Source organism: Crinia signifera, chromosome 19 (genome assembly GCF_055691185.1).
Source record: "Crinia signifera chromosome 19, ASM5569118v1, whole genome shotgun sequence".
Taxonomy (NCBI): Eukaryota; Metazoa; Chordata; class Amphibia; order Anura; family Myobatrachidae; genus Crinia; species Crinia signifera.
In genome coordinates, this window is record NC_139226.1 from 34,052,807 (window position 1) to 34,178,270 (window position 125,464).

The window sequence follows — 125,464 nt, forward strand, 5'->3', positions numbered from 1 at the left end:
CAAATACACTGGAGGGAAGGAAGAATGAGAGGTGAGGCATGGGCAGTATTTAATGGAATATTCAAGTTAAAAAAAAAAGGTGCCCACACCACCAGGTCTGGTACAGTGGAGGAAAAAAGAGACCCTACTAGGAGAGAATGAAGTAGAAAAAATATTTATGGGAATCCAGGGTTCTAGATTAAGGAGCTTTGAGTTAAAATTGATGTGGATGGGAGCTAATTCTTGCAGACCGATCTTTTATTCCAGAAGCAGAGTGCAGGTGGCAAATGTGGCTATAGTTGGTGAGGTTGGCAATGCAAGGGAAATAGAGGGAGTGAGTGTGATTATGGTAGCATGGCAAGGTGTGCAAGGTGAAATGTGGGGGATACCAATTTGAAACATGGCCGAGATGGTAAGAAAACAAGGAGATAGGTTGTCGAACAGTTAATAGGGTGTGAGCAGATGATAGGACGGCAACATGAGAACCAGCGGTTTTGGGAACAAGTGTGTTGATGAGTAGGGAGATGAACTGTTGTTAAATTGGGCTATGCACAGATTATATACAATGAGGATAGACAGATGATGTGATGGGTATCTATAGGTAGGCTGAAGATAGAAGGCAAGATTAAAAGGAACAGTTAGAATTCAGAAGAAGCACAGTTCATCCGTTCCTGGTTAGGTTAGCTATTTTGGCTTTAATCAGTCTCCTGGCAACGAGTGACATGTGCAGATAAGGCGTTATCATGTTGTGCTGTGGTCGGACTTTTAATTGCTACAGCAGAGTTCAAAACCTTGTTTGGTTTCTGGACTTGTGATGATTTTCAGGGAAATTCCTCTGACTCTCCTTTGTGGGTTGTTGTTGTAATCATTCTAATTTGTCTGTCCTGCTTTTCACTTGGATACCTGCTCTGTTCTTAGCAGAACTAGCCATCTGTATTATTTGGATCTGTATTTCTTCAGTGTTAGCAATCTGGCCCTGTTCCCTTTACATGTGTCTGATATTTAGCCTGTACTTCATAGAGTTTAAGTTCTGGTAGCTGCAGAAGATCAGTGAACAGTTGTAGTTCTGGGAAAGGGGGAGGCTATGGCACGATGCGCGGCAAGTTGGTCCTGCAGGCTCAGGATGACAGTAGGCACTCACAACCGGTACAAACATATAGATGAAGAGTGCATTGATGCTCAACACTATTAGGGCCAGATATATCAAGCTTCAAAAAGTGATAAAATGGAGAGTGATAAACAGCCAGCCAATCAGCTCCTACCTGTCATGTTACAGGCTGGGTTTGAAAAATAACAGGTATGAGCTGATTGGCTGGTTGTTTATCACTCTCTGTTTTATCACTTTTGAAGCTTGATACATCTGGCCCTAAAGGTGAACACTGAAGATGAAGCATCTGGTCTTTGAGGGCTGGAGCATAGTCATCACAATGCTCTACATGTTACACTGCACCTATCACACTATGCTCTGCATGTTACACTGCACCTATCACACTATGCTCTGCATGTTACACTGCACCTATCACACTATACTCTGCATGTTACACTGCACCTGTCACACTATACTCTGCCTGTTACACTGCACCTATCACACTATACTCTGCATGTTACACTGCACCTGTCACACTATGCTCTGCATGTTACACTGCACCTGTCACACTATACTCTGCATGTTACACAGCACCTATCACACTATACTCTGCATGTTACACTGCACCTGTCACACTATACTCTGCGTGTTACACTGCACCTGTCACACTATACTCTGCATGTTACACTGCACCTGTCACACTATGCTCTGCATGTTACACTGCACCTGTCACACTATACTCTGCATGTCACACTGCACCTGTCCCCACTATACTCTGCATGTTACACTGCACCTGTCACACTATACTCTGCGTGTTACACTGCACCTGTCACACTATACTCTGCATGTTACACTGCACCTGTCACACTATGCTCTGCATGTTACACTGCACCTGTCACACTATACTCTGCATGTTACACTGCACCTGTCACACTATGCTCTGCATGTTACACTGCACCTGTCACACTATACTCTGCATGTCACACTGCACCTGTCCCCACTATACTCTGCATGTTACACTGCACCTGTCACACTATACTCTGCATGTCACACTGCACCTGTCACACTATACTCTGCATGTCACATTGCACCTGTCCTACTATACTCTGCATGTTACACTGTACCTGTCACACTATACTCTGCATGTTACACTGCACCTATCACACTATGCTCTGCATGTTACACTGTACCTGTCCCCACTATACTCTGCATGTTACACTGCACCTATCACACTATGCTCTGCATGTTACACTGCACCTGTCACACTATACTCTGCATGTCACATTGCACCTGTCCTACTATACTCTGCATGTCACACTGCACCTGTCCTACGATACTCTGCATGTTACACTGCACCTGTTACACTATGCTCTGCGTGTTACACTGCACCTGTCACACTATGCACTGCGTGTTACACTGCACCTGTCACACTATACTCTGCATGTCACACTGCACCTGTCACACTATACTCTGCGTGTTACACTGCACCTGTCACACTATACTCTGCGTGTTACACTGCACCTGTCACAGTATACTCTGCATGTTACACTGCACCTGTCACACTATACTCTGCGTCTCACACTGAACCTGTCACACTATACTCTGCGTGTCACACTGAACCTGTCACACTATACTCTGCGTGTCACACTGCACCTGTCACAGTATATGTTATATCCCAGGTAAGTCTTCTCAATAAATGTGAACTTCCGGTGAAGAATAATAAGGATTTGTAATTTATTCTCTATTTCATCAATAGCGAAACAACAAGACTGCAGAGGAAAGCTTAGTCTGACCAAATGCAGCATAAACTCACCAGGTTGATGCAGGAATTCTTAGCTGGCCAAGCTGGGGCTGATGGGCGTGACGTTCTTGCTTGAGAGGGGCGGGCGGTCTATTTGCATGGTAGTAGTCCATTGGTCACTGGAGATTAGGAGGAGACTGAAGAGGTTAACTGGTATTCTTCTGGAAGTTTCGGCCTCTTTTGCTTGAAGAAATTGCCCACCCACCCATCCCTGTTGTTAGATCGTTGGTGTTTTCTAGTTTGCGTTATGGCGGCTTATGGGGTGGCCGGAGAACGGTGAATTGGGTTAAGCGGTATTAAGCTGTGTCTTGGCGGGAATGGCAAGACGTGGACATCACCGATCCAGGTGGGTCCACGTTTTGTCCTTAGCAGTAAGCTTGCAGTTAATGACAGACCGCTGGGAGGTGAAGCTGGTATGTTAGGGCAGGTGGCCCAATGTTTGGTGTGTAAGGGTGGAGTTTAGCTTCACCTTGATATGTGAATTAGGGTCAGGGGCAAAGGCAGATGGTCAACCCCTGACCTTAGGGCCGGGTGGCCCCCCTCCGTGGCATTTTGAAGGTGGAGGAGTACAGCTGACGGGGACGCTGGCAGTTGGCCGGTCCTCGCGAAAGGGGCAGTTGGCCCTTATCCTCACCGTTTATTATTTTCTTTAGTTTGTTGTTTTGAAGTATAAATTGCTAATCACCGTTCTTACCCGCCACCTTAGTTTAGAGCAGGGACGTAAATAATTAGTTAGTTGAAAATAGGCCGCCCTGCTTTAAATAAATAAGCCGTCCCTTTTAAGCCCAGCTTTGGTGTCCGTGTCTTTATTTTAGATAAGCGATGAAGCGTGGATGAATGCATTTGACTGTGTGAGGTTTATAGGAATCAACTTGGTTTACACCTTGAATAAGCAGCGATCACACTCCGCTTAACAATGGTTATCTATATACAATCTAGGAGATGGCTCTCTATCCCTTTCAGCAACTTCTATTCGCAACAAATAATAACCTGCTAGATACTCCGCACAATTACACAATTAGCATTTCTGTCGAATAAACATTCAGGTTATACATATTCTTATCTACTCTAAACACGCTTATACATACTCCTCAATTCTGTAACTCTATGCAATAACACTGTTAACGTTTCAATGCATTAGATATCTGATCAATACTATATGACAATGTTTCTTGAACCACAAGTAACAATTTATCAACTTTGTACAATAACCCCGTTTGAGCTCACAATACTGCCCTTTCTGTGACAGGGAATATAGTCTCACACTGTGCTTCTCTTATATTAACTGGACAATGTCAGTTTAGTTAGCTGTGCTGTCCCAGGATTGAGAGCAAAGTGATGCCAATAAATGTATCTTCTTCTACAGTGACTTGATGAACTATCCTGGATGTCCGTGAACTGACTCAAGTCCTTCACTGTGAGATATACTTAGGTATGTATTTCCTGCAACCCAACACTCTTCCTTCACAATGATAACCGTATTCGCTGTAATCTCTGTAGCCCTATCTCAGCACTTTCTTCCTATCCCTCACTTGGCTCATACATAGTTTAACTTAGCTGCTCCTAGGACCATGGTAGCGCTGAAGGCTGGCTTTACTCAACATTGGCGGTGATGCACTAAAAGGCTGACTGTACGTGGCATACACTGCTGTCCCCCTGTTCTGGGCTGCCGGTAATCTCAGTCTGGGGCCCCGCCTCTAATGGCCGCCCCTCCTCTCCACGTAGCTGCGGCACCGCCCCGCGACACTGTACTGAGCGGCGAGGGTGCCGCTGACTTCTGTGACACCGCCTGAAGTCCCCGCTGCCGGCAAAGTATTTGCTCACCACTTCCACGTCTGGATTACCCGTCCGACTGCGGCACCTTGGACATTCTTCAGCGACGCCATCTTCATGGTCTCGACCGCGCCTCCGGGACCACCCACGACAGGAGTCACACCTCCAGATGGACCAGTGTACAGCGCCGGCACACCGGTCACCGGGGTCTGCGGGAAACCCACTCACTTGGCTTTATAGGGTATGTATCTGTTGCTGCGTCACTCCTGGAGCACCAGCCTAATGTCGACACTCCTCTCCTCTTCTTATTACCCGGAGTACCGTCCTTAACTGCCACCGTGGGCACCGTTATATCTCTCCCTCCTGGCAGACTCGTGCCCCATAACTTTATTGTCCTGTGTCTGCCACCATGACAAATCTGTCCTCGAGTCTGTTATTAACAGTTTAGTGGCTTGATGCTATTTTGTTAATGTCCAATCCACTACAATCTATTATAACAGCCACTTCTCTGGCTACCATCTTACACATATACAGGTTCATGTCTTACACAGTAACCAGCTCATATATTTGCAGGATATCACATATACTCTGCATGTCACACTGCACCTGTCACAGTATACTCTGCATGTCACACTGCGCCTGTCACAGTATACTCTGCATGTTACACAGCACCTGTCACAGTATACTCTGCATGTTACACTGCACCTGTCACACTATACTCTGCGTGTTACACTGCACCTGTCACACTATACTCTGCATGTCACACTGCACCTGTCACACTATACTCTGCATGTCACACTGCACCTGTCACACTATACTCTGCGTGTTACACTGCACCTGTCACACTATATTCTGCATGTCACATTGCACCTGTCACACTATACTCTGCATGTCACACTGCACCTGTCACACTATACTCTGCGTGTTACACTGCACCTGTCACACTATGCTCTGCATGTCACACTGCACCTGTCACACTATACTCTGCGTGTTACACTGCACCTGTCACACTATACTCTGCATGTCACACTGCACCTGTCACAGTATACTCTGCATGTCACACTGCGCCTGTCACAGTATACTCTGCATGTTACACAGCACCTGTCACAGTATACTCTGCATGTTACACTGCACCTGTCACACTATACTCTGCGTGTTACACTGCACCTGTCACACTATACTCTGCATGTCACACTGCACCTGTCACACTATACTCTGCATGTCACACTGCACCTGTCACACTATACTCTGCGTGTTACACTGCACCTGTCACACTATGCTCTGCATGTCACACTGCACCTGTCACACTATACTCTGCGTGTTACACTGCACCTGTCACACTATACTCTGCATGTCACACTGCACCTGTCACACTATACTCTGCGTGTTACACTGCACCTGTCACAGTATACTCTGCGTGTTACACTGCACCTGTTACACTATACTCTGCATGTTACACTGCACCTTTCACAGTATACTCTGCATGTTACACTGCACCTATCACACTATGCTCTGCATGTTACACTGCACCTGTCACAGTATACTCTGCATGTTACACTGCACCTGTCACACTATACTCTGCATGTTACACTGCACCTATCACACTATGCTCTGCATGTTACACTGCACCTATCACACTATGCTCTGCATGTTACACTGCACCTGTCACAGTATACTCTGCATGTTACACTGCACCTGTCACACTATACTCTGCATGTTACACTGCACCTATCACACTATACTCTGCATGTCACACTGCACCTGTCACAGTATACTCTGCGTGTTACACTGCACCTGTCACACTATACTCTGCGTGTTACACTGCACCTGTCCTACTATACTCTGCATGTTACACTGCACCTGTCACACTATATTCTGCATGTCACACTGCACCTGTCCCCACTATATTCTGCATGTTACACTGCACCTGTCACACTATATTCTGCATGTCACACTGCACCTGTCACACTATATTCTGCATGTCACACTGCACCTGTCACACTATACTCTGCGTCTCACACTGAACCTGTCACACTATACTCTGCGTGTTACACTGCACCTGTCACACTATGCTCTGCGTGTTACACTGCACCTGTCACACTATACTCTGCATGTCACACTGCACCTGTCACACTATATTCTGCGTGTCACACTGCACCTGTCACACTATGCTCTGCATGTCACACTGCACCTGTCACACTATACTCTGCGTGTTACACTGCACCTGTCACACTATGCTCTGCGTGTTACACTGCACCTGTCACACTATACTCTGCGTGTTACACTGCACCTGTCACACTATACTCTGCATGTCACACTGCACCTGTCACACTATACTCTGCGTGTTACACTGCACCTGTCATACTATACTCTGCGTGTTACACTGCACCTGTCACAGTATACTCTGCGTGTTACACTGCACCTGTCACACTATACTCTGCGTGTTACACTGCACCTGTCACACTATACTCTGCGTGTTACACTGCACCTGTCACAGTATACTCTGCATGTTACACTGTACCGGTCACACTATACTCTGCGTGTTACACTGCACCTGTCACAGTATACTCTGCATGTTACACTGCACCGGTCACACTATACTCTGCATGTCACACAGATGTCCCTGGATTCCGAGTTTCTCACGGACATTCCGCGAGAGTCAACAACACTGCTGTATACTTGTCACTGTATGTCAGGGTTGCCGACTTTTACAATCTCCTCTCCGGGAGAACCCCGGAGAGGAGACTGTCAACATACCTTCTGGGGGCGGGGCCTGATGGAGACATCATTAGTCCCTGCCCCCAGTGATGCAAATACCGCAACGTGCGGGTCTCCAATGAGGAGGCGGCGTTAAATTTGCACGATTTTCATATTTAGCCCCGCCCCTTCCACTGAAAAGCCGCGAATTGCGGCAATTTAAAGCTTCCGCCACCAGGTACATGAGGGGGGGGGGGGGGGGCCGCCGGAATCCGGGAGGGTTGCCCACCTTTCTGGGCCATTCCGGGAGGGTTGACTTGTTGCTGTACATGTTCCATGCACACTGAGCTCGGCTCATACACAGCACAGCAGTCAGCAAATGGCAGACAAGCAGATTTCTGGCCTATACAGTAAGCCTACACTACCGTCTATGTGTGGATACTGCATGAACACGGAACCTCCGTCCATAATTATCCCCTCAGCAAAACATTCCTTATTATTATGTGAATTCTTTCTAATATGTTTCTCTTTGTGCTTCTGCAGGAGCAGATGACCCCGGAATGCAGCTAAACACGAAACTCTTGTCATTCAATAAGCTGGATGAACAGAAGCACAGGCAGGAAGTAGTTAATCAAACACATAATAATACGTAACCCCCTAAATATAACACTCATTCCTTCAAATGTATAATTATCTCATGCCGTATAGGTTACCTCCATTATGTACATCTGACAACAATGACAGCTTCTTCAGGAAAATGGATTTAATAGAAGAGGTGTAAAATGTGGCTTACAATTGCAAATCAATGACAGAGCCTAGACTGCGCTGTGGCAGCAATTACAGCACCTGCTACAATACAATACAATACAGTATACTGACAAAGAGCGACGCATGGCCCAAAAGGTCCTGGCTCCTGGTTGGTTATGCCAGCCTGATGCTTGTAGGCCATGCTGTGATCTCACAGTTCTGCAGTAGCTGGGAAGCTTCAGGGTTCCTGAACAAGCTGTGATGCTGGGTCTGCAGCAGGATGTTTCCCAGCCCACCTGCTGCAGGTCGAAGAAAAATGCATGTGCACCCACTAAGCACTAATAACACTGATGGCTAAAATAATTGAGAAATCTCTTACAATTAACAGCGAGTAAAAGAAGCCTTCTTAAATTGTGGGCACCTCCACCACATCTGGGTGAACTTCATCAGATTCCTAACATCCCTAATGCAGAGTTGCCTACCCTCCTGCATTCTGCAGGAGACTCCCTGAAATAGCAGCAATCTCCCTCTCCCTCATTAGACTAGCAATCTCCCTCATGTCACCTAGCCCACATTACACTGTTACAACATAGTTAACTTCCCTCCTGCATTCTGCAGGAGACTCCCTGACATAGCAGCAATCTCCCTCTCACCCTCATTAGTCTAGCCATTTCTCTCATAACACCTATCCCACATTACACTGTTACATCATAGTTACCTCCCCTCCTGCATTCTACAGGAGACTCCCTGATATAGCAGCAATCTCCCTCTCTACCTCATTAGTCTACCAATCTCCCTTATGTCACCTAGCCCACATTACACTGTTACATCATAGTTACCTCCCCTCCTGCATTCTGCAGGAGACTCCCTGACATAGCAGCAATCTCCCTCTCCACCTCATTAGTCTACCAATCTCCCTCATGTCACTTAGCCCAGTGGTTCTCAATCTCAGTCCTCAAGGACCCCCAACAGTTCACATTTTCCAAGTCTCCACACAGAATCACAGGTAAAATATTTAGCTCCACCTGTGATCTTTTAAAATGTGTCAGTGAATAATGAGTGCAGCTGTGCACCTGCCGGGTGACCTGGAAAACATGCACTGTTGGGGGTCCTTGAGGACCGAGGTTGAGAACCACTGACCTAGCCCACATTACACTGTTACATTTTTGGTGAAAAAAACATGAGACAGATACATTTACATTGAATCATCAGCACCATTTCCCAGCACTTTACCAAGTATAGTCGGTCTTACTAACTGCTTTGGGGCTCATCTGCATTTGGATATAACTCATTATATAAGATTCCTCTCAGATGTAGCAGTACACAGCCATGCTTCTAGGTGTCACGTTCACAGTCTCTTTTCACAATCTCTCAGGCTTCTGATTTTTACCCCCAGCGCAGCTGTGCGCGTAATGCACCCCTGGGACCAGAGATGCTGCTGAAGGGAATCCCGGAGGCCACTGTGGACATCGGGGGAAGAGGTATGTATGAAAAAATGGGGAGTGGGGGACCAAAATATTCTGAGAAACCACGGTCTGTATAACGCCCAGTGAGCACCCAACTTTAGTGCATAGAGTTTTCACCTGCATTGCACCAAAGAGCAGGCACAGGGTCTGATGTATCAAGCTTCAAAACTGCCATGTTACAGGCTGGGTATGAAAAATGGCAGGTAGGATCTGATCGTCTGGTTGTTTACCACTCTCCACTTCATCACTTTTTGAAGCTTGACACATCTGGCTCACAGTGCAAATGCAAGATACTGTACCTTCTGCAACAATGAAAACATTCAATTATGCTTCAGTCCCACTGTGAATAAGGACCCTTATTCTGGCTTACTCAGAAAGGCAAAATCCTTCTAAAATGGACAAAACCATGTGCACTGCAGGGGAGCGGATGTAAAATGTGCAGAGAGAATTAGATTTAGGTGAGTTATTTTGTTTCTGTGCAGGGAACATACTGACTGCTTTATTTTTACACTGTAATACAGATGGAACTTTGAAATAAAAATCCATCCAAATCTCATTCTCTCTGCACAAGTTACATCTGCCCCACCTGCAGTGCAGTCCATTTGAGAAGGAATTTGCCTTTGCGAGTGAACCAGAATAAGGGCCAAGGTCCATAAACTGAAGAGGCTAGAACACCAGGGTTGGCGTCAAAGCAGTGTTACCAACTCTGAAATAAAAAACAAGCAACTGATGAGATGACTTCAAAAGCCCAGAACAAGCCCAAACCGATCCTAAAAAAAAAAAAAAAAGCCCAACTTGTTTGGTTTATTAAAATACATATAATTATTTATACAATCTGCCATTAATGTCTTTACAATTTTATCAGCACAAAACTGGCTAAAAAAAAAAGATACTTGAATATTTATAAATATTATCGTGAAATAGCTCTGTGAGTTTAAGATATTTTACTTTCATGTTTCCTCAGGAAAAATCAAGTGAAAATTGCCCCTTGTATATACTGTATGTTTGCATGCACTGAGGAATATTTATATGTTTTTTTATCTGTGGTGCAGCGCAAAAGAAACAATATGACGCAAAAACACTGAACGATATCATTCAGGCGTGTCACCCGGCCCCCCGCCAAACATCCAGTCACTAGCGATATAGACAGATTTGACTGCGTGCTCATATGATAGGGCGGGATCATTAATTACATGCAGGATCACACATAGGGCGGTATTCAATGTGAATACCGGCGACGTGCAGCGAATCCTGTTTAGGATTCGCTGCACATTCGCCACTGGATGCCACGTTCCAGGGCCTCGCCGGCTCCGGTATTCAATGAGTCAGGGGCTCGCTGCCCCTGACCGGCGAATATGAGCTCCTGCGGCGAACGCCGCAGGGAGCCTGAGGACGGTGGCAGGCAGGGAGATGGAAGTCTCCCTGGCTGCCCCAGAGCATATGTGGGGGGGAGGTGGGCTCCCCGGGTGCCAGGCAGCACAGGCTGCCCCCCGGGGGTGCCAGCAGGGGACCGGGTATATTCACTACACCCGATCATGCATATGTAACGATCGGGTGTAGTGAATATATGAATATCTCATGAGCGGCTCGGCTCCGGCCCCCTGCTGGCTGGTCAGTGTAAAAAAAAAATATATATATTTTTTTAAATTAAATATATTTTCATGTGCTTACAGCACATGAATAAAAATAGCATGCCCCTCCTCAGAATAAAATTCCTGATTTTTTGACACCAAATGTAAAAAATAAAACACTCTATTTTAAAAGTTCACATTCCACTTCACCATAAAAAGATAGCGATTGCTACTCGGTGAATCATGGCGAAAAAAACCTTGAAATGTATTCGCCATCTGGTCATTGAATAGGGTGATTCACCGTTTTTGTCAAAAATTCGCCTTACAGCACAAAATCGCCATAAAAAGCTGGCGAATCAGCCTCATTGAATAACGCCCACAGTCATACTTACCGACTTTTTGAAACTCCTCTCCGGGAGAAGCCCAGAGAGGAGTGAAAGGGGGTGGGGAGAGGCTTCGTTTTGGGGGCGGGGTGCGGCTGATGTCACCAAGCCTCGCCCCCATGACAGGCTGCAGCATCAATTTGCGGGTCTGTGGACGGGCTAAAATGACGCGAAATTCGTAGTTTTAGACTGTGGGGAGAGGGGGAGCAGGGGCTTTGGTTAAAAAGCGGGAGACTTGCCCACCTTCCCGGGGGGCCGGGAGGTGGACCCGATTTGCGGGACCCTCCCAGCCATTCCGGGAGGGTAGGCAAGTATGCACATAGTTAATGATAGAATGGGCCCATACCCATATTGTTATTGTGCATATACAGTAGTTGCCTTTATCGCATAGTTTGTACCCAGATTTACAGATGGCGACAGCAGACATAATGAATAAATCAACATCTTCCCTTTAAGCGTCTATTCATGTATTCATCCACAACGTCTCACATCTGCCTTTGTGAGGATCTGTGTTGAACGGATGAATGACTAATTACATTAGATTTTTCCAGTAGCACCCCCCAAAAAATAAATAAATAAAAAGCCCAAAAAACAAAATGTAAAAATTTAAAAAAATAAGCCCAAAAAGCAACTTGAAAGAAAAAAAACTAATTTTGCTTGTTATAAGCTGAATTGGCAACTATGCTTAAGAGCCATGTGGGCTGAGAGTGCTCAAGGGCCTATTGTGAGAAGGAGGAGGATCTGTGACCGGTGCTGTGTGGTTTTGGCCAGTGCTTGCTGGAGTCACATGGGGTGTGAACACCCCCAACACTATCAGACCCAATGTCTGCCTTAACCCTTTGAGTGCCAAGTGAATTTGTCAAAAGAGGTGTGAAAATTTAGAAACATTTTTATTAATACAAATGTTGCGTAATGTTTACCTTATATAGGAAATAATCTTTTTTTTTTACACAACATATTTTATTTGAATTGATATAACAAATGTGAGAGACACATGGTTGGATTCTGTTTGGAAAAGCAGAAGCAAACTCCTTCTTTAATGGACAAAACCATGTGAACCGCAGGTGGGGCAGATGTAACTTGCAGAGAGAGTTACATTTGGGTGAGTTATTTTGATTCTGTGCAGGGTAAATACTGGCTGATTTATTTTTACACTGCAATATAGATATCAGTTTGAACAAACCCCACCCAAATCTTACTCTCTCTGCACATGTTACATCAGCCCCATCTGCAGTGCACATGGTTTTGTCCATGAATGGAGTTTGCTTTTGCCAACCAACCAGAAACAGGCCCACTGTCATTTTTAACGGATATTTAGCACATCTCTCACAGAAATGTTGCCAGCCAAAGGGTTAATACATAAAAGTAGAACAATTGCAGCATTTTATGTTGAGGCTTGGAGCGGTCGTGTAGCTCCGTGCGCCCTGTTGTTAATCTGGCCCTGTGTCTGGAACCACTCTACCGCTTTTGGTCGGAGGCACTTGAGATGTAGGGGTAATTTTATTAAGTGGTGGTTTCAGCTACGTTTTAACATAAATAATAAATAGGAATAGGAACTGCAGATTTACTAAAGGTCGGTTTTACAAGCAAGGCCAGCCCTACCCGCTCAGCGAAGGATGCAAAGCAGGGAGGCGCCATTGAAAGTAAGAAAGAGCGGCGGCTCCCAAAAGGAGCTACACGGGCATATGGGGATGGCTAAATGGTAATGGGTGGAGCTACCTAGGAGAAAGTTCTCTGTTTGTCAGAGTGGCAGCCATGCTGTATTAAGTAAGTGGGGACAATCAGTGAAAGAATGAGTGTGTGTTGTGTGTGTGTGTGTGACATTATTTATAGAAGTGGTGCAACTACTGGGAACATAATGCATCCGGTGATGTCAGCTATCCACCCCTCCCCCCCCCCCAGACCCCACCCCCACCCCCCACGCGCACCACCAGGCGATTTGCATGGGAATGTCCCGCGTTTTCATGAGAAGCTTACAATCTATATTCCCTACCACATGTACACACACAGACAGTCTAGGGTTAATTTTGTAAGCAGCCAATTAACCTACCAGTATGTTTTTGGATTCTGGGAGGAAACCGGAGTACCCAGAGGAAACCCACGTAAGTACTGGGAGAATATACGGTACTGTTTACCTAGCACGGCGCCCATCGCGTTGATCGCATGTACATCGCATGCCATTATAGTGGCATGCGATGCCTGCGATGCGATGGGTGCGATTGTAGCGATTTTACATAGGGAACAATGTTAAATTATCTTCCAATCAACCAGATCAACCCAATGGACACGATTTTACATAGGGAACAATGTTAAATTATCTTCCAATCAACCAGATCAACCCAATGGACACGATTTTACATAGGGAACAATGTTAAATTCCCTTCCAATCAACCAGATCAACCCAATGGACACGATTTTACATAGGGAACAATGTTAAATAGCCCCCAGACCACAAATTGAATAGAATAAGCACCCTGAAGTGTGAAATGCCCCCCCCCCCCCCCCCCCCCCATTGTTAACGTCACCCCACAGTCAACGTCATCCCGAAGCGTGGCGAGCGCAGCGAGCCCGCGAGGGGCCGCGGTACGCGTCCTCCGACCTTTTCATACCCCCACTATCCACGTCGGAGTGGAGTTAAGAATAGAAAGTGTGGCGAGCGCAGCGAGCCACCGAGCCCGAAGGGTGGTGAGCGCAGCGAGCCCCGCGAGAGGACGCGGATACCTTCACAGGTATCCGCGTCCCCTCGCGGGCTTCACAGGTATCCGCGTCCCCTCGCGGGCTTCACAGGTATCCGCGTCCCCTCGCGGGGCTCTCTACGCTCGCCACGCTTCGGGCTCGGTGGCTCGCTGCACTCGCCACACTTTCTATTCTCAATTCCATGCCGACGTGGATAGTGGGGGTATGAAAAGGTTGGAGGACGCGTACCGCCGCCCCTCGCGGGCTCGCTGCGCTCGCCACGCTTCAGGATGTCGTTGACCGCGGGGTGACGTTAACAATGGGGGGGGGGGATTTCACACTTCAGGGTGGTTATTCAATTTGTGGTCTGGGGGCTATTTAACATTGTTCCCTATGTAAAATCGTGTCCATTGGGTTGATCTGGTTGATTGGAAGGGAATTTAACATTGTTCCCTATGTAAAATCGGGTCCATTGGGTTGATCTGGTTGATTGGAAGGGAATTTAACATTGTTCCCTATGTAAAATCGGGTCCATTGGGTTGATCTGGTTGATTGGAAGGGAATTTAACATTGTTCCCTATGTAAAATCGGGTCCATTGGGTTGATCTGGTTGATTGGAAGGGAATTTAACATTGTTCCCTATGTAAAATCGGGTCCATTGGGTTGATCTGGTTGATTGGAAGGGAATTTAACATTACAAACACATAAGATGCATGCGATGCCTGCGATTTGCGGCAAGATACCCGCGATATAGATCGTGGGAGCCGTTCTAGGTAAACAGTACCGAATATACAAACTCCACATCGAACCTATGACCTCAGTGCTGTGAGGCAGGAATGCTAACCATTACACCATCCGTACGCCCCAAGATAAATCTCTGGTAAAGATGTGAGCTTGCATGAAATATTTTGTACAGGACGGACAAAAGATTTCAAGGCTAATTTATGCACACATCTTAAGAACGCAGATCTTTCTAGTGTGTGGGCACCTTAACCCTAGTGCCTAATCCTGACCCTAAACCTAACCCTAGCTCCAGTACTTACCGTTGGGATCCGTCAGATCCTGAGTTATGATTATACTGTTAGCATCCTAATCATCTGGATTTCCAACCACCAGACTCCTGACCGCATCCCGTCAATCTTAATGTGTTCTGATTTGAGTGCACATACATCTAAGCAAACATCATCCACAAGATATCTGGAGATGTGGTTTTTCAACTGTGTTATCCCTGTGTCTCTGGTTTCATCAAAGAGACAGCATTCATTTGATAAACAAGATTGGGGCTGCATGTGGTGAAAGCGTAATGACCGTGTACAGAATAAAAGTAACTGGATCCTAATTCTCCTGCACGGAGGATCTAACGGATCATTTTATTTCTGCTGCAGTAAGTACAGACGATTGTTCAAATTGAAACATCTATTGAATGAGTATTATTGGTCTACAGTATGCTGCCTTCATACACCGAGGGGTTAAACTGCCTTTCTGAAAAGACGGAAAATAAATGCTGGATAGGAGACCGACATCTTCCCCAAAATTGTCCTGGATCAAAAGTAGCATTATGTTACCTGGCAACTCTAAGGTTACAGATTACTGCATCTACTGTCTTCCTCATAATACGTCTTTGATCTTCTTTCCTATGCAACACAGAGACAATCAGGACAGAAGACAAAAACAGAGGCAGGTGGAAGTCATATGAGCAGACAGGCCAAGTTTGTCACAAATCCAGGTCACAGAAGAGGAAGGAAGATCATTGGCAAGGAATGAAAGGATGGTACACAATGGGGCTAATTTATGAAGAACACATGATGCACTCAGCGAATCTTGTCTTTGTACCAGTGCACCTATATGGTCCACCCAAAGCCCTTTATGGTGCGTACTTAGGGGTACATTTATTAAAATGGGAGTTCTATTGAAGATGGTATTTTGCCCTTAGCAACCAATTTATTTATTTTTTTATTAGAAATCGCTACTCAGCCACATGGCCTAGGGCGCCGGCCACTGGAGGGGCAAAGCTCCGGCTGAGGACGGAAGAGCAGGAAGAAAGGAGCTGGGAGCAGGTAAGTGCAACGCCCCTCCCCCCCTGGAGCATGCCCCCCGTGCTGGTCATTGTCAGGGTCTGACCCCCCCTGCACCGCACCGCATCTCCCACCACGAACATGAACCCCCTCCCATGGAGCGGGTGAGTGCCGGGGTGCCCCCCCTGCCTGGGGCACTCCAGTGCCATGCACTGGCCCTGCTCAACCATGAGAGCAGTTTAAGTAGCGAGGGGGGGGGGGGGGGCAATAATGCTATGTGATAGCAACAGACTGTTGCAATAGGTTGGTATTTTGTGGGAGTGACCCGAACAACGCAGACGCGTCCAAACCGCCTGGGAGGAGCGCTGTGACAGCTTCGTGACATCACATGCAGCCGCTGTGACCCGAAACAGTGCGGAGCGGGACCAGGTGTGCGGGGCGGTCTTGCCCTGTGCTGGCCGGGCCACCTCCACAGCTTAGCACCGGCAGGTGTAGTTTAGTGAATCCTCACTAAACTACATCTCACTCTGAATCAGGCCCAGAGTACGGACTTGAAAACCGGACCCTACTGCACAGTACAATTACTCCAGGCTCAGGCATTAGACCACCCTACAGAATGCGCATAGAAGCAGGGCACGGTAAATGCTGCTTATACCATATATACAGTATGGGAGTGATTCTGGTTGGCTCAGTATGCAGCGGAATGCGCTGCTTATCGAGCGCTGAAAGGATGCCCGCCAATTCCCCTCAGTAACATTACGAGAACACATCCCCCCCTGCATGCAGCCAAAGGGGAGAGAAATGATTTCATGGTCGGTGACTTTTATTTCGGTTGGCTGCCTAGCGAGCCCATAAACTCTGATCTCCGCCCCACCGAATGCCTGCCCCCCATCTCCACCGAGGTGAAGGCAGCCACTGATGTCATGCTGAAGTCAGCTGCCCACCTTTGGCAGCCATCGGCCCACCTGCGTTCACAGAGGAATGCCCAGCATTTTCATGTAGACTATCCTAAAATGCCGGGCATACCCCTAACCATGACTGAGGCCGAATTCAGATCGCGCTGAGCGTTGCTGAATCGGCCCCTACAGTATATCTCCTGCACCGGCCATGAACACGCGCGTCTCAGCAAAAGAATCAGCCAGATTCATGTTTCATTCAAAATGCAACCGAGCAGAACAACAGCTATAACTTCTGGACAAATCATTTCTCAAACCTGGAAGGATATTTTGCTTTTCTTGAGCGACGTCAATGACTTATAGTTTCCAAACACGCTTTCAATAAAATCTACCTTCAAGGCCGTATTGGAAACAATATTCACTCCAATAGATTTAACACCAGTTATAGGTGTCAGAGGGATTCCGCACGCTCTCTGCTGGTGATAGAGGCTTCAATTAATATCGCCATCGGTAACTAGAAATGACTTCACACAAGCTGAAGCAACGCGACTGTTGCCATGAGGAACTAATGCATTACAGACACCCCATTAGGTAACGTTGGCCTTTGTAAACATTTATATGAATGCAAACAGAGCATCTTAATACGATCTACTTTCCATGTATCCTTGCGCTGGTGGTTTGTAAAGTGAATGCTCCATCTGTCCTCAAATAACACCTTCATTTATAATTTCCAAATCCATTTCTGGTTCTGCCTTGAAGCGTTTTAGGTAGTACTACCTGATACATTCTGTAAATGTCATAGTCTTACAGGGAAGTGTTCTGGAGGTATTAGATCAGGATTACGGAACCTGCAGGGCACCATCTGTCGCTGTGATGCAGAGAAGCGGGTACCACGCTTGGTACTATACTGCAGCTAGTGTTGGTGCATCAGCATAGGAGGGGTGGAGGGACTGGACAGTCATCACCCCACAATTTGCATTAGTCCCTCATTTAGGGGGGTATTTAATGTACTCTATCCTCAGCAAAACAGCTAAATAGCGCCCGTTTCCACCAAGAATAGATTGAATTGATGAAATGTGACTTCCATGTTTTCCTTTATCATTTTCGATTGTTTCCACATCTTTTTTTCATGGAAATGACCGGGGTTGAAAAGTCAAATCCCGTTGTTTCCAAAAATCAGAAAAATGGGAAACATTGATTTACCCCCTTACAGATAAATTTACTAAGATGAGAGTTCTACTGAAAGGGCCGAATCAGACCCGTCCGTAAAAGGCCGAATTCAGACCCGCCAGTAACGGGCCGAATATATCGATGGAGCAGCTCTCATTAGAGCTGCTCTTGGCAATAGAATCGCAATCCGCCGCGGTTTGTCAACCGCCAGAAGGGGGTGCGCGTGCATGAGACGCTTGCGCACCCCGTTCTGATGGAGCCCGTCTCCACCGCCTCCCTGCTGCTCCCCTGTAGCTGCCTGCACCCCCCCTATCTCTGCCCATTTCCCTGAAGCGGAGATGGGCAGGGAATCCGCTCCCTGCCGACGTGTGACTGGGACCCACGAGCGTGTGAGACACTTGTCCCCATCAGATGGAGCACCTCTCTGCCAGCCTGTGCCAGCTCAGGGAATCCAGCGCTCCATCTGTACGCAGGCTAGTGAACAGGTCTGTGTCAGGCCCCAGATGATATGTTGCCCACAGCAACCAATGAGATTATATCTATTATATTCTAGAAGGTGCTAAATAAATAAGGAGTATAATCTGATTGGTTGCTGTGGGCAACATCCCACCTTCAGTAGAACTTTCATCTTAGTAAATTAACCCCTTATAGTTTGGAGCAAATGCAAATAAAAGGTGCAAATGTGTCTGGAAATACCATATTGCAACATACAGTAAGTTGCCCTGCTTCAGGTGTGCGGCCTGCTGTGTTTATTAGTGATAGAGTGTTTTTGCTGCTGTGTGAGAGGACGGTGCCTAGGACCCAGAACACCCTTATCCCTGGTACTGTACACTGTATCGGGCATAATGCACCTACCGGACCCCTGGCCTAAGGCCTGAATTGCAGCCTTGGGCCTAGTGCCCATCTACAGACAGGGCCATTTAAGGGAGGGACAACAGGGGCAGTCGTTCTGGGGGCCCCACACACAGGGGGCCCCCACCGGGTTACCAGACCCTCCTTCACCCAAGGGCTAGTCTTAGAGGTGATACTCTTCCAGGAATTCATTGTGGAATGGTCCTGTTCACTGGTTCTCATCCACCACTGCGCCCGAGTGACCTGCAACTCTGTATCTTTGAACAGTCTAATCCATACACAGTCTAGCCCTAACCCCAGCCTAACCCTAACCACAGCCTAGCACTAACCACAGCCTAGCCCTAACCACAGCCTAACCCTAACCACAGCATAGTCCTAACCACAGCCTAGCCCTAACCACAGCCTAGCCCTAACCCTAGCTGCAGCCTAACCCTAACCACAGCCTAGCCCTAACCCTAACCACAGACTAGCCCTAACCACAGCCTAGCCCTAACCCTAACCACAGCCTAGCCCTAACCCTAGCTGCAGCCCAACCCTAACCACAGCCTAGCCCTAACCCTAACCAAAGACTAGCCCTAACCACAGCCTAGCCCTAACCACAGCCTAGCCCTAACCCTAACCACAGCCTAGCCTTAACCCTAACCACAGCCTAAACCTAACCACAGCCTAGCCCTAACCCTAGCTGCAGCCTAACCCTAACCACAGCCTAGCCCTAACTACAGCCTAGCCCTAACCCTAACCACAGCCTAGCCCAGGGGTTCCCAAACTTTTTTGAATCACGGCGCCCTAGAGCATCAAAATATTTTCAAGGCACCCCTAGGCCAAATTCTTCTTATCGAGAAATTTAGAAAAAAGTATTAAATGAAGTGCATTGTGTTTATACGTCACAGTTATCTGGTGAGGGACAGGAGTTGCTTCTGTTTGTCCACATATATTATGATTGGCAGCCACAAGCTCTGGTTTTGCCTGGTACATTGACCATAAATAATATGAATTGATCCTGGTCCACCAACCCAAGGCACCCCTGCAAGTGTCCTGAGGCACCACTGGCCTAGCCCTAACCCTAACCACAGCCTAGCCTTAACCCTAACCACAGCCTAACCCTCGCTGCAGCCTTATCCTAATTCTAACTGCAACCCAACAATAACCCAAACTATAGCCTAACTCTAACCTTACACCTACATGTTGATATTCTGAAATAATTGTCAACTTTCTGAATGTTGGCACTCAGAACCACTGGACATTACAGTCACCTGCAGGGATGAACGTAGGTTGTGTTCCACCCCTGGCATACCACTTGGCATGCACCCCGCAGCCAGTGGCGTAACTATAAATTTTGCTCCGCCCTGCCAAAAAGTTTGTGCCCCCCAGGCTCCTCTCCAGCATGTTTCCCCAGCGTGTGACGTGATGATGTCACACGCATTATGGAGAAGCTGAAGCAGGAGAGAGGAAGAGAGACTAGCATACACTGCTGCTTCCCTTGGCTCCAACGCATCCCAGGCCGCTCTAGCACGCCCATCCACCCGCCCATCCTGTACACAGTAGCCAATAGCCGTCTCTGTGTACAGTCAATTGAATCAGTGGGGGAATTTGTCATCTCTGCCATGGCCCCACCCATGCTGCGGCTGACTCACCTCCAGTGCTCAGTCAGTGGGCAGTGGCAGGCAGCAGCATGTCAGTGCGACGAGTGGGTGCCGGCGCCCACACAGACCCTGCTGCTGCTTGTTCCCTCAAGCGGCTGCTGGGGCTGCCTTACAGTAGTTACGCCACTGCCCGCAGCTACATGTGAGCATATTAGAAGGGCCCTTAGAGGCGGAGCTACTCTACTGCTCTTTTGGCTGGACCGACACATCATATCATTGTCCCTTCTTGCATTTGCCAGTAGTGCAAGATGGGGAGTCTGGCACTAGTCAGCTACAAAGGGTTGCGCTACACCTGGGGTAGCCAACCCTAGTCCTCGAGAGCTACCAACAGTGCATGTTTTGCAGGTCTCCTCAAAGAATCACAAGTGAGCTAATTAGCTCCATCTGTGGATCTTTTAAAATGTGTCAGTGATTAATGAGTGCAGCTGTGCAGCAGCTAGGTTGTCTGGAAAATGTGAACTGTTGGTAGCTCTCGAGGGCTAGGGTTGGCTACAACTGCGCTACTCCCAACACCCAAAATCAAGTGGCTCCAGTTGCTGTTTAAGGAGCCCGGTGAGGGCTGCAAGTCAGGGTGATAGAGTAAGTTACACATATGGTATTGTGCATGCATGCAAATTGAGGTTCATAAGTAGCAAGGTTAGGTAGCAACTCTACCCAATCACATTACAGGCAGGGCATTCTTAGTATCCAACTGCTTAGCCATATACTGCCTAAGTATTCCAAGGCACAGAGACTACCGTGCATCACAGTGTCTGCAAAACAGCCCCATCCCCTCCTTACAGCCTAAATATGAACCAATATATGTTTAAAAAAAATTAAAAAGAAAGGATAATGAAATACATTTATTTAAGGATAGACCACATCCAGCCACCCAACAAGCTGAATCCACAGAGATCCCATGCTCAGTAGCCCCGCTGTTCGTAAATCACCAGCCCCCTCCGGCTCACAGCCTAGAATTGGAATGTAACTACTGCAAATTAAAGTTTGCCTAAACAGCTTCTTTAACACAACCTCCAACTGCGGCAATTTCCATTCAAATGTCAAACTATGCTGTAAGCCCCGCGGGATCATGGGATAGCAAATAAATCTCAAAGTAAGGTTCTGCTGCTTGGGGAGAGGGGTCCTCACTGCCACATGTTTAACTCCCATAGAGTTCTCCTCTAATAATATCAAATGTATTTATTTATTGATTTTACTGTCAAACTGCTATTTGGGACCAGGAGAAAGCGGGTCTGGCAGCCACGAAAGTGTGAAATGAGGAAAAAATGCACAAGACAATTTACAGTTCCCTGCTTTGGATTATTATATTACTCCGTATGTTTCAGCATATAAACTCTATTAAATGTACATACACGGCATGGAAGAATAAAACCCAGCACAGTAAAACAGAAATGTGATTTAAAAGAAACTAGCAATTACATTTTTCCTAATGTGAGCAAATATAATCAGACCTATCTACCATGTGTTTAGGATTTTATAGCTTTTGCGTCACTAAAACATGACACCTGCACTGTATTGGACACATGGGGCTGGTGCGGAGGTAGATGTACGGTACATGATAGGCTAAATAAAAAAAATATCTAACCAAATATAGATAGACATAGCCAGGGCTTAAAGTGGTCATGCAGGGTTGGGGGAAATCATGGGTGAGATTTAATAGGATGAGATATTCAGAAAGTGAGAGATTTTGGAAGAAATCTCCAGTTTCTTTAAAGCGGCAATCATCTACACTTCAAAATCAAACTGGTTTTGCCGTGTAAATGATTGCCGCTTTAAAAAAACTGGAGATTTCTTCCAAAATCTCTCACTTTCTGAATATCTCATCCTATTAAATCTCACCCCATTTATCTATACCACCTAATTACCCCCTCCCCCCATTCTCTACCGCCCATTAGGCAGAGACAGGGCGAGTACGGTTTTTGGCACCCCCATGCAAACTAGAATGCTTCTCTATGAGAATTACTGTGCAGGGCCAATGTGGAGGTTAAAATGTTCCACTTCACCATTAGAGGTGGTGGAACTCAGTTCCACCCCATTCACTTTAACCCCTAGACATAGCACTGCAGGCACCAGGTAAGTGCCAATAGCTAAATCCTGATACACCCAAAAAGCAGAATCCACAGAGATCCCATGCTCAGTAGCCCTGCTGTTCGGAAATCACCAGCCCCCTCCGGCTCATAGCCTAGAGTTGGAATGTAATAAGCAGTATACAAATAAGAGTTGTACAAATTGTAAAAAAATCCTTGTTATTAAAGTTATTGATGTTAAAAAAAAAACAGAAGAAAAAAAAAAAGAACATTCAGTATACATCTGGATCGGACCAACTTCAGATGACTGAGGCCAGAACCTCAAACAGATCATGATGCCGATGATGGAATCCCAACAGCCGGTATCCCGATTGGTAAGTAGGCAGGAGCCACTAGCTTGCACCCGGGGAAGGGGGGTTCGGTTTAGGCACCCTGGGGGGATTTAGGGTTAAGCTGTGGGGAGGGAAAGGTTCAGGTTAGGCCATTGGGGGGGAGGGGCTAGTTTTCGCACTTACAAGTGGGGTGGTGGTTATGGTTAGGCTGCTGAATGGGCGGTTAGGTTTAGGTGACGGAGTTAGGCACTAGCGGGGAGGGTTAGGATTGGGTTGCAGGGAGGGGGTTAGGGTTAGACTGTTATAAGGGAATGTTAAGGGGGCAGGGACATGAGTGTTAGGATGCCTTTCAGAGTCCCTGTTGGAATTTTCACAATCGGGTTGCCATCGGTCTTGTGATCACTGGCATCCGCACCAGGCATCCGCACCAGGATAACGCATGTATACCACAAAATAAGAGTCCATGATCAATGCACTGGGGATTCTGTGTGACCGGAAATACTTTTGGGACACTACAATAGTGATTACCCACAAGGCAGTACAGGAGGCTACTCCAGTGTGTTCCAAGGCAAAGCCGGATTAAGATTAGTGGGGGTCCAGGGACAATGAAAGTGTGGGGGTTCCCACTAGTAAAATTGCTGGGAAAAAAACAACGCAACTGGGATCCTGCAGGAGACACCCAATTTCAGTTGGTCCCCCCACATGCCCAGAAGAATGGGCAACCATCTTGCATTTCGCCCACTTTTTAGGGAAGTAGCCAAAATGAGGAGTAACAAAAGGAATCTGTGGAAATTGGAGGAGAGTCGTGGGCCTATTGATGCATTTCTATGGAATGACTATTCTGGTCCAGTCCCCATTGCCACCCAGGTGCCTGTCCTAGAGGAGAATCCTGTAGAGTAGTGGCATAATATGAATAAGCAGCACTACTGTGTGGCCGTTGGAGAATAAGTGGCACTGCTGTTTAGTATAATATACATTTTAGGTACTACCATCAGTAGCTTTGAGCATGGAGACATGCTGGTAAGAATGGGGACATGTGTGACAACCTATTTAGTGAGAGGACATATGACAAATATGGCATATAGATAGTCATATGTGGCACTTGTGTTCTTATATTAAAACTCAAATGTACAGCCCCACAACTCTCCAGAACTTTCAGAGTGGCCAACTTGAAATCTTAGTTGAATAGTTCTTTCTTACTCGTTACCAACATTTTTTTCATCCAGTCAGTAAAAGAAAGCTGCTCCTCAGACAATTTCTGAGCACTCTTGTTGCCTATCTTTGATTTCCATTTGTTTACAGCACCTTAATGAATAGTGAAAAACCTTTAAATGCTCATGGAAAAAGCATTAATGTGTATCCAACGGCACTTTAGCACTCAGCAAACCAAGCTATAGGGAGCATTTGCTGCTGCTGAACTCTTTCACATCACAACGACTGCACTTACAGGTGACTGAGGGCAGCCATTTCTGAAACTGACTTACTGGGAAGGTGACATCTCGCAACAGTACCATGATGAAATTCACAGGGTTGTACAACTTGTTTTTTCACTGAGGAAATAGTGTGGATAAAAAGATCAGAAACACTAATTAGGGGGTGGAGGTGTACATATATTTTGGGCATGTAGTTAAATATGTGTATTGTTTTCCTGTCTGGTTTTGCACATACAGATAAAGCCCCTCTCTTTCATTGCTGGCGCTCGCCAGAATGTCCCCGCTGGCAGAGAGGGACTCCTTTAGACTGGGACGTGCAAGTGTCAGTCAGTCGGCGGCTGTGTGACGGGACCCTGCCCGTCTCCACTTCAGGAAGACAGGCAGGGTTAGGGGGGGTTCAGTGAGGCGGTGGGGACCGGGGAGGCAACATAGAAACATAGAAACATAGAATTTGACGGCAGATAAGAACCACTTGGCCCATCTAGTCTGCCCCTTTTTTTAAACATGTTACCTCAAACCATATTTGATCCTTATTTTTTTGTAAGGATATCAATATGCTTATCCCAAGCATGTTTAAATTGTACTACTGTATTTGCGTCTACCACCTCTGTTGGGAGGCTATTCCACTTATCTACTACTCTTTCTGTGAAAAAATTCTTCCTCGCATTTCCCCTGAATCTTCCTCCCTCTAGTTTCAGTGCATGTCCTCGTGTTCTGTTGCTCCTCTTCCTGTGAAGAATGTCTCCCACCTGTACCTTGTTAAAGCCCTTGATATATTTGAAAGTTTCTATCATGTCCCCCCTTTCCCTTCTCTGCTCTAAAGTATACATATTAAGATCTTTTAGTCTTTCCTGGTACGTTTTGTGATCTAGGCCATGCACCATTTTAGTTGCTCTTCTTTGTACAGTCTCTAATGTATTTATATCCTTCTGGAGATATGGCCTCCAGAACTGAACACAATACTCTAGGTGAGGTCGTACCAATGACCTATACAGTGGCATTATTACTTCTTTCTTTCTACTGCTGATACCTCTCCCTATGCAACCAAGCATCTGACTTGCCTTCTTCATTGCTTTGTTACATTGCCTACCTGCTTTTAAGTCCCCTGAAATGGTGACACCTAGATCCCTCTCTTCCTCAGTAGTTTCCATTATAGTGCCATTTATACTATATTGAGTCTTTGGATTTCTGAGACCCAAGTGCATGATTTTGCATTTTTTGGCATTAAACTGTAGTTGCCATTCTCTTGACCATTTCTCTAATCTGCCTAGATCCTCAATCATTTGTTTTACCCCTCCTGGTGTGTCTACCCTGTTGCATACCTTTGTGTCATCTGCAAAAAGGCACATTTTACCCTCAATTCCATTAGCAATATCACCAATAAAGATATTAAAAAGCACCGGTCCAAGTACAGATCCCTGGGGTACTCCACTTGTAACCTTTCCCTCCTTTGACTGTACTCCATTTACTACAACTCTCTGTTTTCTGTCCTGCAACCACGCTCTTATCCATTCAACTATCTAACAGACGGCAGCGTGGAGCTCTATCGGAAGTGGGCACACGCCCCCCCCCCCCAACCCCTGCAAACATGAGAGGGGCTCCATCTGTGCAGTTACTGAGAAAAAAAATGGCAAAATATGGACATGCATTACAAAACAAGTGACGTCGAGAGCACTACTGCGCCTCCTCCAATATGGCTCCATTTCTTAACAAGGTAACTGCGGGAACTATAACTGCACATGTGCTGTGCCATCTTGTTATGGTTTATGAGTGATATAGTGGGAGAAAAATGACTACGTACCACCGGAAGAGTAAGCAATGGTCAGGGAAATCTTGCACTATATCAAGTGAGCCAATTTAATGGAGGACCTTCACCAATAACAACCGCCCTTGTTCCCTTGGTGCAGACAGCACACCGGTACTTGGGATGCCACCTGGACTTAGCCTCCAGACAGTAAAGGCTCACAGGATAGGCAGGAGGCTGCTCACTAATTCTGGTGTAGTAATGCACCAGACTGGGTCAGAGAATGGAATTAGACCAGACAGAAGGATCGGTAATACATATGGTGCAAGTGTAACACTGCAGGGAGTACAATTACTGATGCTTTACCTCCCAGGGAAAACAATAGCAATGATACCAGTGTAATAATACAGACAGACCATGAACTTGCAGCTCAGACACCAATGCCATACAGATATAATCAGAAACGAATAGTAATTGCAACAATGCAATTCAGATGTAACATATGAAAGCAAAAAAACGGTATAAATTCAGAAAGGGGGCATGGCAACGGGTAAAGGGAGTGTGGCCATGCCCCCTTACCTATACTTACAATGGGCAGTTGGAGGCCCCAAAAAAAGGTATAGACCAGAAAAAAAGTACAGTGCCTGCCAAAAAGGTACAGTTGGAGGGTATTCAGATGTAATTAGCGAATTTAGCAAATGCAACAATGCAATACAGGTGTAATTAGCAACAATGTGATACAGGTATTTTCAGCAACATATAGTACATGCAACAATGTGATACAGGTGTAATCAACGACTTATAGTACATGCAACAATGCAATAATGATGTAATTAGCAACTTATAGAAGTAAATGCAACAATGCGAGTGCAGGAAACCCGCAAGGGGCTTTGTTGCCCTTGCCCCCCTGTCTGACTACTGGCAGTCGGGATTCCAATGTCAGTATACTGACTGCTGGCCCAGCATACCACACCCTCATAAGTAAATCTGGTCCTACACTACTGCAATGTATTGCAGCAGTGTATTGCCATCCAATCATCCTTGAGCTGTCCAGGACCTTCCCAGGAGGCAGGATCACATGCAATATATCACATGCATCCCTGTTCCCCGCCACCGGGAGAGGGGTCCGAGTTGGAGGTCAGACCAGCTTGCTACGCACAGGCTGCACACAATAGAAAACTGGATGTGCTGCTAAGTCATTATTTTCTTATGAGAATTCATTAAAAACATGCTTTTGTTAAACTTTTGTGAACACCGCTCTGTTCCGCACAACCTTATTTCTGCTTTATTCCAATGTTTTAGCGTTTTAATCAAATGAAAAGCCTGAAGACTACGCCCGGCACAATAAAGTAAGATGTCTTATTTTGAATGTGGCAAAATGAAGACCATCTAATGAACACATGATGTTACCCCAGCGCTTCTGAGCAGCTCCATCACTCTTCTTCACCAGAGAATCTAACGATTTCCCTTCACACGCCTAACGGATCTTCTTTCTCCTAATATGATCTGACACGGCGGCTGTCTGTATTCCAGATAATTCTCCAGTCTCTGAGTATCCAACCTCTTACTGATAAACAGGACCGGATTAAAGGTCCTCTTGTAATGCTGCTAGACACATGTGTATGGGCGCTCAGGGACTCGCCAGTCATTCTGCCCATGTGCACGTAACGAAGGTTATACAACTGGCCTGAAGGATCTAATGCTGTGGCATGGGAAGGAGACTTTGGCTTTAGGCCGCCCAACTGGCACTGTAGCACAATGTACATAGGTGATTCTGGTTCACTCGCAAAGACAAATTCCTTCTCAAATGAGCAAAACCATGTGCACTGCAGGTGGGGCAGATGTGACATGTGCAGAGAGAATTAGATTTGGGTGGGGTTTTACTTCAAAGTGAGATCTATATTGCAGTGTAAAAATAAAGCAGCCAGTATATACTTTTCACAGAAACAAAATATCTCCCCCAAATCTAACTCTCTCTGCACATGTTACATCTGCCCCATCTGCAGCGCAGTATGGTTTTGTTTATTTGAGAAGGAATTTGGCTTTGCGAGTGAACCAGAATAAGGGCCATAAAGTAATGGTACCATCGGTTAGTTGCATTGGCACAGTCATCAGTCACCTTAAGAACTTTACCCCCCACAGTACATCGGGACAGGTGATAGCTAACAATCTTGGCCTCCTTTTTATTCCTCAGCTGTCACCAGGGAACTAAAAGGGGCCCTGAAAATTTTCTAGAAGTGGCCTCATATGGGCGGCACCAAATCAAATGTAGGCAGAGCCTAACACCTAAATATGTGGGATTAATAAATCACTGTGGGCCAGATGTATCAAACTTCAAAAAAGCTATAAAATGGAAATTAATGAACAGCCAGCCAATCAGCCCCTACCTGCCATGTCACAGGCTGGGTTTGAAAACGGACAGGTACTGTATGAGCTGATTGGCCGGATGTTTATCACTCTCCTATTTATCACTTTTTGAAACTTGATACATCTGGCACTTAATCTGGGTGGAAGCCATTGGTTTAATGTTCGATGTTAAGCTGCTGCAACAAACCACAAACCTCCACATTTCACATAATACCCTGGATCCCCTAAATCAGGGGTGGCCAGATTTTTGTGTCCTGGGATCTACTTTTAGTTCACATATTTAGCGGAGATCTACCAATGGGCCTGATTCGGAGGTGATCATATACTGATATTTAGTTTTGCTATTCCACATGCATGAAAGTACCGGAAACCCCTTACTGCAGACCCGTACATCTAACTGTACGATGGCGGGCACAGTTGCACATGGCATTGCTGCCAGTAGAGATGGTAACTGTATATTTCTGCAGATATTAATATATAAGAATCAGCAACTGCAGATACATACACAAACATACATACATACGTACGTACATACATACATACACAAACATACATACATACATATATATATATATATATACATACATACATACACAAACATACATACATACATACATATGTTCGCTAGGCTGCTAACATACACAACCTACTGTATCACTGGAACCATTACCACAGCCCACAGTTATCACTCCTGAGCTGTCAGCAATCCACGTGGGATCATGCCTATATTATATGCAATTCAGGGTTTAACATCTTCCAAATGTAACACGGAATTAATATCGTTTTTCTTATTTATTTTATTACTTTCGGTCAGTTGTGTACTTATTGTCTGTGATTCGAACCTCTGCAGTGTGAATCCTGTTCTACCCCTTTCACATCACAAAATGCAGGGTCGCACTGGGACTTTGAAACGGTTCAGTCCCTTGACAACCCTGCATTTTACTCTGTTCACATCCCCTCAGCGAACTGCCAATATTGCCGGTTCGCTGACCTCACCCAGGGGCGTGGCAGAGCATCCTCGGGGGAGGTGGAGGAGGCAACGCTTAGTGCTGGCGCTGCTCCAAGCACTGCCTCCTCCATTGGTGTGAACGGGAAACGAGTCACTCGACCTTATTAACCTGTTCACACCGCAAAGCAACACGGCAACGAACCAGTAAGAACCCTTCTTTTTTACTGGTTCATATTGCCGTGTTGCTACCGCTTTGCAGGACCCAGTAACCCCTTTCACATCGCACCACTTACCGGGTCGAACCGGCAAGAAACCGGCATGAACCTGGTAATCACAGTAGATGCGATGGGAAAGGGGTATAGGTTGCTTTTTATTTTACCCTTGTATGTCCTATTGTCATGTATTGCTAATTGCACATTTTAACCTACGTAGTGCGTCCAAGATGGCCGCCTCGCCTGGGACTCTCCTGTGTAGAAAGAGCCGTGACTGGTTCTGATAATTATGCAATGATCTCTCCTAATCCCAATGTGCGTAGGAGGAATAATCCTTGGCATCGATAACACAAAATGTCTGTCACACCTTTGTATTTTATTCATTATTTCTGTATTCTCTGAAAACCTAAACTTCTGTAATACGTTCATGTTATCTGTAATGTGTCCTGTGCAGAATTGGAGAAAATATTGTAGAAATATAATTCTTCTTCTTTTTCTTCTTCTTCCTTTGTTAAATCTTGTTTTTATTTGTATTTATTATTATTATTTATCAGGAGTTAATAACCCATATATCATATAACCGACTTGCATTATTCACATACAACACATACAAATATAATGTTTCCCTACCAAACCTTGAGCACATATTAGTTGGAGGCATTGATTCATTACTCCATAAGCCTAGCCCATTTGTATGGTCAGCTCAGTGATCGGGGTGTAAGCTTACTCCATAAGCCCCGCCCATTTGTATGGTTACCTCAGTGATCGGGGTATAAACCTACTCCATAAGCCCCGCCCATTTGTATGGTCAGCTCAGTGATCGGGGTGTAAACTTACTCCATAAGCCCCTTCTTATTTGTATGGTCACCTCAGTGATCAGGGTGTAAGCCTACTCCATACGCCCCTCCCATTTGTATGGTCAGCTCAGTGATGGGGGTGTAAACTTACTCCATAAGCCCCTCCCATTTGTATGGTCACCTCAGTGATCAGGGTGTAAGCCTACTCCATACGCCCCTCCCATTTGTATGGTCACCTCAGTGATCAGGGTGTAAGCCTACTCCATAAGCCCCTCCCATTTGTATGGTCACATCAGTGATCACTGTGTAAGCCTACTCCATACGCCTCTCCCATTTGTATGGTCACCTCAGTGATCAGGGTGTAAGCCTACTCCATACGCCCGTCCCATTTGTATGGTTACCTCAGAGATCAGGGTGTAAGCCTAATCCATTTACTTTCCATTACCACCTCTAATCTCATTTACCCACCAGCCCTCACTGCGACCTCCTGACCTTTTGGAGCATTTATTAATATAAATAAAGACAAATTCACACAAAATATATTTAATAAATAAATTCAAACTTTTATTTTAAGTAAAATGTATATATTATTTTTGCTCTGCATTATAAAATAGGGAATACTGGAACAGGATTGTTCCAGAACTCTTACACACTTGTCCTATAAGAGGAACAAGATGGTGGAGTCATCCATCAGCACTCAGGAGAGGAAAAACCCCCTGTGGGGGAAACCTCTGGGGACCCATGGCTGACGGACTGCCCGTCCCTCTAGGCATTAAGAGACTTTGCAGAGTTTGCTCAAACCACCCACCCACTAACCTTATATAACCCGTCATCCCTTATGTCACTCCAAATCTGTATTTTAACTTTTTTCTCAGATGATGAAGAACGCACCCGATGGCACCGGGGGGCACGCGCATGTCCACAGTAATGGGGGAGAGAGACAAGGTAGGGGGGAGAGACAGACAAGGTAAAGGGGCGAGACAGACAAGGTAGGGGGCGAGACAGACAAGGTAGGGGGAAAGAGACAAGGTAGCTAGCTACCCATTAGTATTAGGACTCCATGTAAGAATCAGCCAGAACCCCTTTAGGACTCATCTCTGGTGCTATAAGGGGTTAGGGCTGCAATGATATATATAGGACAGCTCTAACTCTGTTTCCTATGTCCCCACTAGGTCTGAGCTCTATGCACATACACAGACGGCCGTCATGTATGTGCATTAGTCAGTAACCCATTGCCAACAGGCTGCTGGCAACACAGCAGAGGATACAGCGGAGGAGGGGACACCGCTGGTCCTCGCTGGAAAGATACTGTATGTGATGGTAAATACCAGCGGCATATCCTGTGTATCACACGGACACTAACACAATATGCTGCCAGTATTTAGTATCACTCTTACATGGAGCCCAAACTATGATAAAGCTATAACAACAGTATCAGATAATAACAAAGTAATGGCTAAAGCACAATATACATCTCTCACACTCCTGCACATTAATAAGTAGGGATCCGAATGGGGGACTTGATGCAGCATAGGACACCTTAGTGCCTTGCGACACGTCCTAACCGCTCCATACAGGGTTTATCCAGCGCCATCCAGACACCGCCCTTCGGTGTCCCAGTCACAGCCCTAGTGGCTGCTAGGTACGGTTCTGCCTCCCTAGGTGTGAGATTCTGTTTTTATCCAATACTGTCCTGTCGGTCAGGTGATCAGTCATATATTACAGTAGTCGCGCTTCGAGTCTGCCGCCGCATCGCACTAACCTGCCCTTATCTCTGTCCAGTCACTAACCTTATGTGAGTATGTCCTCCTGCTGGTGAGCTGCGCACTGCCCGGAGTTCTGTGAGGTGAATGAGTGAGACAGCCTCAGTACAGCCCTGATTATGACATCACTATGACCTCACAGACCCCACCTGATTGGCCAGTTTGTGGTTTGAGGCCCATTATGACATCACAGCTCCTTTGTCTTTTGCATGACTGACCTGAGGGAAATGTGATTTCACTTCTCACTTTAAATATTACATTCACATCAGAATCTAATATATTATTTGATGGCAGGATTTCCCTAAAAATCTTTGGGAATGTGAGGTTTTATATGAACACAATTTTCACTGTAGATACATTGTCTTCTAGCAGGGGTGGCCAGATTTTTGTGTCCCGGGATAATACCTCCCAACATAACCCATTCCAGGAGGGATAAGATGCTCTCTTTCTGGACATTCATGTCAGTGGCAGTTGCAGGGCTGCAGCACAGTCCACAATTCAGATAGGGGAGCCCCACCAACTGCCACCCTAAACACCACAGTCTGGACTCACTGGCAGGTGTGGCTCCCCTTTTTGAATTTGCGACATTGGTGCAGTCCCACCTCTGCAACTACCACTGGCAGCAAGTCCAGGAGCAGAGCATTTTGTCCCTCTTGGAATGGGTCATGTTGGGAGGTACTTTTAGTTCACATATTTAGCGGAGATCTACCATTGTCAATGGGCCTGATTCAGAGGTGGCCCATGTACTGATATTTTGTTTTGCTATTTTCCGCATGCATGAAAGTACCGGAAACTGCAGACCCGTAAATCTAAAGGTGGCCATACACACGCAGATTTATCTTCAGATCTGGCTGGTTGGAACAAAAACATGGTTCTGGATGAGAGCAAATGACAGTTGAACATTTGCTTGGAAATGCTGGAAAATTGACAAACTGTCACTCATCCATAACCATGTTTTTGTTACAACCAGGCAGATCTTAAGATAAATCTTACTAGTGTATGGGCACCTTAACTGTACGATGGCAGGCACAGTTGCACATGGCATTGATGCCAGTAGAGATGGTAACTGTATATTTCTGTAGATATAAATACATAAGAATCAAGAACTGCACAATCAGCGTGAATCTCAGCCAATCAGCGTGCGCCGTACGGCCAGTGTTTTCAAAACAGAAGCGCTTCCCGCGCTGCCGCATAGCGCTAGTTATTTCTTATTCACTGAAGGGACCCCCCACCGCCGCCAGCTTTATACTCAGCGCCGCAGGTATCCGCGCGGCAAGGACACCACTGCAGGCTCCTGTCAGAAGCCGGCATGGACCCCCTTTGCACGGGGGCGAGGGGCGAACTGCCGCCCTCCAGTGGCCGGCCCTGCAAACATACATTTACACACACATACATATACATACATACACAAACATACTGTACATACATACAGTACATACATATATATATATACACATACATACATACATAGCATCCACCTCTGAACCAGGCTCACAGGCCCTATGCTTCCCACAATAGATTTTGTTTTGCTGATCACTCTTACACACATAGGGCCACATTCTGCTTGCCTCGCTCGGACACCAATTCATTTGCATAGTGTATCTTAGCCCACTGCGCATGCGTACCATACGCAAGGCGCATGTGTAGGTTTGGGCAACCGTGCACACTCGCGACCATATGAGTAGAAATACGCTAGCGAACAAACTCGTGCAGAGTAGTCATAATGTGGGCGTATGGATTGGCGCGGCCACAAATCTGGGCACAACTAGGCGGTAACCAGGGCGTATACTGGGGTAGTGACTACATGTGCTGGGCGGTGGCTTCGCTCCACTGTGAGAGCGCTTGGACTGTTTGAGCTTAAAATCATTCGCTCGGTAAAAGTAAGTCTCACGCCTCGCAGGCCAGCCGATTCTCAGCCCCACATTCGCAGGGGCGATCAACACGGACAATTGCTAAAATACCTGCACACAATATACACCCATGCAGCATACAAGTTTCTCTACTATTAGTTATATAATCACATATACTGTATAAGAATGGTAGATGCTATATGTGATTGGATTACTAATAGTATTACTAGTACTGGCCATAGTGACCTTCAAATGAAATTGGTTTCATATTGATAGATTTTATTTTGTATTTTAATTGCTCTGATACCTTTATGTTTATTTTTGGATTACATTTGATTTCTATTTTAGCGCAGTCTGTCTTTTTCTCTCTTTGTGATCTTTCTATATGTGGTCCAAGTACCCGCATCTGACTGAACAGAATATTTGTGATTGCTCATAATTTGTTACACCGTGGTCCGACAGCGCACAGCCATTTTCTTCTGTTATAGGATCTATTAGTCAGTCAGCGACTGATAACCAGGACACAAGCACGGAACCACTCCGGTATTGTATCAACGGAGCAGGCAGCGGCTGTACTCCAGCAGCATCAGCCTGCAGCCACTGTACCACCCATATCAGACAATTACACCCCACACACTACATCCAGGAGTCGCTCAGGGTGTACTTGGTGCTGTGAGGAGCCTCTGTGCTGGTACAGAGCGGTAAGCCCAGCATATGTGGGTGTGGGGCCAGACTGATATATAGCAGCTGCAGAGGGCTCTTCACAGCACTCCGGTGATGTCATGACATCAGGGGCACTACCGGGAGCTGGCGTTCTGAAACCTCAGATGTTCAAGTTCACGTGTATTTTGTTAATTTGGCCATGATCTACCAGCGGATGCCTCAAGATCTACTGGTAGATCAGGATCTACCTTTTGGCCAGGTCTGCCCTAAATGATACCGAACACAGAACCCAAAACCTCCACCATGCACACAAACAACTTATATATCACAACTATCCCCACTCCTCCCCCCAGTGGAGCCCAGAAACACCCCAGAAATTGTTACACCCCCAGATAGCACCCACTACTGTCCCTTTAACAGATGTCCCAATGAATATAGACGGGTGCCCGTCTTTGCAGCGTTAGGTGCTCTGCTCTGTGATACACATACTGTATGTTGTTGGTGTGGGAGACAGGAGGGGGAAGAGGACACTACCCTGTGCAGGGCAAGATAATACAACTAAGTGACTGGCTGATAAGTGGCCTCATGGGTGCGGCGGTCTACTGGAAATCTTCCCTGTAAGGTCTATGGCCAATTTAGCCCTGCCCAGATAGCACCCCTTCCTATCCCTTTAACAGATGCTACAATGGATATACAGTAGATAGTGGCCGAGAAAGATGAGCAATTGCAGCATTTGGGTACTCTGTTGAGGAGGGAGATGGGGCCACTACTCTGGGCAGGGCCACATCTTTAAAAGGGGTCCCTGAGGACAAAGGTGCCCACTGCTGCCACCTACTGCTGTGTGGCATATTGTGAACTTAGTGTGCCATGGAGGAGGGGGGCCCAAATTATATTTTTGCACCAGGGCCAACCACTAACAAGTTCCGCCATTGCTTCCCGGCATAGGAGAAGTTTGCATGCAGCAATGCCGTTCTCCTAGATGGGGGATTTTAGGGTTAACAATTAGCTAATGCCTGTAGTTCTCCTATAATGGCTGCATACTAATCTGAAATGTAAGCTTGCCATAAGAGGTCTCAGAGCATATTTCAGAGTTGTTTCAGTGCTCAATTACAGCATTTACATCTCCAAAAGGACATTATACTGATTTTAAAATCAATTTATGTTCTCCCCAGCTGTCTTTTTACGGAACAGAATAGATTTCCTATGCTTATACATTAACACTTGGATATACCACTACCTCCCAGATTTGCATCTGATCGAGAAATGTGCCAAAGGGGGCGTGGCCAAGACACAATGCGGCATGGTCATGTGCTGTTTGGGTGCGGTCTCACCCCTTGGCACTACCCCTCCAGAGCACACATTTACAAATTTGTGGGTTCTCCATGGAGGGACAATCAGGGGAGTAGGGAGGGCAGAGCCAGCGGAGCACGAGCTCCTGTCACTGAGAGCTCAAAGGGCACTGGAGCCGTGAAGCCCACAGCTCCTAAAGCAGGGAGGCTCTGCACTGGAGAGGCGCTCTCCCTGCTCTGCTGACATTGCTCCTTTATGCTGCTACCCGCCTGTTAAAATGAGAGACAGCGCTGAGTGCACTGATACAATATTGTATACAATAATTGTAACATGTATGGGCACCTTAAAACTCAATAAAACTATAATTAATAAAAACAAATTAACATTTTTTAAGAGTTTTCCAGCATGTGCAACTTCATCCACATTTTCAAGGTGTCACATAGAAGGTAAATTCGCATTCCAACGCATTTCAGGGGCAAATAAATAAATCTCTAGAGGTAGTACATCCTCTAGAACAAGTGGAGATGGTATGTTCTTTATAGATATTGCAGTTGTAGTGCAATAATAGAGGTAGTTGTTGGACCACCTATTTAACAAACAATTATAGAATACTCATAGATTTCAGGGAGACGATGGTTGGCTATAAGTCGATCCTATCACAAATGAAGATACAATTTCTCAGTGGGGAAACATGTAGCACAGGTTCTCTGAAAGCCAGTGTCAGATATAAATGTATGTATGTATATAAATAGCGGTGGACAGGGCAGCCGCAGCTAAGCCGGGCAGAGCAGGGAGCGGGCGGGGGAGGGTGGGGAGTGGGCGGGGCGCAAGCTTCAGTCCCCCTTGGCAATTAGCTTTTTAGTCTCCCTTGGCAATGAGATATTTAGTCCCCCTTGGCAACAAGCTATTTTAGTCCCCCTTGGCAATAAGCAATTTCAGTCCCCCTTGGCAACGAGCTATTTCAGTCCACCTTGGCAACAAGCTATTTTATTCCCCCTTGGTAATGAGCAATTTCAGTCCCCCTTGACAAAGAGCTATTTTAGTCCCCCTTGGCAACAAGCAATTTTTTCCCCCCTTGGCATCGAGCATGAAGCCCCTGGCATCGAGCATGAAGTTCCTAGCAATGAGCATGTAGGTAAGTGGCACTTATGCATCAGATGTGTATGGGCATTATGGTTTGTTATATAGTATGTAATGGGCATCACAGTTTGTTATATAGTATGTAATTGGCAATATGGTTTGTTATATAGTATGTAATGGGCATCATGTGTGACCTTATGTGTGGCATTACAGCATGTGGCTTTATGTGTAATGGGTATTACAAAGTTCGCTAAAATGTGCAATGGGCATTACGGTGTGTGGTATAAGAGCTGTACCTATTAGTTGGAGGCATTGATTCATTACTCCATAAGCCTAGCCCATTTGTATGGTCAGCTCAGTGATCGGGGTGTAAGCTTACTCCATAAGCCCCGCCCATTTGTATGGTTACCTCAGTGATCGGGGTATAAACCTACTCCATAAGCCCCGCCCATTTGTATGGTCAGCTCAGTGATCGGGGTGTAAACTTACTCCATAAGCCCCTTCTTATTTGTATGGTCACCTCAGTGATCAGGGTGTAAGCCTACTCCATACGCCCCTCCCATTTGTATGGTCAGCTCAGTGATGGGGGTGTAAACTTACTCCATAAGCCCCTCCCATTTGTATGGTCACCTCAGTGATCAGGGTGTAAGCCTACTCCATACGCCCCTCCCATTTGTATGGTCACCTCAGTGATCAGGGTGTAAGCCTACTCCATAAGCCCCTCCCATTTGTATGGTCACATCAGTGATCACTGTGTAAGCCTACTCCATACGCCTCTCCCATTTGTATGGTCACCTCAGTGATCAGGGTGTAAGCCTACTCCATACGCCCGTCCCATTTGTATGGTTACCTCAGAGATCAGGGTGTAAGCCTAATCCATTTACTTTCCATTACCACCTCTAATCTCATTTACCCACCAGCCCTCACTGCGACCTCCTGACCTTTTGGAGCATTTATTAATATAAATAAAGACAAATTCACACAAAATATATTTAATAAATAAATTCAAACTTTTATTTTAAGTAAAATGTATATATTATTTTTGCTCTGCATTATAAAATAGGGAATACTGGAACAGGATTGTTCCAGAACTCTTACACACTTGTCCTATAAGAGGAACAAGATGGTGGAGTCATCCATCAGCACTCAGGAGAGGAAAAACCCCCTGTGGGGGAAACCTCTGGGGACCCATGGCTGACGGACTGCCCGTCCCTCTAGGCATTAAGAGACTTTGCAGAGTTTGCTCAAACCACCCACCCACTAACCTTATATAACCCGTCATCCCTTATGTCACTCCAAATCTGTATTTTAACTTTTTTCTCAGATGATGAAGAACGCACCCGATGGCACCGGGGGGCACGCGCATGTCCACAGTAATGGGGGAGAGAGACAAGGTAGGGGGGAGAGACAGACAAGGTAAAGGGGCGAGACAGACAAGGTAGGGGGCGAGACAGACAAGGTAGGGGGAAAGAGACAAGGTAGCTAGCTACCCATTAGTATTAGGACTCCATGTAAGAATCAGCCAGAACCCCTTTAGGACTCATCTCTGGTGCTATAAGGGGTTAGGGCTGCAATGATATATATAGGACAGCTCTAACTCTGTTTCCTATGTCCCCACTAGGTCTGAGCTCTATGCACATACACAGACGGCCGTCATGTATGTGCATTAGTCAGTAACCCATTGCCAACAGGCTGCTGGCAACACAGCAGAGGATACAGCGGAGGAGGGGACACCGCTGGTCCTCGCTGGAAAGATACTGTATGTGATGGTAAATACCAGCGGCATATCCTGTGTATCACACGGACACTAACACAATATGCTGCCAGTATTTAGTATCACTCTTACATGGAGCCCAAACTATGATAAAGCTATAACAACAGTATCAGATAATAACAAAGTAATGGCTAAAGCACAATATACATCTCTCACACTCCTGCACATTAATAAGTAGGGATCCGAATGGGGGACTTGATGCAGCATAGGACACCTTAGTGCCTTGCGACACGTCCTAACCGCTCCATACAGGGTTTATCCAGCGCCATCCAGACACCGCCCTTCGGTGTCCCAGTCACAGCCCTAGTGGCTGCTAGGTACGGTTCTGCCTCCCTAGGTGTGAGATTCTGTTTTTATCCAATACTGTCCTGTCGGTCAGGTGATCAGTCATATATTACAGTAGTCGCGCTTCGAGTCTGCCGCCGCATCGCACTAACCTGCCCTTATCTCTGTCCAGTCACTAACCTTATGTGAGTATGTCCTCCTGCTGGTGAGCTGCGCACTGCCCGGAGTTCTGTGAGGTGAATGAGTGAGACAGCCTCAGTACAGCCCTGATTATGACATCACTATGACCTCACAGACCCCACCTGATTGGCCAGTTTGTGGTTTGAGGCCCATTATGACATCACAGCTCCTTTGTCTTTTGCATGACTGACCTGAGGGAAATGTGATTTCACTTCTCACTTTAAATATTACATTCACATCAGAATCTAATATATTATTTGATGGCAGGATTTCCCTAAAAATCTTTGGGAATGTGAGGTTTTATATGAACACAATTTTCACTGTAGATACATTGTCTTCTAGCAGGGGTGGCCAGATTTTTGTGTCCCGGGATAATACCTCCCAACATAACCCATTCCAGGAGGGATAAGATGCTCTCTTTCTGGACATTCATGTCAGTGGCAGTTGCAGGGCTGCAGCACAGTCCACAATTCAGATAGGGGAGCCCCACCAACTGCCACCCTAAACACCACAGTCTGGACTCACTGGCAGGTGTGGCTCCCCTTTTTGAATTTGCGACATTGGTGCAGTCCCACCTCTGCAACTACCACTGGCAGCAAGTCCAGGAGCAGAGCATTTTGTCCCTCTTGGAATGGGTCATGTTGGGAGGTACTTTTAGTTCACATATTTAGCGGAGATCTACCATTGTCAATGGGCCTGATTCAGAGGTGGCCCATGTACTGATATTTTGTTTTGCTATTTTCCGCATGCATGAAAGTACCGGAAACTGCAGACCCGTAAATCTAAAGGTGGCCATACACACGCAGATTTATCTTCAGATCTGGCTGGTTGGAACAAAAACATGGTTCTGGATGAGAGCAAATGACAGTTGAACATTTGCTTGGAAATGCTGGAAAATTGACAAACTGTCACTCATCCATAACCATGTTTTTGTTACAACCAGGCAGATCTTAAGATAAATCTTACTAGTGTATGGGCACCTTAACTGTACGATGGCAGGCACAGTTGCACATGGCATTGATGCCAGTAGAGATGGTAACTGTATATTTCTGTAGATATAAATACATAAGAATCAAGAACTGCACAATCAGCGTGAATCTCAGCCAATCAGCGTGCGCCGTACGGCCAGTGTTTTCAAAACAGAAGCGCTTCCCGCGCTGCCGCATAGCGCTAGTTATTTCTTATTCACTGAAGGAACCCCCCACCGCCGCCAGCTTTATACTCAGCGCCGCAGGTATCCGCGCGGCAAGGACACCACTGCAGGCTCCTGTCAGAAGCCGGCATGGACCCCCTTTGCACGGGGGCGAGGGGCGAACTGCCGCCCTCCAGTGGCCGGCCCTGCAAACATACATTTACACACACATACATATACATACATACACAAACATACTGTACATACATACAGTACATACATATATATATATACACATACATACATACATAGCATCCACCTCTGAACCAGGCTCACAGGCCCTATGCTTCCCACAATAGATTTTGTTTTGCTGATCACTCTTACACACATAGGGCCACATTCTGCTTGCCTCGCTCGGACACCAATTCATTTGCATAGTGTATCTTAGCCCACTGCGCATGCGTACCATACGCAAGGCGCATGTGTAGGTTTGGGCAACCGTGCACACTCGCGACCATATGAGTAGAAATACGCTAGCGAACAAACTCGTGCAGAGTAGTCATAATGTGGGCGTATGGATTGGCGCGGCCACAAATCTGGGCACAACTAGGCGGTAACCAGGGCGTATACTGGGGTAGTGACTACATGTGCTGGGCGGTGGCTTCGCTCCACTGTGAGAGCGCTTGGACTGTTTGAGCTTAAAATCATTCGCTCGGTAAAAGTAAGTCTCACGCCTCGCAGGCCAGCCGATTCTCAGCCCCACATTCGCAGGGGCGATCAACACGGACAATTGCTAAAATACCTGCACACAATATACACCCATGCAGCATACAAGTTTCTCTACTATTAGTTATATAATCACATATACTGTATAAGAATGGTAGATGCTATATGTGATTGGATTACTAATAGTATTACTAGTACTGGCCATAGTGACCTTCAAATGAAATTGGTTTCATATTGATAGATTTTATTTTGTATTTTAATTGCTCTGATACCTTTATGTTTATTTTTGGATTACATTTGATTTCTATTTTAGCGCAGTCTGTCTTTTTCTCTCTTTGTGATCTTTCTATATGTGGTCCAAGTACCCGCATCTGACTGAACAGAATATTTGTGATTGCTCATAATTTGTTACACCGTGGTCCGACAGCGCACAGCCATTTTCTTCTGTTATAGGATCTATTAGTCAGTCAGCGACTGATAACCAGGACACAAGCACGGAACCACTCCGGTATTGTATCAACGGAGCAGGCAGCGGCTGTACTCCAGCAGCATCAGCCTGCAGCCACTGTACCACCCATATCAGACAATTACACCCCACACACTACATCCAGGAGTCGCTCAGGGTGTACTTGGTGCTGTGAGGAGCCTCTGTGCTGGTACAGAGCGGTAAGCCCAGCATATGTGGGTGTGGGGCCAGACTGATATATAGCAGCTGCAGAGGGCTCTTCACAGCACTCCGGTGATGTCATGACATCAGGGGCACTACCGGGAGCTGGCGTTCTGAAACCTCAGATGTTCAAGTTCACGTGTATTTTGTTAATTTGGCCATGATCTACCAGCGGATGCCTCAAGATCTACTGGTAGATCAGGATCTACCTTTTGGCCAGGTCTGCCCTAAATGATACCGAACACAGAACCCAAAACCTCCACCATGCACACAAACAACTTATATATCACAACTATTCCCACTCCTCCCCCCAGTGGAGCCCAGAAACACCCCAGAAATTGTTACACCCCCAGATAGCACCCACTACTGTCCCTTTAACAGATGTCCCAATGAATATAGACGGGTGCCCGTCTTTGCAGCGTTAGGTGCTCTGCTCTGTGATACACATACTGTATGTTGTTGGTGTGGGAGACAGGAGGGGGAAGAGGACACTACCCTGTGCAGGGCAAGATAATACAACTAAGTGACTGGCTGATAAGTGGCCTCATGGGTGCGGCGGTCTACTGGAAATCTTCCCTGTAAGGTCTATGGCCAATTTAGCCCTGCCCAGATAGCACCCCTTCCTATCCCTTTAACAGATGCTACAATGGATATACAGTAGATAGTGGCCGAGAAAGATGAGCAATTGCAGCATTTGGGTACTCTGTTGAGGAGGGAGATGGGGCCACTACTCTGGGCAGGGCCACATCTTTAAAAGGGGTCCCTGAGGACAAAGGTGCCCACTGCTGCCACCTACTGCTGTGTGGCATATTGTGAACTTAGTGTGCCATGGAGGAGGGGGGCCCAAATTATATTTTTGCACCAGGGCCAACCACTAACAAGTTCCGCCATTGCTTCCCGGCATAGGAGAAGTTTGCATGCAGCAATGCCGTTCTCCTAGATGGGGGATTTTAGGGTTAACAATTAGCTAATGCCTGTAGTTCTCCTATAATGGCTGCATACTAATCTGAAATGTAAGCTTGCCATAAGAGGTCTCAGAGCATATTTCAGAGTTGTTTCAGTGCTCAATTACAGCATTTACATCTCCAAAAGGACATTATACTGATTTTAAAATCAATTTATGTTCTCCCCAGCTGTCTTTTTACGGAACAGAATAGATTTCCTATGCTTATACATTAACACTTGGATATACCACTACCTCCCAGATTTGCATCTGATCGAGAAATGTGCCAAAGGGGGCGTGGCCAAGACACAATGCGGCATGGTCATGTGCTGTTTGGGTGCGGTCTCACCCCTTGGCACTACCCCTCCAGAGCACACATTTACAAATTTGTGGGTTCTCCATGGAGGGACAATCAGGGGAGTAGGGAGGGCAGAGCCAGCGGAGCACGAGCTCCTGTCACTGAGAGCTCAAAGGGCACTGGAGCCGTGAAGCCCACAGCTCCTAAAGCAGGGAGGCTCTGCACTGGAGAGGCGCTCTCCCTGCTCTGCTGACATTGCTCCTTTATGCTGCTACCCGCCTGTTAAAATGAGAGACAGCGCTGAGTGCACTGATACAATATTGTATACAATAATTGTAACATGTATGGGCACCTTAAAACTCAATAAAACAATAATTAATAAAAACAAATGAACATTTATTAAGAGTTTTCCAGCATGTGCAACTTCATCCACATTTTCAAGGTGTCACATAGAAGGTAAATTCGCATTCCAACACATTTCAGGGGCAAATGAATAAATCTCTTGAGGTAGTACATCCTCTAGAACAAGTGGAGATGGTATGTCCTTTATAGATATTGCAGTTGTTAGTGCAATAATAGAGGTAGTTGTTGGACCACCTATTTAACAAGCGATTATAGAATACTCATAGATTTCAGGGAGACGATGGTTGGCTATAAGTCGATCCTATCACAAATGCAGATACAATTTCTCAGTGGGGAAACATGTAGCACAGGTTCTCTGAAAGCCAGTGTCAGATATAAATGTATGTATGTATATAAATAGCGGTGGACAGGGCAGCCGCAGCTAAGCCGGGCAGAGCAGGGAGCGGGCGGGGGAGGGTGGGGAGTGGGCGGGGGCGCAAGCTTCAGTCCCCCTTGGCAATTAGCTTTTTAGTCTCCCTTGGCAATGAGATATTTAGTCCCCCTTGGCAACAAGCTATTTTAGTCCCCCTTGGCAATAAGCAAGTTCAGTCCCCCTTGGCAACGAGCTATTTTAGTCCCCCTTGGCAACAAGCTATTTTAGTCCCCCTTGGCAACAAGCTATTTTAGTCCCCCTTGGCAACAAGCTATTTCAGTCCACCTTGGCAACAAGCTATTTTATTCCCCCTTGGTAATGAGCAATTTTAGTCCCCCTTGGCAACAAGCAATTTTTTTCCCCCTTGGCATCGAGCATGAAGCCCCTGGCATCGAGCATGAAGTTCCTAGCAATGAGCATGTAGGTAAGTGGCACTTATGCATCAGATGTGTATGGGAATTATGGTTTGTTATATAGTATATAATGGGCATCACAGTTTGTTATATAGTATGTAATTGGCAATACGGTTTGTTATATAGTATGTAATGGGCATTACGGTTTGTTATATAGTATGTAATGGGCATCATGTGTGACCTTATGTGTGGCATTACAGCATGTGGCTTTATGTGTAATGGGTATTACAAAGTTCGCTAAAATGTGCAATGGGCATTACGGTGTGTGGTATAAGAGCCGTACCTACTACAAATGGGGGGGGGGGGGGCAAAACATGCCCTTTCTCCTAGCACAGTGGGGCACTTAGCTACACCACTGGGGACAGTGCTAAAATTAGGCAAATTTCATAATTTAAGCCCCGCTTCCCGAAAAGCCGCCAATCAAGGTATTTAAACGCTGAAGTTGGGGAGATGTGGGGGTCGGGGGGCGGGGCATGCGGTAGGCTTGCCCACCATTCTGAGGTACCCGATTTTTGGGGGCCTCCTGGCCAATCCGGGAGTGTAGGCATCCCTGGGTTACATTACCCAGCCTAGGTGGTTTGCTACGCCATGTGCAAAAATAGTGAATAGACCTAAAACAGACAGAATGACCCCGTGGTTAATCTCTTCTTCAATCGTTAATTATGGGAGACATCTGAAGAAGGTGGTGAAGGACTGGAAATTAATTAACACAAAACCCGAACAGTCTGTTTATAAATAGAAGATTTTCACTTCGCACCTTGACTAAATGTGGTGTCAGTGTGAGATTATTTGTTTACTCGTTTATTTGTTCATTAGCCGCCTGGCTTATACATCCAGGATTTATTTTTATCCTCCTGTCTTTCACAAGACTGATCAAAGATAAAATTCACTATAACCCATCTCCTGTTAAGATCCAGATCAAGGGAGTGATTCTGCATTGAGAACGATCGTAGAGATGGAGAATTCAACCAAGTCCTCATCTACAGGTAATTGCAAACGCACACGATACAGGGCGGCAGGTGTAGGAGAAAACAGTCTATATCCTGTTATCTCCGCAAACACCCTGCAGGACCCTTTCATGCGTGAATCAAAAACTCAGCTCCAGGCTAAAATCAGCTTTTACATATAAGTGTGACATGTTTACGAATTTAGCCGCAAATTTTACATTTTGTTCAGCTGGAGCAGGGCTGAACATTTTCCTATTTTCCGCGATAGTCTTCTGCTCGCAAGATGGGAGAACGCAAGAATAGACTGTGCAGAGTCAAAGACAGTATGATTGCAGATACACTTGGGACCTGTAAGGCGTAACTTGGGTGTGTTGGGGCGTACTCACAGAGACCAAGGTCATTTAGGGTGTATTCAAGCAAATTAATCGCAAGCAGACCGGGACATAAGACAAAATATTCCTATTGTAGGCGTATTTTTGCTTTCTGTATAGTGCAGGTGCAAGTTCACCCAGATGATGATGATGATTTCTGCCAAACTAGAAGCATGCACGTGTACAGATGTGTACAACTCAGTGTTTGTGAAAGTTGACGCGTTTTGCATTTCACGGTTCTTTGGATTTCTTTGACTGTACACCATTTTTACCTCCAGTCCTTTTGTCCACAGGGGTTTTTCTTTTTCCTGCATGAGTTCACCTGAGGGCACCTGCATTATGTATTGCCCCAATCAAACGTCCCACTTGCAAGTCAACAAATGTTGCATTGCAAACTTCTTTGGAACAATTTATTTTTCTTCCAGCCCTTTTGCTCCATGGAAGGTCTCTGTCCTCTGTGAGCTCGCCTTAGTACACCTGCATTATGGTTTGATAGGTGCACCACCTCAATCAAATACTGCATATGCAATTCAACGCATTTCACACTTCTTTTGAGCAATGTACATTCATTTTACCTCCAGCACTTCTGCTTCATGGAAGGTTTCTGTCCTCCGTGAGCTCACCTTAGGACATCTGCATTATGTTTTCACATGTGTACCGCCCAAACCATAATCTTACCTGCCATCAACGCATTTCACACTTATTTGGAGCAATGAACTCCCACTTTACCTCCAGTGCCAAATACTACATGTATAAAGATGCGTTTTAAAAGATACAAGTATTTCACATTACATGGCACTGACAGATGCTCATACAACCTAACATTGGAATGTTTATTCACCATAACTGATGTACAAGGTTTTCGAAACACGTATCCAAAATACACATTTAGTACTATTCTCCAATGACTTCATGCTTATTGCAGGTGTATATGACAGGCAGCCTAAGCCAGTGCAGCATTCCCTACAAACTACAGATGGAGCGCCTCTGATCTTGATCCTGATCCAGCGTGCCTGCGGTGGCGATCGCCGGCGCAGAGGCTCTCCATCTGACTGGGGCGCGCGTGCGTCCGGGGGAGGCGGCAGAGCCAGCACCATAGCCATGGGGCGCGCACAACCCTCTCGTGCGCGCGTGCCCCTGGCGAGAGCAGGCCGCTGGTGGGGGCTGGCGATAGAATCGCCAGCCCCTGCAAAGATGGAGCCTGCTCCATCTGTATCAATGCCCGGAACGCCTACTTATCTGCCCCAATAAACTTTTTATTATTTTGTGCCAGCCAGAGGCAGTCATATGGGAGGAAATTATATTTTGCTTTACATAGCGCTTCTACTGTTTAGGGCATAACTCCAAACATATTAGGAGCAGACTGAGGGGGTGATTCTAGTTCACTTGCTATATAGCGAGTTGGGCCCCATCCCAATGTTTTGGGGACTGCACATGCTCATGGTCTATTATGCGCGTGTGTAGCCCCCCTTTGCGAATGGCTTCAGCGACTTGCATAGTGGCTGAGCCATTCGCAAACATCAGAGCAGACAGGGACGGGAATGGGGGTCACCCATGGGAACGTCCAGCGTTTTATGGTCGTGGGTTCACAGGTCACAGGATGTCAGCCGCCTGCCTGGTCTTTGACCCGGCGCTCGCAAATAAAAGTCTGTTTCCACTGACTTCTATTTGTGAAGGCAGGGGAAATCATTCGATGGTCGGTGACCATCAAATAGTTTCTCCTGCAGCGGAGGCATGTGAGGGGATGTGTCTTCATTACACGTCCCCATGCATGTTAACGAGGGGAATCAGCGGAGGCAGTGCGGGCGGGCGTTCGTACGCACAGCGGGTGGCATCTCAGGCACTCGATAAACTGCGCTCTTCACAGCTTACCAAGGCAACCTGAATAGGCCCCTGAGTGTGCCAGTGTAGCGTAAAAGAAATGGTCATGCCGCCTTTAGTACATAGCACCTTCTGAATCGACAGGCCATACTCAATCCCTGCACCTTTATAAGCTTGCTGCAAGCACCACTGGCAAGTTTGTTTAGCCCTCACATACCGGATACGTTTCTGGAAGTCAATACAAAGGTGCTCAGGCCGTGACAGTGCAGTCAGTAGGGAAGTATATTTTAGGGACCTGTTTATCAAATGTCCCACAGCGATAAACCTGTTGTCACCAGCGATAAAAAAATTTAAGGGGAAAACACAGAATTTCTAGAGGTGTGGGGGGGTTCTAAAGGTTTGATTCTAGCACGATTGTCCTGAGCCCATGAAGGATGTATAATGAAGGTGTAACAGGCTATTGTCTGGCTCATACAATATCTAATGAATTACTTTAGACATATTGAGGCCCAATGATCAGGGTAAGCCACTTATCAGATCACCTCTCTGAGTGAGTATCAATGTGGGAGGAGAAAACAGAAGACCCTGGTGGACAGGCCTACACTTGGTGAAACGCGCATCCAACTGGGAGGTTCAGGATACTGGGCACAGACCTGGACACTTCATGGCATATCTACCCTAACTTCTTTTCTCCTCCATACCTGTATGCATTCAGGTTTTAAAATATACAATCCATGGCAGAGAAAACTAAATGTATCAGTCCCACACTACTACCTAGCAACAGAGACTAAACTGATTGTAAAATGTATCAAACAGCGATTTCTAGTATTAGATGATTATATGTTCATTCATACGGTAAATGTATTGTTCATTGATCATAAGTTTACAGCAATCATAGATTTCTCCATAGATCCTGATATATTTAATCTACACTGTAGTTGTACCAATCATTGGTCATTTGAATACATAGACTACAGTTGATATCAATCTAGACTCTCATTTTGCCAGACCTCTCCATCTCCTCTGCAATGGAATACTTGGCCCTGCACTCTCACTTACCTGTTCACAACACACATGTGGACAGCAGAAGCAAGAGGAGAAGCTTCTGTTACATCAATCAGTTCTCCATATACCTGTTTAATCTCATACTTCAGAGGAGGTATGCAGAGGGAATACTGTGAGGTCATTCATCATGTACAGTATAAAATAATTATTTTTCTCCATTGAATACAGTATCCCACTATCATTAATTACTATATTTATATCTAACCTTGATTTTAAGATAAACTCTTCCCTTTTGATTCGTTATACAGTAATTTCTTATAGAATTATTAAATACAGCAATGACAGTTTGTGATTAGCAGGATACTCAGCTGTTCACTATTGCGGATACATAGCAGTACATTTTGCACTTTTTATTTCTTTCACCATTTAATATTGAATTGGACGTCGCTGTAGGCACTTTGCAATAATTATTTACACCAGGGGCCAAATGTAATAGGGTGTGAGAATCAGAATGTGAGAGATTTTGGGAGAGTTTTCCCATTTTTTTAAAGCAGCAATCAATTACATGGCAAAGTCAACCTGGTTTTGCAGTGTAAATGATTGCCGCTTTAAGAAAATATGGGAAAAATTTCCCAAAATCTCTCACTTTCTGAAACTCTCTATTACATTTGGCCCCATGTGTTTTTATATGGTCTTTGATAGAAAGACTCCACCTTACGAGAACTCAAGTATAATGTATGGAAATATCCTAACTATGGTGATATTACTGAATAAAACTGAAAAAAAACTCTTTCAAATCTTAATATTTATTACCCCTCTGACACATAGGACCCCCTGTGTTTGCCTATGCATTATGGATTAAGTGAAAATATCGGTACTTGTTTCCTAGCACGGCGCCCATCGCATCGCATACCATAAGGCATACAATGGTATGCGATGTGGCGAGCGCAGCGAGCCACCGAGCCCGAAGCGCGGCGAGCGCAGCGAGGGGACTCGGAATAAATGTAAAGTAATACGCGTCCCCTCGCGGGGCTCGCTGCGCTCGTCACGCTTTGCGCTCGCCACACTATATAAAGTAAACTCCACGCCGACGTGGATAATGGGGGTATGAAATGGTCGGAGGACGCGTACCGCCGCTCCTCGCGGGCTTGCTGCGCTAGCGGTGGCGTGGAGGTGCATTTAACATTATAAGCACCTATTAAGGTGCTTATATAATTACAAGTCATATAGGGGGACCATTTAACATTGAAAAAAACCATTAGGGTGCTTATACAATTTAAAATTGCATCGCATTGCATTGTATGCCATTGTATGCCAAATACAATGGTATACAATTTTAAATTAAATACAATGCCATACGACTGAATATCGTGGTTGCCGTGTTAGGAAACAAGTACCAATATATATCATTTATCAAGCAGCTTAAAACATTTTTTTTTCTTCTGCATTACTTTGTTTTTGTTTATTTGGAAATAAAAAAACAACACTTCACACAATTCATTTTTATTTCTTTAAATATCCTCAAAATCATGTGGTTGCATCAACAATAAAATGACTCAGTTCCCTCAAGGAGGCCGATCACAAAACTTAGGTAATGTTCCCTTTTATCCTGACGGTGTCGCTGTTACCACTTAGAGCTGCTCAGGAAAAGGCAAATAAAAGACAAAATTCAAATAGAGAGAAAGAACATTAAACAAAACAATGTGAATTCATTTCAATTTGTTTTACACAACATATTAAAAATGATCACCTCTGCATAGATTTCATTTAAATCAGTGGCGTAAGTTCGTCCATGTCGCCCGGAGGCAAGAAAAAAGTTGGTGCCCCCCCCCCCCCCCAGATAGCTAGCTAGAGACAGAGGTGGAACTGGAGAGTTGTGGGCCCAGGTACAAAATATGCTTCTTCCCCATTCTAAAAATGAGAACAGTGTGTGCCAAAGGACAGCTGCAGGGGGTGTGTGTGTATGATAAGGGTTATAAGCTGCGGGATGTGTGTGCGTGGTTAGGATTATAGTCTGCAGTGTGTGTGTTTGTGGTTAGGGTTATAGGCTGCAGGGGTGTGTGTGTGTGTATGTGTATGGTTAGGGTTACAGGCTGGAGTGTGTGTGGTTAGGGTTATAGGCTGCAGTGTGTGTGTTTGTGGTTAGGGTTATAGGCTGCAGGGGTGTGTGTGTGTGTATGTGTATGGTTAGGGTTACAGGCTGGAGTGTGTGTGGTTAGGGTTATAGGCTGCAGTGTGTGTGTGGTTAGGGTTATAGGCTGCAGTGTGTGTGTGTGTGTGTGTGTGTGTGTGTGTGTGTGGTTAGGGTTATAGGCTGCAGGGTGTGAGTTTGTGTGGTTAGTGTTATAGGCTGCAGTGTGTGTGTGTGTGTGTGTGTGTGTGTGTGTGTGTATGGTTAGGGTTATAGGCTGCGGTGTGTGTGTGTGTGTGGCTAGGGTTATAGGATGCGGGATTTGTGTGTGGTTAGGGTACAGGGTGTGTGTATGGTTAGGGTTATAGGCTGCGGGGTGTGTGTGTGTATGGTTAGGGTTATAGGCTGCTGTGTGTGTGTGTGTGTGTGTGGTTAGGGTTACAGGCTGCAGGGTGTGTGTATGGTTAGGGTTATAGGCTGCGGGGTGTGTGTATGGTTAGGGTTAAAGGATGCGGGATGTGTGTGTATGGTTAGGGTTATAGGCTGCAGGGTGTGAGTATTGTTAGGGTTATAGGCGGCAGTGTGTGTGTGTGTATGGTTAGGGTTATAGGCTGCGGGGTGTGTGTGTGGTTCGGGTTATAGGCTGCCGGGTGTGTGTGTATGGTTAGGGTTATAGGCTGCCGGGTGTGTGTGTATGGTTAGGGTTATAGGCTGCGGGGTGTGTGTGTGTGTGGTTCGGGTTATAGGCTGCCGGGTGTGTGTGTATGGTTAGGGTTATAGGCTACGGGGTATGTGTGTGTATGGTTAGGGTTATAGGCTGCATGGTGTGTGTGTGTGTATGATTAGGGTTATAGGCGGCGGTGTGTGTCTGTATGGTTCGGGTTATAGGCTGCGGGGTGTGTGTGTGGTTCGGGTTATAGGCTGCTGGGTGTGTGTGTATGGTTAGGGTTATAGGCTAAGGGGTATGTGTGTGTGTGTGTGTTGTTAGGGTTATAGGATGCTGTGTGTGTGTGGTTAGGGTTATAGGCTGTGGGGGGGTGTAGAGTTAGGGTCAGGCTACAGGGGGGTGTAACATTAAGGTTAGGCTACAGGGGTGTATGGTTAGAGTTAAGCTGAGGGGAGGGGGTGTATAGATAGGTTGCGGGGGTGGAGGTGTATAGTTGGGCTGCAGGGGTGTACAGTTGTGCCGCGGGGTGGGTGAATAGATAGTTAGGCTGCTGGGGGTGGGGGTGTATAGGTAGGCTGTGGGGGTATATTGATAGGCTGTGGGGGTGTATAGTTAGGCTGCAGGAGTGGGGATTTATATATGGGCTGCGGGGGGTGTATAGGTAGACGGTGGGGGAGTATTGATAGGCTGTGGGGGTGTATAGTTAGGCTGCAGGAGTGGGGGTGTATATATGGGCTGCGGGGGGTGTATAGGTAGATGGTGGGGGTGTATAGTTAGGCTGCAGGAGTGGGGGTGTATATTTGGGCTGCGGGGGGTGTATAGGTAGACGGTGGGGGAGTATTGATAGGCTGTGGGGGTGTATAGTTAGGCTGCAGGAGTGGGGGTGTATATATGGGCTGCGGGGGGGGGGTGTATAGGTAGATGGTGGGGGTGTATATTTGGGCTGCGGGGACAGTGGCGTAAGTTCGTCCATGTCGCCCGGAGGCAAGAAAAAAGTTGGTGCCCCCCCCCCCAGATAGCTAGCTAGAGACAGAGGTGGAACTGGAGAGTTGTGGGCCCAGGTACAAAATATGCTTCTTCCCCATTCTAAAAATGAGAACAGTGTGTGCCAAAGGACAGCTGCAGGGGGTGTGTGTGTATGATAAGGGTTATAAGCTGCGGGATGTGTGTGCGTGGTTAGGATTATAGTCTGCAGTGTGTGTGTTTGTGGTTAGGGTTATAGGCTGCAGGGGTGTGTGTGTGTGTATGTGTATGGTTAGGGTTACAGGCTGGAGTGTGTGTGGTTAGGGTTATAGGCTGCAGTGTGTGTGTGGTTAGGGTTATAGGCTGCAGTGTGTGTGTGTGTGTGTGTGTGTGTGTGTGTGTGTGTGTGTGTGGTTAGGGTTATAGGCTGCAGGGTGTGAGTTTGTGTGGTTAGTGTTATAGGCTGCAGTGTGTGTGTGTGTGTGTGTGTGTGTGTATGGTTAGGGTTATAGGCTGCGGTGTGTGTGTGTGTGGCTAGGGTTATAGGATGCGGGATTTGTGTGTGGTTAGGGTACAGGGTGTGTGTATGGTTAGGGTTATAGGCTGCGGGGTGTGTGTGTGTATGGTTAGGGTTATAGGCTGCTGTGTGTGTGTGTGTGTGTGTGGTTAGGGTTACAGGCTGCAGGGTGTGTGTATGGTTAGGGTTATAGGCTGCGGGGTGTGTGTATGGTTAGGGTTAAAGGATGCGGGATGTGTGTGTATGGTTAGGGTTATAGGCTGCAGGGTGTGAGTATTGTTAGGGTTATAGGCGGCAGTGTGTGTGTGTGTATGGTTAGGGTTATAGGCTGCGGGGTGTGTGTGTGGTTCGGGTTATAGGCTGCCGGGTGTGTGTGTATGGTTAGGGTTATAGGCTGCCGGGTGTGTGTGTATGGTTAGGGTTATAGGCTGCGGGGTGTGTGTGTGTGTGGTTCGGGTTATAGGCTGCCGGGTGTGTGTGTATGGTTAGGGTTATAGGCTACGGGGTATGTGTGTGTGTGTGTGTGTGTATGGTTAGGGTTATAGGCTGCATGGTGTGTGTGTGTGTATGATTAGGGTTATAGGCGGCGGTGTGTGTCTGTATGGTTCGGGTTATAGGCTGCGGGGTGTGTGTGTGGTTCGGGTTATAGGCTGCTGGGTGTGTGTGTATGGTTAGGGTTATAGGCTAAGGGGTATGTGTGTGTGTGTGTTGTTAGGGTTATAGGATGCTGTGTGTGTGTGGTTAGGGTTATAGGCTGTGGGGGGGTGTAGAGTTAGGGTCAGGCTACAGGGGGGTGTAACATTAAGGTTAGGCTACAGGGGTGTATGGTTAGAGTTAAGCTGAGGGGAGGGGGTGTATAGATAGGTTGCGGGGGTGGAGGTGTATAGTTGGGCTGCAGGGGTGTACAGTTGTGCCGCGGGGTGGGTGAATAGATAGTTAGGCTGCTGGGGGTGGGGGTGTATAGGTAGGCTGTGGGGGTATATTGATAGGCTGTGGGGGTGTATAGTTAGGCTGCAGGAGTGGGGATTTATATATGGGCTGCGGGGGGTGTAAAGGTAGACGGTGGGGGAGTATTGATAGGCTGTGGGGGTGTATAGTTAGGCTGCAGGAGTGGGGGTGTATATATGGGCTGCGGGGGGGTGTATAGGTAGATGGTGGGGGTGTATAGTTAGGCTGCAGGAGTGGGGGTGTATATTTGGGCTGCGGGGGGTGTATAGGTAGACGGTGGGGGAGTATTGATAGGCTGTGGGGGTGTATAGTTAGGCTGCAGGAGTGGGGGTGTATATATGGGCTGCGGGGGGGGGGGTGTATAGGTAGATGGTGGGGGTGTATATTTGGGCTGCGGGGAGTTGTATAGGTAGACTGTGGGGGTGGGGGTGTATAGTTAGGCTGCGAGGGAGGAGTGTTTAGAGAGTTGTTAGGCTGCATTAGAAATGGTAACTTGAGTTGGCATCTGAGCTGTACTCACAGTACCAGGGGCGGAGGTCTACGGTCCATGCCGCAAAGGTGTCCTCAGGGAGGTAGAGAGTAGAGACAGCTTCCTCAGCTGTAGGCGCGCAGCAGCAGCTGGTGATAATAGCCCAGAAAACACTGCCGGGTCTAGGAGACGCTAGGCCACACCCCCCTCAGCTGGGACCGGCGCCGCTACTCTCCTCCTCCGCTCCCTCAAGCAGTCTGACAGGTGGCCCGACTTCTGACTAGCGGCAGACAGTGTGCGTAAGCCGCAGAAGGGAGGTACTGCGGACCTTCAAGTTCTCCCCGTACAGCTCGCCTCGCAGCGAGTGCCTGCGGATTCCCTGTCAGATCGTGCGCCTCAGCCTCCGCTGCATAAAATAAGGGTACCGCCGGGCAGCAACTCTGGGTGGAACTTCGGGGGGCAATGGAGCCGGTGCCCCCTTTAAGGCTGGCGCCCGGCGGCAGATGACTCCATTGCCTCCGGGAGTTCCGCCACTGATTTAAATATCATGCACACAAAAATAAGGCAGAAAAGTTACTGGTCCGATCAGCAAATAATATATTATTCCCAGTTCTGGCTGGATCTCAATTCTACTGTTTTCGGTTCACAAGACAAAGGCGGTTATTCTGGTTGGCTTTCTAAGCAGCAGTAGTTCCCTTCTTACCGAGCCTTCTAACGCTGCCCGCTGGGCGTGTGAATGCTCACCCCCGCCGCCATGCGAAAATCATTATTTACATAAACATCCATTTGCAGGGTAGCGCACAGAGCCGAAATTATTTTGATGGTCACCGACCATGTTTTCTACCCTGCTAAGTCAGTCTGGGTTGCCTTAGACTCGCAGCGTCCGGGTCCGAGGACTGGGTGGGCGGATGACATCACACGACGTTGGAAGGCAGGTACCCGCCCGCGTTTGCATGGGGACGCCAGCGTTTTCATTGGTATGCCCCTAACGAATATCCGCTTTCCATCTCCAACATCCAACATGCGCAAGGCTTCAACATCGGTCCCCCAGTGCGAACATGCGGGGGACTGAGCCAATTAGAATCGGGGAAAATTGCGCCCACTTAATGAATGCTGTATCTCTGCAATGGGAGCCAAGGCATTCTGGCTCTAAAGCCCAACCAGACTTGTGCCGCTACAGATTAGCAGGTGAGCAGTAAACCAGCTTGTCTCGCTCCAGTCGGTTAGAAAAAGATTTGGCTGAAATGTAAGAACGATGCCCTCTGCACAAAGCTTTGCCTGTTCTATATACTCGCTAATACACATCTCAGGGAAACCTATTGCCATCAGCCTTTAAACATCAGTTTCACAATAAAAGGTCATAAAACAACTTGTAGGCATAAGCATTTTCCACGCACGCTTGAAAAGAAATGGAGGCCGTTTATGTTATTACGTACAACAAATGATTGCATCTTCCTCTATTGTAGCCCTCACTTCAGACTTAATCCTTCGACACAGATTAATGTACACAGATGTCTATATTTATCCCAGCGAGTGATATACGGCAGGACAACGCTTTCATTTACATGCATCAATTTGTTTCATCAGAGACATAAAAATGCAGCTTATGTCTGTATTATACAGTAATATAAGAAACAACTCTTAACGCTAATGATAGGACAGAAAGAATGCTGTACAAAAGCCTCTGAAAGAGATAACTAAAATCTACATTTTGAGTGTGAGTGTGCCCATGGCTTTATAATATTACATATTAGCAGGGCCATTAAGACAGACATAGGGCCTGGGTACTGTAGAAGGAGTGGCTAAACCTTGGATAAGTGCCCACTGTCACACCATAATTGCCTACACTGTAGCCGCCCTGTCCGGGAGGGGGCTGCCCAGTCAGAACAGTGAAACGGTGGGGGGAGTGGCATATGTAAATTACACTATATAGGGGTGGAGCAGGGGGCATAACCACACAATTGCATCATTATAGCCCCGCCCCATCCACTCAATGTTAAGTATTACTGGCATTGTAGGGCAGTTGTGGGATTCTGCGTGAATTGCATCAACGGACCACTCACTTTGTCAGGTGGTTCCAGGGGGGATGTGGGCGGTTGACTTGCCTGCACTTCCGGGAATGCCACACAATTTTCTGGCCATTCCGGGATAGTGGCCAAGTATAGCCCACACCCCCTCACGAAAATAACGGGGAGTACTTTGTGCGTAGTAGAGTATCTAAGATGGGTGCACACCCTGCACCCCTGTCATCTATTCATACCTCTCTGGAGTCTCATGTCAGCAGCAGCACTACAAGAGATCACCGGGAAAATGGCCACTGTATTGCACATGCGCAGTAGGAAACTCACAGGAAAAATGCTCACTTCACCATATTCCCGGAGACCTGGGCATGCGCACTATACTCTGGCAAAGCTAAGGCAGTAGAGGGCCTGGCTGGGCCCAGGTACATTTCACGGGCCACGGCCTAATTGCAGGAAACTTGGCTATGTTGCTGCTGGGGGGCCCATTGGACCCCTCAATCAAATCTGTGCCCGGGTAATTAGTACCCCCCCTATTGGCACCACTGGGCAAAGCACCATACTAGTGCTACCAATCCTCAGAGTCCACTGCCCTGTCATCTAGAGAGGAGGGGGCCCAGACAGAGGGCAGTATTCAATGTCCCTAATCGCGGTGTGCAGCGAATCCTGTTTAGGATTCGATGCACATTTGCCATGTTCCGGAGGGCTGAAGCCCTCGCTGCCAGCCCTCCCTTACACACTATTCAATGAGGCAGGGGCTCGCTGCCCCTGACCGCAAATGTGAACTCCTGTGGCGCGGCGGCAGGCAGGGAGATGGAAGTCTCCCTGCCTGCCCCAGAACATATGTGGGGGGGAGGTGGGCTCCCCGGGAGCCAGGCAGCACGGTGGAGAGCCAGCAGGGGACCGGGTATTTACTGCACCCGATCGTGCATATGTAATGATCGGGAGCAGTGAATATATGAATATCTAATGAGCGGCTCTCGGCTCCCGGCCCCCTGCTGGCTGCTATGTGTAAAAAAATATATATTTTTTTAAAATTAAATATACATTCATGTGCTGTAAGCACATGAATAAAAATAGCATGCCCCTTCTCAGAATAAAATTCCTGATTTTCTTACACCAAATTTAAAAAAAAAAAACTTTATTTTAAAAGTTCACATTCCACTTCACCATGAAAAGATGGCAATTGCTACACGGTGACACACACCGAAAATCACTTAGGGTACTTATGTATTATCTGGGCTCCCATGTTAAATGCACCCCATTTTTTCATACCCCTACTATCCAATTACGCATGGAGTTGATTTTATATAGTGTGGCGAGCGCAGCGAGCCACCGTGCCCGAAGCGTGGCGAGCGCAGCGAGCCCCGCGAGGGTACGCGGTCTCATAAGAAAAACGGGAGCCCAGATATTACATAAGTACCTCACTTAGAAAGCAATTCGCCATCTTCTCATTGAATACACTCATGGCGAATCACATTGAAAAACCCATTGAAAAACCACAGCGAGTTGCGGAGAGTATCAGACGGTGAATTGTCCCTCATTCAGTGTTCACCGTCGGCGAAAAGTGCACGTTGAATAGGGTAATTCACTTTCTGACACAAAAAATCACCTTCCAAAGTGAATAAAGCACAAATTCGCCATGAAACATGGCGAATTGGCCTCATCGAATACTGCCCAGAGAATGCACACGGGCCCCCTCGGCTCTTAATGCCTGTTAAATGCAGCATCGGAAAGCGGTGCTACTCGTTTGACACGCTGTGTTCAAAAAATAACGTGACTTTTACTTGATCTCTCTCTAAGAAGTAGAACCAGAGGAAGATTAAGCACGGGGCGACAGGGGCGGGGTTGAGCAGCGCAGATGGGTGGTGCAGCGCAGGCGGTCCCTGCAGCGGGCTGGGCAGTCAGCGCCAGGGTCCTTGCTGCATATGGAAAGTCAGTGGTGGGGTCCCTGCAGCGGATGGGAACTAGTAGCCAATATCGCTACCAGTTCCCATCGGCTGCAGGAACCCTGGCGCGGACTGCCGAGACCACTGCAGGGACCCCGTTCCCGCCTGCGCTGCCCAGGCACCACCCTGCTCTGTGGGGAGGGCTGTCGGGGGGGGGGGGGGTTTACGGATGCAGCTGCCTGGGGGGGCTCTGTGGGGGCCCCCACTATTTTGTTGTCCAGGGCCCCCACATACCTTAATCTGCCCCTAAGTAGAACCAAAACCAACTTTTCAGTACCCCAGGTGAAAGTGCGATGGCGTCTTAGAAATTTGCATAACGTTCAACAGGGATCTCTGAGTCATACTTCATTTTGTGATAGTCAGACTCAAGAGCGACCCACAAATGGTAGTGCCAGCCCTGCGTGTAAGCACAACTTATGTAATGTTTTATTCCGAAACTTTCCATAAAAAAAAAAAAATTGTCCTATAGATGCCATGGGAAAAAAATTCTGATACTCTAGAATGCCATGATTAAAAAAAGTTTAGAAGCCACTTTGTAAGGGAAGGAGACAGAGGGGGTGCTTGGCTGTGGCTTGAAGGACCCTTTCTCCATAATTTGGAAACACCTTCTGTTCACACCTTGGGTCAGAAGTATCAAGCTTCAAAAAGTGAGAAAGTGGAGAGTGATAAACAACCAGCCAATCAGCTCCTACCTGTCAATTTTTAAACCCAGCCTGTAACATGACAAGTAGGAGCTGATTGGCTGGCTGTTTATCACTCTTCATTGTATCATTTTTTGAAGCTTAGTGCATCTGGCCATTTGAGAGACTTATATCCTAAGGAAATGGAATATTACCCACAATTACTTGATTTTCTGTGGATTAGATTGGGACTTTAAAAAGGTACACGACTTCCCTTCAAATACCTGGGCAGGGCCGGCGCCACCACTAGGCAGAGCTAGGCATTTGCCTAGGGCGCCAGCCACTGGAGGGCGGTAATGAGCCGCCTATGAGAGGTACCATAGAGGTACCATAGAAAGCTGGGAGCGGGACAGGTAAGACAGTGGGCTTACCTCTCCCTCCCCCCATCCCGCCCGTGAATCAACGCTATCCTCCCCCCCCCCCCCCTGGACATGGAGGCTGCGGGCACCCATCGAAGTATAGCCCGCACACACCCCGGAGCACAGGCGCCCATTGCAGTATCGCCTGCAAACACACCCCCCCCCCCCCGAAGCGCCGGCTGCAGTATTGCCCAGACCCCCCCTACTGGCCGCCCGCCGCAGTATCGCTCGCCCCCCCCGAAGCGCGCGGGGGGTGCATTGGGCGGCGGGCGGAGGATTTGCCTGGGGCGGGGGGGGGAGGCTTGCACCAGCCCTGCGCCTGGGCACACATACGTTTCCCCTGACACTTCCAGAGAACATCTGGGTACCACCCACAAACCTTGCTTTCTATCAATCAACGATTTTATTGCAGGATGGCCTCACACAGGCGCATAACGAACCATACGCCTGCGCAGTATATCGATTATCACCAGCCAGAAATAACAAATGGATTTGCTTCAATCAATGGACCTGGTCTCTGTTTTATGCGTTTGGCTTCGGTCTACAACTGACCGGCCCACCCAAAAAAACATATACTGAAACCTCCCCTTCCGAAACACATTTGTCCCCTAGATCAACTCACAAAAGCAATTTGTCATTTAAAAATTGAATCTTGGTTAGTATATAGGATAAAATACATTACTGTCAAAAAAAAGAATATTGTTTTCTTGTTTAGTTCTGAGGTCTGTACAAAACGGTCACAAACGGTGCTTCAAGTACTTGAAGGTTTGTAATGTTGATGTCATTGTTTTGTAATAGTGTGCAATTTGTTCCTATTAGAGCGTACTCAATTATACGGTTATTGTGCTATGCTGTACATGTTCTGTCTAATGCATAGACACAGTGGTACATAGGTACAGAATGATTTCTAGCCTAGCCTTAAAATTCTATCTCTATATGTAAGGAAAACCTTGGATTCAAATAGAACAATAACTGTTACACAAAGGGAAAATGTAACACTGCAAAATAAATAGACAATGAAAGACATCCAGGTAACATTAATTAAATGTACTTGCACAGCACTTTAATAGAACAGTATGGAGGATGGTTCTGGCCAGAGCTGGATTAAGGGGGGGCTCACGGGGTCAGTACCACTGGGCCCCCCTCTATCTAGGGGCCCCATGTGTTTGGCATGTACTTTTTACTAAAATCAACTCCATGCCGACATGGATAGTGGGGGTATGAGCGTACTAACTATAGTGGGCACCCAACTAACATATAAGTACCCTTTTTTTTAGCTTAAGGTTTTGTCTATGGGAATGGGGTACTGCTTCAGCTTCACCTATCTGCTAATGTGACAATGATTAATGGTGCTGAGCATCGGGAGCTGTGGCACACTGGCTGCAGAAGTGTACTGGGAGTTGACTAAGTCCCATGAGATTTTGCACAAGAAGTCACAGGCTGTGAGGTTTGTGCTGTTGTGCTGAGCTCTGCTTGGTGGAGCTTATCATATGCTCCTCAGGCCTATGGAGGACAGCAGCAGCAGCGGCCTCATCTTGGGAGGGTTTTTAATCAGAGGCAGCCCTGAGCCTGTCAGGGCTCCTACAGAGTAATGTACAGAGGGACAAACACAGGCTTTTCGTGTGGTATTTTATATATATATATATGTACACATATTTATATTAATCCTTGCAGTTACCCATTGACCAAGTTTATACTGCCCTTACTCTGTGGCCAGTAAAGACAAGTGGGAGGGGGCCCCCTTGTCTAAAGTGACCCCAGGCCCCCCAAAGGCTTAATCCGGCTCTGGTTCCGGTTGATAGGTCTACAGTTTCTAGATAGACAGTCAGTAGGTCTACCCCAAAAGGTCGACATGCAATGGGCAGACATGCAATAGGTCGACAGGGTCAAAATGTCGATACGAAAAAGCTAGACACATAAAAGGGTAGACATGAGTCTTTTTTTTTTTAAACTGTCTTGTTCGTACTTCACATCCATGTCGGCGTAGAAGGAGGATATAATAGGGAGCCAAGCATAGCGAGGAAACATACCCGAAGCATTGAGAGCACAACAAGCCATGAAGCATAAGCGTTACAGTTATTGGGGGTCTATGTCAACAGTTGTCGGCATTGACTCACAAAAAAACTGAAAAACTCATGTCTACCATTTCATGTGTCTACCTTTTTCAGGTTGACATTTTATTACCCTGTCGACCTATTGCATATCTATAGATATCATGTCGACCTTTTGACGCTGTTGACCTTTTGACCCTGTGTACCTTTTGGGATAGACCTATTGACTGTCTATCTAGACACTGTATAATGATCTGCAACCTATGGAGGGAACGGGTCCTAGATTCCCAGCTGCTTCCACGCTAATGGCAAGAACCACATTTTATATCGGACTTTAATGCAATGAAACAAATACTGCAATCATCTTACATTACATTTGCCGATGTTCACATTTAAGATATCGATAAATGTAAGTGTGCAGAAATCTATCAGTCACAGTGTGGAACAGGCTTTAATGAAATGTGTTTCTCCTCATCTGGTGCGGCATTAGTTGTGCCAACCTGTTCTTACATGGAATACAGATGGTGTGGAACTATAAATGAAAGCATGACTTACCAGTCTGACCATCTGGATGCCATAGAATGTGGGGACTTGTGTATTTCTCCACTCAGTCTTTTCCATGTTAGCAGGGCAGCCGAGGGGGGGGGGTACTAATTACACGGGCCTGGGCTTGCTGGAGGGGCCCTCCTGGGCAGCAACAGCAGCTCACACTTCTACAGTATGTGCAATCTGCAATGCTGACAGCAGGCTCAGCATGAGCATCTCACTGAGTGTGAGAGCTCATGCTGAGCCTGCTGTCAGCACTCACATGCTGTAGGTGTGTGCTGCTGCTGCTGCTGCTGAGTTTAGAGTTCTTAGAGTTTCCTTTCACTCCACTCTAAACATTTCAATTTTGGGGGGGTGGCCTAAGCGTGGAAGGTGGCCACACCTCCCACACTTAGGCCACGCCTCCAAAGTGTTAATGGGGCCCGGCATTCCTCTTGGCTGCCCTGCATGGTAGAGCCGGCTGGCACTGCTGTACTCTCTTCTATGGTTATATTGGGGCCTAAACATTGCCCCATGGCTAAGCATAGTGATACAGAATGGACTCCCGCCCATGCAGTTTGTAGTGTATCTGTGGCAAGCCAACATAGACTTCTATGGTAGCATATAGAACCGACATGGTAATTGTGTAACATGTAGTCCTAATTGCACATGACGGGCCAGGTGATGCTGTGCATGCACATAGTAAGATAAGGTTACATTTAATCACACTGGTTCGGAAGCCCTGTAAAGAAACGCGTCCTTCTTTCATTAATATGCATACACGAGACATGAAGTTCTATATCAGGGATGGGAACCCTTGGCGCTACATCCCAGCATGCCCTGCAACAGGTTTAGCATGGCTAAAGTGTTGTGCACGCCAGCCCAACTGAGTAATTCAAGTGTTGGGCACAGCTGCCCTCCTTCACTCCAAACCAAAGGGCAGATTCTGGTTTCTTCGGGCCCCCGCATGTTTGTACGGGGGGCCAATGTGTTTGCACTGCACATGTGCAGGGTTTCTGTCAGAGTGCCCTCTCTTACCTGCACTATCAGTGTGTTGCTCGCACAGGGGGGCGGGCGGACGGGGGCGGAGGCAGGGATGAGCCATGGGAACGTCCAGCATTTTGTGGGTGTTCCCAAGCAAACGCTGGGCATTCCCATGCAAATGGCAGCTGAAGCGGGGTGTCGGGAGTGGACGGCTGACATCACATAATAACCCCCCGAGTAAAAGCACAATGTCCTGCATGGTGCGGAGAGCAGGGGCACGTATAAAATACAAATTAAAGGAGATATAGCAGCTTGATAAATAGATCACACACATTAGTGTTTCATTCAGCAGAAGCAGTATAGCGGGTCCTGTTCGCAATATACAAAGAAATAACTGTTAATGTAAAGTATGCTGGCACTCACTAATAAAGCATAGAACACTTACCGAAGAAACACAATGACCTAATTATAGTAGCAAGTGCTATATACAATAAACATAATGGAAAGGGGGGCTTGGGAGTGGCAATGGAGGCTCTTGTATTTCTCAGAGATACAAAGCTTTTTTATAATATAATCTTACGAGCACGCAGTCATTTTCCAGATGCATTAATTCGACTTATAAAACCTTATTGCCACATTACATTTTACACCAGATAAAGCTGAGGAAACAGCTGAACTGAAGGAACGGAGCCTCTCATAAACAACCTGTAGGATATTTCCTCTTAATATAATATAGCAACCGCGGTCCCAGGTTTAACTGCTTGGGGGCAACGCTGCGTAGAGTGTTATGCGGAGATGGTATAAATAAAGTTTGGTTGCTGGGATATATCAGGGTGGATGGAGTCACGGGCCTGTGGCTTCGGCCTCACTTGTGTGTCATCCCTCAGTGATTGGGACAAACTTAATGGGGCGTCAATGTCTTCAGGCTGAGCGCTCCTGCTGTGATCTCTCCATGGCCCATCGACCTCCATGTCTGAGTGTCATCAGGCGGAGAGGGAGGCACATCCAAGAGGCTGTGCGTTCTATCAGCCAGTGTCACTGTACGTGGAGAAAAGCAGTCACTTTATACCCCATCACCAGCTCCTGCTGGCTGTTATCACACAGCTTATGTCAACAAAGCCAAGACACAAAGAGAAATATTCCTTTTACTGTAGGATTTCGGAGAACGCTGTGAGAGGCGCAGAGGGGTGCTGGTCAAATAGACAACAATGATGTGACTGAGATATCCTCTGTACAGTGCTGCGTCATTTGTATATGCAATATAAATAACTTATTACATCATCAGTACTAAGGCGCTACAGAACCCTTGTGGCGCCATTTAAATTAATAATAATAATAATAATATTATGGACGTTGCATTTAACCCCTTACCGCCGCAGCCTGTTTTTGCCTTCCTGACAGAGCCCTTTTTTTCAAATCTGACATGTATCACTTTATGTGGGGATAACTTTTTTTTGCTTTTACTTATCCCAGTGATTTTGAGATTGTTTTCTCGTGACACATTGTACTTCAAGTTAGTGGTAAATTTTGGTCGATACAGTCTGTGTTTTTTTGTGAAAAATACCAAAATGTTGTAAAAAAATTGAAAATTTTGCCATTTTCAAAATGTTAAATTTTCTGCTTGTGAGACAAATAATCATACCACTCAAAATAGTTAATAACTAACAAAGACCATGGGTGAAATGTAAAAGGGTGAGAGATTCAGAAAGTGAGAGATTTGGTAAGAAATCTCCAGTTTTTTTAAAGTGGCAATCATTTACACAGCAAAACCAGTGTGATTTTGCTGTGTCAATGATTGCCACTTTAAAAAAACTGGAGATTTCTTACCAAATCTCTCACTTTCTGAATCTCTCATCCTATTACAGTTCACCCCATATGTCTACTTTATGTTGCCATCATTATTTCAACCTCCTTTTAATTTTTTTGGACACTAGGAGGCTTAAAATATGAATAGCAAATTCTCAAATTTTCAAGAAAATTTCAAACACTGATTTTTTTAGGGACCAGTTCAGTTCTGATGTGACTTTGAGGGACTTGTATGTGAGACACCCCCATAAATGATGCCATTTCAAAAACTGCACCCCTCACAGTATTCAAAACAGCATTTTGGAAGTTTGTTAACCCTTTAGGTGTTTCACAGGAATTAAAACAAAGTGTAGGTGAAATTTCAAAATTTCATTTTTTTTGCAGATTTTCAATTTTAATACATTTTTCTAAGGAACACAGTAGATTTTACTAGAGAAATGTGACTAAAAATTGATTCCCCCAATTCTTTTGTGTTCATAAATATCCTATATGTGGCCCTAGTGTGCACGTTGACCAAACCACAGGCTTCATAATAGAAGGAGCACCTACTTGATTTTGGAGCCTCCTTTTTATGATTATTTTTTAGGCACCATGTAGGTTTCTAGGCACCATAAGATGCTAAAAGTTAGGAACCCCCCCACAAGTGACCCCATTTTGCAAACTACACCCCTCAGGGAATTCATCTAGGGGTATAGTGTACATTTCAAACCCCCAGGGGTTTCACCAATTTTGGTACAACTGGGCTGTGAAAATGAAAAATTACATTTTTTTACACAAAATTGCAGTTCTGGCTCAAAATTTTTCATTTTGACAAGGAATGAAGGAGACAAAGCACCCCAAAATCTGTGCCGCCATTTCTCCTGAGTACGGCAATGCCTCATATGTGACCAAAAAATACCATTTGGGTGCATGGCAGGACTCAGAAGGGAAGGAGTGATATTTGGATTTTGCAGCACAGATTCTGGTGGAATGAATGGTGGGTGCTATGTCGCATTAGCAAGACCCCCGAAGCACCAATACAGTGGAACCCCCCCACAAGTGACCCCATTTTGCAAACTACACCCCTCAGGGAATTCATCTAGGGGTATAGTGTACATTTCAAACCCCCAGGGGTTTCACCAATTTTGGTACAACTGGGCTGTGAAAATGAAAAATTAAATTTTTTTACACAAAAATGCAGTTCTGGCTCAAAATTTTTCATTTTCACAAGGAATGAAGGAGACAAAGCACCCCAAAATCTGTGCCGCAATTTCTCCCGAGTACGGCAATGCCTCATATGTGACCAAAAAATACCATTTGGGTGCATGGCAGGACTCAGAAGGGAAGGAGTGATATTTGGATTTTGCAGCACAGATTCTGGTGGAATGAATGGTGGGTGCTATGTCGCATTAGCAAGACCCCCGAAGCACCAATACAGTGGAACCCCCCACAAGTGACCCCATTTTGCAAACTACACCCCTCAGGGAATTCATCTAGGGGTATAGTGTACATTTCAAACCCCCAGGGGTTTCACCAATTGTGGTACAACTGGGCTGTGAAAATGAAAAATTACATTTTTTTACACAAAAATGCAGTTCTGGCTCAAAATTTTTCATTTTCACAAGGAATGAAGGAGACAAAGCACCCCAAAATCTGTGCCGCAATTTCTCCTGAGTACGGCAATGCCTCATATGTGACCAAAAAATACCATTTGGGTGCATGGCAGGACTCAGAAGGGAAGGAGTGATATTTAGATTTTGCAGCACACATTCTGGTGGAATGAATGGTGGGTGCTATGTCGCATTAGCAAGACCCCCGAAGCACCAATACAGTGGAACCCCCCCACAAGTGACCCCATTTTGCAAACTACACCCCTCAGGGAATTCATCTAGGGGTATAGTGTACATTTCAAACCCCCAGGGGTTTCACCAATTTTGGTACAACTGGGCTGTGAAAATGAAAAATTACATTTTTTTACACAAAAATGCAGTTCTGGCTCAAAATTTTTCATTTTCACAAGGAATGAAGGAGACAAAGCACCCCAAAATCTGTGTCGCAATTTCTCCCGAGTACGGCAATGCCTCATATGTGACCAAAAAATACCATTTGGGTGCATGGCAGGACTCAGAAGGGAAGGAGTGATATTTGGATTTTGCAACACAGATTCTGGTGGAATGAATGGTGGGTGCTATGTCGCATTAGCAAGACCCCCAAAGCACCAATACAGTGGAACCCCCCCACAAGTGACCCCATTTTGCAAACTACACCCCTCAGGGAATTCATCTAGGGGTATAGTGTACATTTCAAACCCCCAGGGGTTTCACCAATTTTGGTACAACTGGGCTGTGAAAATGAAAAATTACATTTTTTTACACAAAAATGCAGTTCTGGCTCAAAATTTTTCATTTTCACAAGGAATGAAGGAGACAAAGCACCCCAAAATCTGTGCCGCAATTTCTCCCGAGTACGGCAATGCCTCATATGTGACCAAAAAAGGCAGGACTCAGAAGGGAAGGAGTGATATTTGGATTTTGCAGCACAGATTCTGGTGGAATGAATGGTGGGTGCTATGTCGCATTAGCAAGACCCCCGAAGCACCAATACAGTGGAACCCCCCCACAAGTGACCCCATTTTGCAAACTACACCCCTCAGGGAATTCATCTAGGGGTATAGTGTACATTTCAAACCCCCAGGGGTTTCACCAATTGTGGTACAACTGGGCTGTGAAAATGAAAAATTACATTTTTTTACACAAAAATGCAGTTCTGGCTCAAAATTTTTCATTTTCACAAGAAATGAAGGAGACAAAGCACCCCAAAATCTGTGCCGCAATTTCTCCCAAGTACGGTAATGCCTCATATGTGACCAAAAAATACCATTTGGGTGCATGGCAGGACTCAGAAGGGAAGCAGTGATATTTGGATTTTGCAGCACAGATTCTGGTGGAATGAATGGTGGGTGCTATGTCGCATTAGCAAGACCCCCGAAGCACGGTGAAATGATGAACCTAATAATCCATAGATGTGTGGTATATTTTAAAGCACTCCTTCATACATAGGCCGGGTTTGTCGGGGCAAGTTTCACAGTGGAAAATAGTTTGCTTTCTTATTCCCTTTTTATAGCAAACTTTGCACCTTTTTTGTGTCCTGCCCTTTTTTCCAGTGGAGGGGATTTCGTTAGGGAAATGCTGCCCTGGTACAATACGGGGGCCAGTACTAGAAGTACTGGGGCCCTCTGCCTGCTGGTTCCCAAATATTAGGCCCTTTATGACTTCCTCTTGAAAGTGCATAAATGTCCCCGTCTGGCTGGTAGAACGGAATAGTACGTAAGCGTTATACAGTGCCATCTGGATGATATACACGGCCAGCTTCTTATACCATATTTTTGTTTTCCGCAGGGCACTGTACGGCTTCAGTACCTGATCTGAAAGATCCACTCCGCCCATGTACTTATTGTAATCTAGGATACAAATAGGTTTTGAGGTGTGGGTACTGGTACATCGTACAGGGACGGAGGTGGTACTGTCTCCGTGAATTGTTGTCAGTATAAGGACATCCCTCTTGTCCTTATATTTGACCAACAACATATTTTCGGTGCATATTGCCCTGCTTTCACCCTTTCTCAGTAATTGGGCAACGTGCGTTTTTGGGAGGCCTCTTTGGTTCTTGCGCACAGTACCGCAAGCTGCTGTACCTCTTGAACCAAGGGCCTTAAACAGGGGGATGCTGGTGTAAAAGTTATCCACATAGAGGTGATAACCCTTATCCAGGAAGGGGTGCACTAAATCCCAGACAATCTTTCCACTAACACCTACGAGGGAGGGGGGCATTCTGGCGGTTCAATTCTTGTGTCCTTCCCTTCATATACCCTAAACCTGTGGGTGTACCCTGAGGTACTTTCGCACAGCTTATACATTTTTATGCCATACCTTGCCCTCTTATTGGGAAGGTACTGGCGGAATTTAACCCTTCCTTTAAAATGTATAAGTGACTTGTCTACACAAATAAATTTTTCGGGGATGTACATCTCAGCAAATTTGGCGCTGAAATGATCAATGACCGGCCTGACTTTGAATAGCCGGTCAAAGGTGGGATTATCTCTGGGTGGGCACTGTGCATTATCGTTGTAATGCAAAAATTTAAGGATCGTCTCAAAACGAGTCCGGGTCATGGCCATACGATGAAGTGGGGTGCTGTACAGAACATCTGTACTCCAATATTGTCTAATTTCTGGCTTTTTAACTATGCCCATATGTAACACCAGACCCCAAAACGTCATCATCTCTACTGCATCTACAGGGGTCCACCTAGCAAATGATGACGTGGGGTTTTGAGCAATATTCTGCTGGGCATATAAATTACTTTGGTCCACCATTAAATTTATAAAATCATCAGAGAAAAAGACTTTGAAAAAGTCAATTTCTTTGAGGCCTGTAGTATCAAATTGGATTCCTGGGTTGGCCAAAAACTCAGGAACCTGGGGCTCAAAATTGTCTGGTGGTGGGGTCCATACGAGATCAATCATTGGGGGGGGGTCTCAGCTGCTCTTTGAGGGGGTCCCTCATCACTAGAGGAGGAAGAGGAGCTTAAGGCGAATGCAAATTCATCGCTTGCATTACTGGCTGTGTCAGTGTCAGAGGCAATAAGGGCATATGCCTCCTCCGCTGAAAACAGTCTTTGCGATGATTTTATTATGCGGACATTTTTATTATTTTTAAGTGTAGTGTTTCAACACGTGTATAGTGTAGGGGGGGTACAAACTTTATTTCAACACGGGGGGTATGTAGTGTGTATGTAGTGCTTTAACACGTGTAAAAAAAAAAAGCTCCTGCGCCAAAAATTTAGCACAGATGTTGGTCAGTAACGTCCGTCACTGATCAGCGCTCAGCGGGCACAGGACACCCACAAAAGCACCGTGGGTGTAAAAATTTTTTTAAAAAAAAACCCACAGCTCCCTCCAAAAAAAAAAAATTTAAAAAAACTGCTGATGAGTCAAACGCAACAGGAATTTGATCCCAAAAAAAAAATTAGATCAACCCTGTGCCAAAAATGCTGATCAGTGATGTACGTCACTGATCAGCGCTCAGCGGCCACAGGACACCCACAAAAGCACCGTGGGTGTAAAAAAAATTTAAAAAAAAACCCCACAGCACCCTCCAAAAAAAAAAAATTAAAAAAAATTATAAAATTATATCACACAATATTATTCTCTGACACAATGACGCTGCAGCAGTAGCAGCAGCAGCAGCTCAAGCACCAGGAAGTAACAGCAACCAGGAAGCACGGCAGCACGGATGCCACCAACGCTGATCAGGTCAGTATAAGTGCACAGATGGGCACGGAGACCGCTCTGCACGCTGTTCCTGACCGGAATGGCGGCTGCAGGGCTGTCTCCGGTATTTTCTATGTGGTGTATTGGCTGTGATTGGTCCGTCGGTCCGACGGACCAATCACAGCCTTTGGGGGCAGGTGGGGTGAGGTGGGGTGACCACCAGTGACACCCTTACACCCGGTGGTGATTGGTGCTGTACTTAACAGTACCAATCACCACCGATCCCTGTGTCACCGAGCGACGTTATTCGCCGGTACACAGAAAACGCTGTAATTGGCTGTTCACATTTGAACAGCCAATCACAGCGATCGCCGATGGGGGGGGGGCATCGATGCCCCCCCTGGGCAATGAGGGAAGATGTCTACTGTCAGGGACAGCAGACATCGTCCCTCTGTCACCGCGTTTATAGACGCGGTGACAGTTTAATGGCATGACGTACATTTATGCCATGTGTCGGGAAGTACATCCCGACCATGACGTAAATGTACGTCAAATGTCGGGAAGGGGTTAAACAGTCAAGGCATTCATTATGTTAGAACTGAAAATCTAAGGGGTCTTGCAAGGGGTAGGGGTCATTAGTTTGACCAAATTAAGTTTGACATGCATTTTACTAGGGGCAGCTTGGAGAATGATAAAGTGTAGAGCGATAAACTACCAACCAATAAGCTCCGCCCATTTTTCAAACAGCCCTTAATATGGCAGTTAGAAGCTAATTGGCTGGTACTTTGGGGGTCTATGTACTAATGTACTGCATTTAGCCACGAGTCTCGCTGTTTTAGCGCATACTTTCCTACTTTATGGGAGAAACCTGGAGAGGCAACACATCAGGGGGGCGGGGGCAAGGCTGACATCACTTGGCTCCACCCCCATGCAGAGTAGGTGGGGCTTAAATGCTGCAAAATGCCGCGATCGCATCATTTAAGCCCCGACCCTCTAACACTGACCCGCAATTTATGGTAATTAAACCAGCGGGCAAGGGGGGAGTGGGGGCTATCACCAGAAAGCAGGAGACTTGCCCACCTTCCAGGGGGGGGGGAGGACCCGATTTTCGGGAGGCTCCCGGCCATTCCGGGAGGGTAGGCAAGCCTGTTTTAGCGGCCACACATGCTGATTCCCACTTGCTCCAAAAACGGAGCGAGGGGGAAACAGCGTTTGCAGGGGGGTCAGTTGAATGCTGACAGGGCGAACTGTGACAGAGAGCAGGCAGCATTGAATATTGGCCAAAGGGTTAAGTACTCAAATGGATCAAAATGAAAGGGACATAAAAACGATCACCTCTATTGTAAAATTTGGGAAGAGAATCTGGAAAGTAAATACATCCGCTGTGATCGATCATCTGTGAAAAAGTTAATAAATGACACTGCCTAACGACATAAAATATGGCCGCGCATTCAAAGAAGGTTCAGGATGGGGAAAGAATTTAAAAAGTAATACTAAGAAAAAAAATTATCTTTTATTTTGCAAACTGAAGAAAAATTCCAATTGTAAGCAATTACTTGGCATGGGATTATTCCAAGCTAAATAGGGTATTAGGATTAATAATGGAAGAAACATTCATTTAAATTATACAGCACAGGGTGAGGATGATAGGAAGAAATTCCGATATGACCGAAAGCAGAAAATGAGTTTCATAGCTGAAGAAACTTGTATCCTGGAATCATCTGAGACCTGGGCAAGTCTGGGGAAAATGCCGCGGCGCCTTGTCAGACATGAAATGGTAAATACCAAGTATGTAGCGGGCGGCTCGCATCAGGCTGCTGGAATAATTAAAGTGACACATTCCAGGTTGTGAAAATCTATGAGACTCATAAATGCATTCGTATGTGGTTACAGTAGCTCTCGCTGCTGCTTACATAGAAGTGGATTGGCTTAGGCGCCGACAGTGTCGGCAGTGTGGGGGTGTCATTGGTGTCCACAGTGTGGGGTGCAAGTAATGTTGGTACTGCAGGGGTGCTGCCGTCGATGCCGTTTGTGCGCAGGTGCTGCCCTCAGTGCAGGGGTGCCGTCGGTGTCGGCAGTGCAGGCAGTGTAAGGGTGCCAGTTGTGATGGTAGTTTGGGGGTGTTGGCAGTGCATGGGCTCTGGTCATCAGTGCCTGAATGCCATCATTGTTAGTACTGTTTGGGTGCCCCTGTTAGTACTGTTTGGGTGCCCCATTAAAGTCTATGGGAAAGCGCCGTGACAGCAGGGAAGAATATACACTAAAAACAGGGGTCCTGCGTCTGGGTCGACAATGTCAACATACAGTAGACACCCAAAAAGTGAAAAACTCACGTCAACCTTTTTCATGTCCACCTTTTCCATGCCAGCCTATTGCTTGTTTAAACCCTTTGACCATGTCGACCTAAGATATGTCGACCTTTTACATGTGTCAACCCATGGCCTGTGAACCAATAGTGGGCGACCTATTGACTGTCGACCTTATTAGTGTTGACCCTATGACCCATACCCGCTGGGGAATATGGGCCAGATGTATCAGGCTTCAAAAAGTGGAGAGTGATAAACAACCAGCTCCTACCTGCCAGTTAGGAGCTGATTGGCTGGTTGTTTATCATTCTCCATTTTAGCACTTTTTCATACCTCCCAACATTGACGTCCCTGGAGGAGGGATGCTTTGAATTTTGGGGGTGTGGCAATGGGGCGTGGTCTATTGCCACGAGGTCACGCCCCCATTTTCGCCGATGTGGTGGCATGACTAGCAGCTCTTGGAGCTACTGGCTATGTCCCCAGACCATGGGGCTGCAGGAATAGACGCTATTCATAGGGGACAGGGGGGGGACTCCCAACTGCCCCCCCCTGCCGCGGGACAGGTCCCAAAAGGTCAGGACGTTCCCGCGATAAGCGGGACAGTTGGGAGGTATGCAATTTGAAGCTTGATACATCTGTCCCTATGTGTGAGCTGTATAAATAAATACCCCTTTCAGACACACTCCAAAATCCCAGGTTTTTGCACATGAACGCACATCAACCCGGGATTTTGGTATGTCTGAAAGGGTCAACCTGGGTGTTAAAACTCGGGTCTCTAACCCTTCTTTTTACCTGGGTTGAGGACCCGGGATTTACGACCCAGTTTGACCCTTTCAGACATAAGAAAACCCCGGGTTTTTCAGCAAATTCCCAGATAGAACTACTTCACCAGGTAATTTGCTGCTGTAAGTGTGAAAGGCTGCAGGCTGCACCTGGGAAAAGTACCCAGCAGTCAAAATGCTGGGTAATTCCCGGGTAGTATGTCTAGGGGTATAAATAAATTATGTCTTTGCTTCAGAGGGAACTGTCCGCGGTACCGCCAGGAAGGTAGTCTGCTTTCACTGGACTCTAGAACTCATCAAAACTGGAAGTCGGGATGACAGAGGAAAGTTGTGGAACTGTCCTCAGATCTCAGCGAGAAGTAAAGTGACATGAATTCCGGCTACGCCAAGAGCAGGATCCTCTTCTCTCATTCTTCCATGCACCCAATCCAGCCTGGCATTTAGTGCAACACTAAAGTCCCTTCAGTACTGTCAGCAGAGAAAGATTGCAGAGGATAACTAGTTTATCTGAAGCAACATAAGCTTACCAGCATGGGCATGTAACAAGGAATCATATACACTGGCATGTGGGGGTTGAGCTTTTAAGGGGAGGAACGTTGTGTGAAGGGAGTACTGATTTGATTGGTTGATGGAATATCAGGGGAGTGGCTCTACATCTGATATATGCCTATGATCTAGAAGGTTCCATCTCTTTTCAGTCAGATTCGTTGCCCACCCTCCCGCCCTAAGTGGTTGGGTTTTTTACATTGGAATCATTGTGTCGGCTTTATTGGTGGCCGGTTTAGAATGGTTATATGTTTTGCTTATATTTAAAATATTGGTTGAAGGACAGTTTAGTCATATAAGTGGCTAGGCATGTATATCAGCTCACGAAGGTGGGCATCACCGGTCCAGGTGGGTCCACGCACCACTTTATGATTGACTGTCGTAATTATATGAATAGGGCAGTTGGCCCAATTATTATTCCCGTAGGCGGCAGAGTAATCAGCTTTGCCATTTGTGCCGTGGTCAGGGATAGTGGCAGATGGTCGATCCCTGACCATTGACGGGTAGTTGGCCCAATTATTGGGGTGGAGTAATCAGCTCTGCCATTACCGATTGGGTCATGGTCAGGGATAGTGGCAGATGGTCGATCCCGGACCATTGTGGGGCAGTTGGCCCATTAGTAGATTGAATTTAATGTTGGTGTTATTTTCTCGTTTGAAAAGGATAGTGGCAGAAGGCCGATCCTTAATTTTAGGGTGGCCAAGGATAGTGGCAGATGGTCAATCCTTGGCCATCAGGGCAGTTGGCCCCCCTTTTTCTTATTTGAATTATATAATCTTTTGCATACATTTTTGTCCATATTTTAACCATTCTTCTCACCGCCACCTTAGTTTAGAGGAAGGGACCTTTTATTAAGAGTTAGTTATAAATAGGCCTTCCTCTTCAAATAAATAAAAAGCCGACCCCTTTCATGCCAAATGCAGTTGTCCGAGTCTTTATTTTTAGATAAGTGGGTATGAATGACGCGTGCATGCATCTGACTGTGTAACGCTTAAGATTGCAGAGGATAACTAGTTTATCTGAAGCAACATAAGCTTACCAGCATGGGCATGTAACAAGGAATCATATACACTGGCATGTGGGGGTTGAGCTTTTAAGGGGAGGAACGTTGTGTGAAGGGAGTACTGATTTGATTGGTTGATGGAATATCAGGGGAGTGGCTCTACATCTGATATATGCCTATGATCTAGAAGGTTCCATCTCTTTTCAGTCAGATTCGTTGCCCACCCTCCCGCCCTAAGTGGTTGGGTTTTTTACATTGGAATCATTGTGTCGGCTTTATTGGTGGCCGGTTCAGAATGGTTATATGTTTTGCTTATATTTAAAATATTGGTTGAAGGACAGTTTAGTCATATAAGTGGCTAGGCATGTATATCAGCTCACGAAGGTGGGCATCACCGGTCCAGGTGGGTCCACGCACCACTTTATGATTGACTGTCGTAATTATATGAATAGGGCAGTTGGCCCAATTATTATTCCCGTAGGCGGCAGAGTAATCAGCTTTGCCATTTGTGCCGTGGTCAGGGATAGTGGCAGATGGTCGATCCCTGACCATTGACGGGTAGTTGGCCCAATTATTGGGGTGGAGTAATCAGCTCTGCCATTACCGATTGGGTCATGGTCAGGGATAGTGGCAGATGGTCGATCCCGGACCATTGTGGGGCAGTTGGCCCATTAGTAGATTGAATTTAATGTTGGTGTTATTTTCTCGTTTGAAAAGGATAGTGGCAGAAGGCCGATCCTTAATTTTAGGGTGGCCAAGGATAGTGGCAGATGGTCAATCCTTGGCCATCAGGGCAGTTGGCCCCCCTTTTTCTTATTTGAATTATATAATCTTTTGCATACATTTTTGTCCATATTTTAACCATTCTTCTCACCGCCACCTTAGTTTAGAGGAAGGGACCTTTTATTAAGAGTTAGTTATAAATAGGCCTTCCTCTTCAAATAAATAAAAAGCCGACCCCTTTCATGCCAAATGCAGTTGTCCGAGTCTTTATTTTTAGATAAGTGGGTATGAATGACGCGTGCATGCATCTGACTGTGTAACGCTTATACAATTTGGCAGGTTTTAGTTTTAGTGCAATCTCATTAATCTGTTCAAAGTCAAATGTCACAGACAATGAACATTAAGCAACAGGAATGTAAGGACATTAATACTGCATTTGATTATCGCATATCTGCCCTTGAAATACAGTTTAACAGTTACAGAGTAGGAGACAGATTTGCTAAAACTCCTGCTCCGGGCCCTGGATAGGGCAGAGTATGTACAGTGGACGTAGACACAACAACGAAAGCTTTATTAAGGAAGAACATTTTCTATCCATCTATAGAAATCATTTTGTAGCATTAGTTTATCAGTCCTCAGCTTTCTGAGGTAGATTTTCATTTATAGTTGTGCGAACTGCATTTGAAGCTGCAATCCTGCGCCAGCACATGTGTACAAATATGTAACTCATACTTGCCGACTTTTCATCTCCCCTTTGCGGGAGACCAGGGAGAGGGCAGCTAATTAGGGGGCGTGGGAGCTCTCAAATGTAATTTGGATAGCTCCGCCCATGGACATGCCCCATTTACGGCACAAAAATGGGGCGTGGCCATGGGCGGAGCTATCTAAATTACATTTTTAGATGGTACCGTAGCACTGTTTAAAAGAAGGAACCCTATTAAAGAAAAAATGGGAGCAGAGGGAGAGAAGCAGGAGGGAGGCACGAAGCAGCTAGCCGCTATATTACCATCTCATCTGCGGCGCTGCCTTCTGCTGCTTGTGCCGCTCCCTCTGCTGCTCCTGCTCCGATGGCTGCCCCCTGCTGCGTTGCCGCTGTAGGCAGTGTAGCCACTGCTGACAGATCCCCGGCCGCACAGCCGCGGCGTCTGCCTCGGCACTTTGTAATTAGCGCATGCGCAGTCTACCGGGAGACCGGGAGGAAGGATCAAAAAACGGGATACTCCCGCTAAATGCGGGAGGGTCGGCAACCCTTATGTAACTGGACTTACAATGGCCATTTGCATATGGACATGAAACTGCTACGGGGCCAATAAGTGGTTGGGCTCTCTGCAGATGCATTTCTTTTGCATATTGCGTTTATACATACTTGCCAACCCTCCCTGAAAGGCCGGGAGGCTCCCGAAAATCGGGTCCCCCTTCCAACCCCCTAAAAGCATGGCCAATCTTCCTGCAAGCCCCTGGAGTTCCCAGCATCCTACCGCGCCAGTAAAATACCAGCATTCCTGGGTGTACGTGGAGGGGGCGGAGCTAAAATATGCAAATCGTCATCATTTTGCCCCTGACTTGAAGATGTCAGGCTCTGGTCCCACCCCCAAGAGCACGCTGAAAGTCTCCTCTCTGGGCTTCTCCCAGAGAGGAGAAATAGAATGTTGCAAGTATTGGTTTATTATATACCCGTCATGTTATCACTGATCAGCCCCATCTAGTTTTCAGCACAGAAGAACTGTAGTTCAATTATGAACCTTGAAGCCCACCGTAGCAGTATTCTGGGTAAGAGACACGTGGGCCTTATTCGAGTTCACTCTTTCTGACAAAATCCTTCTTAGATGGACAAAACCATGTGCACTGCAGGGGGGCAGATGTAACATGTGCAGATAGAAATAGATTTGGTGATTTTTTGGTGATTCTTTGCAGGGTAAATACTGGTTGCTTTATTTTAACACTGCAATATAGATCTCACTTTGAAGTAAAACCCCACCCAAATCTAATTAGATCTGCACAAGTTACATCTGCCCCCCTGCAGTGCACATGGTTTTGTCCATCTAAGAAGGATTTTGTCTGAAAGAGTGAACTCGAATAAGGCCCACGGTGAGCAGGCAGCACTAAGATGATGCTGCCGCCTCTTACATAGAAGTGAACGGAACCCGGGTTACCCGTTCACACTGCCCAGAAACCCTTTTACTTTACAACGATAACTATTATCCTTCAGATTATATCAGGGTTGCCTACCCTCCTGGAATGGCTGGGAGGATCACGGAAATCGGGTCCCCCTCCCGGCCCCCCCGGAAAGGGGGGCAACCCTCCCACATAATACCCCATCTCCCGCAAACCTCCCCTCGGCAGGGAAGTCCGTGGGTAAAATTACCCGATCGTGGCATTTTAGCCCCACCCCCGCCGTGCAATGCCTGAAATATCGCCATTGCACGGAGGGGGGGGAAATGACGCGATCGATCTAGCCACGCCCCTAAACTGGTCATCACTGTCATGGATCCGCCCCTGTGCCGCCACCTTTTACCACCGTATTTGGCCCCGCCCCCTGCCATACTGAGCTGACTGCCCTCGATTGAAAAATCGATTTCAATTGATTTTTGATGTTTATTGATGTTGGGCTTCCAAGGCTAAAACACACAGGCGCTAATCGATGATTTTTTAAGATGAATTTTTAAATGTTCATAAAGATATGTTTTAGACCTGGATGACCAACATGGATTGAATGATCTGGAGCCGATTAAAATCAATCAAAAATGGACCTTTATTAAATAAGCCTTAAGGTCTTTGATCAGGATAAATGCGGGAAAATTTCTAACTGTTTTGAATCACTTTAGCATCTCTACCCATCTCCTGCTCAACATCTCAGTGATGTCAGCAGATAGTTGATGATGTCATACTATCGCTACATCAGCCCCACTGCAGGTATCAAGTGCAGAGAGATTTACATTTGGGTGGGGTGTGTTCAAGCTGAAATCTACATTGCACTATTAGGGTAAAGCTGTCTACATGCAAAAGCAGAGAGTATTTATGCTGCAGAGAAACAATATACGTGGATTGGTTGGCTCCCCTTTCTTGGCAATATGGACACAAATAGCAAATGAAATGCTTTTTTGCATTACTGAATCCAGCTCATTATACAGAAGATGATACATATTGTAGCCGCTAAATTATTATTTTAGTATATTACTCCTTTATTTAATTAGTAATTACTGGACTTTCTAGCACATTCTGAGTCACACCAACACCTATGTTAAGGCTGTGATGCCTGCATCTGTAAGCTTATACACCAGACGATTTTATTATATACTAAAACTAATACTGTTTTTCCACCAAAATCCCGGGTCACACAACTGGGATTTTGACGCAGGATTTTGGTAGATCCCTTGCATGGTCCCTGATTCCCTGTTTAACTGTGTTTATCCCATTTCCACTGAAAAGGGAAACCCAGACAGCAGGGGGAGGCACCTGCAGGAGATCAGCGGTTGGCACTGGTGGTGGAGGGTCAGCGATGGGTGGGCAGGCACGGGCGTGGGGGTATCAGTGGGGGGGCAGGCTGGTCGGAGATGGGTGGGCATCGGCGGGGAGCCAGGGTCAGGTGGGCACTGGTGGGGGGGGTGTTTGTCAGCGGCAGATGGGCAGACAATGGCAGCCTCCCCTGTCCAGGTCGAATAACCTGGTTATGAGCCATTTCCACTGCTCATTACCCGGGCTTAACCCACTAAAAACCCTGCTTGGTTCCCGGGTAAGAATCCCGGGTTTCTAGACCAAGGATTTTTACCTGGTCACCATTTCCACTGACAAAAATACAGAGTCGATGCGCATTCACATGCAAAAATCTGGGATTTTTAAGTCAATGGAAAAGGGGTATAAGATTCCCACTCGCAGCGATGCAGTTTCATCTCAGAACCTCTTTAGATGCATCATCTTTGCACCATTAGACACACCATTAAAACTTGGACCAGCGCTATTGCAGGTGCATGTTCTGGTTGATTCACAAGGCTGCGAGTCCCCCAGACGACGCCCGCCGAATGCCGGTAAACATAAACATCCATTCGCTGGCTATGTGGAAACATCCACATCATTCGATGGTCACCAACAAGAAAATGATGTGGTGAGTGCACCCATATCTGGTCATTTAGATTTGTGTCCACACTCTAGTGGAAGTGGGTGCCAGGGGCGGGCAGCTGACATCACCGGAAGTCAGCTGCCCTCCCCCGGCACCCACATCACCGGGTGATTTCCATGGAAATGCCCAGTATTTGCATGGGAACAGCCATGAAACACTGGGCGTTTCCATGGGCGAGACTACCCGCAGCCGCCCCCCGGTATTTGGTGTGTGCTGCTGACGAACACCCTGTTTGCCGTGGCCGAACGCACCCTGCATCTGCATAAATGCATCTGTGTGCATACTCAGACGCACAACATCGGTTCCCCGTGCAAACGTACAGGGGATGCAAATCAACCAGAATAAGGGCCAGATTCTCTAAGCTTCAAAAGTGATAAAATGGAGAGTGATAAACAGCCAGCCAATCAGCTCCTACCTGCCATTTTTCAAACACAGTCGGTGACATGACAGGCAGGAGCTGATTGGCTGGTTGTTTATCACTCTCCATTTTATCACTTTTGAAGCTTAGAGAATCTGGCCCTAAGTCCCTTGGTCCAGCCAGGGCCTCTTGTGTGACCAGTTGTGGGTCTTTAAATGTAGCTGTCAACAGTGACACACTCCACATCTCCTTAGCCACACCCCCATTTACACATGCACTAAACCATCGGCCAAGTGTGTACACCACATAGGCATTGCATGAGCCTCAGAGTCGGGCCCTTTCCCTGCCATGACCCCCTTTGAACATCCAGGCTGCTAAATGAATCATTTACCACAATGCTAAAACTATATTATATAAAAAGAGAAAAAAAAACAAGATATCTGGAAATCTGTAAAGAACTAATTGTGGATTCTAAGAAAGTACTGGAAGTGTAATGATAACAGTTATAGCTAAAGAGGAGGTTAGAAATATAATATCTTTAGTGGACGCCAGGGGGTATAATCCTATAAACATTTATAGATCTTTTACGCTCAGAAATTGAAGCACTAAAGATGGAACAATTAAAAATCTCATTTCCAATACATCTCAATTTTAGCAATTTTATTTAGGCAAAAAAACCTTTTAAATCAGCCTAACGCAATCTCGCGCCGCCATCTGGGGACGATCTCTAAACAGAAAATAACCGATTTTGGAAATAGGTTTCCTTAGGGCTTGTGTACACAAGTTTCGTTCTGCTGTGTGATCTAGAACAAAGTGTCACACACACAGCAAAAGGGCACTCAGACGGGTACCTGGGAGTCAGGGATACAGCGCAGCCGAAGACTATTACAAATGATGTTTTAGGATTCCAAATCTGTATACAGAGAAAATGCAGAACTGGGAAAAAGATTATCGCAGCAAACTGCTCACTGAGCAAGTTTGTGCATGGTATAATGGCCGTACCTGGGGCAGGGGGTTACGTTTGGCAGAGGCACTGTAGCTGTGTGCCCGATCAGCACAAACTGAAATCTGATTTTGCAGGAGAAGATGCTAGACAATTATAGGAAAGCGTGGAAATTGTGGGTCTTTGGGAAACATTGAAATAAAGGTTTAAGCCGGCAGGATGCAGAGTTAACGCATCTTGTCATGCTCTATGCCCACTGTGCTGACCGTGACCCCTAAATCATACTTGCCTAGATTTGAAAACTAGAATCAGGGAGATGACAGCAGAATGAGGCACTGAGAGGGTGTGTCCCACTCTGCCCAAGGGTTGTGTGTATAGCTCCACATATGGGCATGTCTAGCTCCACATATGGGCGTGTCTAACTCCACATATGGCTGTTTCTGTGCTTAAATGCTTATTATTGCAATGTATTTCTATATAACATAAGTAACAATGTATTTTACAAAGTTTTGATACTAAAATTGCTTCATGCAATATGGGGTTTCTTGTTTGCAACTATATATTGACTGTAAAAGTTTTTTCTTTTCACTCATTAAAGTGATCCCTATGCAATAAATTCCAAATGTAATTTGACCTTGTGCGAATTCATCCCTAAGCATAGAAGTATGTTTTCAGTGTATTTAATATTTAATTGAGAACAATGACTTCTGCAACTTGTAGGCACTTGTATAGTACTAACATGATCTCTATCCCTTACATCAGCAGCCTATGGATGAGTGCACACCAGCACATAATAGATAAGACGTGTGTGTGTGTGTGTGTGTGTGTGCGCGTGTGTGTGTGTGTGTGTGCGAGTGTGTTTCTGTCTCTCTCCTGTCAAGGTCTCCCACATGGCGGATAACTAGAGGTGTCCGCAGGGCAGCTACAGCAAATTACAGGGATTACAGCAGATTACCTGTACAATGCAGACCAGCAGGAGATTTGGTACTCTTTACCTAGAACGGCGCCCATCGCGGTGATCGCGACATCGCGGGCAGTACATAAACGGCCGCGACGCGATGCCCGCGATCACCGCGATTTTCCCATAGGGAACAATGTTAAAAAGCCTGATTGACCGCGATTTTGCATTCAATGCCTCAATGCCCGCGATTTTCACATAGGAATCAATGTTAAATGGGCTACAGAGCCCAAATAGGCAGAATTAACCCTTAAATGTCCCCCCAATTTTTGTACGCCACCCCACGATCCACGCCAACCCGAAGCGTGGCGAGCGCAGCGAGCCCGCGAGGGGCGGCGGTACGCGTCCTCCGACCTTTTCATGCCCTACTATCCACGTCGGCGTGGAGTTGAGAATAGAATAGTGTGGCGAGCGCAGCGAGCCACCGAGCCCGAAGCGTGGCGAGCGCTTCACAGGTGTCCGTGGCCACGCGGACACCTGTGAAGTCCGCGAAGGGACGCGTTTACCTGTGAAGGTATCCGCGTCCCCTCGCGGGGCTCGCTGCGCTCGCCACACTATTCTATTCTCAACTCCACGCCGACGTGGATAGTAGGGCATGAAAAGGTCGGAGGACGCGTACCGCCGCCCCTCGCGGGCTCGCTGCGCTCGCCACGCTTCGGGTTGGCGTGGATCGTGGGGTGGCGTACAAAAATTGGGGTGACATTTAAGGGTTAATTGTGACTATTTGGGCTCTGTAGCCCATTTAACATTGATTCCTATGTGAAAATCGCGGGCATTGAGGCATTTTAAAGTAAAATCGCGGTCAATCAGGCTTTTTAACATTGTTCCCTATGGGAAAATCGCGGTGATCGCGGGTACACGATTTTTATGTACCCGCGATTTACCCGCGATGCCCGCGATGACCGCGATTTTTTACCCCCGACGCCCGCGATTCTAATCGCGGGCGCCGTTCTAGGTAAAGAGTACCGGAGATTTATTATAAAAACAAGAGCCTCCTGCAGGATGCAGGAAGACAACTATGCCCTAAACCTGTGGCATCAGGACATCCCCCCTAGGGACCGCATTCCTGGGCCTGGTCAAAAGCCAGATCAGATGATTGGCTATGGTAAATCTATGCACCTTCCTTGTATGAAAGTACCATGTGCAGTCTCTCTAACATTTGTATTGCTCTAAATCATTCGTGCATGTACATAAACGTCTATTTTTATCTCCTAAACTCATTTCAGTCCTGATTCTCCAGTCTCCCCGCCAGAGGAAAACGCTTAACCTGTCTGAAATGACATCACTGAGTCACAGCTTTTCAATGATTGTGATAGAATAAACAGGAATGGAAATGAGGTGCGAGACTTAACACCATTTGTGCTGTATAATTTCCTCATCTACTCCCCAGTGTTTGCACTACATGTACTGTATATACTAGATCAGTGGTGTCAAACTCATAGCCCTCCAACTGTTGTTGAACTACGCATCCCAGCATGCCCTGCCACAGATTTTATATAATGGATTGCTAAAATTGTGGCAGGGCATGCTGGGACATGTAGTTTCACAACAGCAGGAGGGCCATGCGTTTGACACCACTGTACTAGATGTTCTCAGGATAGCAGGCTGACTTCAGCACTTCTGAACACCCCCTTCTGCACCTTTTGTCTGACCATCCAATCCGCAAGACTTTATGGCAACACAGGATTCAGTCGGCAGGTCGACAGTAATAAGGTTGACAGTCAATTGGTCGACAGGCCATGCAGTGCCAGATTAAGGTCTGAATGGGCCTGGAGCTGAAAATTATCAAGGGCCTATTATGCGCAATAATAGGGGTTGTGGCCAGCACCTAATAAAGTGGGGGGCGTGACCAGTGTTCTGGTTGGGTGGTCTGCTCATGGGTGTGTCTCTATTTGTGTAAATACTTTCAACTAAATATATATGCCTGGAAAAGGCAGGGGGTTGGCCAGTGGCGTAGCTTGTGTAAGGCAGCCCCCACTGCCACTTGGGGGAGTGAGCGGCAGAGCGGGGTCTGTGTGGGCACCGGCACCCGCCCGGCGTACTAACAATCATCTGACTCATAGGCGTGTGCACGGGGGTACTGGGGGTGCACAGGCACCTCCTAATGACCCCTGCACGATTGCAGCACCTCCAGTGACCGGCATCTGCAGCACCCGCCCGTGGCCCAAGCAAGCCTACTTCCTATTGATGACACTCCCCTCCGCAGCTGCTGTGCCTGTGTCACACTGCATTGCAGGCAGCAGCGTTGCCAGCACAGAGGCTCCCTCCCTCCTCCCTGGGTCTAATAACCCGAGGGGGCGGAGCTACACGAATGGAGGGTGCTACAAGGAAGGAAGACTGTCTACTGGAAAAAAGAAGGAGAGCTGCCAGCCTGAAGTGTCCTGAACTAGTTGAGTAAAATGTGAGTGTACTGCAACTGGTGTGGACATATGTATAGGCAGCACTACTAGTGTCAGCAAATGGTGTGGGCATATGTATAATCAGCGCTACTAGTGTCAGCAACTGGTGTGGACATATGTACAGGCAGCGCTACTAGTGTCACCAACTGGTGTGGGCATATGTATAATCAGCGCTACTAGTGTCGGCAACTGGTATGGACATATGTATAATCAGCGCTACTAGTGTCGGCAACTGGTATGGACATATGTATAGGCAGCATTACTAGTGTCACCAACTGGTGTGGGCATATGTATAATCAGCGCTACTAGTGTCAGCAACTGGTGTGGACATATGTATAGGCAGCACTACTAGTGTCAGCAAATGGTGTGGGCATATGTATAATCAGCGCTACTAGTGTCAGCAACTGGTGTGGACATATGTACAGGCAGCGCTACTAGTGTCACCAACTGGTGTGGGCATATGTATAATCAGCGCTACTAGTGTCGGCAACTGGTATGGACATATGTATAATCAGCACTACTAGTGTCGGCAACTGGTGTGGACAAATGTACAATAATGCACAATATGCTTCATAAACAGGGGCATTGCGCGCCAAAGGTGCGCATTAAAAATTTACACCATAATGCCCATTACATGTTAAGCCACACACCATAATGTCCATTATGTACACAAAAATACCTATTAAAAATTATGCTATATAAGTGCTGCTTACCTACATGCTCATTGCTAGGGGTTCCATGCTCATTGCCAGTGGTTCCATGCTCATTGCCAAGGGGGAATACATGCTCACGGTAACTGGGGGCATGTCACCGCTGAGCAGAAATTACAGCCATTGACAGCTGGGCAGAGAGCAGGGGGCAGCCCTGCTGTATTCAGAGCACTGCAGGTACCGGCTATTTGAAATAATACCCATTTCACACCAGAAAATGCAGGGACTTACCCGCGAATATGGTCCAAGGAACATGCAGGGACATTCCAGGGCTGGCCCCTTTTACACCAGCCTAGTCCCTTCATTTTCTGGTGTGAGGGGGGAGAGAAAACCACATCACCACCCCCCCCCCCTCCCCTTAAACAACCAGCTATATCTTCAGAACCAGCTGACCCATTTACATGTGGGCTTTGAATGATTTTGGTCCCGTGAAACTGGGCCATTTGGTTCCAGAGAAATCTGCCCTTAAACAACATGAACAGCCATGAAATTACATTTCAGAAATAAGAAAATTGGTTTACCTGCACTACCTCTAGAATCAATGAACCCATATGGACCAGCCTGGTATCAGATTGAAGGCCCAGCGATTTGGGTTTGACTGAGATCCACCTCGAGCTTCTGTGATGCCAGAGGGGGAACTGGCAGCCGTTGGAACCGGGTGGGGATTGGAATTAGCGGATACCATGTTATCTTAGGGGGAAAACTTTCCAGCTTTGCCTGGCGGTATCTCCGGTTACCGGGGGGCTAGCAACGCGGGGCCGGACTCGTTGGAAAGCCCTAGCCCTTAGCTATTTGGACAGTGGGCCTGGAGCTGTAGCTCCATCAGGCCCATTGTTAATCTGGCCCTGAGGCCATGTGTTGACACATGTAAATGTTTGACATACCTCACGTCAACATGGTCAAAAGATCTACACAAACAATGGGTCAACATTGCTTGTGTCCCCTATGGGGGAAATTTACTAAGATGGGAGTTCTATTTCACATGGGATGTTGGTATGGGCAACCAATCAGAATACACTTTTATTTAGCACCTGCTAGAAGATAATAGATAGTATCTGATTGGTTGCCCTCGGCAACATCCCATGCAGGGGGACGCTTCAAAAACTATTGTCAGGATGTGATTGGCTGCATTAGCCCACCTCTCCACCTGCCCCATTAAGAAGGTCTCATACTGTACATCTCCCCTGGGGTGAAATACTGTACTGCAGGCATGTTCAAATGATGGCCCTTCAGCTGTTGTAAAACTACAAGTCCCATCATGCCTTGCCACAGTTTTGCGATTAGGGAATGTTAAAACTATTACAGTAGTAGTAGTGGTGGGTAGAACCGCACAGACCGAAGTCATGTGCTAATCAGTGCCAGTGCCAGCCATTTCACCGCCCCAGGCAAAATGTGGGGGGGGATTGTGGGTGCTGCTCACCTGGGAGTGGGGGTGCGGCCGACCCGCCACCCACCCGCTTCAGCGCCCGGTCCACCGCAGGTGGGGGGACGCCAGGCTGCTCAATTGCTCCACGGGGTGGGGGGTGCACGCGCCAGTGTGCGCCGTTCATCTGCTCCAGTGTGTGGGACAGATACTGGCGCCTTTCACCTGCTGGCTGCTCCACGGAGGGTGGGGATGCGGCAGAGCAGACCCGGCTCTCACCTGCTCCAGCGTCTGGTCCGGGGAGGGGGGGGGTTGTTGTTGTTGCTGCACCAGCGCCACTGGGATGGGGTAATGCGGGCGCCGTTGACATGCACACACTATGCAGGAGTTGTTGGTAAATCAGGGTGTGCTGGTGTGAGGATGATCACACTTCATGCCGCCCTCCAGTGGCCGGCGCCCCAGGCAATTGCCTAAAGCTGCCTAGTGGTGGCGCTGGTGCCAATTCAATTGAAGGAATATGAAGTAACCAATATATTAGAATACTTGTGAATAGATTCTGGTAGTCATTAATTGGTGCTGCGCTCAAACATTCAGTAAATTGGACTGAATATACAAGGGTTTGTTTGCAAAGACGCAAACGGAAAGGCAAATGGGCTTTTTGGGTGCACTCTTGGAAATGAACAGTTTCAGATGTGTTAGTGATTTAATTTAAAACTTAACTTTTATTAGACTTATCGTACTAAAAGTGTTCAACTTAATAGACAATAATAGATATTACTTTATAAAACAAACAATGTCCGCATATGCAAATCCTGCTCTGCTATAATTGTTTAATCAGTGTACATGCAAGACAATTGTACGGTTCAAGTTACATTGATATCAATTTACTAGTAACAACGATCATTCAGATTCTTGGCTTAGCAATATAATATTACTTTCTCTGATTAATCACCAAGGTGAGAATAATTGGATTTAATTAAAGTCCCAATTGTTCAAATCAACAGTAAATCTGTTTTTTGAAAATCATAAGTTCACTTTCGTGTTTGTGCGACTGGTCACTTCAAGTAGCCCCCCCCCCCCCCCCCCCCCACACACACACGCGTTATCACTCAAAATATATTAGATTTCTATAATAATGACTGTTGGTTAAATTGCTACCTGTGGCATGGGTTTGTGGCTTGGAAAGCCACCAAGGTAGGACAACAAAAAGGTAAGGAGGAACTCCTGCAGTAGTTTGCTCCTAAGCATCTGCTGTCCGATCACCTACCCTGCTGTACATACCCAGATATTCAGTAGGAGTTTCCTCTCTGATTACTGGTCTGGCCCCTCATTGGTTTAATTAGGTTCTACCCTCCAGTGGGGTATGGTGGTACAATCTGCAGGTTGGTATCAAATGAGAGTACCAGGTTGACTGCTTCTAGGAGGAAAACTGAAAAACACTTCTGCTGTCGGGCTAGGCATGTGACGCCCCCTGATGCAATCAACAGTGCAGGGAAGGCATCATCTGTCCAGTCGGATGAGAGAGTGTTTGAAATATAGATAAGACATAAATGTTCAGGTAGTGAGTGTGCACAGGCTTCTGCTTTCAGGGATCTGTAGTTCACGTCGAATCCCTAATGAGAGAGTCTTATGCTGGTCACTCACATATCCTGGATAGTATAGAGCAGGCATGTATTTGAATCCACAAAAAACTGTTTAGTGATAAGATAAGATAAACTCCAACTCCAGGGGAGACAAAATTCACCCATCAAAGGTGATTCTGATAAAGATATTTGCATTATATACTGTACTAGATTATAAATAACAAACTACCCTGGTCAGTACAATTCTCTCCCTCTCCCTCCAGATTTTCTCTCTCCTCTAAACTCTATACGGTACTTATGTACTAGCAGGGTGCCCGGCTACACTACGCTGTCAACGTACCTTAGGCTACATTGTCAGCGTAGCCTAGCCGGGCGCCCTGCTAATATGTGCGGACTTACTGCGGGCGGCGGGGCTTGACCGGCAGGGCTTGACCAGCAGGCTCGGCGGCGGGGCTCAGCGGCGGGGCTTCATCGGCGGCCTCTGCGGGATGAAGGACGGGCAGCTGGGCTTCAGCGGCGGCCAGGCGGAGAGGGGGAGATACAGCCTGCGGTGGGGAGAAGCGTCCTGGGGCGGCAGCAATGGACATCATTCAGCGCAGTGCCATTGGGGGAGCATCACATGGTTTCCCTGCTCCCCCAGCGGCACTACACTTTTTAATTAACTCCAGGCCCACGTGGACACTGGGGTATGACCAGGGACGGATTATAATGGAGGCACAAGGGGTCAGTGCCCCTGGGCCCCCCACTAGCTAGGGGCCCCCTGTGGTTGGCATGTATTTTTCAAAAAAAGAAATTAAATATTTTTTTTTTAGCTTAAGGTTTTGTGCATGGGAGTGGGGTAGTGCTGCAGCTTCACCTATCTGCCAATGTGACAATGATTAATGGTGCTGAGCATCAGGAGCCAAGGCACACTGATTGCACAAGTGTGCAGTGCATTACTGGGAGTTGACTAAGTCCCATGACACTTTAAACCAGAGGGCAGAGGCTGAGAGGTTTGTGCTGAGCTCTAATTGGTGGAGCTCATTACATGCCCATGGAGAACAGCAGCAGCAGCTTAGTCATGGGAGGGTTTTTAATCAAAGGCAGCACTAGGACTGTGAGGTCTCCTACAGAGTAAGGTGCAGAGGGACAAACACAGGCTTTTCATATGGTACAGTATGTATTTATGTGTGTGTGTGTGTGTGTGTGTGTGTATATATATATATATATATATATATATATATATATATATATATGCAGTTACCCATTGACCAAGTTTATACTGCCTTTACTCTGTGTTTTGACAGTGTAATATTCTCCCATGCAGTGTGCGGCCAGTAATGACAAGTGCAAGGGGGCCCCCTGGCTAAAGTACCCCGGGCCCCCCGAAGGCTTAATCTGGCACTGGGTATGACGTGGATAGTGGGGATATCACCATTATGTATTAGCACAGCTCCAACTACATAAATTACGTAGTATACATAAGTTACGTAGTTTACGTAGCCAGCATAGTGGTGTATTGGTATTCTCAATACACCACTACACAAACTACGTAATGGGTGCCCTGCTAATACATAAGTACTCTCTACACCAGACCTGGCCAAAAGGTAGATCCTGATCTACCAGTAGATCTTGAGGCATCCGCTGGTAGATCACGGCCAAATTAACAAAATACACGTGAACTTGAACATCTGACGTTTCAGAACGCCAGCTCCCGGTAGTGCCCCTGATGTCATGACGGCACCGGAGTGCTGTGAAGAGCCCTCTGCAGCTGCTATATATCAGTCTGGCCCCACACCCACATATGCTGGGCTTACCGCTCTGTACCAGCACAGAGGCTCCTCACAGCACCAAGTACACCCTGAGCGACTCCTGGATGTAGTGTGTGGGGTGTAATTGTCTGATATGGGTAGTACAGTGGCTGCAGGCTGATGCTGCTGGAGTACAGCCGCTGCCTGCTCCGTTGATACAATACCCGAGTGGTTCCGTGCTTGTGTCCTGGTTATCAGTCGCTGGCTGACTAATAGATCCTATAACAGAAGAAAATGGCTGTGCGCTGTCGGACCATGGTTTTTGTTTGGGTGGTTACTGCGCTATGTGGTGGAAGCGGCTTCTTTATAACAAGATACTTAGGGGATGGTAAAAAGCGCTAAAAGAAAAAATTCTGAAAAAATGGGGTAATTATTTTGAGTGGTACCTGTAAATGAAAAAGTGGTTAGTAGTAAATGTTTACACCCTTTTGGGGAATATGTAAAAGGGATATGTAGAAAGGATGGACTAGTGCTCTCCCTAAGTCTGACCCTTACGTGCTTCCGGTATGATGATGGTACTCCGTATGCCAGATTAGGAGCAGCCGGGATGCCGCCTGATGTTGTTGCGGCGCTGTCCCGTCCGTCTGACTGTCTGATCGGCAGGGCGCACTGTCAGAGCCGTCGCTGGATGTTAGTTGCGGCTATCTCAGTGCGCGTCCGTGACTGCCGGAAGTCGGAGATCGTGGAACCGGAAGTTCGCCGCGGCCGCTGGGCAGGGTTTCAGGGTGAGCTTGAGAGCAAGTGTGAGAGTCCTCCTTACGGGTCCAACGGAGTACCATCATCATACCGGAAGCACGTAAGGGTCAGACTTAGGGCCTTATTCTGGTTGGAGCGGCCGGGCCGTACGCGCACGTCCCGGGGTTTTTAATGATCTGCGCATGCGTACATTCGCTAATGCGCAGGCACGAACACTCCACAACGCTCACGGACGGGTCTCTACGTGCGAAAAAACCTGTACGCGAGTGTACGGGCATTGGGGGCGGCATAGGGGCGTGATGAGGGGAGCGGCCGAAATAATGAGGGAAAATGGGCGTAAATATGGGCGTACACGGGGGTGTGCACCAAAAATGAGCGGTGCTACTACCGCACGATCGACTAAGGCACCGTTCATTTCGGACACAAAACAGGCGGCCGCCAACCGCCATCTCAAACCACCCCTACAGATACCGCATGCCAGCGTGCGCCTGGGTTAGCTAATTTACGCGGATTACTACCAAACACATACACCTGAATGTAATAACCAATGCTGCAGTCTATTAAGTCCAAACCATGATTTCACTACCTGCAAGCCACACACAGCACTCTAAGCTTATCTTTCTATACTTCTCTACATTTAAAGGTTTGTTTAATTTAAGGTAAGAATCTTTGTAAGACCTGCTTATATATGCAAAGGTAGGTATTTGTTAAACAGTTAGACACATTCACTACGTGCTTTCATAGACTTTACACAGTAGCACACTCAATCGACACAAGTCGACATGTGTCAACGTGTTCACTCTAATACAAACATAGGTTTTGTATTTATGATACAATAACATAAACCACATCTAACACCTACAAAGGATGTTTCAGCAATGTTTTAATCCCATGGCCACTATTTTGCACATTAATTAATTCAATTAATTAATTAATTTTCATAATTATAGTTGAAAGGGAAGATATGCTGGTCCATATATGTGAAGGGTATGTCAGCGTACACGGACGTACGCTCACTCTCACGAGCGGTGACATAAGCTGACTTTTCTATTGAAAACAATAGGGACCCGTCCGTGCAAGCTGGCGTACGCTCAGATAGCCGCAAGAAGTCGGTGGGAAGACGGCCGAGAGACGTCCGTAAACGGTGGTGTACGCTCAATTGTACGCCAGTTGTCGGAGTGTAAGGGCTGGCCCGTCCGTGTACGTTGGCGTACGCACATTTGTACGCCACTCCCCTTCGACGTTGTTTCTGGCCGTACGTATGCGGCTGAGTTGTGGGTGGACTTAACCCCAACGGCCGCGTGCGGATAGCGTACGTTAATAGCGAACGTACGCACGTTTGGCCGCTCCGATCAGAATAAGGCCCTTAGGGAGAGCACTAGTCCATCCTTTCTACATATCCCTTTTACATATTCCCCAAAAGGGTGTCGGACCACGGTGTAACAAATTATGAGCAATCACAAATATTCTGTTCAGGCAGCAGTCAGATGCGGGTACTTGGACCACATATAGAAAGATCACAAAGAGAGAAAAAGACAGACTGTGCTAAAATAGAAATCAAATGTAATCCAAAAATAAACATAAAGGTATCAGAGCAATTAAAATACAAAATAAAATCTATCAATATGAAACCAATTTCATTTGAAGGTCACTATGGCCAGTATTAGTAATACTATTAGTAATCCAATCACATATAGCATCTACCATTCTTATATATGTGATTATATAACTAATAGTAGAGAAACGTGTATGCTGCATGGGTGTATATTGTGTGCAGGTATTTTAGCAATTGTCCGCGTTGATCGTCCGTGCGAATGTGGGGCAGAGAATCGGCTGGCCTGCGAGGCGTGAGACTTACTTTTACCGAGCGAATGATTTTAAGCTCAAACAGTCCGAGCGCTCTCACAGTGGAACGAAGCCACCGCCCAGCACATGTAGTCACCACCCAAGTATACGCCCTGGTTACCGCCTAGTTGTGCCCAGATTTGTGGCCGCGCCAATCCATATGCCCACATTACGACTACTGCCTGAGTTTGTTCGCTAGCGTATTTCTACTCATATGGTCGCGAGTGTGCACGGTTGCCCAAACCTACACATGCGCCTTGCGAATGGTACGCATGCGCAGTGGGCTAAGATACACTCAGCAAATTAATTGGTGTCCGAGCGAGGCAAGCAGAATGTGGCCCTATGTGTGTAAGAGCGATCAGCAAAACTAAATCTATTGTGGGAAGCATAGGGCCTGTGAGCCTGGTTCAGAGGTGGATGCTATGTATGTATGTATGTAAATATATATATATATATATGTATGTACTGTATGTATGTATGTTTGTGTATGTATGTATGTATGTATGTATATGTATGTGTGTGTATATGTATGTTTGCAGGGCCGGCCACTGGAGGGCGGCAGTTCGCCCCTCGCCCCCCGTGCAAAGGGGGTCCATGGCGACTTCTCACAGGAGCCTGCAGTGGTGTCCTTGCCGCGCGGATACCTGCGGTGCTGAGTATAAAGCTGGCGGCGGTGGGGGGTCCCTTCAGTGAATAAGAAATAACTAGCGCTATGCGGTGGCGCGGGAAGCGCTTCTGTTTTAAAAACACTGGCCGTACGGCGCACGCTGATTGGCTGAGATTCACGCTGATTGTGCAGTTCTTGATTCTTATGTATTTATATCTACAGAAATATACAGTTACCATCTCTACTGGCAGCAATGCCATGTGCAACTGTGCCCGCCATCGTACAGTTAGATTTACGGGTCTGCAGTTTCCGGTACTTTCATGCATGCGGAAAATAGCAAAACAAAATATCAGTACATGGGCCACCTCTGAATCAGGCCCATTGACAATGGTAGATCTCCGCTAAATATGTGAACTAAAAGTACCTCCCAACATGACCCATTCAAAGAGGGACAAAATGCTCTGCTCCTGGACTTGCTGCCAGTGGTAGTTGCAGAGGTGGGACTGCACCAATGTCGCAAATTCAAAAAGGGGAGCCACACCTGCCAGTGAGTCCAGACTGTGGTGTTTAGGGTGGCAGTTGGTGGGGCTCCCCTATCTGAATTGTGGACTGTGCTGCAGCCCTGCAACTGCCACTGACATGAATGTCCAGAAAGAGAGCATCTTATCCCTCCTGGAATGGGTTATGTTGGGAGGTATTATTCCGGGACACAAAAATCTGGCCACCCCTGCTAGAAAACAATGTAACTACAGTGAAAATTGTGTTCATATAAAACCTCACATTCCCAAAGATTTATAGGGAAATCCTGCCATCAAATAATATATTAGATTCTGATGTGAATGTAATATTTAAAGTGAGAAGTGAAATCACATTTCCCTCAGGTCAGTCATGCAAAAGACAAAGGAGCTGTGATGTCATAATGGGCCTCAAACCACAAACTGGCCAATCAGGTGGGGTCTGTGAGGTCATAGTGATGTCATAATCAGGGCTGTACTGAGGCTGTCTCACTCATTCACCTCACAGAACTCCGGGCAGTGCGCAGCTCACCAGCAGGAGGACATACTCACATAAGGTTAGTGACTGGACAGAGATAAGGGCAGGTTAGTGCGATGCGGCGGCAGACTCGAAGCGCGACTACTGTAATATATGACTGATCACCTGACCGACAGGACAGTATTGGATAAAAACAGAATCTCACACCTAGGGAGGCAGAACCGTACCTAGCAGCCATTAGGGCTGTGACTGGGACACCTAAGGGCGGTGTCTGGATGGCGCTGGATAAACCCTGTATGGAGCGGTTAGGACGTGTCGCAAGGCACTAAGGTGTCCTATGCTGCATCAAGTCCCCCATTCGGATCCCTACTTATTAATGTGCAGGAGTGTGAGAGATGTATATTGTGCTTTAGCCATTACTTTGTTATTATCTGATACTGTTGTTATAGCTTTATCATAGTTTGGGCTCCATGTAAGAGTGATACTAAATACTGGCAGCATATTGTGTTAGTGTCAGTGTGATACGCAGGATATGCCGCTGGTATTTACCATCACACACAGTATCTTTCCAGCGAGGACCAGCGGTGTCCCCTCCTCCGCTGTATCCTCTGCTGTGTTGCCAGCAGCCTGTTGGCAATGGGTTACTGACTAATGCACATACATGACGGCCGTCTGTGTATGTGTATAGAGATCAGACCCGGTGGGGACATAGGAAACAGAGTTAGAGCTGTCCTATATATATCATTGCAGCCCTAACCCCTTATAGCACCAGAGACGAGTCCTAAAGGGGTTCTGGCTGATTCTTACATGGAGTCCTAATACTAATGGGTAGCTAGCTACCTTGTCTCTTTCCCCCTACCTTGTCTCTCTCGCCCCCTACCTTGTCTGTCTCGCCCCTTTACCTTGTCTGTCTCTCCCCCCTACCTTGTCTCTCTCCCCCATTACTGTGGACATGCGCGTGCCCCCCGGTGCCATCGGGTGCGTTCTTCATCATCTGAGAAAAAAGTTAAAATACAGATTTGGGGTGACAGAAGGGATGACGGGTTATATAAGGTTAGTGGGTGGGTGGTTTGGGCAAACTCTGCAAAGTCTCTTAATGCCTAGAGGGACGGGCAGTCCGTCAGCCATGGGTCCCCAGAGGTTTCCCCCACAGGGGGTTTTTCCTCTCCTGAGTGCTGATGGATGACTCCACCATCTTGTTCCTCTTATAGGACAAGTGTGTAAGAGTTCTGGAACAATCCTGTTCCAGTATTCCCTATTTTATAATGCAGAGCAAAAATAATATATACATTTTACTTAAAATAAAAGTTTGAATTTATTTATTAAATATATTTTGTGTGAATTTGTCTTTATTTATATTAATAAATGCTCCAAAAGGTCAGGAGGTCGCAGTGAGGGCTGGTGGGTAAATGAGATTAGAGGTGGTAATGGAAAGTAAATGGATTAGGCTTACACCCTGATCTCTGAGGTAACCATACAAATGGGAGGGGCGTATGGAGTAGGCTTACACCCTGGTCACTGAGGTGACCATACAAATGGGAGAGGCGTATGGAGTAGGCTTACACCCTAATCACTGATGTGACCATACAAATGGGAGGGGCTTATGGAGTAGGCTTACACCCTGATCACTGAGGTGACCATACAAATGGGAGGGGCGTATGGAGTAGGCTTACACCCTGATCACTGAGGTGACCATACAAATGGGAGGGGCTTATGGAGTAAGTTTACACCCCGATCACTGAGCTGACCATACAAATGGGCGGGGCTTATGGAGTAGGCTTATACCCCGATCACTGAGGTAACCATACAAATGGGCGGGGCTTATGGAGTAAGTTTACACCCCAATCACTGAGCTGACCATACAAATGGGCTGGGATTATGGAGTAATGAATCAATGCCTCCGACTAATATGTGCTCAAGGTTTGGTAGGGAAACATTATATTTGTATGTGTTGTATGTGAATAATGCAAGTCGGTTATATGATATATGGGTTATTAACTCCTGATAAATAATAATAATAATAATAATAAATACAAATAAAAACAAGATTTAAGAAAGGAAGAAGAAGAAAAAGAAGAAGAATTATATTTCTACAATATTTTCTCCAATTCGGCACAGGACACGTTACAGATAACGTGAACGTATTACAGAAGTTTAGGTTTCAGAGAATACAGAAATAATGAATAAAATACAAAGGTGTGACAGACATTTTGTGTTATCGATGCCAAGGATTATTCCTCCTACGCACATTGGGATTAGGAGAGATCATTGCATAACCAGTCACGGCTCTTTCTGCACAGGAGAGTCCCAGGCGAGGCGGCCATCTTGGACGCAGTACGTAGGTTAAAATGTGCAATTAGCAATACATGACAATAGGACATACAAGGGTAAAATAAAAAGCAAGCTATACCCCTTTCCCATCGCACCTACTGTGATTACCAGGTTCATGCCGGTTTCTTGCCGGTTCGACCCGGTAAGTGGTGCGATGTGAAAGGGGTTACTGGGTCCTGCAAAGCGGTAGCAACACGGCAATATGAACCAGTAAAAAAGAAGGGTTCTTACTGGTTCGTTGCCGTGTTGCTTTGCGGTGTGAACAGGTTAATAAGGTCGAGTGACTCGTTTCCCGTTCACACCAATGGAAGAGGCAGTGCTTGGAGCAGCACCAGCACTAAGCGTTGCCTCCTCCACCTCCCCCGATGATGCTCTGCCACGCCCCTGGGTGAGGTCAGCGAACTGGCAATATTGGCAGTTCGCTGAGGGGATGTGAACAGAGTAAAATGCAGGGTTGTCCAGGGACTGAACCGTTTCAAAGTCCCAGTGCGACACTGCATTTTGTGATGTGAAAGGGGTAGAACAGGATTCACACTGCAGAGGTTCCAATCACAGACAATAAGTACACAACTGACCGAAAGTAAAAAAATAAATAAGAAAAATTATATTAATTCCATGTTACATTTGGAAGATGTTAAACTCATGAATTGCATATTATAGAGGCATGATCCCACGTGGATTGCTGACAGCTCAGGAGTGATAACTGTGGGCAGTCTTAATGGTTCCATTGATACAGACTGTTCGGTAGGTCGTGTATGTTAGCAGCCTAGCGAACATATGTATGTATGTATGTATGTATGTTTGTGTATGTATGTGCAGTTGCTGATTCTTATATATTCATATCTGCAGAAATATACAGTTACCATCTCTACTGGCAGCAATGCCATGTGCAACTGTGCCCGCCATCGTACAGTTAGATGTACGGGTCTGCAGTAAGGGGTTTCCGGTACTTTCATGCATGCGGAATAGCAAAACTAAATATCAGTATATGGTCACCTCCGAATCAGGCCCATTGGTAGATATCCGCTAAATATGTGAACTAAAAGTAGATCCCGGGACACAAAAATCTGGCCACCCCTGCTCTACACTATCCAGGATACGTGAGTGACCAGCATAAGACTCTCTCATTAGGGATTCAATGTGAACTACAGATCCCTGAAAGCAGAAGCCTGTGCACGCCCACTACCTGAACATTTATGTCTTATCTATATTTCAAACACTCTCTCATCCGACTGGACAGATGATGCCTTCCCTGCATTGTTGATTGCATCAGGGGGCGTCACATGCCTAGCCCGACAGCAGAAGTGTTTTCAGTTTTCCTCCTAGAAGCAGTCAACCTGGTACTCTCATTTGATACCAACCTGCAGATTGTACCACCATACCCCACTGGAGGGTAGAAACTAATTAAACCAATGAGGGGCCAGACCAGTAACCAGAGAGGTAACTCCTGGTGAATATCTGGTATGGTACAGAGCAGGGTAGGTGATCGAACAGCAGATGCTTAGGAGCATCCTACTGCAGGAGTTCCTCCTTACCTTTTTGTTGTCCTACCTTGGTGGCTTTCCAAGCCACAAACCCATGCCACAGGTAGCAATTTAACCAACAGTCATTATTATAGAAATCTAATATATTTTGAGTGATAACGCGCGCGTGCGTGCGTGTGTGTGTGTGTGTGTGTGTGTGTGTGTGTGGGTGTGTGTGGATACTTGAAGTGACCAGTCCCACAAACACTAAAGTGAACTTATGATTTTCAAAAGACAGATTTACTGTTGAATTGAACAATTGGGACTTTAATTAAATCCAATTATTCTCGCCTTGGTGATTAATCAGAGAAAGTAATATTATATTGCTAAGCCAAGTATCTGAATGAACGGTGTTACTAGTGTATTGATATCAATGTAACTTGAACCGTACAATTGTCTTGCATGTACACTGATTAAACAATTATAGCAGAGCAGGATTTGCATCTGCGGACATTGAATGTTTTATAAAGTAATATCTATTATTGTCTATTAAGTTGAACACTAATTGAATAGATTAAGAGTGTCACTTTTCCTTTTAGTACAATAAGTCTAATAAAAGTTAAGTTTAAAATTAACTCACTAACACATCTTAAACTGTTCATTTCCAAGAGTGCACCCAAAAAGCACATTTGCCTTTCCGTTTACGTCTTTGCAAACAAACCCTTGTATATTCAATGTTAAAACAATGGCAAGGCATGCTGGGATGTGTAGTTTCACAAAAGCCGGAGGGCCACAGTTTGGACATGCCTGCTGTACTGTGTGCAGACTATGATGGTGTTCTAAGCATAACTTTATTCTGAGAACTTTTGGCTGTGCTGGGAATAACACAGACACATTTTTGTTGTTGTTGTTCCAAAACCTTGGTAACCTTATTGGAGGAGATAATCTTCTTACATTGATGTGTCGTGCTTCCAAATCTGTCATAAAGCAATGCCAAGAGTCGCCAACATTACACCGTGGCCCAGGAGTACACAGTAATCCCGGCATAATACACAGTCTGAATCCGATTCACTGCTGAGGATATTGTCATTTGATTCAATGCTTTAGAACTCAATAAATTGTTTTTATTCGCACCACTGACATGTGCCATGCACCCAATAGATGGATGCGCTTTGCATTTATCTGCTGCTTGGCCAAAGAGTCAACAGGGCTTCTGGGTAACATAAACCTGCTTATCTCTCAGAAAGAATGGGAGATTCTGCTGGACCCGTGGGAGTGAAAGTCGTCTCTCTGGATACAGGTCATCATAGTTGCCTACCCTCTGGCATCCTGCAGGAGGCTCCTGTTTTTGCCATAAATCTCCTGCTGACCTGTATTGTACTCCTAATCTCCCGGATTCTTCAGATTCTGCCAGGGGTGTCACTTAGGAGTTTCTTTACAATAAAGTGATTTTCTGTAATCACTGTGATATGCTGTAGCTGCTCAGGAATCCCTGCTGACCACTCTTAGTATCCCCCATGTGGTAACCCCCGACATGAGAAAGAGACAGCAGAACAATGATCACACAGGGTCTTTGGTATCTGTGCTGGTGTGCACTGATCCATGGCATGCTGCTGCTGTTAACAGTAAGGGTAAGAGTTTATGTTATACATTTTCGTTCGTTGGAAGGCTTGCCACTTAGCAACAGCTGGTAGGCTTGCACCTAACCGACCAGCTGTTGTTAGGTGGCAATCCTATTCCCTAGAGCAAAGAGAGTTTACTGATCATAGATTCCTGCAATTCCCACTGCAGAACTTCTCTCTGGGACCCAGGAATGGGGGAGCCTGAGAGGGTGGGAGAGAGTGCTGTGAGGTGATTGATGCAACTGAAGTTCTCCGGACCCCTGAATATTATTTCACAATTCATTTGATTGATTCTGAAGCAGAACACCTAGCCCATTACAAGTATGACTAGCTTACTACTATAATGCACATTTAGGGGCTCAGAGGAGTTTGTGGTTTTATTTTTTACAAAAACAACTCCACATTATATTAAATATTGATATTGATAAATATGCTAATGCCCCCAAAGATTAGAGAACATTACTAAATGCAGAAAAGTGTGGAAATTATATTGTAGTATAATATATACAGACATACTTGCCTACTCTCCCAGATCCTGTGGGGGGAGGGGGGGGGGGAGTCATTTGCACCCCTGGAAGAGTTGGCACCACTCCCACATTCTGCCCCCTTCCTATTGAAGTGGGCATAACAGGGAGCTAACCTGCAGTCTAGTGGAGGGGGCGGAGCCTCATCACACAATTCTGTGCCAATTGCTTCATTTTAGCCCCGCCTCTATGCAAATTTGCCCCAAATCACTGCATTCATAAGGCCAATCCCAAACCCTTTGCCTGCTACTTTCCTCTCATCAGGCATCTCACAGAAAGAATAGCATTCAAGTAAGTAGGCATGTATACATACCTGGGGACCACTGCGCTCGCCTGCTCAAAATTTGTGGGTATAATCTAGCGGCCAGGGGTATAGTCTATGCTTGCAATGTTCTGTGAGGCCACACCCCCATATTACCAGCTGTGGGGGCATGGCCAGTGGCACTGTGAGCTGCTGGACATGCCCCCAGCTCCTACGTCTATGTCTGGAAATAGACACTGTGCGCACGCACACAGCATTGACTCATATCGTCGGGCAGTGGGGACTCCTAACGCAACCCCCAACACTGACAGCCCCGGACAAGACATGGGACCATCCCCCAAAAAATGGGACAGTCCCACAAAAATCGAGACAGTTGGCAGGTATGCAAAACAACTCATAGTATTATGAGCTATACAATAATACAGATCATATTATCTGCCAGGTTGTCCCTCCTTTGTGCATCTTGTTCATCTTCGAAAATAAAAGAGTGCAAAATTGTCATGTCAGCCACAGCTGGCGCCAGTAATAATAAGTTGTGCCATGTCTGTGCCCAGCTTCAAGCAATTCAGCCATATGTGATCCATGGAATATGTCGCTCTACATCTGGTGCCAAATGTATACAGAGCAGGTTCGACGCTGCATGCAATGAGCCAAAAATACGCTCATAGTAATCATCCAACAAACCAAACGGGAGAGGACAAAACAGGGCTAATGTGATATCTGGACAATTTAGCTAATTAAAATGAGGCAGACGATAATCAAAAAAAGATAATTGTTTCTACATAAATAAATAAAAATAAAGCATTAATATCTGCACATCAGTAAAAGCTATCATTTATTACAATAATAACAGTTGTATGAAATAAACCATACCACCGTGGATTTGCATAATGTATAAATGTATAAAATAAAACATGACTTCACATACAGCGATAAACAACACAATAATTAGTACTAAAATGAATAATTAGCTCACAATAGAGGAATAGTGGAGTTTTAGGAATTTCAAATCAACGGAATTCAAACAAAATCAATGTGTTGTTTCAGAGGCCTTACAGCCCATTTGCAGGACTGGTGTTTTATAATATATTATATTATACAGGTTGAGTATCCCTCGGGACCACAAGCATTTTGGATAAGGGATTTTTCGGGTTTTGGAATATTTTTTTCCCGTACTTACCTGATCGCCTCATGGTGCCCTGATGGTTCCCAGGGCAGGCGACAGGGGGGGTCAAGGGGGACAAGTGTGACGGGCCCCAGCAATCTCAAGGGCCCCAGAACTTCCCTGCCACATCATGGCCGCTGGCCTGTCAGAGACCCTCGCGGCCAGGCCGTCTACTGTGCACCATCTGTGTGTGGCTGAGTCTGACTGACACTGTGTGCCACTGCTGTCTACTGTGTGTGTGCCCTTCCTTTTGGTGCTCAGAGCCATCTACTCTCTGTGTGCACATGGCCTGTGGCCGCACGTGCACAGCCATACCCGCCGCTGGCACTGTAGCCTCAGTCTCTGGCTCCTGTACTTTATAGCACATGCGCGGGTCGTCTGTTCCGTGCCTGCTTGTAGTGCTCGGCATTCTTTTGTGAAAGTGACAGGCCAGCAGAAGGCAGCAGCCAGGAGCCAGGCCAACAGGACTGAGAACGAGAGAAGTCCGCACCTGAAAGCAGGATCTGGAGCAACAAAAGGTTAAATGAGGCTCGTACAGAAGAGGGTTGTGTGGATTTGGGATTAGGTGGGGGCCCCAGAAATATAATTGTACAGGGCCCCAAGATTTCTGTTGCCAGCCCTGATGGTTCCCCCCGACATCCACGGTGTTCCCCAGCGGCGTTCAGGATCCACTTGCGCAATGCACCCCTGGGACCGGAGATGCCACTGAAAAGCATCCCGGAGGCGCCATAGACATCGGGGGACAAGCTAAGTATGAAAACTAGGGATGGGGGAAAAAAAACAAAATATTCTGAAAAACCCGAACTGTATTAAAATGAAAAATCATCTGTTAATAAATGTGTCTTTCTAGCCACTGAAACACAATTTAGATACATTTTTATCAATTAGGAAAATGTTGTAAATACGAGGGTGGATCTATAAGTACCTGTATTAAGAATAAAGATGAAAATTTTTCACAAAACTTTTTCTCTTTTTCAACATAATCTCCGTTCACGGCAGTACAGTTTTCCCCTGCCATTTCTTTAAACCCACTAAAAAATAAGTTTTTTCAAACTCACATAGGCCCTTATTCTGAATCGGACGGTACGGCCCGCGTGCGGCCGTACCGCCGATGTTTTTAGTCTGCACATGCGCAGAGGTCAATCTGCGCATGTGCAGCCCCATTCGCCGCAGACGTATTTCGTCCGCCGCAAAGGGGGCGTATAGGGGCGTGAGGGGCTTCATACCCTCATTTCCCTATGTATACGCCCCGCGTTTCATGGGCGTTCCCATGCAAACGCGGGGCGTATGCATGCTAATCAGGGTATGACGCCACTGATGGGGGCGGAAAGCTGACGTCGCCGGATGTCAGCTCTCAGCCCCCATACAAGCTATCACACGGACGATTGTCCGTGTGGTCTCAGCTTGCGGGAGCTGCTGTGGCGTGCGGCCCTGCCTTCGATGGTCGACGACCATCGAATGCAGGGGGCAGCTCCCACCATGGTGGAGGCGTACGCCCCACCATTTTTATGCGGATCGCCAGCCGTCCGTGTACGGACGGCCGTGGCGATCCGTCTCGTGGGCGGGGATTGGTTTGTGCGGCCGGAGCACCGTGTGCGGCTCCGGCCGCACCAACCAGAATAAGGGCCATGGGCTTCTGTCTCGACGATGACCTCCTCGTTTGAGCTAAAAAAAATTCCGCGAGCCACGTTTTCAGGTTAGGGAACAGAAATAAGTCAGTGAGTGCTGTGGTTGCGGCAACAATTCATAGTGCAATTCATACAATTTGGCCACAACAATACCGGATGAGGGAGCTGGTGCATTGTTGTGGTGGAGAAAAAAAAACTAAGCTATGAAGCAATGTGAAATTGGTATGGTGTTGTTTGAAAGATGGTAGTACCCGAAGTGCCGGTGCAAGGCACCAGAGCGCCCCAGGCGGGAAGGGGGATGGGCACCCCGGCGCTCACCCGCTCCACGGGAGGGGGTGGGTGAAGCGGCGGCGGGAGAATGATGCGTCGCTCCACGGGGGGGTAGAAAGAGAGAGAGGGACTGGAGTAGCATCTCGCTCCCACGGTGGGGTGGGGGGGGCGAGCAGGTGGCGGCGGGAGATGCGTTGCTCCACGTGGGGGGGGGGGGGACGAGAGAAAGGAACAGGAGCAGTGTCTCGCTCAATGGGGGGTTTGAGATGCGGCGATGCGCTGCAGCGTCGCTCCACGGGGGGGTTGGGGGGCTTGGGGAGAGAGAGAGAGGGAGCCGCTCACCTGATCTGAGGGGGGGGGGGGGCTGCTCCAAGTGTCCGCCGTCCAGTGGCCGGGGCCCTAGGCAAATGCCTAAGACTGCCTAGAGGTTGCGCTGGCCCTGAGTACCCGATAGTAATACCACCTTTCCTCAGCAACGCCATCTGTCTTCTAACACAGGTGCTTATTGATCCACCCGTCGTATACCCTTGAATGTGTCACCAAATGAGAGCTGATATTGAGAATCTAGGGCCCAATTCAGACCTGCTCGCTAGGCTGCGTATATTCGCTGTCAAGTGAGCAGGTAAACGCTGCCCCGCCGAATGCACGCGCAACCCTGCCACCCAAGTCCCCGCACTATGCTGCGAGCAGATGTATACGCATCTGCTCACATGCGCCCGCACAGGGAAAAAATAATACCCCTCTGTTCATTGTGCAAAGTAAGCCAGGAACATTTTCTAGATGAATTGGGGGCGGGTGCTGACGTGATATGATGTCATATGCCAGCCCTGATAATAAGGCTACCTTTGGTGGGGTCCGCCCAGCATTTCATGAAATTCCTCCTGCCTGTCAATGCGAATTAAATATTTGCCGAAGGTGCTCGGTTTGCCCATGCACATTATTGTGCAAGCGCATGCTTAGACCCCCATTATCGGGGACGGGGACGAATTTGGACTTGTGCGAACAGCTCTGAATCAAACCAATAGGGCCTTTTTCAGCTTTGTTAGCAAAGCAAAACTACACACAACTCAACAGAGCAAAACCATGCTGCACTGCTGTGGGGCAGATGGAATATGTGAGTCACGGGCCCATTTATCATTTCATATTTGCGGCTATTTCCCCGAAAACACCTGTTAAAGTATTCCAAGGATGGATCTAGGAGGGAACGCAACAGGAATCTCCAAACCCCGCTGTGATTCCCCTGCTCGGCCACAGCCACATCCCCCATAGGTTTCTATCGGGCAGTATGGCATCGAGTCCGAGAACTAAAACCATTCTTAGATGATGGCAGCCCATTGTAGCCTATGGGCTACTTACCACACTGCTGGCGGGGCAGAGCAGTCAGCACGGGTCAGCTGGGGGTCAGCGCTATCCGCGCATGCAGAGCCCCCGACACTTGGCTGAGCGCAGCACAGGAACGTGCTCCTTTCAGAGCCCTGTCCAAGGGAGATAAATCCGGATGTTAGAACCGCATATTACAATGCAAGCCAGGACAGTAAGATTCCACCCAGATCGCACTGTATGTGCGATCCTTCTTAAAATTGCCCCTTAGGGGTAGTTAGTAAAGGTGCTAAATATTAAAAGAGGTGATGTTGCCCAAAGCAACCAATCAGATTCTGTCCATTGTTTCTCTATTGCATCCTAGAATCTGATTGGTTGCTATGGCAACAGCCCCTCTTTTCCTTTTTAGAAGCTTTAGTAAATTAAAATGTACCCCTGATGGCGAATATGGCTTTATATCTTTTCCGGATTAAAAGGTGTACAGTGTCTAAGTAGACAGTCAATATGTCGACACCAATAGGTCAACCGGCAAAAAAGGTCAACAGTGACAAACGGTCGTTGTGCACAAGTTTGAAATTTTTTAAACTGTCGACATAAACAAAGGTGACATTGACAAATGGGTTGGCTCGATCAAAGGTCAATGTGGAAAAAGTTGACACCTGAAAGGGTCGACATGGTTTTTCAGGGGGGGGGGGTGATAATGCTGACACCTTTGCATGTTGACCCCCAATTAGTGTGGCGCATAGACAAAAAAATTGAAAGACAGAAATATGGAAAACTCATGTTAACCCTATCATGTGTCAACCATATTCAGGTCGACATTCTGATATTTTCGACCATTCGCCAATGCCCGCATTGTGCATGTCGACTTTTTTCCAATGTAGTGCATGTCGACCGTTTGACTGTCAAACTAGACACTGTTGACCTATCATTCAAATACCCAGAAGCTTGCATGAGGGTTCATTTGAGTAATGGAGTGGGAGGGAGCCCATGTCGACTTTGACTCATGTCGAAAAATGTGAAAAACTCACGTCGATCTTTTGAGTAATGGAGTGGGAGGATGCCCATGTCGACTTTGACTCATGTCGAAAAATGTGAAAAACTCACGTTGATCTTTTGTCTGTCGACCTTGCCATTGTTATCCTAATGCTTGTGTCGACCACCCAACCCTGTCGACCTTAGCTAATGTCGACCTATCTCTTGGGTCTACCTTACCCATGTCGACTTTCAGTTGTCGACCCAATGCATGTTGACCTAATATGGGTTCGACGCAATTACCCATACTGAGATCTCCCCAGGGGTTTCACCACTCCGCCAACCCATCCTCTCTCCAGGTGAAGCCAATCAATGCTCCTTTTTGCGCTGCACAGTGGGATTCTGGGAGTACCTTCCCTTTACTCAGCAGCAGAAGTCCTGATACATATATTATCATCTTGGCCGCCTGTGACATGCTGCGTGAAACCCTGTACCCTGTGTAAGCAGGCACATAGGCAATGCTTTGTGTGGCAGTGAAGGATTCAAGAATGGCTGAGCTTTTTAAATCACCTGCAAAATCAATCAAGGGTCTGTACTAATGATTACTCTGTATGCATAAATGCACCCACTGAGCTGGAATGATTGGTGAATATTGGGCTGGATAAATTCCAGGAAGCAATGTACCATATCTTGTGAAATTGTATTGCTGGTACCCAGCCTCTGCAGAGCTGTCAAGGTGCCAGTCTGAAGGCGTATGAGAGTGGCACCAAGGTGTAAGAGGCTGGTTCCAAAGCAAAATCGAGGGGAGATCGATGTAACAAGAGGAACAGGTTGGGGAGAGCTGTGGCGGGAGATGGGCGGAAGCTGCCTTTGGTTTGGAGACAGTTGAACTGATTAGAAGCAGCTGGCTGTTAATGTGTAACAATTACAAACGTGTGTGATGTGTGGCAGACAATTAATATACATGTACTGTCTGTTAGTGAGCTGGCCTCCTCATGTTTTTTACGAGGCCTACACTTGGGACCTTATTCAGATTCATTCGGACCGAATTTCGCAGCCTTGCGAGTCAATCAGAATAAGGTCCTTTTATAAGTTCTATTTCTCTAACAGCCAGGTGGGAGCATATTATCAGTGGGCAGTCAGGGCAAGTGTCCAGGAGAGGAAGAAGAGCCTGATTCTAAATCGCATGGATGTGCAAACGTGGTTGCACCCAGGGGCGTAACTATAGCACCGCAGCCCCCGCCACCGCGGGGGGTCGCTGTGCATGTGGGGGCGCCGGGGGCTGCGGTGCTATAGTTACCTACCCCCCAATCCCCCGCAGACTTACGTATCTTGCTGGTCCCGGCGGCTCCGTTCTTCTGATGAGGACCACAACAAAATGGCCGCCCCCATATAGCAAACAGTTCTCTGAAACTGTCTGCTGTACAGGGGCGGCCATTTTGTGGTGGTCCTCAGCAGATGAACGGACGGAGCCGCCGGGACCAGCGAGATAGGTAAGACTGCGGGGGATGGGGTTAGCATAGGCGACGGGGCGGCCTGGGGGGGGGTGTTCGACGGGGCGGCGGCGGGGGGTGGGTATGGGCGCCCCCCCTAACGGCGGGGGGGCGCCCAAAACGTAGCTACGCCACTGGTTGCACCCATTGATATTTTCCACACAGCAGCGTACGTGTCTACAAGTTGCGGGAGGCCCCCACTTCCTAATCAAATGGGCAGGATCGGAAGATATTACCGGGAAATGTCAGAAGTTGAACCTAGGGAGGGGGTGGAGCAACAATGATGTGAACGGCGTCATTTTAGCTCCGTCACCTTTAATTGGAGATGATGATTCAAAAGTAGACAAGTATGCACTGCAAATGTGTCCGGGGCTACAAATGCACCTGCCCTATACTAACAGGCATACATTAGCTCACGAGCAGGTCTGCATATGTGGCACTGGGCACTGCTTTAGTGTGAACACACCCACAAAGTAATGCCCTTGCATGCGGAGGCACTTTAAGAGAGGAGGTGGCCTGTGTGCTGCCACACCCTTTCGGCCCCCCCCCCCCCTCTCCCGGCCAGCGCTGCGCAGTAGAGCTTGAGCACTGGAGAACTCAGACTCTACTGCGCATGCGCCGCGGTTTATTTTTCCGGCGATTCCGGCAGTGCTGCTGCCTTCATTGTGGGACACTCGATAGGTAAGTATTAAACAATGGGTGCAGTGTGCATGGTGTGTGGCCCCCTGGGACTCAGGGGCCTTTGTGCACTGCACACATTGCACCCATTATAAATACACCACTGCCTGTACGCCATAGTTCTGCTTCTGCTATGGCAAAGCTGGGTGCACACTTGCATGCAAATGCAACATGCACCTGCCCACTTGGATGTCAGTTCCGACAGTGTGAACAGAGGACACACTGCCCAATCTGTCTGCAGATATACGGGTTGCCAAAAGGTCAGCCGGTCCCCAGTGACATTGAGGGGGCGTGGGTCCCGGGCAGGGGTGTGGAAAGAGATGACAGGCTGCCGCTGCATCTGTCTCTCTCCTCAGCTCAGCACATGGCACTAAGCAGCATGTGCTGAGCTGGGGAGAGAGGCTGTGCTGCGGCGGCAGCCTGTCCTCTTTCCCCACTGCCCAGCTCCCTGCAAAGGGGGAGAGGGGGATCTCCCCCTCTCAACAACCCTGCAGATATATATGCAGATAAATTGATCTGCAGATATATCTATTAGTGTGTACCCAGCATTAGATGTGCCTCAGTAAGTGTTAATTAATAAGTGCTATTAATTTATAATATTATCAGCAGAGGCACCACTACAGGGGTGTAGGCTGCTCCCAAATGTCCCCATCCAGTATGCAACACTAAAATGCCAGATCCTGCTAAGTAACAGACACCTGTCTGAGTATCTCCAGGACCCCCCATAGTGATAAACATGGAGGTTTGGGTCCCTTCCCGAGAAGATCCTTTAGAAACGTAACAGTTGTAATTGGGAAGTGACACCCCTGATGATCAGCCACTGTTTAAATGTGTCAAAATATCCAGGTATACAATATAATGGCAGAAACGATTCAGAGAAATAATTAGCATATCAAAAATGCAAATTCTCATATCATCATTGCAAGAAAAAAAAACTGAATGTTGTCACCAATTCTTTTTGTTTGCAAGGATAAGATTCTCCCTACAATTATGTGTAATAATCATAGTTTTGTGTCTGAAACCACAGGTGGAAATGTGTGTAGCTGTGTGAGATACAGTACTGTCGTTATTCCCCAATAAGGATCAATGTGTTGCCATTTCATATATAACAATTTACAACTAACAAAGCAAAAAATTGATGCTTCTAGGTGATACATTCATTGACACGTTTGCTGATTACTCCAATTTGGCAAATAATGTTCAAAAATACAATCGAGTTACAGTGAGTAGATAATAACCAATCAGACCGCAAAATGCGGAGTCGCACCAGGAAACGGTTCAGTCCTGGAGCAACCCTGCATTTTGGTCTGTTCAGCCCTCCTCAGCGAACCGGCAATATTGCCGTCATCTGGGGGCGTGGCAGAGCATCATCGGGGGCGGGAGAGGAGGCAGCGCTTAGAGCTGGCACTGCTCCAAGCACCGCCTCCTCTATTTGTGTGAACGGGAAACTGGTCGCTCGACCCAATTAACCTGTTCACACCGCAAAGCAACACGGCAACGAACCAGTAAGAACCCTTCTCTTTTACTAGTTCATATTGCCGTGTTGCTACCGGTTTACGGGACCCAGTAACCCCTTTCACATCGCACCATTTACAGGGTTGAACTGGCAAGAAACCGTCATGAACCCGGTAAATAGGTGCGATGTGAAAGGGGTATAAGAAAGCAGATTTTGGGGGTGATTCTAATCAGCTCAGAATGCTGCGAAGCTCGCAGGTTACGAGCACCTGTGTCGCAGAATCCCCTTGTAATGAAGACACATCCCCTCGCATGCCGCCGCTGCAGGAGAAATCAGTCGATGGTCACCAATCATCAAATGATTTCTCATACCTTCGCACATAAAAGCCAATCTGGGCGCCGGGAGGAAGACAGGGCGGGCGGCTGACGTCATGTGATGTAAGATGTAACTGTATCTTTATTAGATTTCCTTATAGCAACATAAATCAATATGTCACGCTAATTGGTACAAAGGCCAGGTCAGGGGAAGGTTAGGGATAGGCTGTGGGGAGGGGACGATTAGGCTGTGGGGAGGGGGAGGTTAGGGTTAGGCCGTGGGGAGGGGAAGGTTAGGGTTAGGCTGTGGGGAGGGGACGGTTAGGCTGTGGGGAGGGGACGGTTAGGCTGTGGGGAGGGGGAGGTTAGGGTTAGGCCGTGGGGAGGGGAAGGTTAGGGTTAGGCCGTGGGGAGGTGAAGGTTAGGGTTAGGCTGCGGGGAGGGGAAGGTTAGGGTTAGGCTGCGGGGAGGGGAAGGTTAGGGTTAGGCCGTGGGGAGGTGAAGGTTAGGGTTAGGCCGTGGGGAGGGGAAGGTTAGGGTTAGGCTGCGGGGAGGGGAAGGTTAGGGTTAGGCTGTGGGGAGGGGTAGGTTAAGGTTAGGCTGTGAGGAGGGGAAGGTTAGGGTTTGGCCATGGGGAGGGGAAGGTTAGGGTTAGGCTGTGGGGAGGGAATGGTTAGGGTTAGGCTGTGGGGAGGGGAAGGTTAGGGTAGGCCGTGGGGAGGGGAAGGTTAGGGTTAGGCTGCGGGTAGGTGAAGGTTAAGGTTAGGCTGTGGGGAGGGGAAGGTTAGGGATAGACTGCGATTGGGGAAGGTTAAGGTTAGGCTGCGGGGAGGTGAAGGTTAGGGATAGACTGCGATTGGGGAAGGTTAGGGTTAGGCTGCGGGGAGGTGAAGGTTAGGGATAGGCTGTGGGGAGGGGAAGGTTAGGGTTAGGCTGTGGGGAGGGGAAGGTTAGGGTTAGGCTGTGAAGAAGGTTAGGGATAGGCTGCGGGAAGGGGAAGGTTAGGGATAGGCTGCAGGAAGGGGAATGTTAGGGATAGGCTGCGGGAAGGGGAAGGTTAGGGATAGGCTGCGATTGGGGAAGGTTCGGGTTAGGCTTCGGGGAGGTGAAGGTTAAGGATAGGTTGCGATTGGGGAAGGTTAGGTTTAGGCTGCGGGGAGGTGAAGGTTAGGGATAGGCTGCGATTGGGGAAGGTTAGGGTTAGGCTGCGGGGAGGGTAAGGTTAGGGATAGGCTGCGATTGGGGAAGGTTAGTATTAGGCTGCGGGGAGGTGAAGGTTAGGGATAGGCTGCGATTGGGGAAGGTTAGGGTTAAGCTGCGGGGAGGGGAAGGTTAGGGATAGGCTGCGATTGGGGAAGGTTAGGGTTAGGCTGTGAGGAGGTGAAGGTTAGGTTTAGGCTGTGAAGATGGGATGGTTTACCTACCTGTCCCCTTTTGTGATTCCCTCCTTCGCCATGCTGTCATCACCATTCTGACCATTAGAATCATGACTAGGGATGCTAATCACAGGGCTTTGTTTCAGTCCTGCGATTCGGGATTGAAAAATGCTCAATCCCATGATTCCGGGATTGGCCTCCCTAATTATGGGGCAATTATCTGATACAGTGCAGGTGTAAAATATCCAGAAAAAGCCTAGGGGCATGCATTACCCTGAGCGAAGGCACAAAGCTGCTGTTGAGATCCATTCAGACATTAGAGGAGATGTATCAAACTGTGATAAAGCAACACCTAACTGCCACATTGTGATTTAAAAATGACAGTTGGGGCTGAGTGACTGGTACATTATCTCACCTCACTTTACCTCTCTCCAATCTTTGATATCTCTCCTCCATTATCAGAAAAGTGTCAGAAAATTTCTGGGCGTTCCTAGTAGGCGTCGATTGTGAGGCGGCCTGAAGTGAGTGTAAAAATATCTCATGGGAATGTCACTTGTGTTTCAGTGCCATTGTGCTGCATTCTCAGATCAGCTGCTTCAACAGAAGCCATGAAAAGACAGAGAGACCACTTGCTACAAGGCAGGTGCCAGTGTCGATGGTGCACTGGTGGTGGAGTGTCTAGGACAGTGATTTTCAACCTTTTTACATTGCGGCACAATAAATAAGATTTTTACATTTCCGAAGGAACACCATGAGATTCCGACTGGGCAAAACACATTGGCCCCCACAGGGAAAAAAAAACTTATTGGCACCATATAAAAACAATCACACTGGTTCCCACAGGTAACAAAAATAAAATACATTGGCCCTTTACATGCATAGAAGAGACCAGTAAATAACAGTTGAACTGGTGGTGGCTGTAAGCTGGTTTGGGCATCTCTAGATCTGGGGGCACACTTGAGAACAGCTCAAGGCGCACTAGTGTGCCACGGAACAGTGGTTGAAAAACACTGGTCTAGGACCACTGGAGGTGGTGCAGAAAGTGGGCATCTCATGGCACATCCATCTGCCCAAGGGGAATGCTGAACCATTTACATATTACCATTCCAGTGACTCCACCAACAAACACAAGTGTGGATGCAGCGGCAGCCAAGGAACCACATCCATTAGCGGATTCAGTATGAAATCCCGGCGGTCGGGATCCCAGCATTCAAAATCCCGACGCCGGAATCCCGACCGCCGAAATCCCGACAAGGGGGGGACGTGGATCGCCCCCCATTGCGGGCTTGCTGCTCTTGCCACGCAGCGGGCCCCGTTCCTCGCTACGCTCAGCACTCTAATTTATTCTCCCTCCAGGGGTGTCGTGGACACCCACGGAGGGAGAAAGTGTCGTGATTTCGGTGGTCGGGATTCTGAACGCCGGGATCCCGACCGCCGGGATTTTAACTGCATCCCCCATTAGCGCTACACCAGTCTGGTTCCAACAACATTTACTGTACGTGGCATCTCGTATCCCAGAAACTGTTACGTCTGTAAGAAATCCCTGCAGATCTGACGGACCTTGTCATTTATCCAAATGACTCAGCGCTCTGGCCTCCCCACACACACACACACACACACACACACACACACACTTTCGAGATATTTGGAATACATTCATTCACACTGGGATGTTTGCAGGATACAATGAACAAAGGGTGCAGACAAGGCCGGAATGACCTCCTCCTCGGCTCATGGCACCAACCTGCAGGAGGGCAGAGCCTGGCCATTCATTTATACATAACTCATTCCCTGCCACCTTCCTGCACATTATCATTTGCTGCCTATAAAATGTGCCGGCCTTACACACCATGGGCCTGATTCAGCATATGCTGCTTAGCGAGCCCATAAACGCCGCCTGCCAAATGCGCGCCCCCTGGGAACCCAGCGGAGGAGAATGCCCATATAACGCTGCTTATAAGGAACCGCGCATCTCTGCATGTTACAAGTAGGGAATTCACACTCTGCATGTTACAAGTAGGGAATCTCCGCTCTGCTTGTTACAAGTAGGGAATCCCCGCTCTGCATGTTACAAGTAGGGAATCCCCGCTCTGCATGTTACAAGTAGGGAATCCCCGCTCTGCATGTTACAGAGATGCAGAAAAACAACACTGTACTCCGTACATAAACAAAACGCTCTGCATGTCAAACAACGCTCCGCATAACAGATTCGTGGGTACATATCCACAAGCCAGAGACACACATTGTTCTGTTGATAACAGAGGCTCCCTGCACTTTTATAATCGCAATCTTTTATAAATAATTAACATCTAAATATGTTCCTAATCCTAAATAAATAATAACAGTATACAAGAGTATTTAATGTACTATCTGACTTATTTACTTCTCTGCGTGACGCACACTCAGTGCTCGGAATATTAAGGGTACAATAAATATTATTTATGTACAAAAGCTGCGCCTGCTGCTGTGACTGGTGCCAGGATTTCCAGGAACAAGACAAGTTTTCAGATTGCTGTCCCCGATAAACATCCTGATTAATCGATGGTCCCCTTGTCAATTTTGGACACAGTGGAGAGATTTATGGCCCCTGTGCATGCATGTAAGCGGCACTGTGCATTTCCCACAGTGGTTGCATCGTTGCTTGCAGGTGACGGTTTAGAGGGGCCGTTAGTGGCGTCTCAGTGCAAATCCTGTGGCTGTGTCATGTGTATATTTTTATAGTATTGTCTGTTTCTCATGTGCCACACTATAGCGTCCCCACTTCCTCTTGTGCCACTCTATAGTGCCCCCACTTCCTATTGTGCCACTCTATAGTGCCCCCACTTCCTATTGTGCCACTCTTTAGTGCCTCCACTTCTTCTTGTGACAAATTATAGTGCCCCCTTTTCTTATTGTGCCAGCTTATAGTGCCCCCTCTTCTTATTGTGCCAGATTATAGTGCCCTGCTTCTTATTGTGACAGAATATAGTGCCCTCACTTCTTATTGTGACAGATTATAGTGCCCCGCTTTTTATTGTGACTTATTATAGTGCCCCGCTTCTTATTGTGACAGATTATAGTGCCCTGCTTCTTCTTGTGCCACAATATAGTGCCCAAACTTCTTATTGTGACAGATTATAGTGCCCCTCTTCTTTTTGTGACGATTATAGTGCCCAGCTTCTTATTGTGCCAGATTATAGTGCCCCCTATTCTTCTTGTGACAGATTATAGTGCCCAGCTTCTTAGTGTGCCATATTATAGTGCCCCAACTTCTTATTGTGACAGATTATAGTGCCTTGCTTCTTCTTGGGCCACATTATAGTGCCCCCACTTCTTATTGTGCCACATTATAGTGCCCCCACTTCTTATTGTGACAGATTAAAGTGCCCCGCTTCTTCTTGGGCCACACACACACTCTGCAGGCAGCCAGCTTTTCACTTTTGTTGCCCTGTCAGGTCACTTCCACTGATCTGTGTAGCACATGTACTCGTGGTAGGTAACAGTGGGGGAACTGCGGCCCAGCCTTAGCCTCCCCAGCCAGACCAGAGCTAAAACCACCATCTTACCTTGGCTGCGGTGATGGGAGAAGTCTGCACTCGGTACCCCGGGATCTCCCTCCAGTGACCCAATGGAGTGGAGCCACCTCTCCCAGCCTCACCAAGGGGATGTTCACTGGCTCTGCCAAGGGTTTACATCAGGGGGGTCAAAGGGGACACAACTACCAGGCCCCAACATTGAGAGGGGCCCCAAAGTTCTGAAAGGCACTGGGACTGTAAGCATGGCTGCAGCAGTGCAACACCTAGCTATAGTTTATAAAGGTGCTGCCTGCTTGCCTGCCTTGATTCAAGGGATGGAACTTACTCGGACCTTCCTTCAGTTTCCCCTAGGACTGGTCACCTGTCTGGCTACCAGTACTACTGAGTTTAGTGATATCACATTACGCACCGAACCGTGTAACGCCCAATGCTGCACCCTCCCATCTGTCCTTCCCTGTTCTGGTTCTGTAGTGACAACGGTCTATTCACCTGGGCACAGCAGGCCTGCAAGAGATACACAGGCAACGTGGACTGGCAGCTGGATCCTGGATAGTGGTGTCGGTGGTACCAGTGAGGTGCATTGGTAAAAGTGACAGTGGGGAAGTGCTGTTATTCACTCAGTCTCATTTATGAACAGGCAGTTATTAATTATAGCCCACCCCACACAGATAATTAAATATTCACTATGCAATGTAAATGCTGTTATGGTCTCTGTGCTCAGCAGTAGTGCTGAGCACAGATTTGTATTCCATTGGATAGTGAATATTAATTATCTGGGTTTTTTAAATACCAAAAAAGAAACATTTAATATGAAATCTAATAAAAATCCACTGCTGGAGGGGGGATATCAGTTTGCTGGGCCCCAGGATTTTATCTACTGGCCCTGGCTCTGCATTTCCCAAGATGCACTACCACTAGTACTGCAGCCCCAGTATCTCAGACAATCATACACTTATCTAACATAAGGTGTGTTCACATGGGCCAATCAGACGGCCGCCGATATGGATTCAACGCAGGATAGGTCAACACTTGAGCATTCGGACTCCCTCGCTTGCCATGTTTTGAGTCAGGTGGCTTGCTCCGCTGAGTCCGGACCACTATACAGTTCCCAATCGGAACAATATGGATGTTAAAGTTTAAAAAAAGTCCCAACATTTTCTTTAAAAATCATCTGTTGACCATAACAATGTCAAGCTTTTGCTTACATTTACCTTTTGTCAATGTCGACCTTTTGGTGTCAATCTACTGACTGATATGGGCACACCCCATTTTGGAGGAGGCGTGGCAGGGTCTATTTTATAAGCGAATTAAAATATCTGGGCCAACAAGGGGGCTGATATATATGACGGTCCCTCTGGTTCCATTTGTAGAATCGGTCTCCAGTCCTGTGAGGACCACAAACATGTCCAAATGGCCAAGCTTTGAACGGTTATAGGAACAATGGTTGACAATATCTAGGTCGATGATCACTCATTGTCCACTTAGGTTCCATAGTGAGTTAGATGACACCTAACATACACTAGATCAACATGGATATAATGTCGACACAAGCAATAGGCCAACATGAGGGTAGGTTGAAAAAATTGGTTGTCGACCATTAGTGGTGGAGATAGTGATGGTCGACCTGCCGACTGGAAACCCTTTGAACAGCTTAACTAATATGTTGTTGTTGGACATTTAGAGACTCATTCAGCAAGGCTCACTAAGCAGCGGTCGTTTGCTGCTTAGCAAGCCAAAAACGCCGCCCTGACGAAAGCCAGCCCCCTGCCGCCAAATCCCCTTGGAACCATGCAAGGGGATGTGTACGTGAACACATCCCCTTCCATGCAGCCAAAGGGCAGAGAAATCATTCAATGGTCACCGATCATGGATTGATTTCTCTCCCCTTCCAAAAGGAAGAGAAATCAATCCATGATCAGCGACCATTGAATGATTTCTCTCCCCTCCGTTCAGTCCCGGCGAGTGTGTAACTCGCCAATGGCGTTTGGTGCCAGGGTTTGCACATGGGAAAACTCCTAACATCGGGGCTGGGGCCAAATATGGTTTGCAGCGAGCGATCCTGAATCGGTCCCTTAGATTTATAGCACTTTTCATAGGTTTACTTTAAATTGGGCATAAAAATAATGTTATTTTCTGTTGAATATCTGGAAGTGAACGAGGCTGTCTGACTCCACTAAACATTTATTAAACTTGTTTATTAAATGTGTTTTTATTGCACTCCATGCTTCCTGTTAATAAAGGCTTTGCCAGTGTTCCGTATGTAATATTCTGTGTCATTTGTTGTTCCCTCTCTGAGTGGTTGGCAACAGCGTTACTGCAATATTTATAAAAACAGAAAAGAAGAAAAGATCTTTGATATTAAATGCAGAAAAGCTCCTTTAATCACTATGTTTCTGAGAAAGCCAGGCAGCACCTAAAGTATGACATTTATTATGCAGGACCCAGGGATATTGCAGAGAGACTTGTCACCAGCACCAGAGATAGCGGAAATGTCACCGCAGGAATAAATGAGTTCTGCCTGAAATTAGACCTTACTGAAGGATCCGCCCTATGGGTCCATAGCCACGCCTCCTGCACATATTGGATGAGACAGAGCACGCACAAGGGAGCAGGGCTGCCGAGGGGGCGGTGCAGGTACAGTTTACCCGGGCCCAGGCCTGTCAGGGGGCCCGGGTCTGGGCACACACACACACAAGCTCTTTAGCAGCAGCGGCAGGGGATCCGATACGTAATCCCGGCGGTCGGGATCCCGGCGGTCGGAATCCCGACACTGGAATCCCGACTGCCGAAATCCCGACATGGGGGGGACGTGGATCGCCCCCCCTTGCGGGCTCGCTGCGCTCGCCACGCAGTGGGCCCGGTGCCTCGCTACGCTCGGCACGCTATTTTATTCTCCCTCTATGGGTGTCGTGGACACCCACGGAGGGAGAAAGTTTCGGGATTTCGGCAGTCGGGATTCCAGTGTCGGGATTCTGAACGCCGGGATCCCGACCGCCGGCAAATTGACCACATCCCGCGGCAGGAGGGCAGCAGCATCACAGAGGTCCTTCTGGGCTGCGTTCTGCTCTCTGGCTCCAGGGCCTGCTGAGAGCCTGCAACGTGACTCGGGAATTTACCGTTGCTCGGTGACAGGAGGATACTTTGGGTAGGTAGTCCCTGGGTGTTGGGAGGAGCTGGGACAGAGTGAGGCTTCCTCCCGTGGGAGTACCACCCACTCCGTAGCATCTGGCTCGCCACGTACCCCACATTCCCCTGCTCCAGACCAGCAGTCCCAGACCTGGTTCCACACCCATGTCCAGGTCACTGTGTTCCATGGTGGAAGGTGGGTGGCTGGGTGCTCTGTGCTGCCTCCCTGCATGCTGCTGGGGCTGAGATCCAACTCTGGAAGTCAGCATGTAACCCCTGGAAGAGCATGTACTGTTCCTCCATGGCAACAAGCATGTTAACCCCTGGACGAGCATGTATCCCCTGGCAGGGCATGTAACTCCATGGCAACAAGCATGCTTATCCCTGGCAGAGCATGTATTACCTGGCAGAGCAGGTTAACCCCTGGCAGAGCATGTTAACCCCTGGCATCAAGCATGAAACCCATAGCAATGAGCATTTAGGTAAGCTGAATTTGTGTGGTATAATATGTGCAGTATTATATGTCATAGGCAGTACAGTGTGTGGCATAATAAGTAATGACATTACGGTGTGTGAAATAACGTGTAATGGGCATTACGGCATGATGTAAAATACTTCATAGGTATTACGGTGTATGGCATAATGTGTACTGGGCACTACAGTGTGTGGTATAATGTGTAATGGGCATTCTGACATGTGGTATCATATGTAATGGGTGTGTGACATGCAGTGTCGGACTGGGGCATGAAGGGCCCACCAGGGAAATCACTCACAGGGGCCCACCAAGGGGCGTGATGCGCGCCGCAGGCGTGCCCGATTTTTTTGGGGGGTGTGGCCTAGTAATATGGGGGTGTGGCCTATTTCAATGAGACCACGCCCCCATTTTTGACGCTGTGGGGCATGGCTAGTGGCTCTGAGCTGCTGGCTATGTCCCCGGCAAGGACAGAGAGAGTGACAGCAGACAGAGAGTGACAGCGAGGACACAGAGAGAGCCACATATGTATATTGAGCATCATTGTGTGTGGCAAATGTATAATGGGCATCACGGTGTGTGGCCTATGTATAATGAGTCCATTATACAGTGCAAATGCACTGTGGGCAAGGCACAACTGGCACACAGATAGTTACGTCCCTGTGTGGGACACAGATCAGGCTGCTTCTGCCTCCACCCATACACATTATTATGTTTTTAACTAGTGTTTAATGACAGGTGTTGGTGCACTGCCCTACCCTAAAACAACCACTGACTGCCAAGATAATGATCTTTCTTTTACTTACCATGTTCTTGGTCTTCTTTCTTCTCCTTCTGTCTTTCTTCTCTTTTCTTCTCCTTCTGTCTTTCTTCTCTTTTCTTCTCCTTCTGTCTTCTAGGGATCCTCGCTGTATGCTCCTCACTGAATGATGCAAAATGTTATGAGGTGGGAGGGGGTCTCTTTTCAAGTGTAAAGGCCCCCCTCCACTAGTGCACTTTGGAATGTTTAATCCGATGCAGAGCAATCAAATCAAATTAAATCAAATTAAAATGTAAAATGGAGGTAGAATCTACCTTCATTTTACATTCCCTCTCCCCTAGGACCCAATAGCAGCATCTTCTACCAGGTACCAGCATCTTCTACATTCATACATACTACACCTACTGCCGCCCTCATTCATCCATTCTACACACACTGCCACCATCATTTATACATACTCCACACAATGCCGCCCTCATTCATACATACTACACACACACACTGCCGCCGTCATTTATACAAACTACACACACTGACGCCGTCATACATACATACATACATACATACATACTACACACACTGCCACCCTCATTCATACATCCTACACACACTGTCGCCCTCATTCATACATACATACATACATACATACTACACCCACTGCCTCTCTCATTCATACATACTACACACACTGCCGCTCTCATTCATACATACTACACACACTGCCGCTCTCATTCATACATACTACACACACTGCCGCTCTCATTCATACATACTACACACACTGCCGCTCTCATTCATACATACTGCCACTCTCATTCATACATACTACACCCACTGTCGCTCTCATTCATACATACTACACACACTGTCGTTCTCATTCATACATACTACACACACACACACACACACATGTTTCGCGCCCCCTCCCCCCCCCAATTTGTAGTAGGTGAGGCTCCTGCACAGTGAAAAGTGGGCACGGACCAACATTATACCACACACCGTAATGCCCATTGCACATTAGGGAACTTTGTAATTACAATTACACAGAAGCCCACACATGATGCCCACGACATACTATATAACACTCCGCAATGCCCACGACATACTATATAACACTCCGCAATGCCCACTACATACTATATAACACTCCGCAATGCCCATGACATACCATATAACACTCCGCAATGCCCATGACATACCATATAACACTCCGCAATGCCCATTGCATACTATATAACACACCATAATGCCCATTACACATTTGACACATAAGTGCCACTTACCTACATGCTCAATGCCAGGGGCTTCATGCTCGATGCCAAAGGGCTTCGTGCTCGATGTCAAGGGGCTTCATGCTCAATTCCAAGGGGGACTGAATTTGTTCGTTGCCAAGGGGGACAGAACTGTGCAGCGGCCTGCTCCCGGACGCTATTTTCAATTCAATGCACCGCCGGTGGTGTGCAGCAGGGAGGGAGGGTGGGAGCGGTGGTGTGCAGCAGGGAGGGAGGGTGGGAGCGGTGGTGTGCAGCAGGGAGGGAGGGTAGGAGCGGTGGTGTGCAGCAGGGTGGGTGGGTGCAGTAGTGTGCAGCAGGGTGGGTGGTGCAGTAGTGTGCAGCAGGGTGGGTGGGTGCAGTAGGGTGGTTGTGGGAGGGTAAGTGCAGGGTGGATTTGAGACTAGTGTGCAGCAGGGTGGGTGCGAGGGTGGGGAACAGCAGGGTGGGAGTACACCTGACCTTACTCACCCCCCTGCGTCCTGATCCACCTCCCCCTGCCTCTGCTGCTGCCTGTAATGCCCTGTGCCCCCGCTCCCCCCGGGAGAGAGACGTGCTGCTGCTATGTAAATTCATTCATATCTCCCGCTGGACCGCTAGCCAATGGGCGCTTGCGGTCCAGCAGCCAATCAACTGGTGGCTGCTGGACCGCGAGCGCCTATTGGCTAGCGGTCCAGCGGGAGCTATGAATGAATTTTACATAGCGGTGCGGACGTCTCCGTCTGACGTCAGACGCCGCACAGAGCACACGCTGGCTGGCTCCAGTCTCCAATATGGCGGCGCCCTGCGCGACCATGCACATGCCTGGAGCCAGCTGCAGCGCTGACAGGCGAGTGGGCGGTGGGCTGGGGATGGTTTGTGCGGTGGGGAACACTGCTGACGGCGAACGGCTGACGGCCCGGGCTGGCGGCAGGCGCAGGCTCCGCCCCCCTTTAAAAGTGGGAGGAGTTCTGTACCAATGGGGCCCACCGGGGAATCTCCCGGTCCCCCGCCAGGCCAGTCCGAGCCTGGTGACATGTGTAATAGGCATTATGGTATAAAATATTTTCGGCGCGCACTGTCCCTGTGTCCACCAGAAGTGGCATAACAACGGGTCCACAGACCCTGTGACGGCTTGGGGGAGCCAGCGCTGGCAGTGTGCGGGGAGCTCCATCCATGGGGGCCCAGGGAAGTTGTTGTACCGGGGCCCCGGATTTCATTTGGCGGCCCTGCAAGGGAGGTCATTCTGACACGCAAAGTCGCGAAATTCCCAGCTTTGCATGTCAACGTCGACCATCTAATGATTTTGCAGGTGCTCGCAGATGTGAGACACCTCTCTGGTGTCTTACAAATGCAGATGCCCTGTATGGGAAGCAGGCGGGCAACTGACATCTGCTGATGTCAACTGCCCGCCCCCCCACACCCACGTCATAGGAGACTATACATGGGAATGCCCAGCGTTTTCACGGGGCCACCCATGAAACGCTGGGCGTTACCGTGGGCGCAACTCCCCACCACCGCCCCATGCCCCCCCCCCCCCCCCCGCTTTGCTAGGTGCGAACGTGATGGCGAACAAGCAGCAGTGAGGACGGCAGCGGGCAGGGGGATGTCAGCTAATAGACAGCTGGGCGGAGGGAACAGGGGAAGGCGGCGTAGGGAGCAGGGCAAGTGAGGAAGCTGTTGCCCTCAGACTCACAGTGCCAGCGGGAGCAGGGCGCCCAGTGCCGGGCAGGAGAGACGCTTGAGACCTCTCTCAGCCAATCGCTTCCTATTTATCTGTATGGGCTTTTTTTTTTTTTCAAGTGCTCTGGCGTCTTCTCCTGCCCGGCGCCCTGCTCCTTCTGGCACTGTGAGTCAGTGAGGGCAACAGCTTCCTCACCTGCCCGGCTCCCTACGCCGCCTCCCGTGTCCCCCCCCCGCATGGCTTTGTTCTCTGTCCGGCTCTCCACAACAGCTCCCCCCGCCCAGCCAGTCTCAAGGCTCCCTCTTCCTGCAGCTCCCCCGGAAATGCATATGATAAATCCATGCGATTTATCATATGCAAAACTTGGCACATCAAGTGCCTAATCGTGTGTCCCCCTCCTGGGGAGCTGCAGGGGAAATCAGGTCCGACTTGTCCCTAAGACAAGTCCGACTATTGTATGGGGGCCTTTAAACTAGGTCATTCCAACATATTTAAATGTTTCCCCTTAAACCACTCGAGTGTTGCTTTAGCAGTATGGTTCGGGTCATTGTCTGGCTGGAAGGAGATTGCTGGATTGGTCAACTGTTGGTACACTAATTATCTTTCTCTCTTTATTAATTGATATTTTCAATGTGTCTGCCTGTGACGATCCATTCTCCTACCTCCAAAGGTCTACATGAGATAAGGTCGACATGCAAGAAGGTCTACATGACTTTAGGTCGACATGTGTACGGTCGACATGGTCATTGGGTCGACGTGGGTAATTGGACATTTACCGGAATGTCAACACAATCAACATAAACACTAAAATGTAGCGCCGCATCCCCTCGCCATGCTTCGGGCACAGTGCCACAATACGTTCAGCACACTAATTTATTCTACCACCACGCCCTAGTGGATGGTAGGGCATGAAATACCGCCTGTAGGCACATGTCGTTTTGACATGGAGACCAAAACGTAGCACCGCTGCGCTCGCCATGCTTCGGGCACGATGCATCGCTACGCTCGCCATGCTTTCCGGCATGCAGGGCCATCTTAACAGCAGTGTGGGCCCCTGGTAAAAGCAATGCACTGGGACACTTACCCATTCTCCCCTCCTAGGGGTGGGGGGTGCTATCAGCATCTTTGATGTCCCACGGGTGGCAGGGGGTGCTCTATCTTCCATTCAACATGTAGGACCTGGAGCAGTAACGTCTAATTACTCCTTTACTACACAGGTGGTGGGAGGGAGAACACTAACGTGTGGAAAGTGTGGAAGGGGGCACTGAGCTGAATGAAGGGTCCCTTGTAAATGACTTCCAGGGAGGTAGGGGGTGTTTTATACGCAGGGGAGGGTTGGATAATGGAGTGGGCTTAATATTCATCATTTTCCGGTGGAAGGGCAGCTTGTTTGACTGCAGATATCGCCATTATCTGGAAACAGATTTCTTAGCCTTCAATAGAGTCCCAACTTTCAGGAGGTGCTGGGAACTTGGGGATCAGAGATCAGGACTGAGCCATTGACAAAAATATAAAACTGTACACCAGACGTTTGGAGTTGGAGCAGGGACCGGCTGCTGGAAGGCTGATATCTCTGGTTCTGGGACAAGCCTCTAATGTCGACAGAAAGGGGAGAGTCCCAGCGTTTTGAAAATACTCTCAGAAAAACTCTAAGTCAGAGAGAACCTGAGAAATATGACTGGGAATTGCAATCAACAGGTCAGATGTGGACTGCTGCTTTGAAGTTGGATATCTCCAGTTCCCCAAGGCCGATTTTCAAAATTCTGGTATCCCTGGAAAAAGGGCTATCAGTATAGGGCCCTTATACACCTGGGGCCCCTGGGCAAGTGCCCATTAAGCCCATAGGAAAAGACGGCCCTGTCGGCATGGTGCCTCACTACACTCAGCACACTTTTTTATTTTTCCACCACACCCTAGTGGATGGTAGGGCATGAAATACCGCTTGTTGGCACATTTTGGTTTAAAAAAACAGTAAAAAAGACCCATGTCGACCTAATGACCCTGTCGACCTAATGACGTTGTCGACCTAATGGCCCTGTCGGCCTAACACATGTCGACCTTCCTGCATGTCGACCTTAAGTCCTGTTGACATAAATGCATGTCTACCTAATGGTGTCGACCTAATGCTTAACTACCACTTCATGCCGGTGACGCAATGACCATATCCCAGTCAAAGGGCAGTATTCAATGTGATTATTCTCTGTGCATGGCGAGCGTTTTTTTTTCGCTCGCCATGCACTCGCCGTGTTTTTGCGGAGATTCTCCATGTTTGGAGATTCTCCGTCACGGCACTTAAAAAAATATATATATATTTTCAAATTAAATATATATTCATGTGCTATAAGCACATGAATAAAAATAGCATGCCCTTTCACAGATTAAAATTCCTGATTTTTTGATACCAAAATTAAAACAAAAAAACTTTTATTGTAAAAGTTCACATTCCAGTTCTCTATGAAAAGATGGAGAATTGCTACACGGAGAGACACGGCGAAAATCACTCAGAAAGACGGCGAGAAGTGCACATTGAATAGGGTTGCTCGCTTTTGGAGAGCAAATGTCTCCGTCCAAGGCGAGAAAAGCACAAACTCGCCATAAAACACGGCGAATTTTTCTCATTGAATACTGCCCAAAGTTATAGACATGTTCTGTGAATGAAATGATGCATAACCTCCAAACAACCATTTTAATTCCAGGCTGTAAGGCAACAAAACATGAAAAATTAGTTTTTATACCTTTTTTTTACATTATTTTAGGGTACTTATGTAGTAACTGGGCTGCCGATTTTTTGATTGTATGCCTTAAGTTAAGGCATACAATCAGATGCGATGCGATGCGATATCGCATCGCATCGCATCCGATATCGCATCCGATATCGCATCCGATATCGGATGCGATGACCCGATTTTTCCATAGGAATCAATGTTAAAATGATTCCTATGGAAAAATGGGTCCTTTTCATACCCCTACTATCCAAGTGGGCATGGAGTTGGATATAAACCTGTGGCGAGCGTAGCGAGCCACCGAGCCCGAAGCGTGGCGAGCGAAGCGAGCCCCGCGAGGGGACGGTATTCGTCCCCTCGCGGGGCTCGCTTCGCTCGCCACGCTTCGGGCTCGGTGGCTCGCTACGCTCGCCACAGGTTTATATCCAACTCCATGCCCACTTGGATAGTAGGGGTATGAAAAGGACCCATTTTTCCCATTGAATTCCATGTTAAAATGGACTCAGTCCATTTTAACATTGATTCCTATGGAAAAATCGGGTCATCGCATCGCATCGCATCGAATCGCATGGTCGCATGCGATGCGATGCGATCTCCCGATCCGACCCGATTTAGAAATCGGCAGCCCAGTTACTACATAAGTACCTATTTTAGTATCACCTAAACCCAGGGCCGGATTAACAATGGGCCTGATGGAGCTACAACTCCAGGCCCATTATCCAAATAGGCCCATTTTGTAGCTGAGGGCCAGGGCTTTCCATCGAGCCTGGCCCCGCGTCGCTAGCCCCCCGGGAACCGGAGATACCGCAAGGCAAAGCTGGAACATTTTCCCCATAGGATAACATAGGACCCGCTAATTCGGACCCCCACCCAGTTCCAACAGCATAACAGAAGTTTAAGGTTGATTGCAGTCTAACACAAATCGCTGGGCCTTCAATCTGATACCAGCCTGGTCCATATGGGTTCATTGGTTCTAGAGATATTGGGGCAGATGTATTAAGCCTGGCGAAGAGATAAACTGGAGATAAAGTGAAAGGAGATAATGCACCGGCCAATCAACTTCCAACTGTCATATTTCAAACACAGCTGATTGGCCGGTGCGTTATCTCCTTCCACTTTATCTCCAGTTTATCTCTTCACCAAGCTTAATACATCTGCCCCAATGTGGGTAAACAGATTTTTTATTTTCTGAAATAAAATTTTATGGCTGTTCAGGTACTCTTTACCTAGCACGGCGCCCACGATTTTGATCGTGGGCATCGCAGGTAAAAAAATTGCGGGCATCGCGGGCATTGAATGCACTAAAAATCGGGTGCGACGCGACCGACGCGATGCCCGCGATTTCCCATAGGGATCAATGTTAAATTTCTCAATTGACCCGATTTTACTGTTCAATGCCTCAATTGACCCGATTTTT

The 125,464-nt window shown here is 47.2% G+C and overlaps 2 long non-coding RNA genes across 3 annotated transcripts; one reads left to right on the top strand and one right to left on the bottom strand.

Moving 5' to 3' along the window:
• Window positions 1-45,345: 45,345 nt before the first annotated feature.
• On the top strand, window positions 45,346-94,971 carry LOC146042356 (uncharacterized). Its single transcript, XR_014463846.1, has 2 exons — window positions 45,346-45,442; window positions 93,671-94,971. It is a non-coding gene; the product is annotated as an uncharacterized LOC146042356 (long non-coding RNA).
• Window positions 50,121-120,118, bottom strand: LOC146042355 (uncharacterized). 2 transcript variants are annotated; one of them, XR_014463845.1, is made up of 3 exons: window positions 119,674-120,118; window positions 118,437-118,552; window positions 50,121-50,237 (listed from the first exon to the last, which is right to left on the bottom strand). It is a non-coding gene; the product is annotated as an uncharacterized LOC146042355 (long non-coding RNA). The 2 variants fall into 2 exon arrangements; XR_014463844.1 differs by lacking the exon at window positions 50,121-50,237 and adding an exon at window positions 116,218-116,346.
• Window positions 120,119-125,464: the final 5,346 nt, after the last annotated feature.